This window comes from Mastacembelus armatus, chromosome 12 (genome assembly GCF_900324485.2).
Source record: "Mastacembelus armatus chromosome 12, fMasArm1.2, whole genome shotgun sequence".
Lineage (NCBI taxonomy): Eukaryota > Metazoa > Chordata > Actinopteri > Synbranchiformes > Mastacembelidae > Mastacembelus > Mastacembelus armatus.
In genome coordinates this window covers 13,963,900-14,108,078 of record NC_046644.1, presented here as the reverse complement: position 1 = coordinate 14,108,078, position 144,179 = coordinate 13,963,900, and the positions used below count along the sequence as shown (strand labels likewise).

At 38.9% G+C, this 144,179-nt stretch overlaps 5 protein-coding genes across 6 annotated transcripts in view; 3 read left to right on the top strand and 2 right to left on the bottom strand.

Moving 5' to 3' along the window:
- The window catches only part of tmem250 (transmembrane protein 250), a 1,625-nt gene extending 611 nt beyond the window's left edge, over positions 1-1,014 (bottom strand). Inside the window, exons 1-2 of the mRNA XM_026297532.1 lie at positions 943-1,014; positions 1-526 (exon numbers count right to left, since the gene is read on the bottom strand). The exon at positions 1-526 is cut by the window's left edge and continues 611 nt beyond it. Of these exons, the coding sequence (XP_026153317.1) occupies positions 1-322 (322 nt within the window). The 5' untranslated portion in view covers positions 323-526; positions 943-1,014. The remainder of the gene's footprint in view (positions 527-942) is intronic.
- Positions 1,015-31,025: 30,011 nt separating this feature from the next.
- On the bottom strand, positions 31,026-40,780 carry lhx3 (LIM homeobox 3). Of its 2 annotated transcripts, none has more exons than XM_026297857.1 (6): positions 40,711-40,780; positions 35,880-36,051; positions 35,484-35,686; positions 33,449-33,600; positions 32,176-32,347; positions 31,026-31,459 (listed from the first exon to the last, which is right to left on the bottom strand). In XM_026297857.1, the coding sequence occupies exons 1-6, from the start codon at positions 40,778-40,780 to the stop codon at positions 31,026-31,028; spliced, it is 1,203 nt and encodes a 400-aa protein (XP_026153642.1). The 2 variants fall into 2 exon arrangements, with proteins under 2 accessions (XP_026153642.1, XP_026153641.1); XM_026297856.1 differs by lacking the exon at positions 40,711-40,780 and adding an exon at positions 38,124-38,220.
- Positions 40,781-57,635: 16,855 nt separating this feature from the next.
- On the top strand, positions 57,636-75,461 carry gpsm1b (G protein signaling modulator 1b). Its single transcript, XM_026298008.1, has 14 exons — positions 57,636-57,876; positions 64,156-64,377; positions 65,129-65,264; positions 65,451-65,593; positions 65,830-65,953; positions 66,842-66,957; positions 67,207-67,362; positions 67,461-67,569; positions 67,683-67,797; positions 69,434-69,504; positions 69,629-69,799; positions 72,933-73,095; positions 73,255-73,460; positions 73,622-75,461. Exons 1-14 carry the CDS (start codon positions 57,815-57,817, stop codon positions 73,820-73,822), a joined length of 1,995 nt encoding a protein of 664 aa, XP_026153793.1. The 5' UTR covers positions 57,636-57,814; the 3' UTR covers positions 73,823-75,461.
- A 763-nt stretch (positions 75,462-76,224) lies between these two features.
- On the top strand, positions 76,225-80,990 carry ak1 (adenylate kinase 1). The gene is made up of 7 exons (XM_026298077.1): positions 76,225-76,343; positions 79,098-79,135; positions 79,820-79,855; positions 80,021-80,184; positions 80,393-80,509; positions 80,605-80,796; positions 80,900-80,990. Exons 2-7 carry the CDS (start codon positions 79,129-79,131, stop codon positions 80,966-80,968), a joined length of 585 nt encoding a protein of 194 aa, XP_026153862.1. The 5' UTR covers positions 76,225-76,343; positions 79,098-79,128; the 3' UTR covers positions 80,969-80,990.
- A 6,136-nt stretch (positions 80,991-87,126) lies between these two features.
- On the top strand, positions 87,127-124,583 carry eng (endoglin). The gene is made up of 14 exons (XM_026296610.1): positions 87,127-87,254; positions 88,326-88,493; positions 101,582-101,724; positions 108,437-108,550; positions 112,031-112,199; positions 115,070-115,253; positions 115,352-115,460; positions 115,715-115,904; positions 116,191-116,342; positions 116,617-116,847; positions 117,200-117,266; positions 120,338-120,448; positions 120,531-120,578; positions 120,656-124,583. Exons 2-14 carry the CDS (start codon positions 88,436-88,438, stop codon positions 120,775-120,777), a joined length of 1,698 nt encoding a protein of 565 aa, XP_026152395.1. The 5' UTR covers positions 87,127-87,254; positions 88,326-88,435; the 3' UTR covers positions 120,778-124,583.
- Positions 124,584-144,179: the final 19,596 nt, after the last annotated feature.

Sequence of the window (144,179 nt, the reverse complement as noted above, 5' to 3'; positions counted from 1 at the left end):
AGTCCAGGCGCCTGTGCCCTAACAAAAGCAGAATGACTGATAGCTTGTACTGCAGCCGCAGGAGCACACGCACACTCATGTACTGCAGGAAGAAAAGAGCAGAAAGTGCCACCCAGAGCAGAGAGGTCAGCAGACTGCAGCCAAAGTAGAGGAGGAAACGGAGGAAGCTGTACATGCAGCGTGAGCGCAGGTAGAGGTCAAAGTTATTGTACTTGGTGCGCACTAGCTTGGAAGTGTGCGTCGACCCACAAGCCGAGTGCATGCAGGTGGTGTGGGGGCCATGGAAGCTGCGCACCCGTCGTGGGATGGGGATCACAGGCATGGGTGGGCTACTGGAGCCCAGCACAGAGTACAGGAGACCCAGTTAGTGGAGAGGCCCTCTGTGAGTGGAGCTTCATTTGGTTGTGGAGCTAAAAGGGGCTCTTATAGGAGACCAGGACTGAGATGTGGCTGCTGGTAGTGTCTATCTGCTGTGAATGCCAGGCAGGACTCCACTCATGTTTTCTCCCTCAAGTGAAACAAGATCCTGTGAAAGAATTACACTGTTACTGTATTTATTTTGACACATTTTCAGAAGCCACATGCACAGACTGAACCATACAGGCCTGTGCACACTTCACTTATTTCTATTGAAAACTAACAGATACTTGATCATCAGCGTACGTCTGAGCATAACGCTGACTGACTACATCACAGCTAGCGCACACTATCTCCTATCCCAGACACGAACTTTCATCTTTTCAGGTCTAGAAATAAGTGACCGTGCAGGTGGCAGGCTAATCGTGCATGCAACATAAACAATAAACGCTTTTCTACTCAAAACCAAAACACACAAATTGTGTTTGACCATCAGGCGATTATAGAATTGCACCACATTATAACCATTTGGGCCAAACACAGGAGCTGTTTGCCTTTCCCTCCCAAGGATAAACAGTTTTATACCAGTGGAGACGAGGCATTCACGGCGAGCCGGTGCTTGTACGTCCTGTCGCAAAATATACGAGTCATCCTGCTCTGACGACAGCTGCCGAGTTAAAGGGGAAGCGCTCCCTAAGAGAGGATGCTCATTTCCTAATTAAAAAAACTCCATGATTCTGTCATTCCACTGCGCCATGTGGTTTGGGGATATTTCTTCCAATTTTACGCACAATTTACTACAAATAGACATGTCTAGGAGACTAGAACATACATCATTTGTTATAAAACACTGCCAGCCAAACACTTTTTAATCAATTCCAAAGATGAGGACAATGTTTGTCACATTATGGATTTAAAGCCCTTAAATAAATGGTTTCACCTGACAGTTAACAAATAATCCTCCACCTATTAATACCTTTTGATTCAAATGTTATGACATCCTCATTGGTGAGTAGCAAAATCACTTCTCTCGCCCACTTATGTTCACTGAAAAGAGGTCAGCTAAAGCAAAAAGTAGAGAAACTCTAAGGTGAACAAATAAATCAGTAATCAGTATTTCGACTACGAGGTTACCTAAAAAAACTGTTTGATACTTGGCCCTGCTATAATTTGGAGTCCTCAGACTTGTGACCTGTGTGTACTGTACTTTCAGCAGCTTTACAGAAAGACATTGCAAAGGGCATGTGTGCATTAGTATTCACTCGTGTGAAAACCACACAGGGTTGCACATTGCATCCACATGCAAGTTCTCAGAAGTGTAGGAGCCACATAAACCTGTTCTGGCCTCTCACTCTGTATATCAAGTAACCTTCACTGGGCAGATTTACAGTTTGGTCGAATGATTACATCTCAGCTATCTGTCAGCAAGCCAGACGGCAGCAGGTGACCATAAATAATAATAAACACAGGTCTTTTTTTTATGAAAAAAAAAAAAAAGTTTATTACAGTTGTTAATAGTGTGCTGGATCACTTTGCTGGGAATTTAAAGGTGTATTATGCAAAATTTGAAAAACAAACCTTGTAATATTTAATCAACTATACATAAAGCTGTCATCAAGGTTATATATTAATGCACGTACTTTGCTCTTGCATTATGATAGAGTTTAGTAATGAAATCCATAGCATGATAGTTTTGAGTGGCAGCCAAAATCTGAAGTCAGCACTGGTCATGCAAATTTCAAATGGTAATTTATTACAATGGAGATTATTTTATATGTCCACAAGAGAATGCTCAGTTTCAATCAAGGTCTTAAAAGTGTTATTTAATACCAGAGTGTAAAGAAAAACTTACCTAAATATCTAAAAACAAATAAAAAATTAAGTTTACACTTATAATGCCACTGCAGCCTTTAATAAGTCCACTTCCAAGCAGCCATCTATATGTTGTGTATTGCATCTTATTTACCTAAATGGTGTCTCTTTCTGAAGCATTTTCCATGCAGGCATTCTGATAGAGCTTTTCAAGCTCAAGATCATGTCAGTGCATGTGTTGAATTCATTGGAAGAGCTGCTTTCAGTGCTATCTTTCATCATCAGCTACATGTATGAACTTCTCAATGCCAAAGAAGACAGTGTTTATTTGGGTGGCATGGTGGCGGCAGTGGTTAGCACTGTCGCCTCACGGAAAGAAGGTTCTGGGTCTGAATTCTGTTTATGCTGACAACATTAAAGCTTACATAATTATCTTGAAAACAGAATTTCTTGTACCTATAATTCACAAAATACTTTCCTGTAAATCACAGTCATTTTTATCAGTAACTTGATTCAGACAATTCCTTTCAGTGGGAAGAGTTTTTCTATTTTTGCTCTAAGTTTGATTTTTGGATAACTTTGGGAACAAAGTCTACTGCACAGGTCATCGTACTTCCTATTCCATTCCATTTGGCAAGAAACTTTTCTATCTTTTCTATCTTCCTCTATAACTCCCTTGAGCTATCTACGTACAGTGGGTTGTGCTATATTCTGGTTAGAAGATTAATGGTGTTCATTTAGAAATAAAATGCCTTGAAGGTTATCCTCGCTTATCAGGTAGCGAAGAACCAGATTCCTTTCTCAGAGATAAATAATGTTGGGACGGAAAGGATACATGTTGATCAAATATAAAGGCCAAGATGTCAGACTGAGCTTCTTAGGAGTTCACATTTATGTTGGCCATGTGATGGTCAAAAACTAAAAAACAAACAAACAAAACATGTAAGTAAAACCTGTACTACAAAAAGATAGAAACTTCCAGCCTAAATGCTAAAAAAATATATCAGCTTGGTTACATATGACTTTTGTCCAAGTTCATAAGTGACATTAATATATTTAGAGGGAGTTATAATGGTTGTATTTTTTGTTTTTTATTTACTTAATTGGGTGTTAGAGTGTTGGACTGGAGATTGGCACAAGAGAAAACAGTTTGATTTTCCACCACTGGAGGGAGCTGTTTGTTTAGGTTTCACATCTACTGCTGCTTGCCAAGTCCAGTGAGGAAAAACACATTCAAGGGCATCTCTCTTCCTCCCTGTACAGGCTTCTTTGAACAAAATCCAGCTACTTTATTGCATTCTTTGATAAATGGACAAATACAGCACAGCTACAGCTGCAAATAGCACTAAATGGTGCCAAGTGTAGATGTAGCCTTTCCCGTGCATCTGGTTAATAACTGTAAAGCTGAGGAAGCTCCTCTGTCTCGTACCATTACCAAGAAAAACGATGTCAATAAAGTGGACGATGGTGATTTAGGCATCCAAGTGCCCTTGTAAAGGATGTATACTGGTTCTAATCATGCATTATGGGAATATTATTGACTCATATTTTTCTCTTCCGAAACATGGAGACATTTAGAGTATTTCTTCATCTCCCCAAAGGTGGAGATTAGTCCTGGAAAGTATTAGTAGTATTGGTTTAAGTTTCTTTCCAAGTCTGAAAAGTAACTGAAGAATAGCACTTTAAAAATATCATTACCAAGGCTACTCTTCATTCACTGGCAAACTGCAGACAGACAAATCTACTCTGCACTTGCAGCCTTGTTGAGTAGCAATTGCAGTCCACAGTTAAAGTTATCAACCTTCTACTTCCCACCTCGAAAACCTTAGCCAATACATTGCCATCATGACCCAAAGAGCATCTAGAGTAAGCAAGATTAAAGGGGAAACATGTCAAAATCCTCTTTGAGTCCTCCAAATACAGTTGGGCTAAATCAATTAGTTCATTAACTAAGTAGAGGTCACAGCCAATAGTTGAGCTAAGACAAATTAAATCAATTAGTCGGGCTAATAAGATGAAGGAGACTTTAATTAGTGAAAATTTAATCAAATTCATGTTTGCACTGTGTTGCGTTATGAAGCCGTTCAGTGGATCTCCTATAGAAAGATCCATTACATCTGTCAGTGAAAACTCTGACCACATACATAAACATGAAATAAAAATAAAAAATGCTTTTTAATAAACTTAAATAAATAAAACTAAAAGATGACAGGGCCTAACACTGATCCATGTCCAAGACACTTAGGTGTGCTGAGGATGCCAAACTGCAGAGAACAAATTAATTACCCAATTAAACTAATTAAAATAAAACATAATGCAGGCAGTCGGGTCAGGCAGTTGCTTCCAAGTTTCTTTACTATATAAAATTGAATTATGAGGAAACAGCCCCAAGCCTGTTGAAACAATCCTCTTCAGTGTTTTTTTATGGTTTCATCATCTCTTGTCCATGTGTGTCTGTTAAGTGCATCTGTGTGCGTTTCATAATCTGGTCAAGCCATCTGTTGTCATTAAAACCTGCTCCTGTTGCACCATAGTTCCCAAGTATTCATCTGGCCAGATGTTACTCTGAACTATTGTATCTCAAAGTTTTGCTGGTTGTTTTGCACAACCTCTATGGCTTTGAACATGTTAAACCAAAGAACATCATTTCACAAGTGTCAGTAGTGGATTTTGTGTTACACTGGGAGGAGTTAACGGTGTTCAAGGTACAAGTTACAGAATATGATAGATTGTATTTTAATTTCAATGATGCAAGATTCCATTTTTCCTCTAAAATGTGCCTGCTGCAAAGTATTAAACACACAGCAGTTCACCGGAATTTCCTTTTCGACCTGCCTTGTCTTACCCTTCCCTCATTTGTCCCCGGCCACATGTGACTGGATTGGGTCTGGCTGGTGTTTGGTGTTAATCCTTGGCATAAGGGGGCTAGGCTGGATTATCGACAGGCGTGGAAACATCCGTATGGGTCGATGAAAGGGTTGTGAAGCTTGGACCTAGAAATGAATGAGTGGGTATTTAGGTTGTTGTGTGATCTGGAGAGCACTTTAAGATGCTAGGAGAGATGAGGCTTTGTCAGAAGTATTGTATGGCTGGAAACAAACTGGACAGCTAAAGTCAGAATCTGACATTTCCTTTGTTTCTTAAAATAAATACTTGCCATGGCACAAAAAACATGGCTGAATGGTGACATTGTGAGTGTGTGGGCATATCAATGTTGTATTACAGGTCAATCTCCCAAATATGTCATAAAGGTCATCACCAGATCACGTGTCCTCAGTTACTTTAAGAAAATGAAAAGACTGGTATTCAGTTACAAAATTATTTCACTCAGGATATTTAAAGTATTCCATTACTTAGATTTACTGCCAGATTGCCTGCACATAGCTGTTTAAAAATCTGTATGTATTCCTTCTCTTCTTGCTCATCACATCACCAATGAGACCAAGGCCTTGGTTTTGCATATTTTGCACATAGACCTATCTGGTGGTGATGCATAGAGCCATTAATATGCAGAGATGATTTAGAGGGCAGGGGAGACTGGGGGATTACGCCTGCTTCGGTCGACACTGGGGGGAGTTTGAAGAAGGAGGAGGTTTACATCAACAAGCCCTGATTTACGTTGGTGAACAGATGGTGGAGAAATTGCTCTGTTTGGAAAAGATGTGCAATTTATTTCAGTTGATACAGGGGAGGGGAGGGGTGATAAGGCTGGCAGGGTGAACTTACTGAACAGTGACAAACAGGTGGAACTGCACATGCTTTTCCTGCACTGTGAAGACTTACAGAGGAAGCTAAACGCTACATCTTTATGTGTGTGTGTGTGTGTGTGTGTGTGTTTGGCAGTGCAGCTTCAAATATTGAATGGCAAGAATGGAAAAATTAAGTTCACTGACTAAACAATGCAGTGCAGGTATATTATATGTTGAGCTAAACTCAAACCTCATTGTGACAAAACCAGCACTGCTGGTCATATTAGTGTTTATGTTGTATTATGTTTGCTAACAGGCTGGGATCAAGTTCGCTATAGTTGGCAGGGACCAGATGTCCACTAGTCCAGAAGCTCAGGCCTGAAAGGGTGTTGATGTCAGAACTCAGAACTGATATGTTTTTCATTTCCCTTAAGTTTGCAGCACTATGCACCACACAATGCTTGATCCTTTTGTCAATTAAGGTCCCATATACTACTATTACATCAAATAAGTGGAAACATGATACAGTTATGACATACTGGATCAGATCAATACAGACCCCTTTGCCGCTTCCCACCTTCACACATATACACACTACAAGAATTTTACTATATCATTGATTTATGGAGATTCAGTCTGCAGAAAGATATTGATCCACTTTAGGTACTTATTTTATTCTGGAGAGAATATGGTGATTCTGCATTTTTCTGATTAATATGAGCATGTGGTTCCAAATGTATTTTTACACAAGACTGGGAACTGTCAAAACGTTAGTTGGGATTCCATAACAGGTGGAGGTTAGCAGTCCTTTGTGTTATTGCATCATAAAGTGAACTGATGTACAGACTGTTGATTTTAACAAGCATGCAGGGAGTGAAAGGTCAATGCTAACAAGATTCCGTCAGTGAAGCGTGTGCCAGTTCAGGCTGTTAAAATTGAGATGTGTTAGAAACCCAGTGTGTGACATAGGACTGTATATGTGTGTGTGTGTGTGTGTGTGTGTTTGTATGGACCCACAAATAATCGGTGCAAGTGAAAGGATACGAGTGAGGTAAAGCTTGAACCTCTAGCCACCATTAGCCTGATTGGCCTGAGAGGTCAGAAGGGGTCAATTGATAGGTCAATCAAATTGTCGATTTGATGACCCAAACTCATTGGTTTGGCAAATAGGGGGCTGGACGCTCAACACACTTGCTTTCCCTCCTTTCATTTGAGTTATTGTGCATGCCAAGGCTATGTTACATTAATGCAAAAAAATCTATCCGATCACTTATGCTGATTTACGTTTGGACTGCACTGCCCCATCAACCCCGTTGACCAGCTCAAGAGAACATTTTTAATGCAATAAGATTTATGCCGCAAATTACTTCACAGTAGTAAAATATGAGTGCATGAGATCTGACATCTGAATAGTGCATTTGTGTTTGATGTTTAGACACGGGAAATGCATATTAAAATATCAAATAAAGACATTTAATATTTTCTCTGTGATAGTCTCTTTCTTAAAAGTCTTTCACTTCCTAACAACACACGACATTAAGATATGATAAGTAAGTGAAGCCTCTGGAACTGCCTGGATTTAAGTAAATCTACCAGAAAAAATGGTTGTGGATTGGCCTCAAAAAAGCTGCTGAAACTAAACAGTCTAATAAAATGGCTGAGCTCAAGTTGTTCTAAAGAATCTAAGAATTGTCCAGAATTTCTCTGGAACATTGCAGGTGAATGTGCAGCTCTTATCCGGAGTTACCAGAACCATATCTTTGAGGCCATTGCATTGAAGGAAAATCAGATCACATTTTATAACCAATTAATGGAGAAAACTTTCAAAGGGATCTTGCTACTACGCCACTAATGTCATTAAACATCTTTTCACTCCTGTATTAATTGCGGCCATTAATTTTAAAAAAGCCAGACCTACATGTGAGTTGAACCAAAACGTGGCCTAGATGGAAAACACAAGATAAACGCATCAGTTTTCCAAGCCTGTCTCCTAACCTGTAGCAAAGTGCCAGGAGATCTGCGGTGCCCCTATGAATGATACAGCAAGTACAAAAGTACCCCAGCTCGGATACCACTCTTCCTTTAACCTGCCAAGTCTAGATCCACGTGAGCCACCAGAAAGAAATATCTCCCTATGCTACTCACGGCGACATGATGTCAGGGGTCAAAAGGTTAAGGGTCAGGAGAGCAGGTGACTTAACTACCTTGCATCTTTGCCACCAATACAGCAAATGACTGCAAATACAGCTGTGCAACATAGCCTTACTCAACAGCATGTTGCTTGGTTAACTTTATTATTGCTCATTTAACATTTCTATTTGAAGTCATTTTTAACAGCTTTTTACAGCCTATTGCACATACATACATACATATATGGTGCAAAATTAGCATCTGTTTGGAGTCATGTTTATGTCAGACTGATTAATGCAAGTCCAATATTCAATGTCCTTGTAGCTCTGGTCTGGTCTCCAACTCCTGAGGGAAATATCTTTTTCTTTCGCTGCTAAAAAAGCTGTTCCACTATGTTCAGTAGCTAGTGTCTAACTTTGCTTAGTGTTTGGTGCTGGACAGCAGAGCTTTACTGAGCTTTATGCTGCCTGCTGTGTCAGGAAATGATGCTGATGAGATCATTGAGAATAAACCAAAACAGTAAAGTTATTAGAAGATTCTAGGGCTCTGAACAATGAGAGAAACTGTGGAGCCAGTAATGGATGTGTTAATGCAACATAGGGTTAATATTAAAATATTCGACTTTAATATTCTGAAAGATTTTAAAATCAGGTGCAGTAGTAGCTGATTATTTATTATTTATTCATGGATAGTAAACTCCAAGAATGCTCAATGAGAGATACAGAAGTGGTACAGTCTGGTTTTCTATAATGTGCCAGTTTTTGCATTAATTTAATCTTTACCTATTGTCACTGTTCAAAGCATTTCTCCTTTAATATCACTTCCTTGTCATCACTACACACTCACTCATTCTGGTGTCTCCTTTTCTTCAGTATCTCTCCACCTAGTTTACCATCTGCTGAGCTATCCACATTTCTCCCACATTTCCCCTGCTCTATCTTTTGCTCCAGATGTCACCAGAGGGCTTTAAGTAACGTTTGCTTTTATGCCTCACATTTCTTCACTTGCTGACGGCTTATTACTAGTGTCAATTACTGATTATGGGATTGCCGAAAGATACGGTACTTATTAGCATTTTTCTCCTTTGCACACGGGCAATTACTGCTATTTCACATTCAAAGACTTCATATATATAACAGCATTATTAAGTTGTTAATAGCAAACATTTGCACTTTCATATATATACACTCACACACACAAAATGTATGAATGACACAAAAAGTAGACCAAACATATCAGTTTGCCAAGCTGCTGTTTTTAAATAGCTGTGTTCAGTGCTGTAGCTCAGGTGTCCAACTTCACACACACTGACCCCAGATCTGCAGGTTTGCGGTTACCTCCAACTCCTCTAATATTTAACACAGACATCTATTATCTGCAACTGGTCTCCCTTTACACAGCGACACATGCGTGTGCGCGCGCACACACACACACACACACACACACACACACACAGACACACAAAGACAAGCATTTGCCTTTGCATGTGCATGCATGCTTTGTTTGGTTGTTTACTTGTGTGTGAACTAAAGACAATAAATGGGCTCCCAGAGAAATATTTAAGAAAGAGCAGCTCATTGGCTCTAAGATATTAGAGATCCAATCACCGGGAGAAAGAGGAAAAACAAGGAAACATCAAACTTTGTGGTTCTCTCCAAAATCGTCTTAACAAACTGTCCTGTGATAATGCTCAGCTGGACCACTCTGGCAGTAGGTATGGATTTGAGCACATGGGTAGTAGTTTATTTATTCCCTCTTATACAGTAAATGTCAATATTCCTTACTAATGTTGTGGGAATCCTGTCTTTTCTTGAAGTACTTTGTGATTTTGTGATGCTATTTCTACAAAATAGTATATTTCAATGTATCAATGTATGTAACTGTTAGCTGTTTCTTCATATTGAAATATTGTAATAAATTTATACCATCCATAAAAAATAGCTATGCTCTCATTTTATTCTCCTTGGAAAAGCTAAGTTTGGCAATCTTTTACTCTCAATGACAGAAGGTAGGAACCACACATGCTTTTATTTTACTCACATTTACCTACCGAAATACAATTCCTAACATGATTAGTCCCTCCACAATTCCTACAATATAGCAGCATTTTCATGGTTGTGGTGGCTTATCCTACCCAGGTGGGGTTCTGTTGTAGTCGGTTTGCTACAAAGAGCATTTAGTCTCTCCTGAATAATCCAACGAGAGTATCCGGCAGATGGAGACCTGGGGTTCGAAACCTGAGAGCGACATCTGACACGTGCGCACAGAAGGGACATGGGGACTGGATGACTTCAGGTGGTTGGTGGTGGTGGTGTTGTGACTTATGGACATGTCACCTAGCCCACAGCTCTTTCTGCCCCCTCTCTCTGATGTCTAAATGGGCCATAGTGGGTAGTGGTAGGAATAACGCAGTCTCTCACCTGGCCTTGAAGGATCTAGTTTCCACAAAAGAGTTTCTGGTCTGGTTTGGATATCTTCTTGTGGTCTGGCTAGACATTGTTCTTGACATCTGTCCACCTGAATTTCATTTGTCTCTGTCAAAGAACAGAAGAGACTGTGAAATCCAAAATATTACCTTATGTAATAAATTGGTGACTTTTAAAAAAATACTTGCAAATAGTTTGTCAAGAAAACTGATTACACACACACACACAAATTGAGAAATGCAACATTACATGTGCACATTTTTCATACATTTTCCACTAAAATATGTCATGCTGTGGTACACCCATCACAGACATTCATGTCATACATGTCAAGCAATCACAATTACTATATATTTGTTGGCAACCTCTATGACTCGCCTTGAACGTGGTGCTCAGTAACTTATCGCCCTGTCCCTAACCTTTCTGGGCAGAGGAAGCATCCATCATCTTAAAGTGCGATCTATTCCAGTCCACCTTCTTCCGGGTGGGTGCGGCGACCTGAGCCAGTGTTTGTGTGTGTGTGTGTGTTGACACAACTTATGGGCTGTCAGCACAAAGTGCTGAGCCTTGCCGGAAACTGACAACCACAGAATGACTGACAGGGACATTACACCATTATGTTCTCTATATGTGTGTATGCATGTTTGTGTGCTTGTTGTGCATAATCATACACATTAAACTGCTCTTCAGTTATATTTCTCTCTTTGCTCTAAAGTATCTTCCTATTTTTTATGCACTAAATGACCACTTATCATTGTGATGGCTTCATCACTGTCAGCTCGGAATGTGACTATTGCAAATTAGACAAGCCTTCATTGCTACAGTAATGGAATTCATCCTTTCCCAAGACTCGTATAAAGTTTATTTACATTTTAATGTAGTTATATACATTTTCATGCACATTTTTATATTTAATAATAAGACAAAAACATAAATCTCAGTTTTGGTGACATCAGAACCTATAAACAATTTCCAATTCTGCTGTCCTCTTGCCGCTTTAACAGTGCACCTGTCCCATCGCTTCTTAGTGTAGCAAATTTTTTTCTACATGACTCCTCCTCCTTCATTTCTCCTTTTTTATTCAGTCATTCTCAGTTTCAGATTTTCTTGCCTCTTTCTCTGCCTCCTTCTCTATACTATGTGTTGGTTGCTCCATCTCTCCCCCCGCCAACCCTCCTCTTTCCCATCAGCACCCAAGGGCTGATGAATGCGTGGCCTCCTATTGATCGCGATGGGTGATGGATGATGGCTGGGAGATGAGTGATGGGGTGCAGGCAAAGGTGCCAATAAGAGGGCAGCCAGGGGGTGGGGTCTCCCCTACTGGTGCTAATGGGAGAAGACTAGAGGAGATGGCCGCTGTGGCAACTGCTCAGCCCCGCCTTCTCAACCCCAGCCATGCAAGGTGATGTGATTCAGCCCTACTTTGCATTTTCTTCCTACACACAGCACCTATGGGTCATACTTCCATGCCCTGTTTATGACAGGCATTGCATTGCACCAAGTTTGTGTCTGTGCACACATGTTCGTAATTGCGTGAGGTTGCCGAAAGCATTCCTGTATGTATGACTACGAATGCGAGAGGACAAAAGAGAGTAAGGGTGTATAAGTGTGCATGTGTGTGGGTGGTTTCAGGGTGGAGGACAGGAGGAATGGGGGGTTGAGTACCCAAGTGCTGGATTGTACGAAAAGATGATGGATGATGGGGCAGGAGGGGAAGACTGCTTCGCAGCTCCAAATTGATATCCCAGCAAATGTTTTTGTCTGCTGTGAAAAATGGTACCGCAACTCTCATCTCCACTGCCCCTCTCCTCCCCTCCTCCTCCTTCCCCTTCCTTGGTCTCTTTTCAGGCTTCTCTCTCTGCAGTGAATCACTCCCTGCAATCCATTTTCAACACCCACAGCTTTACTTCCCGCTCCCCAGTATCCTGACAGCACCTGATCATGGCACTGGCCTCCCGGCTTTCTGCTCACATTGCATACCTGGCTCTCATTTCGTTGTTACCATAGAAACCTGATTATAGCTCATCACCCCTCATACTTTATCCCTTTATTTGTCTTGCCCCTCCTTTCACAGCATTTAGAGAAAACTGACAAACAGAGTGGAGTATCAATTGTTGGCTTGTACTGTAGCTGTTTGAGGGGTAAAAATAATAAAAAAAAAAGTACTCCTGGGAGAAGTCAGACGATTCTCTAATTAAGTGAGATGATGGGGGAGTTTGGTAATACAACCACACAGTTCAGAAATGTGCTGCAGAGCTTCTTCAACTGTACACTTTTAAAAATAGGTTTTCAGGCAACCGCTTCACGTGGTTTTGAAATATCACACATTTGTGAATTAAGCAAAAAGAAAAGCACAAAACAGTATAAGACTAAAATTTGTTATTTTACAGCTTAACCAGTAGCCTCAATAAAAAGTGTGAAATAAAAGGAGGTACATTTAACTTCTAAGTAATTTTAGATGTTTAGATGCATTTTTCACACTATTTCAGCCAGCCACTGTCTTCCAGTCTTCATGTACAGTGTAAAAATCGGTTAACAGCTTCAATAAAACCTGATTCTAACAAATCTAAGAAAAAGCTCAGGTCATTTCTGAAGACCTGCATATTGAAAATGACAATAGGACTGAAATTCCTTCAAATAAACAGGTTATAATATTTAAATATAAAAAAGACATTTGAATATTTCCTAGACATTCCTCTGGCTTGGATCTTATTATTACACTTTTGAAAACTGTAACGGTAAGAACATTGTACTCACAGAAGACAGACTAAAAATAATAAGATATTTACCCAAACTTACTGTTATAAGACCAACATCCTGGTTCAGCTTTGAGCTATAACACTCACACTTATTATACTCAGTCTTCCTGTACAAAGCAGGACTATTAAAGGTGATATTTAAGGTAGGCTTATGCATCATTATTGTACTTCATTATTTGTAATTCATTACCATGTTCTCACTTCTTACCATTTGTTTTGTATGTAATCAGAACTGAAACAAATGATGGCAAAACCTATAAAAGATAAGGTTGTAATAATATTTGTGTATTTAGAGGAATTCAGAATTTAGTGTTGACACCTTCCTACAGTCCGATAACATACCTGAAAGTACTCTATGCTTTATGGTTCTGTGGAAAATCAAGTGTTCAAGATGAGAAATGAGAGAGTAATGTTGGGAGAAAGGGATGAAAGAGTTGAGAGATAACAGGGGGATAACAGGAGAGATAGGGATGAGCTCACTTCTTTTGCGGTGCTTAAGGAGAGAACCATCTGCAGGAGAGATTGTGCCTCAGATTAGGAGTGAGGCGAGGCTCCAGTAGAGAGGATTACAGCTGCGAAACAGAAGCAACACTAATAGAGGACAATCCAACTCCCTGAAACGAACTTTGCCACCCACTCAGGAAGATCCATCAGCACAAGAGAAAAAAAGAAAGATTTACAACCAGAGAGAGAGATACACATAAACTGCACAGTAAAAAAAAAAAATGCATATACTTACATTAAAAGTAGAATTCTTAGGAAAAACTGCAATAAGGCAATAGGCCAAGAGCAAAATCTGGAAGGGGAGTGCTATATTACAAATATAAATTATGCTCATTATTTCTCACCCTGACTGTTCTGTGCTTGAAACACTTTACCCATGTGTCTTATTTTGTGAGCATTGTTCTAGCCTATCATACTATGTTCTCAACAAACTAGTAAAAAAGGTGCTAAAAGTCAACAAATCCCTTTAAATCCATTTAAATAAACAAATTATTTGAAAATATTTTAGATTTATCCAAAACATGTCAATTTTTTTTTTTTTTTTTTTTTATCAAGTAAGTGTTTTTATGAAGTAAGTGGGATTTAACAACAGCAGAGGTTTTCTTATAATTGCATACATAATCTGAGTTTTAGAGTCTGGATATGTTTGAAGCCACGATATGTCATAACTCTAATCCTAGTTCAGTAACTGGACTGCCCAGTAAAGCGGCCAAGAAGCCTACTCCCATAAAACCAATCTCTTTGACATCTGGGCCTCTGCCTTTCTCTGGGCTTCAGACAGATGTTGGATGATCGTTAAGCTCCTAGGGTTTTTAGGGAAGAAGTGACGGTTGCCTATGGTCTGACAGTGGTTATAAAATAGCACTTTGTCAATCAGGCATGTAAATATGACAAACGATGTTGGAAATGATTTATCTTTATATCGAAGGCCTATTGAAAGGTTACTGTCGAGAAGAAATAATATAATATGGTTTTAGAAATATTATAAATTGATTGGTCAATAGTCCCATCAGCTGATTAGTTAAGGACTGTAGCTTCCATTGAAGGAAATGAGGTCATGTTGTCAGCATTTTTCTTAATACCAGATTTAAGGCCATTAAATTAACTTAAGAAAGTTACAATAGTCTTTTTTAAAGCTATTTTGACTTGATCTACCCTGTGACTGCTGAGGCTAAGATATTTATGGTTTTGTGTGAAATGTCTCTCAGTAACTATTTGTTGTATTGCTGTGAAATATAGCCCAAACAACAATGTTTGGCTCTGGATGAATTGTAAAAACTTTTGTGATTACTGAGTTTTCACCTACTGCCATCATCAGGTCAAAATGTAATTTTTTCCTATTTTATTAATGAGCAAATAGCAGCACTGGATGTACTTTGTGCTTACTGCTAGTTAGCAAATGTTAGTATGCCAACAAGCTGAACCAGGATGGTTATGGTATGTTTGACCTAAAATGAGTACAATGCAGATCTAGTAGAAGATTTGTTTATTATTCAGGGATTTAATTACCTAAGTTGACAAAAGACACTCTGCGCATTTAGTGTTAGAAGAGGCAAAGATCACACAAGATTTCAGGTCAGAAAAACCATCTCTGCTGCATCACCAAATCTAACCGGACATCAGTCGGCTGTTTTCAAATCACAGAATGACCTACAGTAAAAGACATGAAGTCAATGTAAACGTGCTAAAACTCTTATCAGGATCATTTCCTGCCTCTGCTAACTTTAACATTCTCCTCAGATTTACAGTTAGGGGTCAAACCCCCTGTTATCCTCAATTTGTACAGATTTATAGACTTGGGGTGAGTTTCTCTGGCCAGCCATTACTGAAATAATTAACACTTCACTGAGAATAGATATGCAAACAGATCATTATTGTAAAGCGCTTATGTTTATTAAAAAGTAAGAATGGTGTGATACAACTGTACACGTGTAGAAATCACATACAATCACATGAAACACTGCATATGCATATCGTGGCTTCATATATATATATATATATATCTATAGATATATATATATATATACATATAGACCAGCAATGTTGTCTGGTTTAGAGACAGTGGCACTGAGAAAAAGACAGGAGGCAGAGCTGGAGGTAGCAGAGCTGAAGATGTTGAGGTTCTCTCTGGGAGTGACGAAGATGGATAGGATCAGGAATGAGGACATCAGAGGGACAGCTCATGTTAGATGTTTTGGAGAAAAAGCCAGGGAAGCCAGATTGAGATGGTTTGGACATGTTCAGAGGAGGGACAGTGAATACATTGGTAAAAGGATGCTGAGGTTAGAGCTGCCAGGAAGGAGGCCTAGAGGAAGACCAAAGAGGAGGTTCTTGGATGTAGTGAAGGAGGACATGAGGATAGTTGGTGTGGGTGAGGAGGATACAGAGGATAGGGTTGAATGGAGGCTGATGATTCGCTGTGGCGACCCCTGAAGGGAGCAGCCAAAAGGAAAGGAAGATATATGTTAATGTCTGAAAATTGGACACATGCATGGATGAAACTGTGCATTGTGGTTTATCAAACTGCACATCAGTAAGACACAGATATAAAAGCAATATTTGTTGAACAGTAAGAATAGTAAGCTGAGTAACAACAAAGGTGTTTTGTGTTTTAGAACTGAAATAATGGACACATAAAAAAATAAAAACTGAAAACACTACATCACTGTACTCTACACACCAAATTGCACATACATTTGCAGAGCTGGGAAACACCTTCAGTTCCTAGAAAAACTCCCTGCACACCTAGAATGCAGCCAAGACGCTCTGCCAAACAGAAACGTTTATTCCATATGTGTGAAGTTATACAGTCAAAGAGTGTGAATAAAAATGATCTGATCATGCAACCCACATAAGGAGCAAAATATTAACACACAAGCTATAATTCTAACATGCATTCATGAGCAGTAGCCTACATATGAATAATATATAGAACAATTTGTGAATAATTCCTCATTAAGACCGAAGAATATCAGAACTACGCAGACACAGTAATATGGAAAACATACAGAGCAAGGACAGAGCCAAACTGACAATAAAGCTTGGGCTTCCTCCAACTGCCAACTCGAATCAAAACATAATGCAGGCTTGCCACTGCCTACCCAGCTAAGAGAACATAAAATATACATCAGACAAATTTGGAGCTACTAGGTGTTGCATTGCTCTTCTTTTGCAAGAGGCTACCCTCCTTACCTCACCTCCAGCTTTTGTGCCAGCACAAACTAGACTTTTTGCCTGTGACTTGTGTTTAGGCTTTAGGATTTTGGTTAGGTGGGAGAGTGACCCAGAGATAATTGTTTGGGGTTAGGGTAAGGTTGGGTAAGGTTAAACTGAACAAAACAAATGCTGGTGGTTATAGACAAGTATTTGACACCACACACACAACTCTTAATTGACACAGACTAAGTGTCCAGAAAGTGAACAAACTGATCTCCCAAATGTCAAAGTAACTGTAATATAATTACTCAATTCCAAATTATAATCACTAACCATTATTTATTAGTAAATAATATGACTTAAATTCATCATGTACACACTGATTAATCTGTGCCCCTATCACCTCATATAGAATTCTGTTTACCTTTGCAATCACCAATTGTATTTTAAAAAACAGAATTTCATGTGCCATCTGTGTAATGTTTATTTTATTTGCACATGTGACTGTCCAGTGGGCTTGGACTGCTTTCTGATTACTGAATACTGTAGGTTAAAAGATGCTAAAACATGAACCCACCCTGTTACCCCATAATGTCCAGTTGTCTCTCTATAATGGCGATGATATAGTTTGATTGGTGGATTAAACACTTATTCCTCCCCTCAGTCCGCCTTATTGATTTTCCCCGTCCCCACTCCCCCCACCTTTCTCAACCCCCCCACCTAAAAGGTGAGGTGGACGCATGGCCTGATAAATGGCTGAGGATTGATTTGTATTTAATTAACAATTTGCCGGAGACTCTCTCCCTCCCCACACTACTCCCCATCCCACCTCTCTTCTTCTCTCTATAAGCTCTCAGACGACTTGTGAGACACGGAATAAGGAGAAGAGAGGTGATGCATGGGTAATTTATAGTTTGATCGATAAGTCCTGGCCTAACATCTACACTGCCTGGATATGAGGGCTGGAAAGACTGTCAGGGTCCACAAACAGGGAAGTCGGTGAATGCAGAAAAAGAAAAGAGTGACAGAAAGAGAACGACTGATAGAAGTGGACAGAGACAGCAATGAGGACAGAAGCACAGAGAGAAGAAAAATGAAAACAATAAAAATGACAAGCCTCGACCTATTCAGATGCTAAAAAAGAGAGAAAAGGATGGAAAGGCTTGTGCAGCTGCCAATGGAGGCAGCTACAATTAATACACAAGAAGCAAGGACAACAAAAATACCATGAGCTACTTTGGAAAAACAAAATCATTAATATGTGAGTGAAAGAGGCACAGACAACATTAATTTAGCCCTAATCTCAGTGATGTTTTCACAGAACGCCTGTTGGATTTGTATAATTCCATTTCTCTTCTAAAGCCTGACATACAAGATTTAAATGGCAAAAACTGCGAAATAAGTACTGTAAAGAAAGCAATTAGTCATATTGTGTAGCAGCTTTTGTGATAAGTAAACCACCAAACATTGTAGTTTTTTAACTGTTTAGAGTAAATAGGTGTTATCTGAGCAAACTGCTATGTGTTAAACTAAATGTCTCTTTTGTGTTACAAAAAGCTTATAATTCCAATACACAAAATGTGTAAAATGGTAGTTTAGTTAAGATGTGAAACAAATGATTACTTGATTATTCGACTGACAGAATGAATCTGCAATTATTTTTTCTACTCATTTAAGTAATTTTTCAAGTAAAGAAAAAGGGTAAATATCAGGAGATTTTGTTATACAGAGATTTTCTACTTTTATTTGTATTTTATGATCGTCACCTGGACATTTTTAAAATGCTGAAAACCAGATCACGTTAAATATCTTGGACATGCACATTTTATTGACCAACTGATTCATATTTTAAGGTACCAAATAAGCAGATTAATCAATAAAAATAATTACTAGGTGCAGCGCTGTTGTTATTATATAACAACTATTATACATCAAATTAGGGTGCCGTTATTCTGTCACACATCCATCGGGGGGCAGTGCTGAGTTTGAGTCCATGCTCTCTCTTTGCACGCAGCACAGAAAAGAAAAACACAAACAATACCTCTTAAAGCCAACTCAAGAAACCCATTTGTGTATCATCTGTCTGCACAGCAAAATAAAGCCCTCGTTATGATAAAATGCCTCAAGAGTAAACAGACACCAATAAAAGTAATGATGCTCAGGTGTCTTCCAGCAGAACAAAAGGTCCTCATAAGACAAGTGTTTGCATGACTTAGGAGCAAGAACAAATTCATTTAGGCAAAAAAAAAAAAAAAAAAAAAAATCTGGACCAAGGTGAGAACAAAGACAATTAGTCAGTGGTGCTGTTGCTGGATACCACTCCCACATCAACACACACACACACACACGCACGCGCGCACACACACACACACACACACAAGAAATGTGCCGCTGAGTGGGCACAGCATGGGATGAGACCACTGCATTTACAACCCTCCCCATAAAAATGTTTTATCACATATCTTGTAATGCAACACATTAAGGGTTGCTGTTGTTATTTCCAGCAAGGTCATTTTTACCCCTATCCCCTACATCCTAGAGCATCCTGTCTCTCTAGCTTTCTGTCTCCTAGCATGCCATGACACCAAGATATGATAGGGTATCTGATCTGATTTGATACTCATAAATGTGAAATGTAAAAAAGGGCTGCATCGTGACAAGGTACTGGTAGGACCATTGCATCGACTCCACATTCAAAAGCAATGGTTTATCTGTATGTTTAGGTAGAATGTATGTATTTTCCTTCAGGATGCTAGTATGCAGATTTCTTTGTTGGACAGCTCACGTGAGAGGCGAGTGCACTATGTTTCACGTCTCACAATGTAATCAAGCGTGTTTGTTCAACAATCTTCTGTCATTGTTGAACTGCTTTTGAGCTTATCTTGGCATTATTATTTTGTGTCAGACCTACTTTTACCTTTTGTCAGTATTTTTAGCCCTTCTTTTTTCATGTTGTTCCATTCAGTCATCATCTTAATGAACACATATATGTATTTTTTATTATTCCTCCCTTCATATTTAAGTCCACAGGCTTTTCTGGTAATCCTATCAGTTCGGCCTTACCCCCCTAACCCCACAACTCTCCTCCATCTCCAGCAGTAATAAAAGAAAAGCATAATCCAGTGTTTAGAAATATGAGATTTGCTTGTTGGAATCCGGTGAGCCATGTTGGATTAAGGAGGGCCTGTGCTGGCCCAGAGACAGTGGCTCTGTGCCTCCTAGTGATCATGACTTTGGATGGACAGACAGACAGGAAGTTAAGTGTGAAAAACACAAGTGTGGATATAGAGTTTTAGTTCAATTTCACATCAAAATTAAAATGTTTTTTGATTTGACGCTGGCAGAAATAAGTGCATAAATAATACTTTTGGCAAATAATGTGGTTCTGAAATATCTTTTTGTATCTCATAAAATATATAATGTACAAATTACATTTTGCACATTATATTTTTTATTTTTCTGTGCAAGTGTGTGTACGTAAGGGTAAGAGAAAGTGGGTGTGTGGGTTCATGTTATTTATGAGTGCCAGGATTTGAGATGATAGAACAGGAAATTGGGGCTGCTTTTTCATTTTTACCCCTTCCTATTTTACTGCACCTCGCTCATATCTTTAATACCCTCTAAAATGTAAATCTGTATATGCACACATGCATCCTGGACAATGGCCCCAATGTAAATTTTATGTAAAACCTAACTGTAATTCCAGTCAACGATGCAACATATCACTCTATGTAATTTCATTACGTAAAAGGGTTTTGTGTTTGTTCGTGAGCAGGAGGTATATATGTGCATATATACATGTGTGTGTGTGTGTGCATGCATATACAAACGTGTGTGGTTGGGGGGTTAAGAAGATAGAAGAAGTGATTATTAGTAAAGCCTTATGTTTGTGTCATGCCTATGTGCGTTGTGTAGGGTTGAGAGGGTGAATGTGTTTCAGCATCAAGATGTCAGAAATGCAAAGTGGGCAGAGGCATTAAATAAAGAGGAGAGCCTTTCATTGACATTAGAATAATCCAAGCAGTTTCTTTGTTTGGAGATTTTACCATCCACTTATGTAGGTAAGCAATCTACATATGGGACTGAATCGAAAAGGTCCTATCCCAATAATATCTATTATTTTAAGTAAGGTAAAACAGAAACTGGTCTCAAAGACAATAAAGCTCATGAGGAACATAAATGAAGATTAGATATGTGCTTTGCTGTAAGTATATTTTATTTTGGGGGGATTTAAAAACAGCATTTCCATTTACTGGGAATACCATACAATCACATATATTTTAAAACATACAATTTTGTGTTTGATATTAGAACATGATTACGCGTTTTGTTCACATGATTACGTTTGCTTTCATAAAACTATACACGTGTTTTGTACGTGATTATTTTTGGTCTGCTTCTCTTTACATAAATGACACACAGCAGTATTATATAAAACCACAATTGATAATAGAAAAGGGAACATGGCATAAAAAAAATCATAAGTCATAAATTCAATTCAAATCCAAAACATTTCTCATGTATGTGTCCCTGTGTGAATTTCATTAAATTGGTGTAATTAGACATTGAGCGGAACCTGGACTATTGTTAGTTTTATATAGAATAATCCTTTTTTCCTTTCTTTTTCCTCCTTTTTCTCACATGTAACTGGCCATACACTCTATACACACTGACCATGCATGTAAACACTGATGCTCATACACAGATGTAGACCTTTTCTTTTATTAAGGAGGTGGCCCTCTATAATGTGAAAATCATCCCATGCATCCCATTGATTGAGGATGTAAAGTTTGTGTGGTGTTTAGTAGCAGTGGCAGCAAGACCATGAGTCATATGTACATATACATATATATTTGTATGGTGTGTGTATGTTTCTTTATGTCTGTGCATGTGTGTAAGCTTTACCAGACACTCTAGTCTATTGGATTGAGATTCATTCGCTATTTAAGGGTCAGGGTTCGGACCACGTGTGCGCTGCATGCCTCACTGATCAATACTGCTGCTACACACCCTGCCTGACCCCAGCATTTTGTCACCATAAATCCCTAAGCTCTCTTTTCTCCTTTTCACCCCCTTCTCCTTTTTTGCTTCTTAAGTCATTTAAAGTGATGGAGTCAAGGGGGAGCACTCCGTAAGATCTAAATACATTTAATGTAGCCGGCGATGGCTGTTTGATGGCTAATGCTCAGAGATTCGAGTGATGGTCTTGTCTCAGGAGGGATCTGCTGAGGAAGGAATTTTGAGTTGCACATCTGATGATGACTCGGTTTATGTGAGGAGAAAGTTCAAAAAGGGGTTTGATGTTTAAAACAGTGGAATGATGTACACTGATCCTGATCTCAGTGGGAATGTGTGCTTATTTGTGCAAAAATGGAAGTGGATTACCTTCAAACACAACAATGATTAGACTGAAAACCATGTTCTATAAGTAAAAGGTTGATATATTCTTAATCAACCTAACTTTATTCTAATCTTGGCCAAAATAATGTAATCCAAATGACCCAAAATTTAACAAACCCTGAAGAAATAGTAATGTAACAAAAACTTAATTTTGGATATTATACTAGGAATGCTTTATCTTTTCCTTGTACAGATATGGAATGCAATTGCAATTAGTTAACTCGCAGTAACTGCCGTTTTAAGGCCTTAATTTTAGTGTCTTTTAAAACCATTATCACACACACACACACACCTCGTAACATGCAGGCACGCAAACACACATGTAAAAATAAAAACACATCACATCTGCCCTTCTCTGATGTCCTTCATGCATCCTTCAGCCTGCTCCTCATTCCATACAAAATGCAAACACTATGCCCCTTCACCTCCCATCACTTCTGCTCTACATACCACCCTCCCTCCCTCCACCTCTCATTCCTTCCTTCCCTCCAACTCTGGTGCCTACTTTGGTTGCTGTCACACTGTGCATGTCTGCCTGTCTGCTTTGATATAATAGCTTAAGGTTTACCTTATCACCAAGGTCAGGGACGAACAATCTATATAGTCCACTCATTTTTATTAGGGGAATAAATAAATTTCGATGAGCGACTGCACCTTGAACTTTGAACCTTTACCCTCACCTTAAATTTATCTTTTCACCATTTTCCATGTTGCTTTGTGACAAAAGGTGTCTCTTTCTCAACATTTCACTCTCTACTTCTCCTGTGGTCTTTGCTTCAGCTTGTAACCCATCCATTAACTGAATGAGATGCCGCCACTCAACATGTGGAACATTCAGTTACAGAGTTTACTTATAGAGAAAATTGAAAATATCAATATAAATATCAGACAAAAGTATTGTATGAGTTTTTAAGGATAAAAAAGTCTATGCATTTAAACTTACACTTAAATTCATGTGATTCTTTAGTCAAACTCAACCATTCACAGTGGCAAGAAGGACTGTGCACCATTATATATACATAACCTACAACATATATGTATGTTTAAGCTATTTTCCAAGTTACATTCCCTAAAGCATCAACCATTTCAGACACTGTGTTTAGGCTTTAAAGACAAGGAAAGAACTGTACTGTATACAGACTAACAATAGTTCAGAGTCTCCCTCTTGTCTTTGTCCCGGATCCTTCCCCACCCTCCCTACCCCCAGAACCAAATTATAAAATCATCGAGAGCATGATGAGATTGCTGCTTGGTTATTAATCTTCAATAAATACATCTTGACCCAGGGATTAAGTGTATGCCCTCTCCACCCCCTTGTCCTCTCCACTCACTGCCCCCCTCCTACCATAACACACAGCACCCTCACTCATCCCCCCACAGACATGAGTTATGAAAAAAAAAAGGAAACGAAACAACAACAAGGGCTGAGAGAGAGAGGGGCTGGAACAAATGTTCCAACCTGGATTGTGTGTTGGCGACTGATGGCAGTGACCTTGGAGGGCCCTCAGGTTGAAACAGGATTACTACTTCTTCCAGGGAAAGACAAATAGCATGGCTGGAAACACCATCAAACAGAGACATGTCTGAGGGATAGAATGAATGGATTTTTAGGCATGTTATTTTTTATAACATAGACATTCACAAGCACCCTTATCTTACAAAAGAAATCAAAAAAGTATCTGAATATATTACTATATTAGCCTCTTTTGAAAAAATATACAACTGTTTGGCCTAATGAGAGAGACCACCATCCTGCCACAGGCCTCTGGCATCATTGATTACCTGTTGCCATTCACATGTAACACTCAGCAGGAACTCAGCTCAGAATTGTGGACATACTTAAAAAATATAATTAAAGAAAATGACAAATAAATTGTCAGTAAACATGCAGTTGATTTATATTTGTAGGTTGAAAATGGCAGGCCTGGCACTATCCAAAGGTAACATCCTACCAAAACTTCAAGATCCTGTTCTTTTTTTTTTCCCCTCCTTGATTCGAAATAAAACAGAATCGAATATGCATGCATGCTCTCCCTGACTCTCCTCCACCTCAAAGCCAACAACACCATGAGTGCTTCAGCCACCCTCGCCTTCTTTTGCCATTTCAAGAGCAGCTTCAAAAACAGCAAGTAATTTATCACTTCCTTGAATGAGACACCAGAGCAGAGTCTGTGCTGGAAGACTCTCTTTGATGGCCACATCAGACATGTTACAGCTGCTTCACTGTCAGGCAATGTATTGCTGGTTGGATTACAGTTAGACAGAAATAATGATATATTGGCTTCCTCCCACATATTGGAGTCTGTTCTTTGGGTTTTCCAACTTTTGGATGCAGGAATTTTCTGAATCCCATCCCTCTCTGGCTCTCCCATCCCCTGTGTCGCTGAGCGGTGACAGCTGAGCAATGGCCTTTCGTGGGTGTAGCGATAATTGAAAAGCGTGATGGCTGGCTGCTGGTGTAGCGACCATCTGTGAGTCTGAGTGGTTTGGTGAGTGTTGCATTTGTGGGCGGGGAGGTCGAGGGTTATGTGAGAGCCAGACACCCTCCCCTGGGGAGCTGTTAACACCTCATAGATGCCAAAAGGCCCCAAGATGACCCTTTGCAAAGCCAATGCTCCTAATGAGAAAAAGGGTGATTATCCTACTGTGAGACTAATGTAAGCACATGCTGTTATGAATCCTGACAACAGTGATAACAAGGCAAAATACAGAAGAAATATGAAAAGGCGTCAATATTTACATATGATCAAAAATTATTTACAAACTCTGTGTAAAAATGAGTTTTCTGCAGCAAAAGGTTACTTCACTGTTGTTTTATTCTACCAGGGAATTTGATTTTGAACAGAACTGCAAGTTGAAGATTTATTACCTATAAAAACATAATGAATGCTGAAATGATTATGCAATTATTCATCTGATACACAGAAAATTAATTAAATCTACATTCGATCATTATTTGTTTTAGTCATTTATCAAAAGTGTCTAGTGCAAAAATTATTTGGTATTATAAAAAAAAAAAAATCCTGTTTTTTTTTTTTATGTTGGCCAAAATGAGTAAATAATTTTATAATGAGTGGTCAAATGCCTTTCTTGTTTTTGGCATTTTCTCCCCTTTGTATTGTAACTGAGCAAAAAAAGATTAGATAAAGTCAAAAAAAAAAAATCACTTCATATGCAGCTCAAATGAAATGTTGAGCTTTTGAAAATGATGGTACTTGAACAAACACAGTATCTGTAAATCAGTATGTATCTCATGTACACACTTTCTGGTTAATGGCTGTATGGAGTGCTTTGAAGACTGCATAAAAAATCTAAATGCCAGCAGTGTGAAGAAGCGCTGAGTGATACATGGGCCCATACATTTCTAATATGAATGTTCCTGAATGCATTTCAGTCAACCATTGCAGACAGATTACCAGATATTGCATTCCCGTCTAAGAATGAAATGAAGAGATAATTATGCAGCTGGTGGATAATGGCGAGGTGGAGCTGTGATGGATTTGATTAAAGTCGTCAGTGAAAACACACGCTAATGACCATGTTGATTAGTTAGATTGCTTTATTGGTGCTGCTGCAATTTATCTACAACATAAACAAAACTATCCTGTTGGTCAGTGCTGTGTTTGCAGTTTGTTTGCCTGTGTGTTCACCATCATGAAGATTTTTTTTATTTTCTATACTCTTCAGAATTTGAAGCAGTTTTCTTTTTCGTGTTTCTATTTGGAAATAGGAATATTTAAATAAAACCCATTTTATAATCTATAATAATTTAAAACAACTGCTGAATTATTTTCTTTTCTATTCTTACATTTAGTTCTTGAAATAACAAAACTCTAAAAGTGTCCCCTACTAATGTATGACTAAGATCCTTCCATTTTTTTCTCTAACTACGTCTTAATTCCCAGCATCTTTTCCTTTCCCCTCTCTGCCTCACAAAGCTTTAACCATTGCAGGATTTTATTCATTAACACGCTGCCTTAATTGATTGATATCTGTACTACAGATAAACCACTTGTGCTCCTCCTCATCTCTCCCCTCTTCCAGAGGTCCCAAAATGAAAAAGAGCACAGCGCAGCTTTCATGAGTCTATGCATACATTTGCGCAAGCACACGTGCGCGCACATACACATACACGTGCGCGCGCACACGCGCACACACACACACACACACACACACACACACCAAGCGGCCTTCCCTCCTTTCCTGCTCCATTAGGTCTGAATTGAAGCTGTGATGTGTGGGACCCAAGGGAGGTGTTATTGTCAGACCTGATTTACTCAGCACCATCTGACATGAGGCTGGGGGGTGTGAGTGTGTGTGTGTGCAAAAGACAACAGGCGTACTGCCAGACTTAGAGTCCTCTACAGAAAGGACAGGGAAAAGCAACAGTTTAACAGGAGCTGCAAAGAAAAGGCAAGATAAACATTGATTGAGATATGAATTTATATTTCAGAATTTACACTGTTCGATTTATATTTTTTTATTGCCGCTATTGGTGACTTTGTGAGGAATATACTTTTGTGCTTGAATTTATAAACTGAAAAAAATATATACATACATATTTACATTATATATGTAATGTATTTAAGAAGAGGTCTTATATTTGCCAAGTTATTATTATGAGTTTTATGAATTTAGAGCTATATGGCTATATAAACAATACTGAGTAATCTGCATTATCTTAAAGCCTTTAGAGATTAAATATTTTTAAAAGTCTATCTAGGTTTTATTTCCAATACATTCACAAATGCTTTTATATGATTTCAAATATGGATGTGTTCCTCTAAATATATTGAGCATTTCAAGTATATACATTTTTCTAGTAGAGTGTAGGTTTTGCAAATCTTTCATGACAAGTGCAGGGCCTACTAACATGATCTACCAGCATCTAATAGAAATGAAACAATATGCTTAGGGGAATATTCCCCGGCAAAAAATAAACTGCTCATAAGTTTTTATATCTGTGTTTTTTGCTAAATAAACAAAAATCTACCAATGTGCTGTACAATGACAGGAGCACATACAATAAATAAATTGGAGATGACCAAAGTACTCGAATCAAAATGTTATTAGTACTAACAGCTACTTAGAATTGTGTAACCAGACTGCAGTTAATTATTGTTGTAAATTATTCTCATTATGATTTTCACTTCTTTCACTCAAGAGCATGCAAGCCCTGGAAATCCAGTTCCTGTTTTTCCCTCCACAGTATTTTCCCACCATACCTGACAGCTCCTTTTCTCACCTTGTACCAGCTGTGTACAACCCATCGGCCAAATTGCAAGTCAAACTTAATCTAATTCTTTACTCTGAAAACGGTGGATTTCCGACTCAATCTGAAAGAGTGGGGTGGGATAATCCCAGTTATTTGCTAAGTAGAGTTCATCCCATGGTCATCAAAATCTCACACCTGCCAAAGCTGTGACACTGAGACCTAAAGCTGAGAGGTGAACGTGACACATAATTTGACATGCAGTCAGCATATGCAAATAGTTTTTAGAGTCATATAACTGCATGCAGTTTGAGCGTAGGTGGCCTGATGCTAGACTCTGGTAAGGCTTCTGCTGCGCTGTCTTCATTAGGCTAAACAGAAACACAATTAACAGCTTAGACTCTTAAATCAAAGTACTTCCTGTTTGCTGTGAGTCTGCAACAACAAATCAGCCTGTCTAACCCTGTATATGAACAGCCCAGTAAACTGACCAAGGCGGCTATCGTCGGAGATTAACACGGCCTTTAACACTTAACTCTCACCCTCTTGCTGTGTTTGCCAAACACTCAATGGGTCAGGTTTCACACCTGTTGCTTTTGCAGGGCAACAGTGATACCTGCCACTCACCTGGAAGGATTCAGCTGAATATCCTGTCTGCTGTTCCTTTTCTTGTTCAGGGAACCTGAGGAACAAAGCGGGCAGAACGTTAATGGTGGAGGAAGATAGTTGCTCAACAGAACAACAAGTTTGAAAACAACTGGCTACTACCTCCATGCATGTCATAACTCAGAGATCACAAAGCTACACAATCCTGCAGACACCAATTTATACAGAAACCCCACACAATAGGATTCAACTAAAGATGTTTGAATTGATTAATCTATTGATTATGGTTTTATTAGTTTTTAATCTGATATTTTTTCAATTAATCTATTGATTATTATCTGATTAATCAATTAAACTGTTAGAGAGTGTGATGTATTTATCACACACGTTTTTTCTTTAACGTATAAACAGCTTGTTGGAAAACAGCGTTGCCACACTGACCTATGCGTTAACATCTGCTCTAGGGAGGTTTCCACTGAGTTCTTGGCTGAAACACAACAGGTGAGAGCAGAGCGACTATTACAGACACACAGGTTCAAACCAACATTAGACAAAATTCACTGTTATAAAAACTTACGCTGCTGTGTCCTCGGTTTGAGCTCGGAGGGTCCAAGCAGGTTTTCTTTTCATGGTGCTGGAACACAAATTTTACGCACATTGAGTTTTATTAGGTCAGTGTTTAAATAAACCCCATACTATTAAAGACTGTTTAGATGAAGTCTTATTTTCATCATGACCACGAGCAGGAACCGTCATGATTGCATATAAACTCTGCGACGCATTTCACGCAAAACGACGTGATTTCGTAATCGATTACGCGCCGCTCCAATCCTGCTTAAAATGCTTTTTAAAAACATGACACATACATTATTTTGTTCACAAGTGTCTTCATGCTGCATTTTCATTTGGCAGTATGTTGATTTACAATAAAAGTCTTCAATACTGCTAAACTACACTTAACAACAGCAAATGTGTAGTTACTTTCCACCACTGGTCGTCAAAATGAACCAATTCCAGCTGCGTGTTTATTTGCAGTTAAATGGGCTTCTAGTCTTTGGCTTAAAAGTTATGTGGCTTTAGAAACATTCCACATATTTCTAAGACTTGATGGCACATCCATAAATAACTAAATGCTGTTAAAGAAAGCAGGATGTATAAAACTGACAAATCACATAAGGTACATCCTACATCCTACATCTCTGTGTCTCCTGATAGTTGCCTACAACTGTGGTCACACTCACGTAACACAAGCAATTTGAAAAACAATACAAAAACAACACACGCAATTGCACATGCATACGCTCGACGTGCACATGCACACACGCATATATGCTGTTTAATCTATCTAATTGAACCTGACTTTGAATAACTAAACGTATGAGGAAATTCACAAGGGGCACTTGATCCCTTCTCAGCTAATGGATTGGAGATTCCTTTCCCATAGGGGCATTTGGGCAAACAAGACCCAGTAATCTCTGAATTGATGAGTTGACTCTCTGTCTGCATCAAATTTCTCCACTAAAGAGCTGTTGAACCCATGATACAGTGTTGGTAGTTAGCCAGAGACTCAATTTGCAGAAACAGACTGAACTGTGGGCTTACTCTGGTTTCACTATCAGCATTGTCATATTCTATAGACATGCAATACAAATGTACAGCACAGATGCTGCTTGTTAGATACATTTGAAGGATGATTCCACCTGGTTTGTTGTACAAATAGCTCAAAAATATATTCAAACATTATCATAAGATCTAATCTGAGATATTTTACTCCTATAGTATGCTTCTAAATGTATGCTCTAAACACTATACACTGTTATTAGTAAGCGCACTGATTGCACATTTTGTCGAATGCACAATTTTGTGGTCCAACCAAAAAGGATTTAACTCAATCTTGACTTAGGTGACAAATTTATTAAAGTCCTGCCATTTAATCAGGAATCATCATCATCATTACCAGAGGGAATAAATAAGACATAAAACATTTTCCACATAAACAAACATATACATCAGACCCCAGGTGCCACAGCAGTTCTCCCTCTGGGTTCTTTTCAATAGAGCAAAATGAACAAGATACATCTGACAACACACAAATGCATAGAAGTAATTGGACCCCTAGGTACCATTTAAGACAACATCTACATTTTTGCCTATATCCCTGTTTAAGAATGTACAAAGTCCTCATATCTGGGTTCTTATTTATGTCCAAGAAGGGGTTTTGTATAAAAATAAAGTCTCCACAATGATAAACAATTATATATATATATATATATATATATATATATATATATGTATATGTGTGTGTATGTATGTATATATATATATATATATATATATATATATTCATACATACATATTTATATATATATATATATATATTCATACATACATATTTATATATATATATATATATTCATACATACATACATACATACATATTTATATATATATATATATATATATATATACATACATACATACATACATATTTATATATATATATGTATAGATATTTGGCAACAACTAGACAAGAATCTTAACATTGAACTTAATTCTGCACCTGAACACACTGTAGAAAATAGATGGACATGAAAGGAGACTAGAATAGGAGTGAGAATCAGTGAAAATCCAAATGAGTGAGGTTTGAACTTTCTGAGTCTCTGTCTGTGGGCACCGCATTTTTGTGAAAAAGCTCATAATGGTATCTGTAAAATGAACATTTAACAGATCCCTTGCTTTACATACAGTTTTATGAGTGAAGGACAATCATTAGGCCAAGTGCTTTTAGTGAATGGTATTTCCCTCCTTTCCTCCATCTAGATCACAGATACTGAATTGACCTGTTAATCAGATATTGTTGAGATCCAAGGGACAGCAGTCTAGTCCTTTACACAATCACTGTCCAGCTCCTAAAATCCAACAGGGGACTGAGAAAAGCAAAAAAAAAAAAGTCCAATTTCTTGTCATTGACCAATCAAAACTGCCCGTGGTCCACTTCATCTAACCAAGATGCAGGACTGGCAGGAAAATCTGGGTATCCTCCACTGCTGCCTGTGGAGAGGTCCGAGCTGGGGCCATTGGCTGCCACCATGGGCACCCTCACGGCAGGATTGATCCCAGGCCCACCGCCCTGGCCCATAATAGAAAGGCCAGAATCAGGGTAGACCAGGCTGGAGATGAGAGGCTGATGTCTGGGTAGTGCTTGAAGTGACCCCGGTGATTGAGGAAGGCCATAAGGGCTGTTTGAACGAATATCATGGAACTGTTCTTGTGAGGGGAGAACACCATGCTCCAGAGAGAAGGAGCTGTGGTTGTTGCCCCCTTGGCGGCCCCCCATAGCAGGAGAGGACTCACTCAGGCTGCTGTAGATGCCATTAGTGTGGCCAAGTTCTGACATGGGTGGTTCATCTGTGCAACAAGGACAAGAAGGTGGCAATTTAATTTTATAATTTTCCACAAAGAACAAGATTTATTTCTTATATATTTCTCTCATCCCTCCCATCATATCACATTTCTTTCAATGGATTTGCAGTCTCTACTTTTGTTGCCATAAATTTGCACAAATTCCTCATGTTAAGTTCAACTTTGGTAAACAATAACAAACTAATAGAGAACCACCGACTCCAGAGAGAAGCTGTCATTACAAATTATCTATGGTGCACCATTCATGGTAATTTAACCCTTCTTTTCAAATTAGAAAAAAAGCTCCAAAAGGGATGATGACTTTTAAAACATTGATGAGACTCGACCAAGCAAAAACACTTCCTTCACTAACTTCATAACTTAATAAGATAAATGAATGACATTCCAGGGTGGAGTACATCACACAGGACAGAACAAAATGTAAGTAGCTGCTTGTATGTAATGTAAGTTGTTTTTTCATGCAAGACATTTTTACAAAGTTCACTTGTAGATAATAAAATAAATGATGTCTGAATTTTATTTAACTGCTTCAGTTTCAGGGTACCGTGCTTACTTCTCCATTGTCACACTGTCACAACTTATGGCACATTTTCATACACAAAGCCAGCGCTGATGTTATTACCTATAGTCTCCTACTGTAAGTAAAAACATGTGTGCTGTGAGAAAGAGGTATTCTGTTCAACATGTGTGACTGACTCTACCTGTGAAAGACACTTCTGCATCACTGTCCATGCCTTCCTCCTGGATGCTGTCTTTATCTGATTTGGAGCTTCCCCGTGACCTCTTCATGTTGCGGAAGTACTGGCCCCACCTCTGCCGCCCAGCATCTTTCTTCAGCCTTTTCTCTTTAGCTCGCCTGTTCTGAAACCAAACCTGGGCGGTAACAATACAAAATTCTTTATTATGCAAATGATTTTTTTTTTTTTACTTCTATATTAACTACAATGTTTAGACTTTTCACGTGAGAAATTAGGTCTGAATATAAAATAAATAAAATAAAATAGTTATTTCTTATTATATATTAAAAACTCAATTTTTCTACAAATATCCTGCAGGGTTTTTTTTTTTTTTTTTTTTACTCATCATATACAAGACGAAATCCATTCCATCCAAAGTCCTTGATGCACATTTTATGCTTTTAAGTATTAAAATAAAATTACTTTTCAAGGACTGTCTGGACATCACTTCATGCGTTTGTGATTGTGAGCCCAAGTGGGGGACTAAAACAGTGACACTGAGTAGTAATTCAGGGCCCAGTGTCCCCTTCGCCAGATTTATCACGCATTTAATTAACTTCACGACAGCTACAAGTTGTCCTCACCTCAGGGAGCAGACAGGTTAACATGCCACTGACTTAAATTATTCAACATTTTCTATTTATATTTTTTGGTCTGGTGCTTAAATTTTTGCTTGCACTGTATAAAACATACAATACTCATGGTGAATTTCAACTGTCTAAAATCTCATTTCTTGCAAATGTTTATTGAAAACTGATACAAAATGAACAAACGCCCTGTATCTTATTTTTTTTTACCTTACACACAAAATTAATCAGTTTCAGTCCCGAGCTCAAAAGGCAGTTTTACATTCTCTTTAATGATATTCCACCTTAAGTGAACCCTCTTCACCTCTTCCCTTTCACTGAATAATGAGCAGCATTTTAGTGGCTTCCGTCTCTACTTTTGTCCTTGCAAATAAAACAATATATATGACCACCACCTAGCAACCGGCGTGAGGCTCCTCAGCAGCAGACAATGTGCAAGGGGCCCACTTAGAATTGTTAACGAGCTTGCACTTAAACCATGCCGACTTTCATGTGGACTTCATTTTACTCCATCTAGCCATAAATTCCCCCATTAACACACACACACTTCTTCGTACAGTAGCCTTGTGACAGTTCAGTCACCATTGTCCCTTGATAATGAAGCCAGGACACTAATGGAATAGCTCTTAATGGATAATAATATACATTACCTGCACAACCCGCATATCCAGGCCCGTCTCTGACGAGAGCTGCTCTCGAACGTGGCGTGCAGGTTTGGGAGAGTTGTTGTAAGCATTCTTTAGTGTCTCCAGCTGTTTAGCGGTGATGGTTGTTCGTGGCCTTTTTGCTGTCGAGTCTGCTTCTGAAACAGTTAAACACAACACACACGATATTAGCCAGTGCTGAACAGGAGTTATTTTGCTGATGTGTGGCCTTACACTTATTGTTTTTTTAAGGATCCTGGCTGGATATTTTCGAGGAAAATGGCTTTGTAAAAATATTAATTAACAAGAATTAAGGCACATTAGAGAATGAACATGGTAACAACATAGAGTTTACAGTAATAGTGTAATAGTCATTTTTACATTGGATACTATTACACTTCCATATACAGGTTTTTAAGGTCATTGTTGTTTCTAATACAGAAAACAAAAATCCTTCAGGGTAATAAAAAATATTACTATCAACAGTTACCTGTAAAGAAACAGACTCTATATATGCATGCATTCTGGGTCAGTAACATAAATATTGTTAATTAAAAACACGGCAACTAAAAAGACAGGAAAGCATTCATAATACTAATTTAACATAAATGGATAAATTGTCATCAAGCTGTAAACCAAAATCTGGCATCCTGTGAATAATTACATCATGTGTTCACATTTATTGGCCAGCACAGCAAAATACAAAACCATCATCCAAATGGATGCTGCCCAAGTAATTGCACCCTCTCATTAGTTAAATAAACGTGTGTGTTTTTTGTGAAAACTTGTGTTAACTTGCTGCATAAATCAGCACTTGGTGTAGGGCAGTAAATTCAAACAAACAGATGGGGAGATAAAACTTGACCATACCCAGTCTGCCCTATCATGAACAGAGCCTGCTGGTTAATGTGGTATTAGACTGCTGCTATTAAACATGGTACGTAATGAAAATGTTTTGGGGCATTTAAAGAGCGTGGCTAAAGAAACTATAAACTACTTCATGACAACACACTAGAGATAACCTTTTTCAAATCAATATACATGCATCAGCTGATAATAAATAAATACTCACAGTCTAGCTGTAAAAGTTAGTGTGACTGTTATCAAATTACTACATTTTACTCTAAGTATGTATGTTTGTGAAGTTTGTGGTAATTGAACGTTTTACAAACCTTATTGTCCCTAAAAGAAACCGTCTTTAAATTTTCTATACGCTTTCATAAGCAAATAATAGGTTTTGATTAACTTTTTACTATATTGATCAGATAACACAAGTTCTTTTTGTGTAGAGATAAAATCATTTTCAACCCTGATCCATAATCATTGTTGTTATAATTTATTTTCAATAGTGTCTGATTAGTAAAGTTACATTTCACTGTGCATCTGACTGACTCTTCTCTCTGTCCCACAGCCCAGTCTGTTAAAACTGTAATTCTGAAAGATCAATAACTGCTTTTTGAGCCATAAATTACATGGAAAATAATCTCTCTTTATATTCAGCCAGCTTACAGCTAACTGCATAGGTAAGTCTGCTTTGTGCCATAACACTAAACAAAAAACAAAATGTAAATTCATTGCAAATGTAGCATTTGGTTTTTGTATTCAAGTCATTTTAGTTTCCCACATTTACGCATAGCTGAACAGTTCTCGCACCTTTAACATGAATAAACTATTATTTCTTTATCTTATATAATAATGACCCATATAGATTCGTGTACGCGCACGCGGACACACATGGGCACAGAGCTGCAGTACAGTGAGCTCTGTCTTTCCTCAGGAAGGTAGACACAATAATAAGAGTTATTGAAAGCTGATTCCTTCAAGTGCAAAGTGCAAGTGTAAGCCTCCGGGAGTCCGCTTTATGCAGTTTCCTATCGATTGGCTTGCGGGCAACGCTGCAATTAGCACAGGTGGGTCAAAGTTTATGGGTGACCTCATTGTCACGTCGAACCCACAGATCAAGACGAGTGATTAAGAACAGGCCGACAGACAACGCACCGCAGAACTTCAAGTAACTATCAGCAGTAAAACGGCAGCTCACCTCTCTGTTTGGCGGTCTCATAGTCCGCCTTACACACCAGCCTGCTGTCCTCCATCAGATAGTACTCGTCACCTGTGGCCAGTTGTCTCTTGCACACGATGCAGGCAAAACAGTGCAGGTGGTAGACGAAGTCCTGCGCTCTCCTCACCACCTGTGTGGGCGGTATGCCCTGCTGACACGCTGCGCATTTGGTCCCGAATCTCCTTTTGGAAAAAGAGAAGTTTGCCGTGAACAAATAACAGCTTATAAGAAACTTATAAGAAACAGACATGTCTTAGTCACAAAACAACGAAAGACATTGTGATAATATATATATATATATATATATATATATATATATATATATATATATATATTAAAAAAAAAAACCTGGTGTAATTTTTGACAGCTACTCACTTGAAGAAATCCTCTTTGCAGTAGACGCTGTCGCCCCTGGTGAAGCACTTGTCCGCCAGTTGGGCCTGGCAGTCGCTGCATTTCAGGCACTTGCTGTGCCAGTGGCGATCCAGCACTTTGAGGATGAAGCGGTCTACGATGTGTTGGTTGCAGCCTGCACACACTGGGATCTCTGCAGGGAACAGGTCACAACCAACGTTTGAGTCAGTTCAGTTTGCATTGGACACGTTAAAAACAACGTCTCAAACACAGTGACAACTTCACCTGCTTAATAATAAATACAGACTTCCCACTCTTAAAATAATCTGCTGATGGTTAGAGTTGTTTAATTATGAAAAGCCTCTTAATAAACAGACTTTACAGCTGAAATAAAGACAAGGAGCGAAATACACCATAATCATATTTTTCTTCATTTGTTTATTTTATACAGGCCTAAACCTATTTCCAATAGCTCAGTATATAATATCTTTTTTAATTCTCTCGGGTAAATCTGCATCATTTTGTTAACAGCCTGACAAAAGGGGAATTACTAGTAGTACTAAAAGTAGCAAAGCACTACAAAGTATAACAACATCCAGTTTTCTTGAGTGTTGAATATTTATAGTAGTAGGACATTTATTGCAAGATTTTTCCCGTTCGGCCTTAGCTTCATGTGATCCAGAAAAACATCCAGGTTCAGTTACCAAAGCAAAAGTCTGCCAATGATTAATTTTTCATTTTCCATGTTCGTCTTTGGGGTGGAAAGGAAGGTTCAGTGCACCGAAATGCGCCTCAGACAGGGGCTTTCCTACTCGAATCCATTTATGTGATCAGACTCGTGACTCACCGATTAACACACAATTAAAGAAAACATGTTTAAAGGTGTAATGTTATAGAATTATTAAATATAAACGTCGAAATCTATGCACAGCGGTGAAAACAATATTCCCAGACGCTGTTTGGACGATATGAATGTCATTATCATGATTATTCTGCCTGTATATTATCCTGAAGTCTACACGAATCGAGGCCATTCTGCGCATTAATCCAGTCATGTTGACTGAAGTTCTGTAAAAATTCAAATTTAAATTTAAAATGTAATATTTTAAAATGTTCTTACTTTAAGGGATCATTTCAATTTTCTAAATAAGATGTACAATATCAGCTTATAATGAAAAGCTCGTTAAAGGAACAGTGACCTGCTGATTGTTATTTTGCCACGTGAAGAGCGTCCTACATTTATGGAAGATCAATTTCAAACAGAATGGGCCTGCAGTATCTAATAGAAAAACTTCATTGGACATATTTAACAACGTTCCCTTAAAGTAACAACGACATTTTAAAATATAATAATAATAATAATAATAATAATAATGATCATAATAAGAAAAAAATGAACCAAAGCATTTGAACAATTGACTATTGAAAAGCCACGTAACATATTATCAGGCCTCCTTATTACTAATTCAAAGATCAACAACTTCATATTCCATCCGTGCAAGGAATCGCATTCCTATTGTTCTCTTCTGGACAATTCATAAAACATTAACGACCCATTTCTTCTGGCATGACCACCAAGTGCGGTGGGAGCCACGTCAAGAACAGGTGTATCCAGGTCATCATTAATTCAATGCGCTCTGTAAAACTAGAAAGCTGCGGCCTATAGTCTCATGGTACCAGCAGGCGAGATGCCCAAGCACCGTTGGAAAATTTAAAGTAGAGATTATTGGAAATTCCAGTCAAAATCTCTTAACTGCACAATATTTATCTTAGAAGCAGGCGCCTTCAGCTGCTCAATTTGTTCTGGTAAAAAAATACAAGCATGACCAGCATGTAGTGATCAGAAACTCATACATAACCTTGAATAATATATTGAAATTTGTGCGATTATTCAAATAAATCAAGTGAAAGTTGGAGCGTAAAAGTTGCATTGGAGAGATGTGGAACAACAGAAATGACAAGTGTCCCCAATGGTCACCTGCTGTAAAACGGATCCGCCTGACAGCGCAATTTCCCAAAATTGAATCGAGCGTACAGTTGTAGCATCTATAATCCATATATCAGTTTAGATGGCCTACGTACACACTTGTCGAACACAGTGGAAAGATAATCAACAGCCTGTAATAAGTCCTATACGGCCAAATTCAAAGGGCCATTTAAAGAAGCTGAGGTCCAGTATGAGTGTTTACATCCCCACCAGAACAATGTGTAGAATATTATCAGTGCAAAAACGAGCAAAGTGATTAAATCGAGTCTTGCGGTTACCTTTCCGTAGCTCCTCACTGTGCGACAGCAAAGCGAGGAGCATCTCCCTGTTATTTGGTGCCTCTTTTGGAGAGTTGCGCTCACCATGTCCATCCATTGCTCATGATGTACATGAATGTAAATCCGTCTTTTTGGTTATCCACGCACATTCATGCGCCAGGCAGGTGTTGTTAAATGTGTGTAGCACGAGCTTCAAAGCGAACACAATTGCGCGCGGTGGATGAACGGTGGAGTTTGCTTTTACCCAGCTGTGTTGAAGCCTGTGCAGGATTACGCTGCGCCGTTTCCTGGGCGACAGGGAGATAGATTAACATCACCTATTGATTCCCTTACCCGGAAGAAGAATAAACAAGAGGTGAGGGGAAAAGCCAATAGAGTTTGAGTGTTGGGAGGTAACTCAGAGACGCGTTACAGTATTGTAGCCAATTATGTTCCAGAGAGAAAAGAACGAAAATTATTTTGTTTCACCTTCTTTTAAATTTAGAGACTGAAATCAAATATAACAACAAATCCACTTTCCCCTACCTCTTGCAAGACCTCGCATTATTGCTTATTCTCATATTCTCATCATTATCTGGAACGAACAGCCAACAGTTCACATGCTAGAAACAAAGAAAAGAAAAAAAACGACGCGTCCCTGCGATTTTCTGCGAGGAACAGTATGTAGCTTTGAAAAATAAAAACAGCAAATACATCGCAACCGATTATAGGCTACCAACAGTTTATATATTGCTTTACTTATAGGGGAAAACACGGCCTTGATTTAGAAGACCGACAAAGTAGGCAGATGTTAATAATCCTCATGTGGAAACTGGGCTGAAGTAACGAGCACACAGGAACAAGACTAGATTTAAAGCCCCAAAACATCCAGGAAACTGGACAACATTTGGTCGATTTACATAATAAATCAGCCAAAGCAGTTTCTGTTTCTTTGCTTTAGCGATTTCTTTTCTATTCAGATTCCAGTATTTGCCATTTTGCCATGCGTAAAGACAAGATTCGGCCCTAAGGTTAAGGTCCTGCCTGGCCGAGTTTTTAAAACATAAGTAATAATAATAATCACGATTGTTATTATTATTATTTTTGGCTACTAAGAAAATGCATGGTGTTAATTAATAATGGAGGAATGTGTTCCTAGAGGCTTGGCATTTATTTTAGATAAGTGATTTTAAATATCTTATGCACACACAAGCTTCATCCCGTGTGTGTTGAGTACTCAAAGACAAGTGTTTATTTAGGAGAGAGATTGGCTGTTCAATAAGATGTTGATCGGGGCAACACCCCAGTGAATTTTATTGACACTGATCTTTGGCACAAAAGAGCGCCTGGGGAAATCACAGGTAGTGCCACAGCCGCCTGGCTCGCTGATGAATCTAAAATCAATGTCCTATTTGGTTGTATTTCTGAAGTATATATAAAATGGTTTGGAGAAAGATACGGGGTTCATGGGTGCTCCTCTTACTTTTCAGCTTTGTAATAATTTTTATGTCATATTGATCGCTCACTTTTGACGGGGTGAGCCCGACAGTAATGGGACAACAAAGCGATAAAATGGCCATCAAAGTAATGGCCAGTCAGTTAGAGAAAGTCGCAACAACGAACAAATGTCTTTCGTTTGAGCTTTTGTTTCGTCAATTTGAATTTGTCATTTTGTTTAAAAACTAATGGAGCACCTACTTTTAATTTTTATTTTGGAATTTTTATCTTAAACACAACATACAATAAAATGAAAATGTAAGATTTTGTGCATGTAAAACGACCACTGCCTTACAGACACCAAAGACTCTTATTCGAAAAACAGGCCGAAATAAAACATGTCCCCTCTTTGGATGCCAAATTTGTGCAAATCAATAATTCTGCTATTATAGACAAACTTTGAGTGGGTGCACTAGTCCAGACTGCACCTCCACCACCACCACCTGACCGTGGCAGCTTCAGGTGTTGCACCTGTCAGGGCAGGAATGTGACACCTGTTGATCATTTTATGTCACTGGACTTGGACAGGGAGCAGCTCCGCACCTGCTGGGGGTCTGTCGTAGAGCCGCAGAGAGGCTGCTGTGGCCGCAGTGGGTCCGGTGCTCCCTCCATAACCGCTCCCGTGACAAGCACAGGCGGCGGTGTGAAGTGACAGCACGCGCATAACATCTGTTCGTGTGATTCTCCAACAATGAAGACTCATTACGGATTCATAACGTCTCCCACACGCAGCGCACAAGACGCGCCTCAAAACAGCCTGTGCATCAACATGGTTGCTGAATAACCCCATTATCAGCTGCTTTTTATCTTACATCACTTTTTCACGTCCTGGTCCAATACTTTGTTCAGTATATGCCCAGATTTAAAGCTACTTTGAAAGTTCCTGCCATATTTTTAGAAGTGTGGTTGCTGTCAACGTTAGAATAAAGAGTTTAAAAGGCCCATTTCACAAGAAAACAGGCACCACCTCCATCCCGGTGTGCTAATTTGCTCCAGTGGCCTGTATTTTACGCCTAATTAGAACTCATCCACAGGACATCGACTAAAACTCTTTTTAAAGTCTAAACTAAGAACCATGATCACAGTGAAAAAAATAAGACCGTGTTCTTACCTTGGCCTGAACTGTACCGGGGGAAATTTCCGGTGTTTTGACAGCTTGACCCCGGGTGCTCAAGCAGCATATTGAAGATGTTCCGATGTTCCAGCGGAAGAAAACTGCACCGAGACGCCTGCGATAAAAAAAAAACAAAAAAAAACAAACAAAAAAAAAAAACAACTAGAGTTTGGACGACGTATTCAAACCCGCACTTTCCTGGAGATGTATCCTCTCAAGCGTGAGCTGAGCTCGGCTCGATGGCAGTTTAATAATGAAATAATTAAAAAAACGCTAAAAAGACTCTTCTCCTGTCCTCTGCCACCGCGAACTGAAACTTTGAACATTCGTCAAGTTGCTCTTTGATTCCGCTTTGAAAATGTCGCGATGAGGTGGAAACGAGGAGCAGCGGAAAAGTGTCTGACCATGTGCAGTGTGAGCTGACCTGACTGTGAGCCCTGCAGCCTGCGGCTTCACGTCAACTACAAGTCGCCGGCGGCCAGCGCTGTCTCTGTCCAGGGTGCTGAAAGGGGGAGTTTCTCTAAACGGGGGGAGGCGTGGGGCTATCTTCAAGCGCGCACACACTTCCCCTCCCTCTTCCTCCTTATCTATGTTGTGGTGCACGTGTCTGCCTTTTCAAGGCGCACAATGGGGCAATGCTCGGGATATTGTTGTCATGCGTTTCCATCGCTGCGTCTCTCTTTTGTCTGTTTAAAATAGTCCGCATCGCATTAATGATACAAGTGGACGGAGCGTGTATATACGATCATGTCAGCTTATAGGGGGGACTGAAGTAAAAGAAGAGGGACGTGCATCTTAATGCACGCACATCCATTGCTGAGATGAGTTTACTGACCTCTTGGAAACTTGTAAAAATATACAAGTTATACAACCTGATCATTAAAAAAAAACAACAAAAAAAAAAAGTCAGATGATGTTTTCATGTAAAATCTTAGCTCACACCCGTGCAGAGCTGGGTGGCTTTAACACAGTGACAATTACTGCCACGACGCACAAAAGTCTGACGTAGTCCTACAACTTTGATTCAATTTTACTTGCTCAGCATGCCAGCCCACAAGTGATGTAAGCCAATTAGACCTATGCTGTTCATTAGTCCACTCGGAGCAATTAGCCTTCCGAACTTGAAAAGAAACCATCTAGCTTTTATCTCATTATACATCTCTGTCTCCTAGAGCTTCCTGGCCTACTTTACCCCCTGTGTCCTGTCATCCAGCAGTTCCAATACACCCTTTCATTATGTCAATACTTCAAAAACAATATCCAGTGGAAGCTTGTTTTCATGGCTGGGAAGCAGGTTTTTGTGTTTTTGTGAGCACTAATCTCTGGTCAACAAGTCAGTGTGGATCTTTATGCAGATTAAGGGCGAACTGTTTGTAAATCTGGAAGGAGCTGAACACAGTAACTAGGATCCTAAAGCCAGAGCAGCCTCAGAGGAGCTTAGACTATATGTAAAAACACAACAACAGAAGTACTTACCTTTTCCTTTCATTCTTGGTAGGACGTCAGCCTTCTCTGACTGTCTTTGCAGTTAAACTGTAACACTGTGCAAGATGAATTAATCTTCTAAATAATAATTAATGAAGTCTATAAGGCACCACGAATTAATCATTTCCCCCATTTTTCACACTGTAGCCTATCGCATTGCAAATGTCTCCAAGTTGCTGCATGTTAAAAAAATAATAAAGCTGCATGAAAGACAACACTGCTACAGCTACTCTTCACTTTTGTCTTGTATGAAAATAATTTTCAGCTCTCTTGTGTGAAGCTTTTGATCTGCCAAACCCCTAAAAATGAAGATGCTTTTATCTTGCTTTGCGTGTCCTGTGTGAAACCTGGAGCATCATCACAGAAAATTGGTAAAATGTTAGTACACCTGGGTCCTACTTGAAAAAGCAACTGCATTCAGTCTTTAATAGCCCTTCATAAAGGCTCTGCCTCGAGCACCTATTAGAACTTGATTTTTGACCTTGAATATGAACAGGTTCAACAAGTTGACAAGTGGTCTGTGCATAAGGGTTACTTCAAAAGAAAACATGATATGCCACATATGAAACGAGTGTATTCTTTCAAGTGGGACCACTGAAATGGGAAGACAGGTCTATTGAATTTCATCTATAATAGAGCTGTTTGGCATTTTTGCACTAAATTGAATTTTACCTGGAACAAACACATGGACCATCTGATCCTGTTTTTGCTTGTAGGTGTAAATTATGCTGTTTGGTCCACATTTTAAGTGCAAGGTCCCAAATGTTTTATACAGTATATAACCAAACAGTTTGTTTTGTCTATGCAGCTCTATAAAATACACTTAAATAAATTTCTTTCAGATTTTTTCTTTTATTCACTGGCTTTAACTAACAAGATTTGATTTTTTTAAAATTAATTGTTTTTTTGCATGTTTTCACATGTTTATATCAGAAAACATGGTTTCATATGTTTGTATAGGTCCGCAAGTGGTTCTGCATTCAACATTGTGGTGCATAAATGTACAACTATGATGTGTCTGTAACTTCTTATGCACAACTTGGTTGAATGTTATTGTGGGGGGTCCATGTGCACCCATGCCACCTCTCTGACACCAGGCCATCATTGTGCTCCTGTCATGATCAATCATGTCCTCTAAAGACTGGCCTTGTCCTGGAGGGAGGGGGCCAATCACACGCCTCATTACCCAGGCTTGGTTACTCCATAGAGGCGTAGTCCCAGGACACTTCAGCCTGTTGCTATCTGGAGAGAAAGAAGACGTGAGCAAGTGTGGGTAAAAATGATAGAGAAAGATGGAAAAATGGTTAGCAAGAGGATGTCAAAGATGGCACGAAAATAACATCTGGATCTGAAGAAGAAGCCTTGACAATGTGCAAAAAATAGAGGACATAGGTAAACCTATTTAGATGCTGTTGAGATATGTCTGCTAGAGAGTTAAGTCAATATTGGTATTTTAGTATAAATGGAAATGAAAGTTTCATTAGGACTACATTCCTGACTGAAAGAGAATTTATGGATACCACAAACTCTAACCATCATCCATTTACTGTATATAACGGTCTGCCTGCTGCATCCCCTGAGAAACCAGTCTCTAGTTTCCAACCATAGTGAGCAGCTCTTATTGTTTTGAAATGGCTCCATCTGGCAAGGTTTCACTGACCAGGCCAACCATGGCTCGCTCCCCTAGCAGCTGGCTAAATTGCCCAACTGCTTTTCTGCTTGGCCCTCGGAGTAACCGACACTCTCGGGTGGCTTTGCTCCTCAAACACACACACACGCACACGCACACACACATGCACAATAGCACATGAGGCTAACTGTCCCCCGTCCTGCCAATCTTGGGGTCAGCTGGCTGGAGTTGAGGAAGGGGAGGGATGCATGCTAGAGGGGTGGTGTGGGGTAAAATTTGTGACATCATTTAGTGATTTGTTATTTGCCCAAGAAAGCTGGAAAAAAATGGAGATGTGCTTTAGTTGTACTGACATCTGAAATCATCTCTGGATATTTAATAAAATGACCAAATGGACAAATGCTCTTATCTGTGTTTCAGTCAGCCTCTTAAGGGCCAACAGCTGCCCCTTAAGAGTTGAATGCAGGTTTCATTATTTGTGCATGAGGGTCTACTCTAGGGTAAAAAGATTGCCACCTCTGTCCAGCATCAGCCCCTTTGAATATTGATATGCTAATGATGAACAACACAAGGAACAAAGCCTGGCTGCTACCACTAGGAACCAGTACAATGGCTCTTTAGTCAGGCCCTGACACTTTTACCACCCAACATGTGTCCCTAGTTTCATGCTCAGACAATAAAGGCCAGCAACTGTCCATCCATTTATATGGGGGTTGCTGTTTGTCACTTTTGACACACCGTGGTTACATTGCTTTTTACATTGTCTTTGTCCAGGGTGGGAAATATAAGTTTTTTTAGAACAATGATAAACCACCCCAAAAGCATACATAATGCCTGGAAGTTCAGAGGTCAAACCTTTCAGGCAGGGTCAAGACTTGACCTAGCTTGTCATTACAGATGTTGGTCTACTGTGGTGTCCGTCTGGTTTGTAGGTGGTACATTTTAGTAAAAAAAAAAAAAACTCGAAAAAATAAAGAATTACAAATAGCTTGCTTGTGAGCTTGGCTTTAGATGTGTTTTAAGTAAGCTACGTAGACCTAATCAGCTTTGGAAGTCTCGATAGGACATTTTTATTGTGTTGCTTAATAACATGTTTTGATGAATAGAGACATTCACACAGCCATAGACACTGTGCAGGTCCAACATTTTCATAACAAGGAATAAGCCTTGTTTATGTGTTAGAATTACAACCACACATCGAGAGTGAAAGGCTTCCACATACCACTCCAGTCTTCTAACAACTAGGTGATGGTTTGACAAAAGCAAGAAGCACCAATACATTGTTTTATGTGCAGAGGGTGATGAATCTCATTGCTGAAAAAGTTTGGGCTCTAAAAGGCATCAGCCTAAAAAACAGCAAGTGGAGCAGAAAACAAGCTCTGGGAAATAAAATGTAATAATTAATGTTTTAACTGATTAAAACAAGTAAAACGTTTTATCGACTGGTATTGGTCCTTTGAATAAAATGTTCTTAAAGTCATAAAGTGGACATGAACTACTGAATGACCTTGATGACACAGTCAGCTTTTTAAACTGATTTTTTTTATTGTACAAAAATAGTGTGGTCAGTGCATTTAGAATTCCTGACACTCTGTACTTTAATAATTTTACTGATATTAAAAATGTTAATATGTTCTTACAAATTATAGTAAGAGAGCCCTTCATTGTGGCTGATATTTTGACATCATAGCACAGGGGTGACCATTAATGTTGATGGTGACTTTGTTCCCTTTAGGTGCATCACTGTTCTTCAAGAATGAACCAGTACAGACAAACCAGAGCACCTCAAGGAAGGCAGGCATTAAAATGTAATCAATTTCACGTCAGAATGTAGGAAGGTCAATAACAAAACAGCAACAACTACTGTCCTATTCATTTTTACACTATATACTACAATATTTAAAGTGAGAATAACAAAAATATTGCTGTGGTGTGTACAACTGCAAATAAAGTTGATATAGAGTACCATTCAAATCATGTGATATACAGCCTTAAGAAATATGATTTTTATACCTTTTTTGAAATGCCATAAGAAAAAAAGAGGTTCAAACTTTGTACACATTTTTAAATTAATACTTAACAGACTGATAATCTAGTTGTAATTTTGCACACTTTTAATTATGTATATTATTATGTCTATACACTGTCTTCATAATTCCTAACAAAAAAGTGTCATTAAAGCAAAAAATACTAAATCAGTTCAATGAGACACCATGGCTCGATTTAAGGTTGTGTTTCTGGGCTTTTTATTAAAGAGGTCATGTGTAGCAGTGATAATTAAACTCTAATTGAAAGCTCTTTCACGCCCCTCTCTCTGTCTCTAATGAACCCTCTCAGTATGCCCCAGTCTGGACCAAAACAAGGAGATGAACAGATGAGTTATAGTTACTTCTCCACACACCAGTGGTAAATCTGGCTGAGTTAGTGTTAATTTAACACTAAAAAGTGTTTATATGTGTCCACTGTTCACATATAACACTTTTTAGTGTTGATTTAACACTGGTGATTTTGCTGTGTGCAGCATGAATCATTCTTATATTGAAAACACAACAAAAAGACCATCTTTTTGATATTTTAATTTTTGCTTAATTCCTTTTACACATACCAATGCAATCAGCCCATCTTTCTTTTCCCCACTCTTACTTTGTATCCTCTTTTTAAGGTCTACACTCTCCCTCATTGATAAAAGTAGAGACACTGATTAGTGACTGCACAACGCAACAGTGACCTCAAATGATGGATGTAATCATTCTGCTGCAAAAGTAATGTATTTATTATTAGTAATTTATTTGCTGATTAATCATTCTCCATGTCAGAACATACCAGACAACTAGCCTGCCATTAGTATCACAGGGGTCAGCTGTTTAAAAGCTAGCATTTATCATGGTGTCGTTATTAGTTGTCATTATTGCTGAGCTGGCTGGGATTCGGTAAATTAGAAAACAATTCATTGTGAACACTGTACAAATCACACATCCTAGAGGACTAGCCAAGAGTTTTTTTTTTATCTGCTTAATTATTTAGTAACTGCATGTTGTATATATCGTGAATATGTATTTTTACAACTTTTAAGAAGTTCAGTAGTCGCAACATAATGTACTTTTTTCCTTAATCAGCAAGTTATATTTGGGAGTCCATTCAGAATTGACTGACAAGCTTATTTATGACTAAAGATAGATGTTTGTGTACTCATGAGTGGTGGAGGGCATATGTTTTTTTGCCTTTCTTTTCCACTGATCGAAGGATGGGGGGGTGGGGGTCTAACCATTATGGATAAGAGGTGACCCGGCACACGCCTGCCTGACGATCCATAATCCTACAGTCTCAGACTCATGACCCACTTTCTTGGAGGAGTAGTGGCCTACCCAGGAGGAGCCTCCAGACACGGGATCGAAGGGTGGAGGAACCCCCCCCCCCTTTATTCTGACAAGACAAAGACAGACTCCGGTGAGGACTCCTGAAAGCCAAATAGGAAGTTCAGGGACACTGAACCTCAACCTGATTCTTATCATCTTATCATTCAATTTGTTAAATTCAGGATGTCTTACTTTGTCCTAGCACAAGAGTCTTTATGAATATTACCGTTTGTCAGCAAAGCATCACTTACATGTCATTTTATGTAGATGATATTCTATTTTATTGGATGATTTAAAACTGAGCGGAACAACATACTTTATGGACTTGGCCTTCTTGTAAGATGGGTCATGAATCTTCTTGGGATACTTATTAACACTGGATGATTTTGTGACATTATAATGCATAGACTTTTGTCTTTTAACTCAAAGAAAAACTGCAAGATCAACAATACTGAGAAAAGATCCAAGCCATTTCCTAATTAAATCACTGAAATAAGCAGAGATCATCCAATAAAACAAAGGAAATGAAAAGAACAGCTTCTCCAATATTGCATTTTATCCCTTGAAAAAATACTCACAGACATCATGGCACGAGCCACTGGCAAATAGGTCAACAAATGCTGCACTGGTGTATTAGTATCATCGCTATACATCTTATTTTTTTATTAACCACCACCACGCCCCTCCTCTTCCTTTTTTTGTTGTTGAAAACATCTCCCCATGCACACCACAATGCACGCCGCTCTTACTTCTCTCTTTATCTTAATCCCTGGCAGACTTTAAGTGTCTGGCATCAGGGCAAAATCCCAAACTGGAGGGGAGTGTGTTTGGAGACCTAATCCCCTTACCCATAGACTCGAGTTGCCCTCAATTCACCTCTTCAAAAGTAGGCCAAGAACAAGGAGGAGCAACAACAGAGAGACAAGCGGCTTCATGAGGCTCAGCTTTATCATGATGCTAGACAGACAGACAGTATGAAACATACATTAGCGCACACATATACACAGACGGACACGTGGACAGATAATGATAAGCTGATATACAGTAGAGTATAGACACACATGCAACAATCTGACATACAGACACACCCAGTTGTAGATATATACACACATTACGTCCTGCAGTAGTTGTTTTTAGCCATAGCCTCTTTTCCTGTATGTCAGGAGTCACCTTTTAATGTTTGACTTGGCCACTTGAAAGGAGAAATGGATCAGATCCATTCCAGTTTGTGCATTCTCAGTTTCTCCTGATTAGATAACAACTTTCTTTGAGTTCAAACAGTGGCTTAATGGGAGCTGTTGGCAGGAGGGACTGAGCATAACATAAATCAATCATTTTCTAAATCATTGCCTCATACGCAGTTTTCAACAACCTACAAGCTTGAGTCAGATAATACCCTAGGTCAGAAATCTAGGGGAAAGAACACATGAAATGCCAACTTTAAAAAGCTTGGTGAAGAGCAGATAGTGACAGGGACTGTCTCTGTGCAAAGTCATGCTGACAGATGTTACCATAATGACAGGTGAACCTAAAATTGGGGTAAGATAGAACAGTAGTGATGGAATACATCTTGATGTAAAGATGTGTTTTTTGGTTCTCTGAAGATTATTATTAAATTTCCACTTTGCATCACTATCATACTTAACATTGTTTAATACTAATTAATTCAGAATACAGAAGCTGGTTTAACTGTTTTAATCTACATGCAAGATACTTTTCACAATTCAAGATTTAACTTTATGCCTCATTTCCTCACTGTATATATGCTGCCAATGAATTTTATACTCTAATAATAATTATCACTTGTCCAACATGAGTAGTCTCATGATAGAGAGAAGAAAACAACACTGCCACCTCCTGGGTAACAGGAGGAAATCCTCTCATAAATGTTGTGAAAGTATATTAAAATATACAAACATGCTGTACATGCTGTCCCTATAGAAATGCAACAAATGTGTGTTTGGAGAATATTTTTAAAAAGATACTTAATCTATAATTCATGCACACCAGATATACTTGTATGAAGCTCATTGTAAAGTTGAATGACTTGCTGGAAACGACTGAAACAGGTTTGCATAACATTATGGGAAACAATACAAGAAAACCTGAGTCATCACAAACTATGCTTCCCATATTAAGGGTATTGTTGCAGGTCAAAGCATTTTCGTGGGGATTACTGCAAAAAACAGGCATGCAAAGAGGCTTAAGCATAGGAGACTTCAGCTTTACTTGCTTTTCCCATTTTCTCCCTTCACTTTCTCCCTGGCTAAATTCTGTGGCAGATTAGGCCTGATATTTCCATTATGCAAATTGTTCTCTCCTTCCCAGCCAGCCCCCCTGTCATCACTTAATTTTGCTGAGAGATTGCTTTATTATTAGCACCAAACAGCACAGAAAATAGGCAGGTTTTAATGTTGTGTATTATAAAGAGCCAGTTGTACTGCTTTCCGAAATAACAAAGGCCTGATGTTTGACAGGTACTGTAATGATAGTGCCAAGAAAAGCAAAGACATTACTGTTATGGTCTTATCAGACGTTCACCAGGTTAACTTGTATGTACAGTGCTGATTTTAAAATCTCCCAAAGATCTTGAATATTTACTGCATATGTGTATTTTAACTTACAGAAATTATTAAAAGCAACAGTTACTGTCAACCAGTTATTGATTACTCATGAACAAAAATAACCAAATCACTGTTCTTTTGTATCATAGTGCAATAGCAGTGAACATGTGACACTGGGGATGCATGGAGTTTGTGCAACTCTGGAATGTTTCCTCATACCTCTGAAACGACAAAGCAGAGACGTCAGAATCAATGGGGAAATTGCAACTTTTAATTGAATTTTGCATTTCAGTCCGTCACTGAAAAGAAACCACAAGGGAAGCAGACTAGATTGCTCAACATTTCCAACAATTTGCCTGGTATCTGGTATTATTATCCTTTGCTTTAGAAATATGTATTAAGAGTCTGAGGTAAAGCATCTCAGGACGTCAAGATTCAAGACAGAATGATTTTCCGAAAGAAATTACTGCTAGTTTGTTGTTCTAAGACTTGAACAATACAAACTTTTAAATATCCTATATATAAATATCCTAAATACTATTTAAACTAAATGATACTCATTTTTACACAACTACATGTGGTCGATAGCATAAAATTTATGAATAGTCATGGTACATTTTCCTCTAATTATTGCACCTGTTTCTTGTAAAGGCAATCTTTAGTATCTCTTTCATTGGCAGGGAAATGAAAGCTGGCACTTACACAAGCTCTTTGGTACAAACTAATCCCTAAATGCCTGTACACTAGCAGAAAACACCACCTATAGGCCTGTGGTCATCACAAATCACACACATACTGTAACGTTATGCAAACAAGTATCTACATGTAAACCAAAACAAGGAAGAAGAATGCAAAATAATTCAGGGCTGCACATATCGATAATTTTTGGAATCGAGTATTCTACCAAATATTTCAGCGGTTACACGAGTAATCGGATTAAATTGACTTCTGCATTTTGAAACAATAATACTATTGTGGAAACGACATGTTAGCTTAAAACGACGTTACCTCGTGTCGGCTCCGCTGGGTGAGACGGTCTGGTTCACAACCGGATGCTTTGTGCTCAGATGTTGAAGCATTGATAAAGTGCTGTTGTGATTCTCCAGTTCTACTTTACAATACACACATTGTACATCTATGCTGTCATTTTTTTAAAGTTTGAAACGTTCCCAAACTTTGGATATTTTCTGCCTTTTACAGACGGTTTCTCTCTCTGCCATAGCGCCAACTTTTGATACGGATATGCATTGTGCGACAGTGATTACTGTCCGTGTGGAACAATGATCCCTAGGCGTAACAGGTCCGTCAATGCATGGTATAGTAATTAAACGAATACTCGAGGCAAATTCTTTTGTAATCAAATTAATCTATTTAGTCGAGTATTTGTTGCAGCCATAAAATAATTACATCAATACACTGCTCATGTAATAATTTCCCAGGTGCTATAGATGCTCCTTTTAGTACAACAATTAGAATATTCTTAAACAAGGTTGATCCATCTGCGTAAATGTTCTGGTGAGCTTCTTTTGTAACATTTCTGTAATGGGCTCAAGAGAATTTTGAAAAATACATATTTTCCTGTTTTTGAGTGAGCAGTTGATGGGAGGTGAAAGGTGTGAATCTGAAAAAGATGCATGGCTGCCGACACTACTGTTGTGCTGGGAAGGATTTGGAAACAACACATTACACCCCCTGAACAGAAGACCCAGAGGCAGCCTAAGCTTCATTTCCTTTTTTTGATGTTACTGTACATTAAATGACTTGTTTTCTTTAGAACAAATAGATCCAATGACTGTGATTCAATGCCAATGATGAAACTAATCACTCACATAGTTTGCAACCCATACATGATTTTTACCTTTTCTTTCCATTTATAGGTGTCAATGTCCAGATGGAGAAAGGAAAATGCCTGTAACTTTGATATGTAATTGCTGTTCTGACAGGGGTGTAATAAACAATAGAAACATTTCAAGAGTACCTAATAGATGCAGACAGAGGGTTTTGTTTTTATAAAATGGGCCAACCCATAAAAGGGGAAACAAATTAGAATTGGTCAGTTTAAATCTGAAATCAGCTTACCTCAGTCTTATTTTGCTTTTGTTTCTCCTTGTTGTATCTAATGAGCTGTTGCTATTGCTGCCTTTATAGACGATCCAACCTATATAAGGCTGAGGATTAAGGAAAAAACACAACAAAATGTACAGCAATCGGGGGGTCTGAATTTTGAGTATAATGTAATTGCCTGTTGGAGCTTATTATTGTGATTGTACAAATGGCATTTCATTAAATTAAGTGGTTTGCAATGCAATAATATAATATCAAACAAAAACAACTACAGTATAAGCATACTCTAAAGATCAGCGGCTAGTATTTTGTTCTATAGATACATTTTTTCATTATCTTGACCAGGATATATATGTTACCATTATCTGTATTTTCAAAATTTAGTCATAGATTTAGCTTATGTCAGTAAAATGAAAAAAGAGATAACAGCTAAATAATTTAGAACTGATACACTCTATAAGATGAATTTGGCTTTAATTAAATGATAAATTTCACAAATATTCTGGTTGTTGAGATACATTTAGTTTTCTATTGTGGCAAGTGAAAAATGCGGGGATTATGTGGTTTTGTACATTTAAAGTTTTTTTAAAAAAAATGCTACACGCGCACGCGCACACAAATACATACATAGATACGCACGTGCGCACGCCTTGGTTCTCTGGATCTTCACCACCACCACCACCAGGGTACCGGGACGTCAAGCCGCCCGTAGCCTGCATCCGAGCACCTTCGCCGGGCATTGCCTCTTGCACAGTGCGCCTCGGTTCTCTGGATCTTCACTACAACCAGTGGACCGGGACGTCCAGCCTCCCGTAGGCTGCATCCGAGCACCTTCGCCGGGCATTGCCTCTTGCACAGTGCGCCTCGGTTCTCTGGATCTTCACTACAACCAGTGGACCGGGACGTCAAGCCGCCCGTAGCCTGCATCCGAGCACCTTCGCCGGGCATGGCCTCTAGCACAGTGCGCCTCGGTTCTCTGGATCTTCACTACCACCAGAGGACCGTGACATCCAGCCTCCCGTAGGCTGCACCCGAGCACCTTCGCCGGGCATGTGCTGTACCACAGTGCGCCTCGGTTCTCTGGATCTTCACTACCACCAGGGTACCAGGACGTCCAGCCTCCCGTAGACTGCATCCGAGCACCTTCGCCGGGGATGGCCTCTTGAACAGTGCGCCTCGGTTCTCTGGATCTTCACTACCACCGAAGGACCGTGACATCCAGCCGCCCGTAGCCTGCATCAGAGTACCTTCGCCGGTCATGTGCTGTACGACAGTGCGCCTCGGTTCTCTGGATCTTCACTACCACCAGAGGACCGTGACATCCAGCCGCCCGTAGCCTGCATCCGAGCACCTTCGCCGGGGATGGCCTCTTGCACAGTGCGCCTCGGTTCTCTGGATCTTCACTACCACCGAAGGACCGTGACATCCAGCCGCCCGTAGCCTGCATCCGAGCACCTTCGCCGGGCATGTGCTGTACCACAGTGCGCCTCGGTTCTCTGGATCTTCACTACCACCAGTGTACCGGGACGTCAAGCCGCCCGTAGCCTGCATCCGAGCACCTTCGCCAGGCATGACCTCTAGCACAGTGCACCTTGGTTCTCTGGATCTTCACTACCACCAGAGGACCGGGACGTCAAGCCGCCCGTAGCCTGCATCCGAGCTCCTTCGCCGGGCATGTGCTGTACCACAGTGCGCCTCGGTTCTCAGGATCTTCACTACAACCAGGGTACCGGGACATTCAGCCGCTCGTAGCCTGCATCCGAGCACCTTCGCCGGTCATGTGCGGTACCACAGTGCGCCTCGGTTCTCTGGATCTTCACTACAACCAGAGGACCGTGACGTCCAGCCTCCCGTAGCCTGCATCCGAGCACCTTCGCCGGGCATGGCCTCTTGCACAGTGCGCCTCGGTTCTCTGGATCGTCACTACCACCGAAGGACCGGGACGTCAAGCCGCCCGTAGCCTGCATCCGAGCACCTTCGCCGGGCATGTGCTGTACCACAGTGCACCTTGGTTTTCTGGATCTTCACTACCACCAGAGGACCGGGACGTCAAGCCGCCCGTAGCCTGCATCCGAGCACCTTCGCCGGGCATGTGCTGTACCACAGTGCGCCTCGGTTCTCTGGATCTTCACTACCACCAGGGGACCGTGACATTCAGCCGCACGTAGGCTGCATCCGAGCACCTTCGCCGAGCATGTGCTGTACCACAGTGTGCCATGGTCCTCTGGAACCTCACTACCACCAGAGGACCGTGACATTCAGCCGCTCGTAGGCTGCATCCGAGCACCTTCGCCGTTCATGTGCGGTACCACAGTGCGCCTCGGTTCTCTGGATCTTCACTACAACCAGGGTACCGGGACGTCCAGCCTCCCGTAGCCTGCATCCGAGCACCTTCGCCGGGCATGGCCTCTAGGACAGTGCGCCTCGGTTCTCTGGATCTTCACTACCACCAGTGGAACGGGACGTCAAGCCGCCCGTAGCCTGCATCCGAGCACCTTCGCCGGGCATGTGCTGTACCACAGTGCGCCTCGGTTCTCTGGATCTTCACTACCATCAGTGGACCGGGACGTCAAGCCGCCCGTAGCCTGCATCCGAGCACCTTCGCCGGGCATGGCCTCTTGCACAGTGCGCCTCGGTTCTCTGGATCTTCACTACCACCGAAGGACCGGGACGTCAAGCCGCCCGTAGCCTGCATCAGAGCACCTTCGCCGGGCATGGCCTCTTGCACAGTGCGCCTCGGTTCTCTGGATCTTCACTACCACCAGTGGAACGGGACGTCAAGCCGCCCGTAGCCTGCATCCGAGCACCTTCGCCGGGCATGGCCTCTAGGACAGTGCGCCTCGGTTCTCTGGATCTTCACTACCACCAGTGGAACGGGACGTCAAGCCGCCCGTAGCCTGCATCCGAGCACCTTCGCCGGGCATGTGCTGTACCTCAGTGCGCCTCGGTTCTCTGGATCTTCACTACCATCAGTGGACCGGGACGTCAAGCCGCCCGTAGCCTGCATCCGAGCACCTTCGCCGGGCATGGCCTCTTGCACAGTGCGCCTCGGTTCTCTGGATCTTCACTACCACCGAAGGACCGGGACGTCAAGCCGCCCGTAGCCTGCATCAGAGCACCTTCGCCGGGCATGGCCTCTTGCACAGTGCGCCTCGGTTCTCTGGATCTTCACTACCACCAGTGGAACGGGACGTCAAGCCGCCCGTAGCCTGCATCCGAGCACCTTCGCCGGGCATGGCCTCTAGGACAGTGCGCCTCTGTTCTCTGGATCTTCACTACCACCAGTGGAACGGGACGTCAAGCCGCCCGTAGCCTGCATCCGAGCACCTTCGCCGGGCATGGCCTCTAGGACAGTGCGCCTCTGTTCTCTGGATCTTCACTACCACCAGTGGAACGGGACGTCAAGCCGTCCGTAGCCTGCATCCGAGCACCTTCGCCGGGCATGGCCTCTAGCACAGTGGGCCATGGTTCTCCCGAACCTAACTACCACCAGAGGACCGTGACATTCAGCCGCCCGTATCCTGCATCCGAGCACCTTCGCCGTGCATGTGCTGTACCACAGTGCGCCTCGGTTCTCTGGATCTTCACTACCACCAGGGGACCGGGACGTCAAGCCGCCCGTAGCCTGCATCCGAGCACCTTCGCCGGGCATGTGCTGTACCTCAGTGCGCCTTGGTTCTCTGGAAAGTCACTACCACCAGAGGACCGTGACATTCAGCCGCCCGTAGCCTGCATCTGAGCACCTTCGCCGGGCATGGCCTCTAGCACAGTGCGCCTCGGTTCTCTGGATCTTCACTACCACCAGTGGACCGGGACGTCAAGCCGCCCGTAGCCTGCATCCGAGCACCTTCGCCGGGCATGTGCTGTACCACAGTGCGCCTTGGTTCTCTGGAACGTCACTACCACCAGAGGACCGTGACATTCAGCCGCCCGTAGCCTGCATCTGAGCACCTTCGCCGGGCATGGCCTCTAGCACAGTGCGCCTCGGTTCTCTGGATCTTCACTACCACCAGTGGACCGGGACGTCAAGCCTCCCGTGGCCTGCATCCGAGCACTTTCGCCGGTCATGGCCTCTAGCACAGTGCACCTTGGGTCTCTGGATCTTCACTACTACCAGGGGACTTCACTTTATTTACTATGTATTTGTGGGTTCATCAACTTCTGTGTTCTGTCGCATTGGTCTTATTTTGTGTGAAGCTGATGCATATAGACACTTAGGAACAGTAACACATCTATAATAAGCAATAAAAAATATATAGTTGTAAGCGGCAATGATGGGCCCAAGCTCCTCCAATGCCGCAAGCCCTGACAAAACAAATCTTATCCCTTTAAGCCTTGTCATTCACTAGTACAATACTGCCCTCTTATGGTGAACCTCAGGTACTGCAGATACCTCTCAAATATATGACTTGAAATCAGTTCACTGCAAAAGCTCAGTGATATGAAACTGTTCTTTCACATTAGGCAACATCCTGGTGATTCTTGCCCATTCTTACATACTGAAATGATGCTTTATTTTCTATGATTATGTAAGAAACTAATTCCACATGTCAATGTTACTGATAAAATTACTGAGATAAACTGAGTTCAAAAGGAATGAAAGCCCTGATCAAGCAGATGTAGATTGCCAAGCTCTTGATAAATAATACGATTTTTGAAACCAGCCTTTCAAGGACTGTTGGAATAATTATACAAAAAAGAAAGAGAGAGAAGAGAATCAAGTCATAACTGTAAGCAGAGCCACTAAGAACATTCATTTTTAATAATTCAATAAAGTGTGACAAACACTAACTGTGGTTAAAGGCTGTTAAAGAAATATTGCAGAACTGAAGCCAATTTTTTCTAGAAATGATATGATGGCTGTAACAAATGCATTGATCTCATCGAAACCTGATTAGTGTAAAGCTCTGCATTTAGGTTTTCATAAATGTTTCTAAGGTACTTTTGATTGTTTTTAAAGCCACTCATGGTCTGTCATCTGATTATATTACAGAACATCTTACTCCATATCCCACCTCTAGGTCTTAGTGATCCTCAGAACAATACCTGTCATGTCTTTCACTATCTAGTCTCCTAAGCCAGGCTGACCGACTACATATATATTGTTATTGTGGGATTGTATACATCTTTTATTGTATTTGTGTTTTACTTTCTGTTAGATTATGTGAAGCACTTTTTTCAGCTTTGGTTGTTTTGAAATATCCTATAAAATTAAATTTGATTTGAAAGTGACTGAGAACACTAAAGTGATTTTCCCTGCATTTTAACTGAGAATCTGTGGTTTCATGATGTTACTTTTGTTTTCTTGTCATTTCATTACTTTTCAAATTTAGTATTTCCATTCAGAATGTAACAGCATTACAGGGAAGCATTTAACATCATTCAGATTTGCACGCTAGGAATACAATATGGTCTACAGTTATGGTTAGTAAAATGAACTAATATAACTAACTAAAATAAACGAATTTAGTATTATTAGGTATTAATTGGATTTCAACTAATCCAGACTATGGGCCTGAGGTGCAGTAAGCATACAAACATATTAAACTCATTAAACTAAAAGCAAACACATTTCTGAACAGGTTTAACGGTGTTTGAGTTGCATTGCTGGCTGTAAACAGAACATAAGACATCAACATATTTGAGGATGTCTATGCATGAACATGTGCTGCTCAATGTGAAGCACAAACTTTGCCCAAGCTGCATCCACTGCTCTAACACATGAACAACTCCCCAGCCCGTGACGTTCTTTGGGAGGGAGGAGCTGTGCATTTTTATGATTTGTACAATACCTCACTTCCTCAGCAGCTGCCATTGCTGTGGTGAATGAGGAAAGGACAGAGGGGCGCAGGGACGCAGAGAGAAAGAGGAAGGGAGTGAGGGCTGGAGAAGCAGAGCGGCTGAGGAAAGAAGAAGAAAAGGGTAGCTGCCTCTGGAGGGACGGGGGATAACTGTGAAGGGGCCTCATAGCGGGAGGAGGCAGGCAGACCAGCAGCGGTTCTATGGCTCAGTCGGCTGCTAACGGTGTGGAGCAGGACCTGGCCAGCAAGAGGCTGCACTCCAGGTAGGAACCTGAGGAGGGTCGATCGGTAAACGGGGAGGGAGCGTGTCTGGGAGGAATAAGCAAAAAGGGAGCGGCTGAAAGTAAAGTGGGGAGAATAATAGAGACTGTTAGCCCGGGGCTTTGCTTACTGAGGAGGAGCTAGGCTGGAGGGGGGGGTGGGGGGTTCTCGAGCAGCCAGCTTTCACTGATTTAAAGCTCAAGACCCAGCCACGGCTGCAGCCGGAGCCCAGTTCCAAGCCTCATTCCTGGCTCGGGTCATTGAGCTGCTGTGGCTGGAATGTACAGACTGAGAGGAGCCTGGGAAGATGCGGACGTGTATGAAGACTATAGCACGGAGAGTCTGTCCTGACTGGACACATAGCTGCGCGTTAAACGTGCCATGTGGGTGCACAGGGTGATGTCAGGAGACCACATGGATGAAGCACTGTGGCTGAAAAATGTCCTCATGTTTTCATACAGCGTGTCCACTCTGTGGTCATCATGGGGCCACTACACTCTGTGGTCATCATGGGGCCACTACACTCTGTGGTCATCATGGGGCCACTACACTCTGTGGTCATCATGGGGCCACTACTCTACTGCTGCTCATTACATGTGTCTTAGAATGTTTCTATGAATTATACAGCAACTAGTGTCATGGAGTGTAATGTCCAAGTTATATTGAGGTGATATGGGGATGTAATAGTTAGAACTGTGTAATATACTTTGAGTTCATGGTAAAAAATGTTTCTTTTGTGTAAAACAAACCTATTGTGACATTACAGCCTTTTGTTTGAAGCCCAGTGTTTGTGGCTGCTCAGAGAGTCAGTAACTGCTGAGCTGTGAGGGGAGATTCATAAGCCCTGCAAGGTTGTCATGTCCTGGACCAGCACACACACACACACACACACACACACACACACACACACACACACACACACACACACACACACACACACACACACACACACACACACACATATACTTAAACATATACAAACACACACACACAAAGATAAATACATAGAGTGAGTCTCACACTGCAGTAATCATGTGACCCAGTCTACCTTCTGTGATTGCGTTTCCTCTATTTCACAAACAGAAAGTCAGTTCATGACCTTGGCCTTTCTATAATGAGGGTAGTGGATATTTGTGTATGCATGTGTGTTGTTTCCAAGGAAACACAGACACAAGAGAGAGCTATCTAAACATTTGCTGTAAAATGCTTCTGTTTTGATACACCTTTACATTGGATATTGTAGTTTGAATCATGTAATATTTTAAAACTCTCTACAAGTCTCTGCTTAGGGCAGCACGGTGGGTTAGTGGTTAGCACTCACTTTCTCTTCCCTCACAGCAAAAAGGTTCCTGGTTTGAAACCCAGCAGGGGCCTTTCTGTGTGGAGTTTGCATGTTCTCCCTGTGCTTGTGTGGGTTTTCTCCAGGTACTCTGGTTTCCTCCCACAGTCCAAAAACATGTATGTCAGGTTGATTGGTGACTCTAAATTGCCCATAGGAGTGAGTGTGAGTGTGTGAGGTTGTTTGTCTCTATGTGGCCCTGTGATGGACTGGTGACCTGTCCAGGGTGTACCCCTGCCTTCCACCCAAAGAGAGCTGGGATAGGCTCCAGCAGATCCCTGTGACCCTGGTAAAGGAATAAGCAGGTATAGATAATAGATGGATGGATGATATGGATGTAGTCTCACTCAGAACTACAATGTCTTAAGCCAAATTTCAATTTACTGTTGCTGCCAAATCTTTCTCAAATGAAGTCAAATCATGAATTACAACCTCTAATATTATATAAATTTTACTTATTTGTTTTTTTTTTTCAAAAATATTCAGGACCATATTTGAGGAGACAGCCCCTTTAATATCACTTCAGGAAAAAGCATGAAGAGTTAAGAAAAACAGAATCATGAAGAATAAAAGTGAATCAAAAAAGGAGAAGACAGCTCTGCTTTATCTGAAAGTGACATGCACGGAAAGAGAAAGAAAAAAAAAAACATTCCTAAAGAGTTTCTTGTTGGTTTCCCAGACAACTAGTTGTGGTACTCTGTAATTATGGCTGGATTACTACTCTCAGCACCAAGGTTCTTTGCTAAGCCAAGAATCATAGGGACACCAGTGTAGAATATTAAATGTGGAGTGTATGAATAAGAAAAAACATATCAAAGAAAAAATGGGTTTTTTCCACAAAGAATATATTTCAGATAAATAAAACTAAAAATTTTGCCAAATAACATACACATCTTGTATCTGTACTTTAATTGTTTGTGTCATTAAGATAGTTTCAATCACAAGTACTGATCATGCTGTACTGCTGTGTATATGTACTTTATGGAGTATATACATCACCTTGTTATGGGTACAGGCTGAGTGGAGTTTTAGAGTTTCACTGGATTTTAATTCATAAAACATAGATTGGAAGAGGTAGCGAGGCGTTTATTTAGCAGCAGTTATAATAGTCCATCAAAGAAACTATTTATTTTGGAACAATGGTGCTAATATTTTCAGTTTATATGTTCCACAAAATAGGAAACTGCTATGATATTATTTTCATAACTTAAACCTAAGTTTAAGTTTCACTGTCAGGACATGGCATAGTTGAACTTAAACACAAATCCCACTGTGACCTTCCTAACTTACTCCCTGAAACCTGTCCGATATATTACATGGACTCTGTGCTGTCATGGTAACGGCACTGGGTGACTGTCTCTCTTAGACCACAAGCAGGCTATTATGGGATGAGTGTCTTCCAAACAGACCAATTAGAGTTGTAATCAGAGGGGAGAATGGCAGACTGTACCACACAGATCCATTCTTCCACCAACCACAAAGATGGCAAGAATGAAAGTCACTTTGTGAAAAGTCACTTCGTCTCATGGAGACAAATTCCTTTCTTGTCTTTGTTTGTCTATGTGCTTTGGTTTTCATTGACTCTTGGCGTCTTTTTCTTTTATTCTTTTTTCTGTCTGTTTCAGCTATCCTTCCAGCTAGACCTCATGATCTACTTTTATAGATAGGAGTGAAGATATATTGGCTTCTAACTGCACAGATGTGTAGGTTACGTTTTTTAACTGTGTGGCCAAGTATGCTTTAGGCTGCACCCTTTTCCTACTATTTGTTTTACAAGTCAAGGTTTTACAGTTCAGTGGTAGTTTGCACAGGCCCCATCACCATCTTCAGCTGGATTCTCACATTTTCCTCCTCTTTGTCTGTCTACCCTCTAACTGCACATCTGTCTTTACCTTCCTCAGCTTTACTCCTTTAATGACATTAATCACTTCCCTGAAGACACTACGCGTCTTTTCAAAGCCTCAGCATCCACATAGATGTTATGTTTCTTGTATAAGTACTTAAGATATCTTGTCTGGTCAGACTGTTTCACCTTCTTATTATGGTGTACTACTTCCAGCCTGTATTTCCCTCCATTCATTCCTGCTGAGACTTCAGAACAGGAGAGTTCCCAGAAACAAAACCTCAGAAGTACTTGCTGCTATTTTAATCCAAGTCCATTTGCTTAATGCCAAGTGGATGACCTTGCACATTTTCACTGACTGTTATGTACAATAATCAGCTCCACTTTCTAGAGGGATGACTTTTTCTTTTATTGCCAAACTTTCTTAAAGGTGTTTGGAGTCTTATTACCTAAGGACATGGACACATTTTTCCAGCAAGAGGAAGACATATTTGTTATGAGCAAAGAAGGCAGTTTGGTCAAATAACTTCACATTTTAAATGAGGGAGCTGTGAATCTAGAATTATCAGATGTTTAGGAATTTTACTAACATTTTGTTGCATACATATTGTCAGTATGTCTAGATTTTGATTTTTGATAATGCTACACCACCTTAGTCCATTTCACACATTATAGCAGAGAATTCACAAGTATAGTTAAAATAATTAGTGGCCAATTTCCATTTAGGTCTTATAGTTCCCATTCATGGTACATGCTGTTGTAGGGTTATTAATTTAACCAAGTGGAACAGACCCATTGTTGTGTTATGATGTTTCTCTGACCTTATGCTCATCAGTTTTGAGTGCATTCAACATTTTCAAAACAGCTAGTAATGAAGCTAGTAATGTACCCCCGCCTTTCACCCAAAGAGAGTTGGGATAGGCTCCACCAGATCCCTGTGACCCTAAGTGGGAATAAGTGGGTATAGATAATGGATGGATGGATGGTTTTACCAAGAAAACAGACCAATGAGTTATCTAAAAAGCCAGCTAGAAACTAAAGCATTACTTTGACTTTAGTGAAAATAATTGAAAATGTATGTGCATGTACAGTTTTGTCATAAATAGGTGCCTTATATCTTCTTTAGCCAGAGTCTTGTTTGTCTTGGCTGGTGACCTAATAATGTTTCTGCTGGTGTCAGCAGATAGTTGGATTAGTCTGGGCCACTCACTACACTGTGTGGTCTCTACCAAGGAGGTGCAGGGCCCTGGATTAGTGATTCTCTCTCTCTCTCTCTCATCCTTCCTCTCTGGCTTCACTGGGGAGTTGATGCAGCTTAGATGTACTGCACTTTGACATCACTGACTGTGCCCCAGAACGTTCTCTACATTATACCCTCCCTCATTCTAAATTGTGACTTAACAATGGCACAACAACGGGTCTTGCTGTCACAGCTGAGGACAATTTGAAGAGGATCAACAGAGAGAACACATTTCTGTTGGGGATAGTAAGAGCTGAATGCAAAAACTGCAATAGACATCTCAACTTTTTGATTAAACTGAGTTGGATCAGTGAATCACGACCTCTGTAGACTTTTAAATCAACAAGTTTTGCACAGATACATTTGTAACTGGAACTGCTCTTGGGTGGAATTTTCTACAGTTTGTTCCTGACCCTCCTGGCTTTGGGAGTATAGAGTTTACCATTCAACTTTTGGAATGTTTTTGAAGACTAGAAAAGCAGATGTGATTCTTGGCTGATTTTGGACTGTATGTAGAACTTTCAGTTGGATTGTGTTCAGGTCTGCAGCAACATTGCTGACATTGTGGATTCTGGACAATGGATGAAATTTGTTTCATATGGACAAACCACAAAAACTGAACAAAATCCAGAGACAATGGTTGATGCAAATTTCAGCTGAACAAGTTATATCAGCTGTTTACCATGCTATTATCAACCAAGAGAGTACTGCTTCAGTGAACTGTGCTTTCTCTGTAAAGACTTGCTAATTTCTGACGCAGCTACTCTGGGTAACCATTCCCCTCATGGCATCTGAGCCTTGCCCTCTGACTGGAGCAGAGAGAGCTATGTGTAGACTGGTCCACCGTGGACCCCGACCTCAGGCAATGCTAAGGCCTTTACACTTGGAGCTCCAGGTGTATGTGGACAAAACACGGAGCAAGCAAAAACACAGGTACTGCAACAACACTGAAAATGTGCAGTTCTGTGTTGATAACAAAAAGGCTAGAAAATACAGATACAATCAAGGTGCATATTTCTTTGCTATTCCTTGTAAATGATGCCTTTTGTAAAACAGATTAGATTTAAGGATAATCCTTGCTTAACTCTACATTCTAGTACCTTATCTGGAATTTAGAGCTGCAACAAAATTGGATGGTCTTTATCTTTTTCTGGATTATACAGTAAATCTGGAGTGTATACTTTTCGGATGCAACTCACTTATGAGGTATTATTCTAAATGTCTTCCTAAAAATAAGGAACTTTTAGATACATATCTAACATCTCTTTTACATTCTTTGAAATGAATATCATTGATCCAGCAGTTGCTGTGGTTATAAAGGCATTGTAGTGGGTAGACTCCTATTGACTTAGGTTTTAATAGCTATTTCTGAAACATATGGCTTCTATAATATCAGTTTAGCAATGTAGGGGAGCAGAGACACTCTTGGACCATCAAGCATGGTCACAACACTGGTTAACATACTTGATTTGCTGATTTATTTTCCATATCCAAATGTACTGTAAACAACATTGGCTAGAAAACAATATTATGCATAAAATGCGAGGGTACCTTTGATCTCATACACTTAGGAAGTTTGGAGCAAGCAACTTTATGAGCTTGATATAATCTACTAATAATATAAGAAAGTACTGCAACACCTTTTCAAGGTGCTCATCTTTGCTTAGATTCAGTTGCTAGGGAAACGGTTCACAGATATGGCTACAGACCTTGTTGTCATGGCAATGCTGCAATTTCTTTTTCACCATTTGAAGATGTTGCACTACCTCTGGACTAAGTGTCCATATTACTAGTCATTCCTTCTGTAGCAGTTCTTGTTAATGCTCTTTTCTATCTTTACCTGTGTGGGCACCATTTAGGATGGAGGCCTCTTGCTTGGAGTTGGCTTTGGAAGGAGAGCGGCTGTGCAAGTCTGGGGATTTTAAAGGGGGAACGGCTTTTTTTGAGGCAGCTGTACAGGTGGGCACAGAAGACCTGAAGACCCTCAGTGCCATCTACAGCCAATTGGGCAATGCCTACTTCTACCTCAAGGAGTATGGCAAAGCCTTGGAATACCACAAACATGACCTTACTTTGGCCAGGTGATTGCTGTGTATACTTTACTAGCTGCTACCTACTGCATGGTAAACATTACTCTCAAGTTGCCACAAATGAAACAAAGTAATTCATAACAAATTAAGACAGAAATTCTGCTCCAACCAATTGATGTGAATTAAATTAAAAAAGAAATGTGCTTAGTTGTATTCTAAATATAGTTTAAAAAAAGAAAAAGCTGACTGAGTAATAATTAATCATACAATTACAGTCATCCCATTTTCTATTCAGTGCTGAGCTATTTACCAGTATGCAGGAATTATGTGCTGATGATTCTGCTAGTAAACAGATCAGTCTCAGAAGAGAATTATTAAAGTTACAGATTTTATTTACCTCATAATGTGCATAAAGCGCATGAGGGATTTTCTTATGCTTATTCTGAATTAGATAATGAAAATGTCAAGAAAAAGTGATGGGACTATGATCTAGCAACAATTAGCAACTACCAGCTGGATATATAGCTTGTATGAGTAATCCAGTCCCCTGCAGGGAGTGCAGCTGGTACTTCAGCAGGGAAGTGTTTAGGACCACAGGGGGATTTACCTTGTTACATTACAGTCTCACCAGGGCCACTGGGACCTGGTCCTAAGATGCAAGCAAACAATTAAAAAGCATCTTCCAATTAAATCCAGTTACAGTAGCTTAATGGTTATTGTTTAAATAAATGCCTATAACATGAAAAAATTAGTCTTTGCACCTATGACTAAATGCCAAAATATGTGTTACTTGCTTTCCCAGAACAATAGGAGACAGAATTGGAGAAGGAAAAGCCAGTGGCAACCTTGGTAACACATTAAAAGTGTTGGGACGCTTTGATGAGGCTGTTGTGTGCTGTCAAAGACATCTGGACATTTCTCAAGAGCAGGGTGACAAGGTAACATGCAAGTCCTTATTAAGCAATACACTGAGACCCTTGCTGCCTGTATGTTTAACTCCTTATCTATCCTACAGGACGTCTATGCAATGATCATACAGTTGATGAGACAAGTCTCATCCATTTACTGTTTCCTGTTTCCATTAACAAAATTCTTGAATAAGAACATCCTTTGTTTGGCTGTAGGTTGGGGAAGCCAGAGCACTGTATAACATAGGGAACGTGTTTCATGCAAAGGGGAAACAGCAGTTGTGGGGCTGCACCCAGGAACCAGGGGACCTCCCTCCTGATGTCAGAGACACGCTGCAAAGGGCTACAGGCTTTTATGAGTATGTACTGTTGACAGTGTAATGAATGCACAGCAAAAAAAAAAAAAAAATCACAGTTATTATTAGTAGGCAGAACAAGTGAGTTTTACTGCATTTTGTGGTGTTGCAAATTTACATTTGGACTTCCCTAGATTACAAAAAACAGTGAATATAAAGTTAGTAGTTAATCTAACAGGACAAGTGCTTAGGACCAAATAACACTATTTTTAATAATGGTGTTTACTCTTCTGCTATAGGATGAACTTGTGTTTGGTCAAAGAACTTGGAGATCGAGCTGCTCAGGGGAGGGCCTATGGGAACTTGGGAAACACCCACTATCTGCTTGGAAACTTTGTCGAGGCTATCAAGTTCCACCGTCAGGTAAGAAATCCTAATCTTTACCAGCATCATATTCATGGTACTACCACCGAGTGTAGGTATGAGTTAAGAGCCTTTTAGTTGTGCCAGGACAGAAAAATGATGTCAGCAGCAGAGTAACGGCATCATTTTGCTTTAACCTTGCAGCTGTTGAGTGACGCCAATATCACCTGCTTTAGAATGTGCAGAGAATACATGCAATGGAAACACAGTTATCTAAAATGAATGACATTTTCTCTCTTTATTCCCTATTTAGAGCGGGTATCATAATTACTATGTAAACAAAAACCAAAACATTTTTTTTAAATTTCTGTTTAGATTGCTTTGTCCAGACCTTTATCATACACATTAAAATATGGTTTGGGAGTAGTTGGTGCCTGCTGCACATGCTCACCTCATGGTGCTTCCTGAAGCCAACAACTATTTGCAAGCAAATTTCACCTCTGTGGCTCAACATCCATCTCCTGCTGTGCAGAGATTGATAGCCTCTCATAGAGAAAAAAGGAGGAAATTGGTTTCTTGGTGAATCAGTGGTGAGCGTGGCTTCAGGCTTTTCCCCATGTTTCCTGTCACTCTCCATTGTAAACCACTTGTTTCCTCAAGGGGGAGGCCGGTCTCTTCTTTCTTTCTTTCCCATTACAAATCTATAAGTGAGCCAGAGAGGGGAGCATGCTGCTTTTATAGGGATTTTGAGTTGATTTTATTGCAGCATTGCAGCAGCAGCATGAACCTGAATTTGTGTAAATGCCTCTGCTAGTTTATTGGGCCACACAAATATGGTGAAATAAAGCGAAATGCAGGTTTAACCTTTTTGTCATTGGTTCAACTTAGTTTCTTATATTTAGAGGCAGAATTCATATATTGTGCTAATGTCATTTGTCTCGTTCACAGCGATTATCTATTGCCAAAGAATTTGGCGACAAAGCGGCAGAACGGCGAGCCTACAGTAACCTAGGCAATGCACTAATATTCTTGGGCCAGTTCAACACAGCCACGGAATACTACAGGTAAGAAAAGAGTGCAGTCTGACATCTAGTGGATTAAAGGTGAAATGAACCATTGTTAGTGCTAGAGAAAATGTGACTGCAGTACAAACTGAATATGAAAAATCATCAATCATCAATCATCAGTATAATAAAGTCCTTGGTATTTAGTTGTATTCACAAAAACTTTTCATTAATCTGTCATGTCTCATATGACACTTTCTACCCACATTTTCTTGATCTCATTCAAATCAAATATCTCTGTTTCTCTAGGAAGACTTTGCAGCTGTCCAGACAGCTGAGGGACCAGGTGATGGAGGCTCAGGCTTGTTACAGCCTTGGAAACACATACACTCTTTTGCAGCAGTATGAGAGGGCTATAGACTACCACCTGAAACACCTGTACATAGCCCAGGAGCTTACTGATAGGTAGAGAGAGCACGTACAAAATCGACTTTAAACAAACCAACAATCATGAAAACAAGAATAGATTTTAAATTTTGTGTGTTGATCATGGTCATCAACAGGGTGGGTGAGGGCCGTGCCTGCTGGAGCCTGGGAAATGCGTACGTGTCTTTAGGGAACCACAAACAAGCTCTCCACTATGCCCGCAAACACCTGGACATCTCTAAAGAAGTCAGACATTTTTAAAAACACAACTATTGTTGCAGTTATTGTATAAATGTTGCAGCTTTGATAAAGTTTAGGTCTCTTGCATTTGACATATCTGTCTCTCTGTTCTTCCTCAGATTGGAGACAGAAATGGGGAACTGACAGCAAGAATGAATGTGGAGCAGCTGATGGAGTCTTTGGGGGTCAATGAAAGTGACCTTTCACCATCAAGTTCAGAGTTTGAGATGCAAGGTGACATTTTTGTTTTTTTAGATTAAATGTAATGTGTTAATTACTGACCTTTAGAGTTTCTGTCAGGCAGGAAGAGCAAATTTAAAACATCAAACAGAGACAGATTAGCTGTTCCCCATGTAAAACAATTCTTAACCATTGTAGCATAAAGGCAGTAGTGGTATTGATCTCTCAACTAGAACACATAAAAGTACAAAAGCAAATACAGAATTTGACACAGCACAACCTAGTGGTCTAACCAGGTACAACCGCAAACTACAGTACATTTTTCTGACTTTTTTGTGTTTTCAAACATAATATAATCAATTTAATGATTAATTTAATGCAATTAATCAGTAATTGATTAATCATAGATATCCCCATGTTAAACACGTCTTAACCATTGGATAATGTCATCAATGTCTTCTGTTTTGGCCTTAACATGGTAATAAATTCACTAACACTTCAAGCTGGTCACAATCTGTGTCATCAGGCCAATGACTTAATGTTATTTTAGATTAATGACATTAATATTTGCCTCTCCTTATGACTTACTAAGTTGTAAATGTTTCCGAATATAAAATTCATATACAATTAGATTTGGTAATGCAAACTAAGAAACTAATCCACTTTCATTCCCTATTGTCCCCTCCTCCTTATGTTTTACATGTTACATGTAACTTGATTTCATGTAAATAAGTTACTCAGTTTCCTTAATCAGGGTAAAGGAAAGGATGCGGCAGATGAAAAAGCCCAGCTCTACATGTGTATTTGTGTGTTTGAATATGTATTTAGAACAGGGACATGTCTGTTTGCACTCTGTGGTTAACTGTGGTTAAAGGAAACTTGGAGCAGTACTTGGCCTCCTGTCTTATAGAAATTGTGACTGAAAATGTTCTTATACTATTCAGCACAGAATCCTTACTCAGGCCTTGGGTAAAGGGGATTTATTTGTCACCTTACAGCCAGACGTTCGATGTTTAATTGTAGATCTTAATCTTCTGTGTTTGATAAAAATGGCATGTGTGTGGTTGAGAGAACTAGAAATACTGTACGTGTACACAAGGTGACCATATTAAATTTAAGACTAATTTCAGGTGAGACAGACAGATAAACAGTGTCTGTGTTATGTCTGAACCAAATGTGACAGAAAGCAAGGGGTGTGTATATTTTGGGCTAGTATAAAGATCCTTGTTTTACCACCACCCTCAAGAACATGGTTTGTCGGTTTTCAGTGTTGGCCTCAAAAATTAAGTTGATTAATTTAGATTTCAATCCACCAACTCATATAACTCAGAACATTTTAAACCCATTTAGTGAAGCATGGAGAAACTGTGCTTCCTTTATTTGTACAATTAGCTTGGCCTTGTGTGATGTTTGCTTTTGTGAACTCTCTTCTGGGCAGAAAGTCACACGCATGTCCTACATTTTCCTCTCTGGTGCAGAGCTTGCAAACAGACTCTTATTCAGATCGTTTGCGTGGTTGTCTGCCTAAACCATATATTCACACCGAACATCATGCGGCCATAGTGACATTACAAGCTGGGGCAGAAAAACTACAAAGACTGCCTTGAAACAGTTTTGGAGTAAGCGATTTATAGTTAATGCTATGAAGTGTTATGTTTATGTACTGTTTTGTTTTCTTTTTTATCTGTAGGAGCAAGACCCAAATTCACCAAGAGAAACAGCATGGACAGTGTGGAGCTGTGGAAATACTCTTCAGATAAGGTGATTTCTTTTACTCATATTTCAGTATGAGGCTTAACTGGGGAAAGTGCTGGGAAATGTGATCTGCCCTCCACTCCCCAGACAGCTATCAGTTCTTCTCTAACAATATGTTCTTTTACCACAGAATGGTGAGAACCAAGACTTGGAAGGTATACCCAGGAGATCTAAAAGTCAGCTGTCCCAACCCGGTAAGAGGAAAGGCTATCCTGACAGTCAGTCATCAGATGAAAGACCATGGTTAGACTCTCCTGTAGACACTGATGACATCACAGTGCACGTCCCGCCTCCAGTGCCAGTGAGTGGGTTTATGTTTACTGCCTTTTATTGTTTTTCTCCAATCCAGTGTGCTGCTGTGCTGCCAGGTATAAGCTTACATCAAGCTGGGCCTATTTCTGGTGGTTGTGCTTCAGCCTCTTTATCATAGACGATCATAGCGTGCTGACTGCTTTTTGCCATTCTTCTTCCCCTGTCCAACATGTCTTCAGGGTCTCTGCTGTAAAGGCAAGATGAGAAAAATTAGAAAGATTAAATCTGGAACACTTTTATTAATTTCCCACGAGGTTATGCAGTATGATGTAAGAAGTCAGCTACAGTGTAAAGGTGTCTTCTTAATAAATTCCAACACTTAAGTTTTCAGTGAACTAGATTCTTAATGAATATCTTGTTTCACAGCTGTTGTATCGGTAAAATTTTGTGTCCCCACAGTACATAATCACGCCTTGTTTCTGTGACAGTGCTAATTGTTGTAATCAGGAGGCTGGCATTGTAGAAAAGAGTGAAAATTACTGGGCCGCATGATGATAGTTCATCAGAAAAGACTGGAAATAGCATCTGAAAGAAAATGTTAGTAATCCTGATGACACTGAAATATACCCTTTTTCAAATCTACCAATCTTTCCAAGCCAGTTGTGAGTCTGTGAACTTTTCTAAAGCTATATTTCAGAGAGAAATTACTTGACCTTTTAATATCAAATGACAACAGGTTGTATCATCAACATACAGCATATACATGTGGTTACCACATTTGACCAGCTGTTGTTAGCTAGCTGATCAAACTAACACTGACAATGCTTTGAGGGGGCTGCATTTGAATTTTTTATTCCTGGAAAAAAAAAAGTAATAATTTTTAATTCCATATTTAAGTTGTTTTTTTATGGTAAATACCTATCTGTAATCTCTACTAAAAAACAACTTGCTTTCCTTAATTTTCTCACTCTCTTTTTCACATTTTTCTTTCTCACCATCACTACAAATTCTCCTCTCTGCCTTTCTGTCCCTTTGGTCTACTTGATTAATTGGACAATGCAGAAAGGAAAGTGAGGAGAGACACTGAGAGGCGGTGGGGCCAAAGGATGGTGGAAAGAAAACCGCTATAAGTCACAGCTGATTAGTGTGGTGTGCAAAGAGCCAGTACATGACACTCACATGGAGCACTTTCTAATTTGCATGTTGGGGAAAAACCCCATGATAATGAATGGTAAATAGGAGAGCTTTGTCACATAAAAAATAAGTAAGAGTGCTGGTGGTTCTTGTCAATTGAGGGGAGTTGATCTGGCTGCCGGAGCTTCACTCATAGCTGTGCCCCCGCACCCATCTTTCCACCCCGTTTCTCCCTTTTCCCTCCCCCGCCCCAGGCCTCCCTCTCAGTTGATAATGTGACCTTGATCACAGAACCGCTACCCTCCCCACAGGGTCATCCCCCCTGCTTCCCATAATGAGTTGTTTTCCCACAGTGGGTGAACGGGACAAAAATGGCCTGCAGGAGAGCCACAGAGAGAGAGAGAGAGAGAGAGAGAGAGAGAGAGAGAGAGAGAGAAAGAGCAAGAGAAAGAGCAAGAGAGACAGAGGAGAAGTAGGGAATGGATGGTAGAGATTAAAGGAAGGCTGAAATAGAGGGGTACAAGAGGAGAGGAAATTGGAAGGAGATAGTTGAGTACAGCGGGGGACCAGAGCGAGAGAGAGGCTGATGTGAAGTGGTGGGTGAAAATAGGGGAGAAGGAGGTGAGCCAGACGTGTGGACAGAGTGAGAAGCAAAGAGAGCTTTCTGAGAAATGAGAGAGATAAAGATAGATAGAGGACAAAGAAGAAGTGCCACTGGTAAGAAGTTTCATTTATACTTTACAGCTTGAAAAACAGCGTGTTTACTAACTTTCTTTTCATTTTGATGTTTGCCACATATAAGTGTGTATGTATTTGTATGTGTTCATATTGTCTGAATAGATATTTCACCTTTTCTTTCAATAGGGAAACTTAAGTTTTGTTTGTTGAACAATTGTTTGATTACATTACAATACAACATTTCCAATAGAAAAGAACAGATTCCTAAAATAGACCTGACTGAAGTCAGGGGTCTGCTCATGCTGACCTGCTTCATATATTGCTTTAAGGCAAATTGATTTATTATTTCATTAGTTTTGGTATATGTGTAATATTGTGGTCTGTTTTGATTGTCCAGGTTCTGTGCCTGGGACAGTACAGTATGCTGATGTTTATTTATCACAAACTGTTGTTCATCTTTACCAAAGCGTAGTGCTAGTGTATTTTCATTTTATATTGTAGCAGTTAAGTTTTAAATTATACCTGAAAGTTTGTTTTTGCTATAATGTTTTTGGTTTCATCTGAATATCTGCATTTCATCGCAGTCCAGTGGATTATCTTTCGTTCAGTATCCAAACGCAGCACCCTGATTGCAGTAGCGGCAGTCAAACATAAAACATGCCATCTACTTTGCTTGCTCAGTGTATTTGTGGCAAAACATTTTTCATACATAAATTATCCACTTCAGTTGACAGACTGACTAGACTGTGACACTGGCGGAGACAATATCATCACTTCTTGGTGTGATCTCAAAACAAACAATAGGCTGAGTGTTGTCAGAACACTGACGGGCTGCTTGGCTTTTCAGTGATTAAAACATTGATCTGCTGATCTCGGCTCATTTCCAGCACTGCCACCTGATCTGAAACCAACAGCTAGTGCTCAACAAATGCACAAATCATCTTAAAAGTAAAAAAGATTTTAAAATAACTTGTGTCCCTTTCACCTTAGTAGATGGAAAACGTAAATATGCCAAGGTCTACAAATTGATGACAGATACATTAATATTCTTGCATGTTTAGATGTAACTGGTCAATTTCCATGATGTAACAAAAGCAGTGAATAGCAGCTCCAGCTGTATCTGTTGATGTTTCCATCTGATTTTACAGGTTACTTCTATGTGGGACATTTTGTTTAAATGAAAATGGGCTGTTTATTTTTATATGACATTTTATGATATTGTGCCACCTTCAAGATCTAGGACAAGGTAGTCTCACCAGGAAAGCCATCCCTTGGGAGTTAATAAGATTATTTTTGTCCTTCAAGCCATCTTGAAAATCCTCCTTATATAACTCATGATGACAGGAAGTTCCTTGTCTTTTTTGTTCCAGAAGCTGGGCCGTGACCCCTCTGATGAGGACTGCTTCTTTGATCTCCTCAGCAAGTTCCAGAGCAGCCGCATGGATGACCAGCGCTGCCATCTCGATGAGCCACAGAACGGAGATAACGGAGAAGGTGGTGCAAACTCCACAGCATCCCTAAATGAGATGATAGGTAAATTGATCTTTATCTTAGATCTTTATGGAATATTGTAAAAACATCTTCATTTTTTGGAGATTGGAGATATGTGTAATTCAGTGGGAGACCAGAACCTGCAAAACCTACAAACATGAAACACTTTTACATTCACTAGCCTTCTCTGTCTTCTCTTAGATCCTGCAATTACTACGTCACCACAGACTGAGGAGCTGTTTGATTTGATTGCCAGCTCTCAGAGTCGCCGTCTTGATGACCAGCGGGTTAACGTTGGTAATCTTCCAGGCCTGAGGATTACCCATAACAATCTGGGACACCTGGTGGGTGAGGGGGATCATCAAGAACCTAGTGATGACTTTTTCAACATGCTTATCAAGTGCCAGGTAAGGCTACAACTGTCATATAACAAGAAAGCAGTGTTTAATTCTGAGTCTTGTAGACTGTGGAGATACTTTCATTAGATATTGGTATTGGATTCTGCAGTGTTATTTACTTTGTCACATTTGCCTCCCCTCTCTAAATGTATGCGTCTTTGTGACTGTAGTCCTCCAGGATTGATGATCAGCGGTGCTCCCCACCCGAAACAGGCCCCCACGCCCCCACAGTGCCTGATGAAGACTTCTTCAGTCTAATCCAGAGGGTGCAGGCAAAGCGTATGGACGAACAACGCGTCCAGCTGCCCACAGATGACCAGGACAGCCCTCAACCCCCTGATCCTGAGCCACCTGGTGGATTTTCCAGCTAGGACTTCCCATGTCATGTTAAAATAATTACAGCAGAAGAAATGAAATAAGGATGAACCAACATTTTAAAGACGGCACACAAGGCTGATCTAACATGCTTTTTAATAACATGACAAATTCCATGTGCAATATAGGTGGTGCCCTGTAAAATGTTGCTTGATGTATTGTGTGCTAAATGTGTGTAAATATAATTGGAAAACTAGCAGAATTTAAGCTTGGTGGTGTGAGGAAGAAGAAGACATAAACATAACAACAAACATGAAATACATACCCAATCTAATGCCTTAATCAGAAATTTTTTCAGACTCAAGATTGTATTTCCCAAAGTCCAGTGTGCCCAAACACGATGGGCAAACTGCGTAATACGGATGAATAATGTGGAGACGGACAGTGTGAGTTGAGAAATTCACAGCAATATATAATAATATAAGATAGAAAAAGGTTTGTTGAAAACAAATAAGTGACATGATAGACTGGCAATGAAATCTTAACCATTTTTTAAAAAAACACACAAATGATAGCCTAATGATAAATTTTTAATGAAACTTATTACTTTAATTATACCCTGATCAATGCTGCATTTTATTGTTATGTTTTTGTGGTTCCCTTTGCTCATAGAAAACTGGTGTTATTTGTGCAGTAACAGTATTAGGGATGAGGGATGGCCCTCCAGTGTAAACAAACTGCTTTGGTCATTTTCCACAGGTTCTATTTTTACTTATAAAACATAATTCATTTAAACTGACTGAGTGATTGAAGGATGACTTTCTTAAATGTTATTGCATTAACATGTTTATAAAAATGCATCTCTTCACATAGCGTGCAGCAACTGTGGTTAATGAGCAAAGGATATGAAACAGGTGCTTATTTTATAGAGTGAAGATTAAAGTTATGTGACAGTTCGAGCTCCAGTTAATGTTTCTGGCTTTTAAAGTGATGTTATTTTCTGCCCGTAACATTCCCAACATCTGAGAAAAGACTACTACTTACTGCCATTATTATTAATTAACACAGATGGACAAGATGGATGCATTATATTTAGAAGAATACAACACCATGAACAATACTTTAACACTAGGTTGGTGCTGCTGATATAGAGCCACCCTGTGGTCAAAAATGTGTATTACCTCTGTGAAATATAGTGCAATTAATTAAGGATAAAACACATTTTACTCCATTTGTAAGACAACATTGTGATGATATTGTGCTTCTTGTGAGAACATGAGGGGTATAAACATAAAAGATTTTGATTGGCTCAGAGTTTGAAACTTTTGAAAATTTTACTGTACAATGCATCTGTAAAATGGTACAAAAATATTTGACCTTATCTATGAGCTTGCTTTTTATTCAAAAGTAGTGCATACCTCATTTTTGTACCTAAAACCATATAAACCTTAGGTATATTGAGTTATGATGGAGATCACAGTGGTTATGTTTGAGTCATCTCTTTTTGATAAACAAAATATTGGGAGCTACACTAAATATTTTCCTTTTCTGTTTTTGTGAATTAACATTTTTAGAAAGTACCTGGTACGCATCTGTTTGCCATAATTTGTACATATAAATATATTTTGTATTTATGTTCCCTATGAGGACATGAATATGTCCCCTCATGCTTTTAATAAAATCTGTAAGATGTTTCTTTGGGCTTTATTTTTATTCTGTTTCTGCTAAATAAATAGAGTAGCTTTAGTAAAGAAGGAACACACAAGTTTCTCTTTTTAAGCTGCATTCAATGACAAGAGTAACACTGACCTCTATAGCGAAGCAATATTACCACATGCAGTACATTAGAAAATGTGTCCTAGAACTACTGAGAACAACACAATCAATGGATTACATTTCCCAACCCCAGCGGTGGGTGCTGCAGTGCACAGATGGCTAAACAAACTTGTTGGATAATCTCCATTTTAGTTGTATAACCAGGATTGTGTAGGCGTGCAAGAATTTATTAAAGTTATTTTCTTAGCTTCAATCTGTCACTTTTGCCTGTGACACATTTGGGATTCCGTACACCAAGATGCAGCATAGTCTCAGGTTCAGTCACAAACTCACAGAAATTGTCTGACAACAGTAAAAGCATATCGTTCAGTTCCAATATTAATGCAGCGCATCACTTCCAACTTTCCTGGTTAAAAATTGGGACCATCTGCTGGCAGATATTTATTCCCTTCTACAGTAGTTTACATCCTTATAAAAATTATGTCTTTGATTATAAATCCACAGTCTTCTTATCAAATAATGAGTGAAATACAGTTCCCCTCTCCTCATCTCCTCTTCCCTTTGCCTGTATTTCTACTTCTGCTTCCTCTTGTTCATATTGCCCTCCCTCCTTCTCCTTTTCTGTTCTTCCTCTCGCTTACCCACAATGCAACACAGACTGAGAAGGCTCAGCTGAGCTATAAAAAGGCATAGCATAGGGGAGGGAGGGCTGCCGTGCAGCAGGAACTGTTCAGACACACACAGGGATCCAGGGACAGCAGCCCCTTGCACTGGGATCTAGAGCCACAGCACAAAAGAGAGGTCAGTACAGAGGACAAAGGCTCCATAGAGGAAAAGCAATCAGGAAATGGCAGTGACCAGGTCTAACTTTGTCAGAGGGAGTGACGAATGGAAAGATGTCAGTGTGTGCAGGCAGGGTGGGCAGGGCAGTTTGATGGGATGGAGAGTGAGGAAAAACAGAAGACTGTAATTGTGAACTGTCGTCTGGTTTTCTTGAGACACTTGGGTTAATCACATTATGTAAAATGGTTGTCACTGTCAGAAGATCAGACATTTCATTTCTCTATAGTGCAAAGGCATTTAAGTTTTGTGTGTCATTCACACTGACGACATTCAGCAGACAACATAGTTGTTGTGCTAAAAAATACCCATTATGACTTCTTATTTTTCACTCCAGACATTTGCTCTGACATTTCATCGCCGCCTGTACTCTAATATCATGCAAATATTCTCCTTCACCTCCACTCATTAAAGGGCATTCTCATTCAAGCTGTTCCTGCTTTTTAATTCCAGTGCTTTGCTTTTAATTCCAGTAATGATCATTAACAGCTGATTAGTGCAATTGATTCATTAAAGTGAATCACAGCTTGTAGTTTAGAACAACACATCCACTGCAGCCACAGCTAACACTGAATTTATCTTGCTCCATCCTTTCACAAACAACATGGAATATCTCCCACCGCACTGACGTCAAAGGGTCTGCTGTTCTCCCTTAAAGGGACAGTACGCTCAATTAAATTGCATATTACCTTAGTAACCAACAGCACACAGAGAGAATGTACTAATAGATCATGTGCCTAGTAATTTGTTTTTACTTCTGTTGCATCCAAGGGCAGGCAGTAAAAGCTTCAACCCCATGTGGCTTTTGAGATGGCTGACATGCTATCCCTTAACAGCTGCAGGCCGGCCAAGTCTTTTTTTAGTAGGACTGCATATTATAAAAACAGCAATAAGACATAAGGGCGGAACAGGAAAGATGGACTGACACTGAAGTGGGGCTTGTAGTTTGTCCAGTATCATTATATTTTAATTCATAATTTTTTTTGTTGTTTTTTTTGTTTTTTTTCTGTGTTCACACATTTAAATGTGTGAACACTAATATCCAGGTTTTTTGAAGTTCTCCTAAATTACTATGGTAATGTTGTAAAAGATATTTGGATTTCAAGGACAATATGGTTCCAATGCTACTGTATTATTCAGTGGGCTTTGTCCATATGTAGAAAGTGTAGCTCAAACATCTGACCACATCTTACATATAATAGAGCCTCTGTTGGGAAACGTATTAGTACAAATACATTCAGCAAAGCCATGTTGTGCTTCACAACAGAGATGTTGTTTCCTCCACCATAATTCCATTGAGCATAATTCCTATACTGAGAGCCATGTTAAGTTGTTTGCACTGTTGCACACAGAACAGGTCTGACAAGATGGCACCATAATAGGCCAAAGAAGGACTCCCAAACAGGCTCTGTGCTGACTCAGACGCCAGCCTTCGTATTGACATTTACACAGACCACAGGGTTTAATGACCAATGACATAAAAGTGGACACCTGAGAAGCAGAATCGCCAGCACTGAGGAGTATTGCAAGTGAGAACTGGAGAATAATCTGGAAGTATTTGCAGCTTTGGTGTGTAGTCTACTAAAGTATATGTGTATTGTGAACCAGGAAACATCTCTGTTGTTATACTAAGGCCACTCCCCCAAGTTATTCTAAAGAAAAATATGCAGGGTGAAAGACCTTTCAGGAGTTCAAATATCTTGCAAGTTGGTCACATACTATTTTAAATATCTTTTTTTTATTGTGTATGCAAATTAAAAAATTCCATGACTCTATTAAAATAAAAAATTCTGTACCTACAAATATCTTTTCATTTATAATGTTTTTTGTGCATAGTACGTTCTTTGCTCCTGGTGACCACGCCAAGACACGTAACCTGAGAAATCAGCAGCTTGCCTCATGTCACAAATCTTACAAAACTCAGACCAGCAACTTCTCAGGGTACTTGATTACCACAGTGCCCACAATAACAAGTACAATAGTCAAAAGATGAGTATGCATAATGAGTGAAAATCATTAGGACAGATATATATAGATGCTACATATTTGGCCTATAGAGAACTTCCTTATAGGCGAAGTATGCAAAACTTGGTGGCTATTCTGGCAAAGGCAACACCTGTTGCGTCAAATCATAAAGTTATTTAAAGTCACTTCTTTCAAACACTCATTTTCATCCCAAGTCATGTGACACAGGCACGCAGCTACAGCACTTAGAGATATCTATTTACACATGCCAGCACAAATGAAAGACCCAAACTCCTTCGTCATTCTGTCCTTGAGTCAGCTAACAGAGAAGCATCTACAGAAACCCTTAAAGGCTGTTATCTTTTCTAGCTATATCAAGTACTATTTATACTAACTTATGCTGACTTAGCAACAGTAACCTATACCACTCAGAGGCTTTTACTGTCTGTTCTAACACAAGTTTGGTCAAAACCAGGAAGGCAAAGGTTCTAATGGTTTTCCAAACCACTGTTAAAATTTGATAAACTATCAGATTATTAAAACACTCAATAAAGTGTCTTCAATTTTTTCAGTGATCGTAACATCAGTCTTAAAATTGAGCCTTGACCACAAACTCAGTCTACTGCCATTTTTCACACAACATAAACTGTCAGTTCACTATACAATAATAGACTTTAAAAAATGATGACCATAGATTTTCTTTCTTTCTGCCTTTAATAAATTAATTCTCTGTTCTTTTCTTTCTTTTAGTTGAAGTAAAACATTTGTCTAACGCAACACAATGGCAGGTAAGTAATGATCATGAATTCCTAATTATTGATCAATAATGGTGAAGAACATATTAATTTGTATTTGTATTATTAATTTTAAGATGTCACCATGGCAGAGGCAAGGTTGGATTTTCTTGGACTCTGCTGCCCTCTTTTGATGATTCTTAAGAATACACTGGAGGGCAGATATTTTACATTTAAAGATATTTAGACTGATATATGATATTTAGACTTAGATATGGTATTAGCATATTACATTGAATTAACATGACATATATGTGTAATATTTTTTTCATAAAACCAAAATGTAATACTAAGATATAGACTGAGTTAATTAATACAATACAGTTAAGACAAAAATTTGGGTGTTTCCTTTCAATTTTTGCTGATTTGTTAGTCAGAAGGGGAGTTCCCTGTGAATAGTTATACATAGCTACATAACATTATTAGATGGCAACTATTGCCATGGCAACTCTGTTTGAGTAATAGCACAAACCTACACCAAAGCACACCCAGTCAATACAGTCTAGTGGACTAGGTGACTCTGTCCTGCAACTAAAAAATGGGAAATATTTGTTCTTCTGATTCCACATCTCACCGTCGAAATGGTTGGTTAGAAAATTCCTTTTCCTCTGAATTTGGTGGGAAGCTTTGCCTATTCACACGCCTGGGTTAAACCTCTTTTCTACATGCTTATTTCAGACAAAATTAAAGATGCCAAGATCATCTTTGTTGTGGGTGAGTGAAGTTTGAATTTCCTCTAATTTTGGGGAGCAACACATTTGTCCACTTAACTAATATTTATTTTTTTTCATGCTATACTAATGCTTTTTAAGAGACCATAAGATAAGATAATATGAGAAAATCAGGTCTGACCTTTTTTCTTTTGTTTTTGTTTTTCAGGTGGGCCTGGCTCTGGAAAAGGCACCCAATGTGAGAAGATAGTTGCAAAGTATGGTTACACCCATCTGTCATCTGGGGATCTGCTCCGTGCTGAGGTGGCTTCTGGATCTGACAGGGGCAAACATCTCCAGGCCATCATGCAGAAGGGAGAACTTGTGCCCCTGGTAAGAGAGTATGACCCGTCTTTAATAATTTTCTAAAAAGTATTGCTTTTATATTTTGCTTTGTTTTTGTTAAACACTGTCTTCATCTATTTAAGCAATAGCAAACATGATGAACCAATGAGAACAAAATATGTACTGTAAGTTATTTTATATCGGAAGTGTTATATCATTGCGAAGGTTGATCATAATGTTTTGGGGCTGCTTGCAGGACACAGTCCTAGACATGATTAAGGATGCCATGATCGCCAAGGCTGATGTCTCCAAGGGCTTCCTTATTGATGGCTACCCCCGTGAGGTGAAGCAGGGTGAGGAGTTTGAGAAGAAGGTAGGAAAGGGCACGAGAAATTGAGTCTATACTGTTTTTCATCTATGCAACAATAGGAAAAAAAAAGCTTAAATGAACAAACTTTGTAATTCTAGATTGGCAAGCCCTGCCTGTTACTGTACATTGATGCAAAATCAGAGACCATGGTTAAGAGGCTTCTGAAACGTGGTGAGACCAGTGGCCGTTCTGATGATAATGAAGAGACCATCAAGAAGCGCCTGGACTTGTATTACAAAGCAACTGAGCCTGTCATTGCCTTTTATGAGAGCCGTGGTATTGTCAGGAAGGTGTGTATAACTGCTAAGCTAATATTCACTGAAAAAGAAAAAATGAATCTTCCATGCATTTTGACAAATATTCTTACATATCCTGTAATTTTGTTTTGCCTAGATTGATTCTGAGCCAGTAGTGGATGAAGTCTTCAGCCAAGTCTCCAAGGCTATTGATGCACTGTCATAAACAACATAACTAGAAGACCTGATTTTGGTTATTGTTGTGTTATTTTCATTTTTCTCAGTGTCAGTTTCTTAATAACAAAACATGAACAACAGAAATAATACCCCTCCCACATCCTGGTTTAAAAAACTAAAAGGCTGTTTAAGATGCCTTAATTCTACTCCTAATCCAGCAATAAGAATCTACAATGTTAAGGTCACTCAACGATGAATCTGCTTAAAGGAACATTTGGAAATTCATTTTGTTTCTTCATGTAAATTTTGCTTCCATTCTGTGCTCAACATGTATGTGGATTTATCCTGTTGACATCTCACAGAGTGCTGTATACAGGGGGTGTCAACCATCTCCTAACCTTTAAGGCACCATGCCCTCTGTGGGCCAAAGCTGCAGTTTACACAATCATTTTTCTCTCTTTAACCCTGCCATATAGAGTCCAGAGCTCATGAAAAAATAATAGACTTTAAGACTTCAACATTGTGCTATTGTACAATAGCAGAGATCACCCACTGTGGACAACATTTATTTCTTCTAGTCCATTTAAAACTATATTTAAAGCACAGAAACTTTCTAGTTTTTCAGGTTGTACATCTGTAACATGGGTGTCTTCAAAGTGGTATATGTAAAAAAATTAAAATATAAGAACAAATATACAAAAAGTGAAATAAGTTTATTAGTGGTGATCATGTTTGTTATGAATATTTAAAAGATGCACATTCCAAGCTGAATATTTGTACTATGATATGCAGACTGACATTGTGAGTTACCACGGACACACACATAATGCAACCCCAACAGACACATAAACAAGGGACTTTGACAATTCTTCCACGCTGAAAAAGGAAATGCTTTTCAGAAAACATGGACAAGGTGCTGGAGCCTGTAGACACAACAGGATACAGGACATGCTGCTGCAGCCATAGTTCACTAGTGTTATAACTTTTCCTTTGAGTACATGATGACCAAGGTGTCTTCCTTTACCTCTCACCTTCCCTTACACACACACACATGCACACAAACAACCCCACACATACACACTTGCATACTTCCACCTCACCAAGCAAACACTGCAACAGGTATCCGGACTACCCTCTGAGGAGCGCTCTGAGCATGTCTCTGCGCTGTAGGGATAAGGAAGAGGAACACTGCTTCTGAAGGGGGACAGGATGTGTCCATAGGAAAATCAATCAAGAAAAGCCATCTGTGAGCACTTTCATTAAGTCAACGAGGATGCTGCTGGAATGTTAGGAATGCTGCTTTTACCTAATAAAGGTACAAAACAAAGGCAAAGAAAGAAGGAGGTTGCGGAATTTATCACGTACAACAGGGAGAGAAAGTAAAAGACACATATCAGTGAATGTGGGGGAGACAGGAAACTAAGAACCTATGTGTCCTAACTAAGACCCCACCCCAGAATTGCCAAGCACACAAGACAATTGACACTTTACTGAAAGCCCCCATGTGTAGAATTTGAACAATTCCAACTTCAGAGACCCCCTGCAATAGTAACCCCTGTAGTAGACACTGGCAGAGAGTAACCCAAGCCAAACAGGCACTTAATCTGTTGATGCACCTTCAAAAAGACAACGGGAACGTTAATGTCCCTTCGACACAAAAATGTGCTTGGGTGCTTTTAAAACTGTCACAGACAATTACATGCAGCTTTGTGACTTTAATATAAAATTACCCAGGACCAGTGTTCGACTAAATCCTAACTGCAGCTCCAGCAAAAGCCCTGAATTACTCTCAGAAGTAAGATATAATTTTGTAACCAGTATGTTTCTATAATCAGTGCCTTGTTCATTAGCTGCATTATGGGATTGTAGATGTACATGAAATGACTTTGTAAAACTGACAGGCTTCTGTTCGTCTCCTATCAGACTCGGATATTATTGCTGCAAAGCCATGCGTCAGATCCCTCCTTGGAGGATGATAAGGAAACAAGTAAGTTGGCCCGTGCTCTTTATTCTCTCTCTCCCTCTCTCTCTTTTCTGCTACGGACTGTGGCGGGCTGGCTGGCTGGCTGGCACTGGAGAGACCCAGTGGCACCGTGCGGGAACCAACGTCAACTTGTGATGAAAGACGATGGCCGATTGTTTCCTGTTATTGAAACACTACTCATGGGTGGGGGTGGAGAGTTGGGGGTAGACTCCAATAAAAAGGAAAGCCATTGAAGTAGAGTGCTACTGTAGAAATGTCCTCTGGCCAGCCTCAGATGTGATGGAGTGCTTGAACTGAATGCCAACTGTGACTTATGCCTCTGTTACTAAATCCAGCTACTAGTGGATTGTAATCATTTAAGTAACAAAGAATACAAGTAGAATAAAATTGCCTTTACTTAATGACCTATCCCATGTGCATTTCTCTGCTCATGCTGCCTGAAGGAATGAGGTCAAGGAAACTAAGCTGAATATCAGCTTGTCTTAGAAAACAAAGCTCTCTGATGGTTGTTAATGCACAGTGGGGTTTTAGCTGTTTAATGCCTCAATTAATCCAATTAGGCACTGAGCACTTTTGATCTGTAATCATGGAGTAACTGGATTATGCCAGTGTCCACAGACTGATATATATTTATAAAAAACTTAGAAAATGTAGGTAAAGATTTGCCAACAAAGGTCAAAACCAGAGCCATCATGCTTCTTACTGTAGCCACCAGTGGACCTGCACTAGATCCCTAACAAGCCATTTTGGTGATGTGTGCAGGTGCAGCATGTCCCTAAACAGTGACTGACAGACACAAAAACTCCTTTCTATTCCTTCCTGGGTCCTGGTGTTTACAACACATGACACACATATTGAGCAAAAATAGACAAAAAAGAGTTTTTTTCTGTGTAATGCTGTTTGCTTCAGCAGTTTTGCATATATCCTAAATGTTTCTGTGGCATTGTTGAAGTCTAATTTGGAGTGTCTGTTTTTCAGCTGCTCCTCTGCTCTACCAATAGGCTTTGTGAGGAGAGTTAATTTGACGGGGTGATGACTCCTCTGAGTCTGTTCAGTACAGAATAGATGTTGTATCTACTCTCTCCTCCAGTCACGTTTTCCTCGCAATATGTTGGTGTAGTAGCCAGAGATGAATGCTGGTCCTTCGGGGGAAGTTTTTTACTTTCTTTTATTTTTAAGTTTAAACAAGGTAAGGTAACAAATGTAATGAAACTATGCAGATTTAGAAATATGATATAGAACATTAAATTAAAGTCTAATTTTGATTTCTAAATCTCCCATTACTTCCAGTGAGGGCCATGGTGGACAGACCATCGTGAGCACCAGAGCATTTCCCGGAGGCCCGAGGGTCATTTGGCCTGCCACGGACTGTCGACTTGACGAGTGACTATATAGCAGCAGGATAATTTAACATCTCCGAAAGTTTGCATCAAGCATGACTTTCACTCTTGCTGCAGTGCCAAAAAAGACGTCATTATGCACATAGTGCATGGCAACTGTCCACCTGCCTGTCCACCAATATCATTCACGTTTATAAAGTGGCCTCGGAGGTAGTCATATTCACAACCTGAATCAATGTTTCAGTCTGCCTGTTAGTCAGATCATACAGTTAACAACACAGAATACTGGTAACATGCAGTGAGGTCACCTAAAACACACATATTTTTTTCTTAAATATGATTCTGACTTTCAGTACCATGCCCACAGTACACCCACACAAGTATTTTCACTATGTTGCTTGATTAGACCTCCTCTAAGTCTATTTCAAGAATACACACACACGCGCACGCACGCACGCACACACACACGCACGCACGCACGCACGCACGCACGCACGCACGCACGCACGCACACACACACACACACACACACACACAGGTATAAGAAATACAATGTTGTTAGTTTACGGTCTCTGTTACTGTGCATGATGGTTTGCTTACCAGGACACTTGATGGAGCAGTGACCTTTGGTAAATACTTTCCATACCAGAAGTACAGTCACACTGAAATGGCCAAATTAATGCATACCAAAGCAAATACCATAAAAATAGAGAAGAATTCAAGCACATTTCTTCATAATAATGCATTATAAGAACATGGCATCAGCTCAGGGCATCTTGGACTTGTTTAAAAAATCTGGTAGAAATATGTAGGTGAGAATAAAAACATTTTAGTCGACATCTGAACCCTATCACGTTGCAACACAAAAGGTTGCAGACAATGATTATAACATACCTATCTAGCTTGCTGTTCTCATTGGTATCACAAGAAACACAGACATGTTACACAGCTGTGTCACACGTGCTCTGCAGGTGGAAAGCCGCTAGGTTCTGTGAACACGTTGTGACGACTGTAGAGGCTATTATGTGATCAGTCATGTCATAATCACATTCAACCACACATTAAAGTGACATTTTAACAAACAGAACAGAAAGAAACACAAAAGCACTCAGAAATGAAGGCAAATATCACATCACAGGTTCACAGGATTCCTTTTTATGGTTTCAGTGTGACATATATTCAAAGGGACTGTACAAAAACAATTCTGTTGAAGAGATTATATTTACCTTGAAGTGTCCTGCTCAAACTAAGTTCATCTTTCATGGTAAGAACTACACCACAGTGTGGCATTTAAATAAAATGTAGTCTACAACTGAAATAGGTTTGTGAATTGCATTTGTATCAACTCTCTGACCATCTATCTGACAGTGTGTTTTCTGTTTTGGTAACTGTTTTAACTGTAGTCTTACAACAGTTTATTTGACATGTAAAGGTCTGGATTTTCATCACACTGTGCATCCTGATAAAAATAACACATACATTTGTGACAACAATGTTAGGATATTACTAATATATGTGACTGAAGCTTTGTGGGAGACAGTCAGATGCCAGATAAAACTGTTATGACTCAGGAGGTAGGCTGCTTCCATAAAACTCATATCCTTTGTGGTGAAACCTTGGTAATTTTATCCACCCTCTATTCAAAAATGTTACTTCACTTTGCCAGTTGAATGTAAACCCAGGGGAAATATTTTTTTCATTGTTATTTTCATCATTATCATCATTCTCCCATAAACTTAATATTAGATGTATGACATTTGTTTTCTTTTTCTGAAGACAAGTTTTGAGTATAGCTGTTTTTGATTGTTCACAGGGGGACAAGCTTTCTTCAATATGTTTAAAAGAATAGTTCGACAACTGGAGAAAAAAGCTTATCTGCTTTCATGCCAAATTGAGAAGCCATTTCTATGTTTCTCAGTTAAATATGGATGGAATGATAAAAGAATGGGCCTATTGGGAGCCTATGCGTTAAGTGATGGTTAAAATGTTTTGTTGGAAAGTTAGTGAATTAAGTACGGCAAGATGTGAAATGAGCAAAACTGGAAGTGAAACAACTACGAAGATACATGAAATGAGTTTTGCAAAAAATGAGGATGCAAAAAAGTGGAAAAAAAAACTTCAGTAAGAATGAACCTTTATAAAGTGTAAGCTAATGTTATATAGAGTCAAACTAAGGTTAACTCTCTGGAAATAAATAACAGAAGTATTTCACAAACTATTCCTTAAGGGAACTTAGTTAGAATTCATTGTAGGCAGCATTTTGTATGGAAGAAAAAAAAGAAATCACAGAAGAAAAGAATTTTTGGAGCACTTATCTTTGCAATTACGTCTCATAATTATGAGGAAAGGTTAAGGACATCTCTATTTGACTAGACGGACATAAGCAATTTGGGTGCTACCTGGGCTACATCCATGGATTTAATTCCCCTGTTTCCTCATTGGGTTGAAACAGTGGCAGATATGAATGTCACTCATGAATTTGATGATGATGATGATGATGATGATGATTATTATTATTATAATTATGGGCTGTGATTTTAAGTAACATTTTGTTTTCCTTTAGTGTAGGCCTAGAGTTTACTGCTACAGCACCCTGATGTCAGTATTTCTTGGAACATAAAAGGCAAAACTGTCACAGAAAATGATAATAAAATTCTACCATATCTAGATGAAGCCTATAAAGCGTAAAAAGGGGCCCATTGTAAAAAAAAAAAAAAAAAAAAAAATCAGTGCTGTAAAATCACAACGACTGAGTTGAGATTTAGACGTAACTTATTTTTAAGAGAGTCTGTGTTGACCAGATAAGACAATGCACGACAGGGGCAGCACTTACTGGGAGAAAAAAAAACACCAGTGGGAGGGTGCAAAAGTAAACTGCACCGCCCAGGCAGCACAAAAACTTTGGAAAGTCCTGACATCGTCACATTGGTGAATGTAGTCACATCCACATTGGTATAATCCCCGTGGATTATAAAGTCTACTTTATTCAAGAAAGCCACCCTGCCTATAAAGTAAGTGTTTTTGATTCATAACCATGTGTTTTAGATTTCCTCAGGGATGTATGTTAGGCTGTGTTTCATTTCCTTAACAGCGCAAAGGGCAGTGAGTTTAGACTCTTTCCTACAGCGCGTTTTATATCAGCTTTTAAAGGAATAACGTCAACTATACAAAATGATAAAAGTTATATCATTTAAATGTGTAAAAATAAAGAATTGTGTCCAAACGTGCCCGATTGTCGCCTCTCAGGGACCGTTACTTTTCAAGCCACTACACACAATATTAACATTTATTCATATTTAGTCGGTGAATTGGTTTGTTTCTAAGTACACGTTTAATAATTATGTTGCTAATTAGAGGCTGGTCTGTCATATAGTAAGAAGTCCAGGGAAGTAACGAGCCTGTTTTCCTTTGGACGCACATAAACAGTTTACACAGCCTCTTCCTTTCCTGCTATATGAATCATATAACAAGAGCAGCTTCGGTCTTATCTGATTGCGGCATTGTGATATTATTTAAAGAAAGCGATGCCGTTCAGCTTCCTGAGACAAAGTCAGTGACCAGCAGATAACCCTTGGGTCCAGACCCTCATTGTGCCGCAGGAAGATGGAGAGAACTGTTGTCTCCGGGAAAATCGTGTCCTCTTACTGAAGGAATTTAAGATATTTCAACAACATTTCACTCGATGTCTGTGTTCAACAGGTTGTGTAAATGACCAATGCCCTTTATGGGTTCTCTATTGTTTTGCACTACCGTTCAATCACACATCTCATATGGTGGAAAGTGTTCTATTCATTTTCATGTCAGTCATCAATAATTTATTATTATAATTTAAATTATGACCATATGTGTGGCTGATCAGCCTCAGAGAAGATATTTGGGTTTTAACCCGTTCCTGATACAGTCTCACAGCTGGTGACAGATCTGACTACAGTACACCACTTGTTTTTCACCTGCATGAGTCTGGTAGTTTCTCACATTTATCAACCATCACATATCCTCATTGATTTCAAAACTTTTTTTTTTTTCCTTCCTGACCTTGTGACCTTTAAAAACTGTAATTGTCTGCTCTTCCACTGCCACAGTCATCGCTGCTCCGCCACCCGACAAGGACACGCCAGCCGCTGCCCAAGTACCTTCACACCCCAGAGACCCAGACTCATCTTCCAGTAACTGCTGAGACCTAAACTTAGAGATGGAAGGTCACATGGTGCGGTTTGCCCTGCTTATGTGCATCGCTCTTGCAGCCTCTGGTAAGCTCACCAAGGAATATTTACTATTGTCAGCATTTAGGATTGTACATTACTGGTTTTCAGGCTGAAATATGCATTTACTTAATAGTATATAACCTCAGAAAGGCCTCCAAGGCATCTTTCTTTCAACCTAAAGTTCAGAAGAAGATATTAATCTTGTCCTGTCCTGTGTTCTGATGTCATTTCATTCTCAAGACATAAAACAACATTATTTGTTCTGGTGTTTTCTTGCACGCTAAATCAGGATTTTACAAGTGGTCTGTGGAGAGAAGTTATGTCCAAAATCGCTCTTGTGGAATATCTTGGCTTGACTGATGGTTAATGCCTGCAACAACTCAAAGATTATATGCTATAGCATTCAATATTTTATTAGAACAGAAAAATAAAAATGTTGACACAAGATTTAAGGTCAAAACCCATGTAGTTCCAAATGGTATTCAGGCTGTTTAACCACTGAGTCAGCCTAGGAAGCTTTTGTTTGTGTAGTTTTTCAGGTTTTAGTGATTAAAGAATATTTTTTATAATACAATCCAGGACCAAAAAAACATGCAGATTTTATGTGTCTGTCCTCTGTTGGCCCACTCTAACACTCCCTCCACTCACTGCCTGTGGCTGCCCATATCAAATTCAAATCTGTAATCCCTACAAGGTGGCAAAGGGATCTGAAACACTCGCTGTGCCTTCAGGCCATGATACAGCCTCACAATTGTACAAATGCTCTGCACTGCTGCTTTGGGGTGTTTGGGTCTCACTTCCCTGCAGCAATCTGGCTTTTGGGGTGGCCACATGACCACATGGTTTTCAACTAATAAAACTATCTTAAATGTTTTACTATATTTCACATCTGATTACCTTTTTTTCACAAAATGTAGTAATAATAATAGCAATGCTATAAATCTACCTATCTGATTTAAAAACATTAATATCAAAAGGGTATTATGTTAGGTACTTTAACAAATATTGTTTCAAAATTGAAAATATAGGTTCACTAGAGATTATCTAGTGTTTCACCTCTCTGAATCTGGTGGGTATACAGTACTTTATAGCTATAGATGAAATGTGCCTACTATCTTCCCCCACTTTCTGCTAGAACATAATAACATTGGTAATAATAATAGCTGAGTAGAAAGTGCAATTTCTCTAAGACTCTAAATGCTAAAGCATAAAGCATAATGGACCATGCTATTATGCAATACAGTTTTACCATTAACTGTCAGTAAAATAAGCATGTCTGCATTCATTTCTGAATGCTGCGCCTGAAGGTGAAACAAACACTTCAGCACCAAACAACCTTTTCTCATTCTCTGTGTCTACAAAACAGCAGAAAAAAAAATAAACTGGCATTTCTAACTTGCTTTTTAAAGAAGGCAAACTAGCCCTGGCAAGTATACATCGTTGTTAACATCATGTGCCAAAAAACAAGTTCATTAAATCTGGCTTCAGTGCTGACCTACTGTATGACAAATCACAATATTGCCACAAGTGCTAAACACCCTCTCAGCATGGGTGCGGGTGGCAGAGATACAGAGGTATGCTTTGGCCAACTGGCAGACCTGTGGAGAGTTGACCTCATGTAGCTTCCACCGCAGGGGATCAGTCTCGCTGTCTGCCGGGGGAGACTATAAGGAGCTGTTTAGTTCAGCGTAATTGCCTGTGTGACACAAAGTCCTGTACTTTCTATTCATTTTTCCCTTCTGGAAAGATGTTCCAAGTTTCCTCTTCTTTTTGCATATGCTACAGCAGCTTTAGGAGAAGACCCAGAGGAAGCTGTGACACTGTTTTCAGACAGCAGGCTGCTGTGGCCCTATGTACTGAAAATGTTGTGACAGATACAAGTTCCTATGTCTTATTCCTTGTTCATCAATATAGTCCACTGTTAGATGAATTTCTCATTAAATCTGCCATTTTCTCCTGTGCTTAATACTCTGTTGTTAAACACGAGGCCGAGACATCAAGTCCAACAAAATATCTATACAAAAGCAGTGTGAAATAATACAGTACTGATACCTTTGATAACATCATTCTCATCAGCTACAAGTCAGAATTGGAGCAAAAACAAACTAAAAGTTCCTCAAATGAAGCACAGAAGAGTACAAGTAAAAATCATAAATAGCCTGCAGCCTGAAAAAAAAAATCCCATGACACTTTTGGGCCAGTTACAGGCAATAGTGTACTGTGTTTATTTTATTATTATTATATTTGTAGCTTAGTCTTGCTTTTGCCTAATTAATATTTTTATATGCTTGACCCACTGACAGCTCCTTGAGATCAGTAAGTAACTGGTCATGATTAATCTTCAATTTTCCCACTGGTTTAAGAACACAATGTTGAGTTGTTCTAATAGCAAAGGGTGGAAGTATTGGTACTGCTGCATCCTTAAACATTATTATTTTTTATTTAAAATTAAACAGTCTGACTAATCCTGCAAAATATTCTGCCAAAAGACTGTATTTAAAATGCTGGATGGCTTACAGCATTCATTTGGTAAATCAGAGTAAATCTGTGGTTATCTTGTTAAGCCCATCAGGCTCCAATTTTTTAGCTCTAGCACCAACTGGTAAAAGAACCCAGCTCAGCTCTTAATCTTACCCTGAAATTTGACAAACACAAATCCTGTTTTCATCAACTCCGGATTATTTATAAATGCAACCCCTGCTTGTGTCTTTCCCTGCATTCATCTTACATCTTGATTGATAAAAGTTCCTATTTGTTCCCATGTGATCCTTCAGGCCCCCTTTCCTTGTTTACAGATCATCTAAAATCTCATTCTGTCAGGCTCCAATAAAAGCAGGAATATCACACCTGTCTTAGCATCACTATGCTGCCTCCCAGTAGATAAATTGTGTTTGTAATTTTGCTGTTTGTCTTACATGGTCCAGCCTGTGGATTTATCTCTGAGCACATGTGGTGCCAAAATTCGTCTAAATCCCTTTAGTCATTTAGCTGGTGTTATCTGTTTGGGCTGAGATTATATAGGCAGTGATGCTTTAGCGGTACAGAATTGGTATTTCCTCAGCTGAGTCCATCCTTTTCAATAAGACATGCTAAAGACTTGCTCTCAGGTTTTTAACTGTATTATATATTTAAATTTATTTTTTGTTTGGAAGAAATTTTTTGTTAAACTTGATTATTTGATTCTGTTTTTGTGCCTCACTATGTAACACTTTCTTGCAAATGTGTTCCTTGAAGACATTTAATGAAGTTAATTTGGCATCTATTCTTATGGCATCTTGACAACATCCGTGTCACACTGAGCAGAATTACATAACTTACTTATAATTACAATATATGCTTCTTAAAGGGCACTGAAGTGATTTTGTATTATTCTTCCACTCAATTATCCGCCCATCCATCCATTATCTATGAGTAAGCCAATTCCAGCTGACACTGGGTGAGAGGCAGGGCACACCTGGGACAGACCACCAGTCTCTGTGTATCGGCTGACACACAGAGACAGACAAACCACCCACACTCATATTCACACCTACAGGCAACTTTAGAGTCACCGAATGACCTAACCCCAACCTACCTGTCTTGAGACTATGAGAAAAAACTGGAGTACTCAGAGTGAACCCACGCAGACACAGGGAGAACAAACTCACCAACTCAGAAACACCCTGCTTGGCTGCAGGCTTGAACATATTGCTCAGCAGTGTCTTATGAAACCTTTCTGCCTGGAAAACATCCATGTTTTACGGACCTTACACCCTCAGTTTTTAACACAGACTTTCTCTTATAAAAATCTAGTTTCCAAGCCTAAGCTGACAAAACCTGGGTGACATCATTAGGGTTGTTTTATCAGAAGGCATTATATAACTGTCTTCACAAGCCCCAAAGCGAGTAAAAAGATCTTTAAGTATAAAGTTAGTGGAGTGCCTCTTTACGGCTTTTAAATCCGAACATTTTAATGCATATGTTTCCTAGTTAGCACTGTTTGACTGATTGGCCTTTAAAGACTTAGAGCTTTAAAGACATTTGAAGACAAGAAACTTAAGGTCGCAGTGAGTCTCCAGAGCTGTCTCTATAGCTGCTTATTACATGTGAGGTGTAGCACCTCCTCTGTACAAGGATTTAAAACTTTTCCAAACCACTAATGGCAAGTACAATAACCGCTACCACTTAAGTCGACTGCAGAAGTTGAACACAAACAATTATCTCTGTGTCTGACTGAAGTCTTTGTATTAGTGGTGTAGTGATTTTATCCACTGTGTGCTTGGCATTTCCTGGCAGGGAAGTAGTGTTGAATATGCCCCCTGCTGCAACAACTTTCCCAGTGGGAGCCAGGCATCATGATGTTAACTGCCAGACCTCCTACTGCATTTCTTCCTACCCCAGAGTCTCCCTCCACGGGCTGAAGGAAAAGTACAAAAGTGATTAGCGAACCGCTGTAGAAGGAAGGCGGGCAGTCTGTAAATGGATTTCAAAGAGGGAAAGGGACCGAGACAGACAGACAGACAGACAGACAGACAGACAAACAGAGATAACAGAATTCATAAAGACTGATTCATGGAGACAGTGAGGGAGTGTGTGTGTGTGTGTGTGGGGGGGGGGGGGGGGGGGGGGGGGGGGGGGGGTCAAATTTATGTGACTGTCAGAGTGCAGATAAGTGGTTCAGAAGGCAGACGTGGGGAAAGAACAAGTAGGGGATTAAAAAAACAGACATAAAAAGGACAAGACATAAAATTGTAGAGATATGGGACTGCGTTAATTTCTAAATTAAGGGAGTTTTTTCCTCTCCACTGTCGCCAAGTGCTTGCTCATAAGGGAATTGTTGGGTTTTTAGTTTTAGTTTTTGTAAAGTGCCTTGAGATGATTTGTATTGTGATTTGGCGCTATACAAATAAAATTGAATTGAATTGAATTGAATTGAATTAAATTAGAAAAAAATGAAAATACAAGACTACGAGTAATTAGACAAAAATGGAAGTAAAAAAATGGTTAAAAAAAGAGGAATTTCATAGTTGACAGAAATGGAGAGTAAGAGAAGTGAGAAAGGGATGAGAATGGTTTCTTGGAAGGCATGCAGAAGAATAAGCCAAAAGTTAAAAAAAAAAACACAAAACGTCATGTTAAAAATGGCATTGAGAGTCAAAACAGTCCACTTCCCCTCTTTTACTGTAGTGAGCCAGCTCTGCCTGCAGTCAGACTGGGTGGCAGGGAGACGCGACCACTTGTCGCTGCCTCAGACCGATTTCAATCTCCTTCAGTGTTATGCCCCTCCCAAATAACAATCCATTTCTGACTGCCTTGCTTTTCCTCTGTTTGAATGTAGAACGCAGTATGAGAGCCTCACTATCGCTAAGTTTCCTCTCTTTTGTTTGTTCCCACATGATTTTCACTAGCTAACAGTTGACTAGTTAGCAGAATTATTCTACCATGCAGTGTGGCATATACATATTTCTGGCATCCTAAAAAATTTCAATTGTATAGCGTGTAATCTAAGTACATTTTCAGTTTATCTTTATTATTTTAATTTTTAATATTAAACTTGGGAATTTAAAAGTTTATATTTATGCATATATACATATATATATAGAGAGAGAGATACATATATAGGTAGATAGATAGATAGATGAATTGATACATAGATCAATAGATAGATAGATAGGACACTTACATACTATTTATAGAGCTAGGTCTTTGCTTATTACGTAACTGGGTCCCTCTTACAATAATTGCCACTCCAGCACTGCTTTAATGTTATCTCAAACAACCAAATAATTTAAGTACAGGAAGAGTTGGTATATCATCACTGGCTCTTGTCTGAATTTTTTCCAAACATCATCACTGTGTGACAGTAAGGTCTTGTGTCCTGTCCAAATGCTTTTCACTATGCAGTTGCATGAGTGCTGAACGGCTCATTAGTACTGGGCAAGATAAATGCCTTGTCAGCATGGCGACCACTTGTACCCACGCCAACATGCCTGCTGTCTGCACAGATAAGGCATGGCATTATGTACTCTTATCACAAGGTCTGTCTGTCCACAGTCAACCCTGGGGTCTGCACAAACATAGGAAATGTACCTGTATACTGAAACTGAATTTGGAAGGGAAACTCTAGGGGGGGTCAGCCGACTCATCTATGACCTTCAGTCAAATGTGTTCAAAGTAGGATTGAAAAATTTCTGCCAAAAAATAAGCTTTTATCATTTAACTAAAGGTTTATTCTCTGTGGTTTAATCAGTTGTACTATTATGCAAGGGAGAATCAGACCTTTAATCTTCCCTGGCCAAATCCAAAATATTCTTAGCTAAAATATTCAAATTAAGTTTGGGTTGAACTTTTCTCTAGGCCTAAAGGAAATCCAGCAAACATTTGATATTAATCCCACACATTTTAGAGAATGTTAATGTATTTTTGGTGCTAGATTCATGGAGAGAGCATCTAACTATCTAACTACCTGCCTGTAAAGACACAGGTTCTAAAGTGGTCAGTGGTTTTCATTGTAAAATATGCAGTTGACTATTGTATAATGGCACAGCCTCTTGATTTAAGCATTGGGTGTGTAAGGTTCCTGATGATTCAGGTGCTATGCTGGTCAATCTGTATTTAGAAAGCTGAAAAATCTCTCTGATGTCTGTCTGTGTACACAATATGTGTGTAAGTCTGATGTGATGAGAGAATCCTCACTGGATTTGGAGACAGGATTTTTCATTTGCTTGTATTTCTGTGATATGTCAAAAAGAAATATGACTCAAAGAAAATGCCTGGAGACATCCGACAGATTATTTTAATCTGCACATATACTGTAACTACAACAAACCCAACAGTCAAACTCAGCATACTTAATAATCTTTTCACAGCCCCTTGAGGGAATAAAGTTACTTTTGCCAAAGAGCTCTTTCTAGTCTAGACACTTTAGTGAAATAGTGGGAAAGAAATTATAAACTTGAAGCCATCCCATAGTTCTGTCTTTGAGGTGACGCGCACACTTATGTTCTTAGTGTCTTGAATATGAAGAGAAAATGTATATTTTGTGTTTCTAAACTTAGAATAGAAAATAGGCTTCATTTACACATGCCAACAAACCACACACGGTATTAGAAAATATTCTGATCTGATTCTGGAGATTGCATTTTGGTGATTTGTTGACCATTTCTTTTCCACTATCGTGTATGTTAAGAATCATCTGAGCCTTATTACTATGCCACCCTCATGTTGGAAAGCATTAATATTTCCTTGGAAAATCAGTCAAGAAGAATGAGCTAATCTCTGTTGGTTTTACATGAAGCATGTGTCTTGCAAAGCTACATCAATCTTGAATGATTGGGAGCAACCACTGTGCAATGAATCTCTAACATTTCAATCTGCATTGGTTGCACACAGTTAGCATGTAACTTGCTACATTAGTCTTTCTATCCACCAATTAACACTTAGATGATTAATTATGTTTTGCTTGTGCTCTTCAGTGTATTGTGGGAAACTTTAACCATAAAAGTGAATGTAAAAAACACAAACTAATTGATGGTATCTCTTTAGTGTAATAGATCACCTGAGAGTATGCATGAGCATCAACATAAAAATTAAGTTATATTTTTAGCCTGCATCTAATGCTTCCTTACAAAGAACCACAGTCCACACACTCAAATGAATTTGCATTAAGTTATATAGAATGGCATGATGTGAGTGAGTGAACAACGGAGGAAGTGAGCCATAGACCTTCCATGCGCCACTATTGGACTTGTTTTTCCGCTGACTTCCGACAACGATGAGATGAAGGACGAATGGCTCCCAGAGGTGTAAACAGAACTAGTGTGAAGACAGGCTGTCTCCAGGCCTGCTATCACATCCCCAGTTCCTCTCCAGCAAATACTGGAAGCGGGACTTGGCACACAGGCACACATACGAAAGTCTTGAGCCATTAAACTGACAAGACTAATCAGCAAAAATTTTTTTGATAGAATTTCAGGTCTCAGGAGTGAGCTGAGATAGTCAGGAAGCTTGTGTGTTGTATGGAGAGTGTAATGTGTAGTCTGCAGGGGTGAGAGGCCAGGGGACAGTGCAGGCCCCTGCAGAGCACTGATAAGAGCTTGTTTACCTTCCTGTGGATGGTCAGGCCTCAATCTGCAGTTGCGGAAACGCTGGGACAATAGGTGTGTGTATATATGTGTGTGTATGTGGACTCGAAAGAAAGACTTGAGCCAGCCTTGAAGCTCCCCTTTCCCTCTCCGACTAACTCTGATAGGACTGCTGACCCCTCCCTCCGCCGTCCCCATCATGACTCCGTCGCCCGACCCTGGACACAAACAGTTTACTCTACCCTGAGGGATCAAGGGAGACAGTTGGTGTTGTCTGCTCTAAGGGTTTCCCCTCTTGTCTTTTCTTCTATCTGCTTCACTCTGTCTTTGAAATACAGCCATGATCCCCATTGGCAAGTTCTGCAGGTCATTTTCTATCTTAACCCCAGGCAAGTAGCTGATGTTCTTTTCCATAGTGACTTACAACGAAGGAGGGCATGAAAGACGGGGCATGAAATAAAGCCTGCATGCTTGCTCGCTTGTGGTGAGTAAAAAGGCAGCTAGTTACTGGGCCACAGGTACTCAGTCCTTTGAATCAACATTAAGTTAAGGTGTGACAGAAATTTAAATTTCAAGGACTCTCCATCATGTATCAGTACACTGCATGGGTGCACAAAGTTAAGGCAACAGTGTTACAGACAGGTAGGCAGCTCTTGAGAGCTTTACTGGCAGAAATGGGTGGCTAAGATACACAGCCCTGGCAGTAACACTAACATCAAAACAAACCTTGGCTTAAAATTGAATGTACCAAAATTTCACAAATTACTGTATTTATTTTGACAAATGTATTCACTATTTGCACACATGCTGGATTTATATAACCATTGTAAGTGAAAAACATCAAGTCAAACCAAACAATCTCAGTATAAATATCTTAGTTCAAGGCTACTTTTAACTTTTTAAGAAGCTTTTCAAAAAAGGAATTTCTTGTCAGGAGGTTTCTAGTCTACTGGTTATACTGTCAGTTTTAAATTTAGTTCAGATATTTTTTGCTTTTGCTGACCAATCACATGCTGACACTCCATATTATGTCTAAAACCAGAAGTGATAGTATCAGATTCTCAGTAAGAGAAAATTGAACACTGCTTCTGCTTTTTGTGCAGTTATGGGACTGTCAAAGCATTTGTACTAAACTACATTTTACCACACAAGATTGGTGATGGACTGGTGACAGATCAATCAATATATATATATTTTGTTTTACTACTATGCTTCTGTCAACAGTTTCATCTACTCACTTAAGGCATTCTGTCAACACCCGAGTTGCTGCCACTCTAGGTTTTGTAGTTGCAGCACTCCACTCTCTCCACAGGCTCATTCCAGTTTGCTCTATAGGATGGGTTGAAACACATTTTTTTTCTTAGCACCATAATGTTAACATAGTGTGTAACAATGTGGTGAATGCTCCCCTGAAGTTGGATTAGGGGCTGTTAGCATAATGTAATGCTGGCTCTGAGCACACTACTCGCATACCCTGCAATTCCTTTTTGGCCTTGCTAATGACTCCGTGGGCGCACACATTATAAAACCTATTTCCTAGGCTATTTGTAACAATATAAGTCTTTGGGTTCACTCAACATAGAAAAAATTTCATTTTCTTTTTGGCATACACAAATGCTGCTTAATATATGTGGTGCAAATTTTGTGATGATTGAACAGTTAGTGAGTCATCTCTGTTTTACTACTGTTAAAGTCTTTTAGAAACGTTCTGTGTTCTGGTGCTCACATTAGCAGGTCACATGCAGTTCGTGTCAAGGACTTTGGAGTTGAAACTATTTTGAGAAAAAGCAGAAGATGAAACAGAAATACAAGATGTCAGCACTGTGTAAGGCTGCTCCGATCCCTAATAATGATAAATCACCTCAAGTTACCAGGAACACCCAAGCACAGCCACTGGCCTCAGTTCAACTATGGTGCACTCTGCATAATTATATGGGTCCCTTCTGGACAGTGAAACTTCATTTAAGAGGTTCAGGTTGGCATACTGAATTAATTACATTCATTTTACAGAGTGTTTTAATTTAAATCTTGAAACAATGGAGCTAACACTTGGATGCACACATACTGTAGACAGTCCATTACTGGGATGTTGGTCAGGCTAGCTGGTGTCTATAAATCTTTTTGTTGATGCCGTTCGACAAAATATGGGCGTGACTTTAATTAATACAACAATAATGAAATGTTACGTAAATCTAAATCTTGTCAGGCCTAGTTCAAGACTGAACTCTGTTTTATTAATATAAGCTATACATTGTGAGGCCTACTATCACACCTGTCAGACTCAGCTGCACTTGATGGTTCTACTGTTCATAGATGATTCTACTGTTCATAGGTCACACTTGAGTGAACCATGCTAATGCAAGCATGTTAATACATGTGCATGAAGCACAAAGTTAACCTGAGCTAGTCACGGGTGTAGTGCTGCCATGATAAGACTACATAACTGGACACATGCAGAAGACATGTTTGGGATTTGGAGAACCATTTTCAGGTTTTATTCTGGAATGCCCTTGAGGTTAGTAAAGCAAGAGCAGAAATACTCTGGACATGTAAAGGGACCAGATTTTTTGTTTTCGTTCTTAGTTATGGCTCCAGGGTTTCTGCAAAAAGCAGTTTAAAGTGCATCATAGTGCATTATTCATTGTTCCCAGATATTTGAACAGTCTACAAAAATGCTTAAAAGGCTGCTTCATTAACAGGAAATTGGCCATTATTGATTTGGGCTTAATTTAAAGGCGTTTGATCACTTTGCTCTATGTTTAAAAGTGCCTATTAAGTCTGTTAATTTGGCCATATAGTGTTGTTAATATGGGAATTAGCAGCGGTCTATTGAGGCATACAAATTAACTGATACCAATTTAATAGTACTGATATTGATTTTGCATTGACAATGGATGCAAACTTTAAGATCAGATCTGATTATAAGCACTTTTTATGATTTTTTATTCATTTTTATTCCTCCCAATTCCATGACTTTATTTATTTTCTATTCATCTATTCCCCCTTATACCTAAAATCTAAATAGAAATCACCAACATCCATAAACATGCCTTCTCATTGAATGGAAGTGGAAGTGATATAAGTAGATAAAGAAGACAAGGAATGAAATGGTTCTTCTGTACCTCATTTACCAGCAAACTGCTTAGCGAGGCCATTGGCATTTCCGAGGTCAAGAGGGCAAAATGAATGTTCTTCATATCCTATGGTGACTCGTAAAAAGGACACACGCACAGTCTTACGCAGTCACTGTGATTTATAGCAAGACCTCTTGGGCGATAGTCATGGGCTGTTGACTCTGTCACAGCAGAACAAGAGAGACATAACTTTATGGATGGGGATGCTGAGAAACAGACATTAACATAGAGGGCAGAATAACAGGAAGCTAGCCTTGACCTCCAGGGGCCCTGCAGTCCAGAGCTGATTAGACTAAAAAACAGTGAAGGTAATGTTCCAAAATCATGCATCCCCTCTTAATCCTCCTAATTAGTGCTAAATGTTTTTTTCTTCATTTAATTTTACAAATACTACACTACTAAACACTAGGCAGTGGTATAATGTATTTTCATGGAACTCAAACAAAATGTGTGATCAAATTACTTATGGCTGACTTTCCATCCGTAATATATGAACAAATGACTATATGATGATACCAACAAATACAGGAGAAAGATCTGATGATGTAACATGTCCTAGCTCCCTCTTTTTTGTGGTTCTCTATCTGTATCTCTATCTGTGTTCATTCCCTCTGCTGCTAGTGATGACATTGCCTCAACCAAGGTCTTTGATTAGTGCCGCCTTCTAAATAAGGCACATCCTGCTGACCTTCCAAACCTTGCAATTTCCTAGTAACCCTTTCCTCTCTGTTCCTCGCTCATTCTCAAAATGAGAATCATGTTCCTCGCTCATGTGTTTTACTCCACATCTTATGTCTCTAAGAGATTGCTGCCTGATGAGTAACTGCACCAAAAAACCAACCATGTCATGCAATATTTGCTAACTAAATTTGTTGTTACTTTTATGATATCACATTTATTTGCTTATAAATGTCATCACAAGCTATTTTGGAGGTGATTGAGGCATGCACAGAAAATGCTAAAACATATATTGCTTACATTTCTATTGCTGCAGATATGCCTATCAAGTGATTAGGCAGAAGAGAGAGGGTAGTTCTACCTGATCCCTTAAGAGTCCATCCTGAGGAGTCAATCCAGATTAGTGATCAGCCATGGTGGTTGCAAACAAGACCGGATAACCACAGAACTCCCGTAATGCCCCTGTCAGACCCTTTTATCTCTAATCAGCAAAAAGTGGGAGATGGGCAAGGAAAGAGGTCCCTGATTGAGTTGGAAAAGACATCCAACCATCCACGCTGTACTCTGCCTCCACTGTTCATCTTTAGAAAAGAGCACATTTGCCAGGGAATATGCCGTCAGTAACTTCAGGCAGATTAAATTGAGGACGTGCATGTGCATGCTCACTCTTATCTAACACAATAGAGCACACACACAAAGCCCAGGTCAAACGCCAGACATTTATACCCCACCTCATCCATGAACACACAGGCTGGGTTTGATTAATTCACCCTCCTGAGACACGGATCCCCAGGTTAAACAGCAGGCTCATAGCAGAGAGCAGAGTGAGCGGGCTTGATGGATGACTGTAGCCCAATATCCTGACATGTCTGATAAACGTGAACGAGCAGATCCGTTTTTAAACAATGTAGTCCTACCCGCACATTTAACATCCATACACTGAGACCAGGGAAGAGCTTTCAGAATGACTAATAACAAATGTAGCCCCATTCAGACAGGGAATCTGTAACATTGCTGGGTTCATCTATCTGTTAAATAATTGCTTTTTGGCTTTCACACATATTGGTCTTCATTCATGTGCTGTTCATGTCCAAAAATGACAACATTGTTATGGATAGAGCCATAATCTTGCACCACTTGGTATTTGACTAGATAATGCAGGAAGTTCTATATTAATGTTGGCGGCAAGAAATTATTTACTCTAAGTCGATTTGAGGCTGCTGACACTGTTTAACCATTTACGCTTGATTTCTTTTAGCCTCAAGTCAGACATGTGATCCAAAGGAGCTTAAGGACAACCCATGGATCTACATGCGTGAGATGCTAACTGGCTGTTGGACCGACTTCGTAACACAGGACAAGGCAGAGGTCCACATCCTTAACCTGAACTTTGCTCCCACGGTAAGCATGTCAGGGTCATACAAATTAGATGCTGAGCACCTAGAGGTAATTATGTAAATGTGTACAAGTGAAAAATCTGCATGACAGAGATGATGTTTTACAAAGAGACCATACAAGTACTTACTACTTGATTAACTTGTGTAGTAGCAGAAAAATGTAGTAGGCTTATTAAATTGTTTGAAAAGCTTATTTTTTTAACAACTCAGCTTACCTGTCATTGGAATCTAATATATATCATGACCTGTCATATCTGCTGATTAATCACCCTTTCAGTTGACAGTACAATATGTGATGTCCATTCATGCTGAAATAAAAAAGCAGCACTGTGCCAGTGTCTGCCCTGCACACATTCTCACCTTGTATGCATTTCACACTTTTCAGATGATGAATTATATCAATCATTGTTACAGACACAAGAAATCAATTTGGGGCATAATTTTGAATTTAATTTAAACTGAAAGGCTTGTCAGATGTGGCACAGGAGTAAAGTGTGGCTAAGTCAACTGTGGTAGCTGGCATATGTTAAAGAGAGTCACATCTCTTAAAAAAAGGACATTTCAAAACTGCTTAAGTCTTATTGTACAACATGGTCAACTATGGTTTAGACAAGGTGGAATAATTCAGAAAAACTTCTTCCAGCAAGCAGATTCCCCTAAAAACACAAGCAGTTGCTTTACATTTCACTGTATGTGCATAGACAACATACAGCATTTTAATTAGTCAGCTTTATGGGTGTTGATAATCATATTTTTTCATTTTGGACAGCACTTTCTCCCTGGCTCCAGTCTCTATGCTGCAGTAAAACAAATCAGTACAGTTCCCAAAACACTGAACTATTCATTTAAGACAGACAGGTCAGCACAACAGAGATAGAATAAAGGCATGAATAACATGGATGACCTGGCAGAGACAGAATTAGAGTAATTACCTCTATGCTGAAAGCTAATTGCAAACAAGCAGTAGCTGCATAGGCAGGTGAGCAGGTCTGCTGATGAGCTCAAGCAGAAAACTTAATAATGGTTGCAGGAGAAATACTGCAGATTCAGAATGAATGAAGCAACTAACATTTATGCAAAAAATGTTTTGCTGGTATACATTGAAATGTATTGTGATTAATGCTGTTGAGTATTGTACAAAGCCTAATCCAGACACTTAAATAGCTGAGCCCAAAACCCTTCTTCTCACACTAAAAACTGAAAACTCCATGTCCAATTTTTATCAGCCAAACATCCAGCTAACCATTAACAGATGCCAGACGTAGCAGATAAACAGGGTTTCCCAACATGTTGCAGTGTGTTTCTTACAGGCTTTCATAACAGTTTGGCTGCGTTTAAAGAATTGCCTTTTTTTTTTTTTTTTTTTTAGCTAAACAAACATACACTATAATTACTGATAGGGTGATTTTGATTTTAAAACTTTTAGCTTTGGGGAATGACACTTGAAAGTAACTCCAGAAAACTTTTAATCTTTATGTTGTTATTGCTGTGCCAGACTCCATTATTCACTGTCCAACATTGTCGGTCAGCTCACATTAGTCATGTCTTTATCAGTGTGTTCTGTTTGTTTGCTTCTCCTGTTTGTTCTCACTTAAAACTCTTCATGTAGTACTTTCACATAACTTGTGTTAAGCAACTACTGCTTATTTATTGCCTGTTTTCATTTTTTACTCTGTTGGCCGTTTTTCCTCATTTGGTGGTGATTATGAGGAACGAAGGAGATGTGCTACATGCACTCAAGCTGAGACACCATCACAGGATGGTGCAATACTCTGCCTGTCTGAATCCATTGCCTCTGTAAAATTAACAAAAGCACCCAAGGTCATTTGCTTCAGTTGCTTCTAAGAAAGCTATAGACAATCCTGTCAGAATTATTCTCTTAAGGGAAACCTTTACTAGTAAGCTAAGCTGAAATGACATGCTTTAGTTCAAAACATTAATTTGTTTGAATTTGGAGCTTTCAAATATTGAAGTTTAGTTTTTATTAAACACAAAGGTACATTACAGATCCCATGTTAGCAGTAAGGCTGATGACAAGATTCCTTCTCTTAAATTTTGTTTTAAGTAAGAACACTAACATTGTGCAAGCAGGTGATTGCATTTGCCTCACAGACTGGGTTTATTGGCATAAATGTTGCTGAACTTTTTTGCCAAGTCTTTAGTCTCATTTAATGGACTTAAATATTACAGCATATTAAATGGACTGGAAATCACAAGAAAAAGCTGTTTGATGACAAAACAGATTTAAAGTATATTAAGAGGAAACTGCTGCTCTCAGTCATCTTATTAAGCCTGAAGAGTAAAACCAGACACATAATGTTGTGTGGGAGAATGTGAAAAGATAGATTTCATGCCAGGAAAGTTAAACATAGTTTATAGAAAGAATGGTGAAAGTTGTTTTAGAGGATATTGTATATCAGTGTGAGGGGTTGAGAAAGTTCTATGCAAAGCAGTGGACATCCTTCCATCCATCCATCCATCATCTACCACTTACCCTGGTACATGTAGACAATCCCAGCTATCGTTGTGTGAGGGGGCGGTGGGCATTGTGAGTTAGCATATTCTGTTCTGTTGTGGACCTATGAATGGGTGTTTCATCAAATGAAAAAAGAAAGTGGATATGAGATACCTTATGGCAGAGCCCTTCTGTGCTCTTGAATATTTAGAACAAATTTTTCTTATATACAGAGGATGGGGAATGGCTTCATCTCTTGCCAAACTGACCGGTCAGATGGGAAGTTTGCCTCTCATGTCCTATTTATCCTATGAATTTTATTTTCACCTTCTTCCCCATCCCTTTGTTTTCATACTGATTTACAATCTGTCAGAGACAATTGACTCAGAGTTTGACTGCACAAAGAATTATAGAGGGAGCATCAAGGGGTTGCCCTGGCCAGGAGAATTCATAGGGAGGTGCTGCATGTACAGGGTCCATTGATGTCACATACTGGCTCAGTAGTCCTGGTCTTGGCACAAGGCCGAGACTAGACCAATGGAGCCAACTGAAGTTAAGGGAGAGAGCCAAAAGAATAACTGGAAACTGCATCAGCAAAGGCCCTCGAGAAAAAAAGAAGTACAAACAATTGTATCTTGAAAGCACAGGAACAAAAGTAGCAAAGGTGAGTGATCAGGGTCAGCAATAGTCATGATTCTAAGTTCAAAATGAAAGAATGAAAGTCACAGAAGGATGAAAGGAGGGAAACTAGACACAGAGACAATGAAGCTCATTAGAAGAGTAATTTAAGGAAAACACCATGAGTTATCTCTGATTGAATCCCATCAGACTTTGTAGGAAATGCCATTCATTCAGTGACCCTATGCACATGCAACATGATTCAGGTAAAAACAAAGCAGTATTTCTGGGAAGATATTGGTTACTACAGCACACTTCAAATGATCTGTCTGTGGAAAAACAGACTCATTACTATGACCCAGTCCCTCGTATGTCTCGTCTGTCTTTAGGGCACCCAAGCCATATTCTTTTTTAGAATAAAGATTCTGCACTGAAGATGGAAAGCAAGTGTCTTATCAATATGTGATCATCTGCGAGTCCATTTACCACACACATTATACATGCATAGGCAGGCACACATACAGCCCTATCTCATATTTCATGGTCATCTTTCTCAGTGTCCCAGACAACTTCCATCTGTCAGTCCATTAGTCTTCAACAATGTCAACATTTACAGACGACTCCACAGTTGATTTCATTCAGCTTATGATTGAATCTTACATGAATCAAAAGGTCTGTTATGGTCCTAACCTAATTTTGGTTTTTGCACTGAAGGTGCTGCCATTTGGCTGGACTACTTGTCACAAGTGGTGAAAGAATTTGTAAAGCTGCACTTCTACATTTCTTCTGCATTCTGCATGAAGCCACAGCAGCACAGTTTTTTCATCTGTCCTGTATCTGCCCTGGAACTTTATAATGCAATCATCCACTTTCATTAGCTTTCAAGAGCTGTTTTTTCCACCATTCTGCTAGGCATCAAGAATAGAATGCCATGGAATATAAAACTGCATGTGTTGCATCCCAGCTTCATTCTGAGTGCTTGTCATGTCAGACAAAAGTTACTGCTTTAGGCTTTGACTTCAAGTTACCACATGAGGCTTTTTAATGAGCTTTTGTGCAAGTGTTAGCAGTTTGGGAACCCAGACTTAGGATTCCTGTATAGTGGGATGGTGGCATTGTTAAATGTTGATATCTGTTGTTTATCCAATTTAAAAAATTGCAAATTATTTCCAAATAAGAGGTTTTGTGTGACCTCAGTGCCACAATTTCATTTTCCCTACTTTAGCCAATTTTTAAAACGATGCTACTCAAAACAGTTATGAGATGCAGCAGCTATTATGCAAAACCTACTATGTAACAGACACTGATGATATTATAAATTTCCATCTGGGTGTGTGTGTGTTTGTGCAATGACAGATGCTTTTGTCCATTGCACTCTGCATGCCTGCAGATGCTTCTGTGTTTTGCTTATAAACAATTTGTGGTCGGTTTCCTCTGACCAAATTTTTCTCTATCATTCTTAAAATGTCTGGTCAGGCCTGAGCGCATGACAGTTGTCTTGGAATATGCTCTGGCATCATGAAGTAGCAAGTAAATAAAAATTAATATAAAGGATTTACATTGTTCCCCCGGCATGCTCATTGTCTCTCCAAGAGGCCCTGTTCTGAATACAGTCTACCTTAAAAATAAACACGAAGTGTTTAGCATCAAACGGCATCACGGATGGTTGAAAGTAGAAATGACATTGTTGTAAAATTCCCAAAAAAGCCTTACACTGTGGAAATGTATTTTAAAGCTGCTGTTTATTTCTAGTGCACTGAGTCATAAAACTGAACTGATTTCAAATCCACGACTCTTTCACTTTTTTAAAGCCAATTATCTTGGGGGTATTACTTAAGTAGAAGTAATTAGACCTAGGATTTATTGGAATTAAGTCAGTCTTGAAAAAAAATGTCTCTAAATTCAAACTCATTATTCCACAGTGAAAAGGTTTTCTCGCCACCACTTACATCTATAAAACTCATCAGTACCAGCTTCCCCCATGCACACGTGGTGCATGGTAATTAAGGCTGTTTCATACGGTGACCATAGTGATGATTAGCAAATCACATCAACATTGTGTTACTCTCAGCTAAAAATTTGGTTAATGAGGTATTACATTATGTTCTAAATTATGTTAATAAGGCTTTATATACAGTATGTTGTTAATCACCAGGATCAGTCATGTGTGGGAGAACACCAAATTATAAAAAATACACTCAATGAAAAAAAAAAAAAATGAAAAAAACCCAAAAACACAAAGTGGCACAGTAATTACCTTCAAGTTTCTATTATTGGAGTTATTATTAATGTTAAAAGATGATTGTACTGTTCTTACTCACATTTACTCCAGAGTTATGTAACATTCTTTAATGATACAAAACAGACAGCAGCTAAATAATTTATTATGGTAGTACTGATATGCTTTTGACTTTTTTTTATCCTGTTTAATGCTGGATAGAAATCTATTAATAATATTAATGTATGTGTATACAGTAACTGGAGACCAGCAGCCTTCCTGCCGATCTACAAACACTCCTCGAATGAAATCTTTCTGGAGAGATACATGTGTTCATATTTCATAGTTCTGAAAACCAAGATAACTTTCACATCCCCCACTGATTTTTTGCGATGGAGTAGAAATGGAATCAAACCTGTGCAGAATGAAATTTTAGTTGAAACTATTTTGAAACTTTGTGCTGCTAGCAAAATATCTTCCTATTCTGTCAACTTGAGGTCTGTTCATTTATGACACTGCACGCCGGTTGGGGACCCTTGCAAATTGGAATAGATATATTCCCTTTGACATTGGAAACACTTGAAGCTGAGACATTGGCAGACTGTGACTGGGTGAAAAGGTTATAATTACTGTTCATTTTGTTAAGAGTTCCCAAAGATGTCATAGTTTGTGTCGTACTTGATAAAATGCTTACATTACATATTTATAATATTTTCAATTTTTAATTTTAGTAAATCTTATAAAAAAAATAAATAAATAATGGAGCCTATACTAAAGGAGATTCTCCATCACATCACATCATCAGTGGACATTTTTCAGTCTACATCACTGATCCCAAAGCAGGATTCATGATAGCTATGCTTTTTCAGTTAAGACTGCACAGATTTATACTCATACTATATAACACAGTTAACATTAGTGTAAATGCGTAGGCTTCAGAATAATTGTTAAAAGTATTTGCAACATTTGATAGTTTTTGGATCCAAAGTTTTTGGTTTTTTTTTATTTTACTGCTTTGTTTGTATAACACAGCGTATGCTCAGTGTGGTACACTTACCAAAAGATGCATTATTGGCAGCAGAGTATCTCCCGTAAGGACTGTTTGGAGTAATATTTATGCCACTTGATTTCTTTGTCTTCCTGATCAGTCTCAGTGTTCCACCTGGAGATTTACACTACTGCCAAAACTCTCCTCCTGTAACACAAACACAAACACAAACAAACTATTTGGCTTTTATACAGAATTAGATGGCGCCAACTTAAGCAGTTTTGAATTTGCAGATAAATGTGTGATGCTGTAAATGTACAGTATAAAGTTAATGTGAACATAGAACATGCTTGGGATTACATCAAAAGCACTTGACTCAGAATGTGTCATTTGGTCCTGATGTGAGGTAACAAATGTATATATTTTTTTCCTTCCAGGATGTAAAGATGGTCTCTCTACAGATGACCAATGCCAAGCCAATGAAGCTTATCCTTACATCTTCAGACACATCTTATGGTATATACAACATCACCAATGATGTTCACATTTATGTAAGTAATATCTCTTTGTTTCTATATCAACATTCAGACTGTGGACAGATAGCTTTTTTCTGGGTGCATGACAGATGGCTATATCCACTTCTTATGAGGGGAAATAAATTCAGTTTCTTTGTTACTCTTTTAAATGATAACATTAAAAATTAACAGATTGTGGGGACACCAGTGCAAAAGGTCATGTTTCAGGATTATAACATTTTCCAGTTTCTCCAGATGTACTTAGCTCTAGTCCAGTGCCAGATGTTGTGCATACAGTCAAACTGCCACATCTGTGCAGTTTGCTGGGACGGTTTAGAGAAACAGGGAACAATGTGGGTTTTCTATAAATTTTCCCCAGTGGCTGTACAAGGCAGTTTTTGTGTGTGTGTGTTTTTATGATCCACACTATAAAATCAGTATAAGAAATTTTAGAGTGGCTAGCAACAAGAGGGGCTGATGGCATCTGTAAAATTAATGTGCCAATGAAACTGGAGATTCTGACTTTTACAGACTGTTGTCAGATTATATCTGTGAATTAAATCTAAAGAGGCCATGAAACAATTTTTATTCTGCTGCTTGAGTGTCTTATTCAATGGAGGAAGACTACTCTTATGAGGACACTGTATTTCACTGGTTTGTTACTTAAATTATTTTTGAATTTATAAAATTGTCAGTGTTATCATCATATGTGAAATTATATTAAGAAGGACCAAATAAATGAGACTGCACAAACTATTAATTCTCAAAATGACTGATGAATTATCTAATTTCTTCAGTTTGGTCAAGATTTGGAACTTCAGCAGCTGTGGATAAGAAACCTTATCCTCATTAATATTTATGATAACCTCAATTAAATATATTTTTAAACAATTAATCATCTCCATTTATTAAAGAACCCAGTTTTATCCCAACTACTAACAGGGTATTTTAATAATGAGGATTTTCTCAAGCCACGAAATCAGAGGCTGTCACCTCCTTATCCATTTCCAATTTACTGTTTTGCTTGAAAACATTATCTTGGCAACACTTGAGATTGTTGGACAGTAGGCCCTCAAACAGGAACCTTTTAAATGTAAGACACTCCCCTAAAGTCAAATTGTCTTGAGGTTTTAGCATGTTTGTCTTTTTTTGAGCTTCTGACTAAGTAGCTCTTAAGTGAAAGGCTGTTCAGCAGCTGACTTTCATATGTCAGAGCTTTCCTCCTACACATGAATGTATCACTTGAAAGCCTTTTCTGAAGCTGTTCTTTTTAAATGCATCAAGACAAAAATAAAGTCATTTTGAGGAAAAACTATAGTTGAATTCCTGTTTCCCATCCTTACAACCTACAACAAATTGTCAGTGCACTTTAATACTGGCATAGATTAACTGGGATGCTTGAAGGGATGTGCTTGAAAATGATCAGCAATATTGTACAATTTTAGAAAATACAGCTAACAGGCTTGAACACAAAGAGTTGATAAAAAAAAAAAAAAAAAAAAACATATCTGACCAGTCATGATGATAAAATGTTTACAGGAATGTCAGTTACTGACAGGCTGACAGCAGTGTGGCACCACATCCTGTATCATGTCCTGTAAAGAGCCTGTACAACATTGGTTCTGACTACAGGATGTTTTTGTGGGATGAGCAGTATCACTTGGGATAACAGTGTTTTACTGCAGATTGCAGTGTGAGCGGAACAACATCTGTTTAGTGTCTGACAAAGTACGTCACTAACTTGACAGCTTGGCTTAGTGTCATAAGTGCAGTGCTTGTTGACCTCCAATAGAGAACCTGAGTACACAGTCGCTTAAAAACATGGAGACAGCAAGATTTTTTTTCACTATAGTTTATTAGTTGCAAAAACAGCAATTACTATGTTTTGTAGTGTGATTATTTCTAAGTTACTTAATATACATATAAGTCTTAAATAGTTTAAAAGCTTAAATACTTTCTGTGACAAAGATCTGATGCTATTGATATGTTGAAAACTTTGAGCCCAGCTTCTGAAACTTGTACATCCTTTTCATGACAGGCTGATGAAAAAAAAAAAAAAAAGTATCATCAGTACTTTGTGTAATCTGAAGTAGATAAAGATGTTTTTTTTTCTCAAAACATCCTTGAGTTCCTTGAACTTTACTGTGAGCCTGCAGAATATCAAGCTGATTCCAACGAGACTAATCTGAGTTAAATTGTAGTGTAATCATTAAAGTGATAACCACTGTTATTTCCCTTGTTCTTCCCATCATGCTTTTCAGGCTTTTTACGATCTGCCTGGTTCTGTCATGACTAGCTGTTGTTCTTTTATTTTTGATCCTACGTCAATCAAATATTCATGTGGAAAGGCAGATGGCTCCCTCGGTCTTACTTGGCTTTCAGGCAGGGGCTTTTTATTATTTAACTAAACATACTCACATAAAAGAAATTCTAAGAGGATGATGTACAGATGATAAAGTTCTTTCTAAAGTTACTAACATCTTGTTATTTTCATGATGGGAAACACTGATCAGACAAAGGAAGCTGAGTAGATGTTGAGTTACATTGTTTATGATCTGAACTTAAAGCTTAAAAATAAATAAATAACATTTTTAAGAGTACAAAAGAACATTAAATTATGAAATAAACTACATGTGGTAAATCGTATGCAGCTTTCAATGTTTTTGTTTATCCTATAGTACACAACATAGTATTACTGAAAAATATTTTTGGTCATTGATCTATTTTATCATATTGTCACATAAAAGTATCTCTCACAAAGATGAGCTGTTCATTAGTGCCAGTGGGCTCAGGTTTTGTGAAGAGTTCCAGTATTTGTACACTGCTTTATTTTCCTCTTCAGCAGTCCAAGGCTTGAGAAGCACAAATCATTATAATCCATTGAAGACTGAGTCCAAAATAAAAATTTTTTGAATTGTTATTTATCAAGCACATTTTTTTGCATGTGTCTGTATCGAAGCCTGCAGATAAAACTCCCCAACACTTTCCCTAAAATTCATGCAATGCTTGATGTAAACTCCATTATTTCCCATTGGCTCAGACGAGGAAACAGCAGTGTCTGGTCGATGGGCTAGACGTATATATTTATACCTTGTATGGAGCCAGCTCCAGCCGACTGTGGTGACGCACAGAGCTAAAAAAGGTCCCATTTCCTGGCCCCACTCAGGAAGCAAAGGAAAGACCTTGGCTCCAACCGGGTTGTGCAACTGGGCTCGTGGACACTTAACCATAATAAACATTTCTTTTTAACATGACTTTGCTAAGAGAATAGAGGGATATTTGGGTGAAGGGTTAGAAAAAGTAATGAGAGAGATGGGTAAACAGGTTGTCTATGACACAATCTCAGCTGACATGGAGTAAACATAAATAAATATCAAGCTGACTCAATCAGTTCTGTGTTATTGCAGCAGTGGGTAACAGACAGACTCATGCTTTTTAGGAAGTGGTTCTGGTGCTGTTCTTTCTGTAAATTAATTTAATGAAAGTAATTAACATGACTTGGGCTCTATTTTCCAGATGAACCCCAGAATATCTCTATTTGGTAATGACTATCCCAGCAATGTCCACACGCAAGACTTACCCACTCAAGATGAGGACCTGATCAAGTGGGCACGGCAGAGATTTGGGGGTGTGACTTCATTCACCACAATCCGAAATCTGAAAAAAGTCTCAATAGAAGCAAAAGGTATTTTCTGTACAACCTGGCTGATATTTTATTAATACAATTTTCTCACGTCTACATTTGCTAGGTTGGAGGGAGTCAATCCCAGGTCTGGTAATGTGCCATTAATGTGAAATAAGGATGTGTTTTGGATTTAGCAGCTTTGCCAGCCATGAGTTTTATGTGGAATATGATATCTGCATCTTCATTTGGTGTAGAACAATAATTTGGTGCTGACGAGAGCAAAGTAATTACAGTCAGCACAACATACAGCTCCAGCTTACATAAATCAGCTGCAAGTCTGCAGCACAGTAATCAAGCATGGTTGCAGATGTTGTTTCCAGAGCTCTCTTTATAAAATTCATTGGTAACTTTATCTTATCTAGAGTGCATAAGATCGCTTTGAGATAAAATCAATGAGAGAATATTGTGCAGTGTTGTAGACCACAATGCCACTGAAAAGCCTTCTTCAATGCCTACATACTCTATGTAACCTTTTAGAATTTTACATTTAAATTTTCATAGAGAGGATTTCTATTACTGTATATCATCAACAAATGGATTTCCAGTGCGCCCAAGTTGGTTTGTAGGGATTTGAAGCCTGAAGATAATGCAAGTGCAAGATGGATACATTTTTCAACCACTGATACACATACAGATATCAACACAGAAACAGAATCAAATATGTTGCATAGAACATTTTGTTTTATAAACCAAAAAACTTATCACTCATACTGTGTAGGATCATATGATGATCCAAATTTAAGAGAAAACAACAATCTGCACCCCAAAACTGCATCACACACTTTTGAATCTTCTATATGTGTCATGAACAAGTTGCCATATGGCCTGTCCCGTACAAGGCACCTTAAACCAGGGATGGAATATATCCCTGTGTTACAATCTTGTACTGTATATTTAAGGCACTGAATTCAATTATAAAAAATCATTCCACAGGGAGCCTATCCCCGATGACAAGAGAACACAAACACTGTTTTTCTTTAATTAATTTCTCATTATAGTTTGGACAAGTATTATGTGTGACCATTCAAGAAATTTCCAGGGGAAGGCTCTGGGTGCCTGTTAGTCCCTTGTCATATACAGCAGTGAGCTAAACCACACAACAAACTATAACAACAGCAAAACAGAACTTACAATAATAAGGAGCATTACACTAGATGTTAAATCTCTCATAATGCTACATGGGTAAAACATCTGTATATTAAGGTGTATTAAGATTGAGGTTTGCCATGTGACAAGATTTCAAATCAGTGGAAATCCTCAGGTTGATTAAAGTGGTGGGGAGTGAGCAGAGAGTTCACAAGACATCAATGTATATGATATGAAAAAAACAAAAAAAAAACATTTGGCAAAGGAAACCCAAATGAAGAAGATAGTGGAGTAAAAACACTCTGATTTAAAGTGAGCATTCATGGCTGAGTAAAGGCTGGACATAAGGATATCACTGGCTGCTTTTGCCAGCAGCAGTAACAGCAGGATGCTCAATGTAAGCACTTTTTTTTTCCCCCGGAAAAAAAGCCCCCTTAAGGCAGTCAAAGCATGGGCTTAGATAGAAGTAAAATGTGGTGGCTCTAGGAAAGTGGTGGCTCCTTTTATGTCCAGCATCTTTCACAGTATTTAGGAGGAATTTAGCTTTTAACTCTCTTTATGATTGCCTGTCCTCCTCCAGGTCTTTCAGTTATAGGAACTTACTACTGGTGATCGGCACGTTCCCGTCTGATAATTTTGTTGATTAAAATTTGAGAAAAATGTCTTGTTTTCAGTCACACTTCCATTTAACTAGTGATTAAACTGACTCGCAGTCCCCAAAGAAATTACTCAAACAGAAAGACAGTTTACATAACTATTATGTTGTATCCCTTGGCCTGTATTGGGGGTGTTAGGTGAACTTGTGTAGGCCTTGTGGTAGGCGTTTGAAAGGTCTGTGCAATGACTACATAATAGTGTGTTGCCAAGTTGAAGGCTAGAAAATATAATTCTAGGTTTCTTGAAGTGTGATTTGAAATTCAACTCATGCTATTGCTACTGCAATAGAATAGTGTTAAACAGTATTAAGGTAGCTACTTTTAAACTCTACTTAGCCATCTAAAAGCCAGGTAGGAATTTCAGTAACTGGCAGTAGTTTGAAGTGAAACTGCACCCAAAAGCTTATTTTTTAGCTTTTCACAAATCGATAATCCACTTCCTCTCCACTGTGGATCTAGTATGTTCCAAACATTCTAATTCTTGACAAACATGCTTCGATATGCTGTTTTGCTTTTTTTCACTGCCCAGCAGCCTTGCTGTGTGCGATGAGGTTATATGGTGCTGTGGGAAACTTATAGTATATCCTCCCCATTTCTAGTGTAGTGCTTTGAAATGAAATCTGTGTAGCAATTTGAGGTGGCTTGCACCAGGGTGCACTCATAAACCATCAGTCACCATTATTCGAGCAAAGACTGAGCATAGTGTACTCTCATGAGACTGCTCCTGGAACATCTTCCAGAGAGGGAAAAGCATGAAACTAATGTGCCAGCTCCAGCAGTCTGGACTTCGGCAGACTGGACTATGGCTCCCCAGCGCTGGCCACTGAGTAAAACACTTAAAACTGAAATGTCACTTCTGTTATTGGAAATTTTCTCTCTGAGCATAACTCAGTGAAACTGCCCTGTTAAATACATATAAAACTGGCTTCCATTGTAATTGCCTATTGGTTATTGCAGCCACTACCCCACAGCCACAATTAGGTCTTAAAACCAAAGAGTTGCCAGTCCATTTTAGGAGCTCTGGTCTTTTTTTCAATAAATTTAATTATGAATTATTATTATATGTATTACTTATTTACTTAAACAGTTGATTCAAATGATGAAAAAAAAATGTTTGTTGTTTTACAGGAACCAAACCTAACTCTCATTACTGCACACTTAAAAATGAAGATCCATTTGAGAAGCACTTTATGAACATTGAAACAGCACCCATGGCATCTTCATTGAAATCCTGCTCCCCACAACTGCAACAGAACCATGGTGATGAAGCTGAGATTCACATCATAAACATCCCAGAGAATGCTAGCATTTGGTAAGCCCTGCACTTCCAAAGACATAGCCTTTATCATTTTGTTTTTCCATCCTTCTTGGCAAAATTTGTCTTGTAATTTTCGATTCTTCATATTGCAGCAATGTATCACTTCGCATGGAAACAAAGAACACCAAAGCCAGCGTGTTCCTAAGAGGCCCACAGGGCACCACATGGACCTTCCTGAACCCACAACACAACCAATTTGGTGTAAGTTTATAGACGTCTATAATTCTATTCTCAAAAACACGTTAGCTGGGATTTTATTAAGAGGGTCTGGACTTGTGTTGTTGTCTCCAGTGTGATATATAGTGGTTCAACTAATAACACATTTAAAGGATTTCTTACATATAATAACCTTTTTCATGCCTGTGAAAATATGACAAATGAGACAATTATTGGGTGAATACCTGTACAAGACAAGTCCTTACTGATTTATTTGAACTAATCTTCTCTCTCCACAGTCTAACAATGACATCTTACTGCCCACCTTCAAAATCTCACCTTCATTTACACTGAACAGTGACAATGCTCAGGTTGTGCAAAGGAAGGCCCTAGAGCTTTTTAAAGCTAGTACGTTCACTAGCTATACTGAACTCAGGCCAGAGGATGCTAGGATTTTACTGGTTCTTGGAAAAAACAACAACCCTGCAGGTAAGACACTCAAAGGTTAAATTGGTTTTAAGGCATTTTCCACAAAGAGTTTAGATGAAATACAGAAACAGCTAGAGCCCATACATAATGCATGTTACACAATGGCAGCAGCAAGATAAGAAATCAGGAGGAAAATGGCTGCTTTGGTAATAATAATAAAATGTAATACTAGTATTACTATTATCACATGCACTGTATTATTTTACATAAACAGTGTGCTGTGCTGTACTTTTAATGACTTTATGATTTTTACTGTTTTACTCACTTTTAGTTGTTTCTTTCTCAGCTACAGAAACATTACCAGAACCTGCCATTCCCTTTTCAACTAATCCCCCTCATCAGATGCCTCTGTTGATGCAACTATACACCTCCCCAGACTACCGTTCACCCCTGGAACCTAACGCCAAGGTGCAGAGTGACAAGAGAATTTATGCAGAGGTAAAAACATTCCCCGTTTGCTGGATTTCAAGCTAAATATATAGTGAATAAAGTAAAATAGAAGCAAAAAATACCATCAATTTGTCAGAAACCAATATTAATATTGGTTAGTTTGTCCCAAATAATGCAAAATCACTTCACTGCACTTACTGCATGTCTTTCTGAAACACAGTTATTAAGAGTCAAAGTCCCAAAAGCTTTTATATTCTGAGTATAGCACATGTACAGTATAATACATTTCTGTTTACTTTTATCTTTCCTCTGTTTCCTCTAGATTTCAGGGCACACTTATGGGGGTACTGTCTTGACCATCAAGGTGATCAGTTGCTTTGTGCGCTCAAAGGGCTCATGCCCTGTAGTGAAAGAGCTCCCCTTCATTCCAGAGACCTGCTCCCCAAATTCCTGTCCCAACAGCACCAGAATCAGCTTCTCATTAGATCAGCTTCAAGAGCTGACGTCAACCACATGGGACCTGGAATGCTCCGTCAAACTCTGCTACAGCGAGGTAGGGATTCATCTATTTTTGGCATAGCACTCTAAATAAACAATGCCAAATGAAAATGCTTTCATTAATAAATGAAATTGTATATTGAAATTAGTAAAGCAGCTTAAATATATCTGATAGACATTTTGAATTAGGAAAACATAATAGAATGTTTTTTTGTCCCTTTAGTATATTTTGCATTGTAGTGCGGATCTGTTGTGGTTGGGATCTTGGCCTCACTTTAGTTCCAGCAATATAGTGCTGAAGTTAAAATTCAGTGTATGGCAAACCTCTAACATTATGTAATCTTTTTATTCATTCATTCATATGTTGTTTTATTAATGCTGATAAATTGTTCTCACCACCTCACTAGATATGTGGAGATGGAGGAAGAGTGAAGAGGAATCTGGAGGTTACCCAGCCATGTCTGAAACCACCAAGTGAGTTCAGTTTAAACTCCAAAATATGGACCAATTAAATTTTTACTTGTCCACTTTGAAGTAGATGATACTTTAATCCACACTGGACCAGACTAGTATTCATTATTTCTCAAGTAGTTTTATCATGAGCATTTTTACATGCTGCTCTTTTTAGGTACTTCAATATACAGTGTTCTTGTCCACCCACCTCCCCCTTTTTTTAACAGATTATTGACTCTAATTTACCCTAAACTGCTTTCTAAAAATGACATTAGAAAAAGATCACTAGGACAATAGGATCAATAGGACTATATTGTTTTATTTCAACTTCTGTGGATTTATCAAATGTTTCTTTCTTAGTAATTTTACTGTATAAATTATATAACATAAATGTTACATGTTGTAAAAATAAGCAGTTTAGGGGAGCTAAAGAGAAAACACACAAAAATTTAACAAAACTTACAAACTTAATTGCTTTTCCATTAATAAGATAAAATTAAAGAACATGACACATCACCAACAAATGCAGATAATTCCACTCCAAAATGATACACAGTGTTGTCTTTGTTGCTGTGGCCATTTGATAAAAACCTATAATGAACATTATTTTTATTTATTTAATTAAATTATTAATTCATTCATTTATTTTATTTCATTTTTTGCCTGGGACTCAATTACTAGTTTGGTGCTTGGTCAGTTTATTGCTGCTTGCTACTATAATTTTCATTCCTATTGTTGCTTAAAGTCTGTACGGGTGGTTGTCATGGCAGTGAACTCAGGATATGCAGTGTAGCCAGTGAGGGGCTGCAGGGCAGGGCCTTGTCCTTTAGGAAGGTCTGCAGGCTGACCTTGTGGCCACAATCAGACGTAATGGGCCTCAGGGGAGAGGGGTGAAGTCCTTTGTGTTTCCAAGGGGGTCTGACTGTGTTGCTGTCCAAACACAGCCACTGGGCCTGGTGCTATTGTCGGACCATTCAACACCATTGACTCAAACAAGGAAAGATCCCTTTCAGCAAAGAATGAAAAAAGTCTCCAGACAGACAATTAATTTCTAGGAAAGGTCTAATAGTAGGTATTGATTAAATATTGGAGCACATTGAGTTTCTGAGATTTATTTGCAAAACAGATTTGTTTGTTTCTTAAAGTTGCTGTGTATGTTTTGGGAAAGGTGACTAGTCATCAACATGTTCTTGTGGCCTGTTTTCCCCTCTCTCCTCCTGTTTAAAATGTCATTAGACATGTTTTTCTTGAGCAAATAAAATACAAGAATGGCATTACTTGTAAAGGCACATGTTGGATTAGTGTGTTTGTTTATTTGATTCCATTCATTAGCCAGTGTCAGAGACACAAGGGTTATATCAGCAGGGTTAGCAGACTGCATTCTGTTCAGAGCCTCCAACTACACAGGACTGAGTGCTCCATTCAGCAGTCCTTCCTGTTTGGTAGTTTTCACAGAGAGGGCTCCAGGGAGTCACAGCACAGGCATGCTGTCTGTCTCCTCCTCTCCACCTGCATTGGATCTTCTGCTTCCTGCTCCTGTTTATTCAGCTTTGCTGTCAAAGCCTTACTTATACAAACTAACACAGAAACTGATCACCAAAAAAAGTCTCAAGAGAAAGCCTGCTCGAGCTGCTGTGATGTTTCTGGCCCATTCAGAGTAATCCAATGTTCTTGCTGACAGATCAACAAATTGGGCTGATTGTCAGGGATGCAGTGGACTCAAATATCCACAAGATGTCACTATTTCAGTGTTCTAAGTTATGTTTAATTGAGCTGACATTTGCTATTGTTTAATCAAATATGAACATGATACTATAGGCTTCATCATTTTAATTAAAACTGTAATGGAGCCCTCAGGAGTCACATGTACAATAACATACTTTGTACTTAAAAAGCAAGTTTCTACAAAACAAACCTGCTGTCTTCTGTCCTTCATGTCCTGTCTTTAATGTACTTCAGGAAAGGAGAGCTGTAATGTATGAAGCCCAGTATAGTACTTAGCCTAGCACATTCCACCAGGAGGCAGGAGGCAGCAGAGGTAGGTGAGAGAAACTCATGGAAAGGTGATGATTAGTTTCTTCCAAATGTTGTTGATACATGTGGGAGGATCTCTGCACGTAGCAGAAGAAGGGGAGAAGGAGAAACATGTGGTTGCACCCTGTTTATCGCATGTTAGCACAAGCTGCATATGTTCCTGCAGCAATTTTACCAAATTTAGAATTGGAAACAATTTAACAACTAAATTAAATCAGTTACATATAGACCAAAGCAATGTTTAGATCATAACTTCAGGTTTTCTAACTCCCAAAACTGGTTTCTATATCAAAATATTTAAGAAAATCTGCCATGTCTACTAAGCCTGAAAATTGCAGTGATGCAACGATCAGTAACTGTGTGGTGAGTAGTGTATTATACAGTTGGATGTCAGAAGCGTTAAAGGTGACATCTGAGTGAAGGGGAACACTGTCAGTTATCTATTGTACAGCCTTCTTGAAATGATATTTGCCTCGAGGTAATTCATTCATGGTCTTCCCAAACTGCAATGAGTGAAGTAAAAGTGTGGGATGGCCTAGCTAGGCTAATACAGTTTGTCTGTGCAACAGTACTGTATATCTGGGACTTGAGTGTTTTAGTGTTTGTCTGTTCTCTAAGTCTTTCTGAACTGCTCTAAAGGAAAGTGATTTTTTATTGCTGCTGGCTCAGAGTTTTATGTTTTCTATTATGTTTGTTAGCAATGCAGCACATTGTGTGAGGCAAGCCAGCTCAAAGTTTGCCCAAGAACATCACCAATGCCAAACCTGACTGTAAATTGAAATTTGTATCATTAAATCAAAACAGAGAAAGTGATAGTACACTAATGGACTAATTTTGAGTTAAAATAATAATGATTACATTTTCTGCATGGATTTTTCTTGACACACTATCTCAATCTTTAAATGAAGCTGAGGCAGCTGATGGTTTCAAACAACCTGTAGAGACTTAAACTAGGTTGGTAATTGTCCACTGCAGTGAACATTTATATAATGAGCAAACTACTGTTTTTTTTTTAACTGAAGCCTGCATACATTGTTTTTTTCATGTGTATGTTTCAGCCCCACCATGCTTTGATTTTGGCCTCGCTGGTGTTCTGGGCATTGCATTTGGAGGGTTCCTGATTGGGGTATTACTTATTGGAGCCTTGTGGTTTATCAAAATTAAAACAGGTAAGTGTCTGATTGAATATATTGCTGACCTGAATTCATATTTGCTTTGATTTGAAATCCATCTCATTTCTGGATAATTTAGGATACCCAACTGTGCTGGACATGAGCTCAACAGCAGCAAATCTTTCTGGTAAGGAATCTCTCTTTCTTTTTTCTTTTGCTTTCATTATTTTTCTTCTTATCTGACTGGTTCTCCCTTTTCTTTAGGATGTCCATGCTCACGATCAAAACGACAACCGGTTTCTACCAACGCTTCCCCCTCTGAGGACAGCAGTGCCAACGCAAGCATTGGAAGCACCCAAAGCACACCAACCAGCAGCATGGCATGAAATTATAGAAATCTCCACCTCCAGCAGGGTCAGCATGTCCCTTTACAGTCGCCTAAACAGATTATGTGCATTTGTTTTCTTTAATAATGCTTAAAAAGCATTTATCCCCTACCTGTCCTCTTTAAATTCCCATTTACAAAGTACCACCCATGTCTGTGACACACTAAGCCTGAAATGGATGAGGTCTGGGAGTATGTAATGGTGGAGACAGGGGTGGGGTGTGACTGGATGATGGACAACAGCAGTCTTGCTCACCTCTGCAGCCTCTCTCTGAAGTTAAGCTCCAAGACAGGAAGTTAAAGAGGACAAGAGCAAAAAAAAGAAAAAAAAATGGCTCACAGCAACAGGAAAAACAAACCATATCCCCCAAGAGGTAACAGGAAATTCATTGCATTCCTTTCAGTGAATTGTGCTTGTGTGTGATGGCAGCACAATAATAGCTAGACAGGAGACGAATCAGTCATAAGACTGACTTTGAAAAACAGCTGTCTTGTTTTCACATCTAAGCTACAAAAATACTAAGGGTATTTGGCTAGGTCAGGCCAAACCGTTACCAATATGACCTCAGTTAGGATCTCAAACCGGGCAATGGAATGCTCACTTCGTTAATTGGAGTTCGAGGTTAATGGTTAACAGCTACCTCCTGTTATTTTGAAGTCTGGAGCTAAGTTTATACTTAACACTAGATTTCTCTGGTGAATTTTTAAATATTTTGTTTCATTTTAGGTGAACCTTATAGCTGACCCACTGGGTCATTTATGAAACAAAGTTATGGTGCCACACTCATGCTATCCAATAACTGTATAAAGCTTTCATATTAAAGAGTTTTCCCCCAGTGTTTATCGAAAGTTACAGTATAGAGAAATATATTGTACTTAATTTACTAAAAACACACAAAACCAATCTCAAATAATTTTATGACCCAAATGTAGTCATACATTATGTACTATTAGGAAAAAGTATCTTTATTTGGATGATCTCAGAAACAATCACTCTTATACAGTACAGTACTGCATGTAAATGGTTGTATTCACAGTTGAGCGATGTGCCTAAAATAAGAAATGACTGTCAAAATTCAGTTTTCAGACCTCAGACTCATATGTGGTCTTAAGCGCCACTCATACAGCAGCACGCACAGGGTGGAGTTTCCCCAAAATAGACTATCAGGAGGTTAAATTCCAGTACTTTTCCTTTGCACAATATCCATTCTCATCAGAATCTGGAACATGTCCACAGCCACTGCCTGACAATGTGTTGTAACTATAAAACTTAGAAATGTAGCAACATACACAAACACTTATATACAAGACCTCTATGTACAGTAGTATTGCATTGCAAGTGCTTTCAGACCAATTTAACCATCAACCTATACACTAAGATGCAACTGGTTATAGTGTATAAACCATTTCTACCTATATTTGAATATAAAGACTTGACATTTCTATAACCTCTCCAACTTCTTTGTTTATTTTCAGTATCTTTTAAATCAAAATGTAGCCATCCATTTATGGTCTGCTCTGTCTTGTGATTGGAGATAAGCACACATAAGAGAAAGAATTTTCAGGCCTCTAATGGATGTTATAGATCACCAGCACATTCAGAGATTTTGCTTTGACAAACAGGTTGTCCTTGAGTCCTGCTACTGGTTGAAGAGTTGCGACCTCGAAGTGACCAAACTCCAAGAGAGGTGTAGGTACAAACAAAAGGCTCTAATATTCTACAATGAATACTTTATGAAGAATGAAATTAAATCTGTGCAATTTAAGGCAAATGTGTGCTTTAAATGAATAGGGTTGGTATAGTGGAAAACCTCATTCCTTAAAAGTTGAACACATCTTAATAGATATGATCATAGATCTGCAGATATAAATAATTATGATCTAAATATACCCCTTCACCTCCAAACTGAGTTGCAAGCTCTGCACACTAAATGAATACCTTTTTATGATCAGTAGCAACAATATAATATCACATTTAGTCAGGGCATTGTGCGTAAACCCCATTAGGATTACTTTAAAAATTTAAATTTTGCTTTATTTTCAGGTGTCACAAAACATTCCTAATGATGTTGAGAATCATTCAAGAGAGATGAGATTTTTGTCAAAATGATTAAGTTCTGCTTACTACACTTGATGGGCTGCATCAGCCACTGCAGTGCTTGTGCTAGACAGACCCAATCATGCAGATGCATGGTGGGGATTTTCATGAGGGTTACAACTGTAGAGTGACGGTTGATCCGTGAACCCAGTATTTGTTTCAGTGTACAAATGTAAATGTATTTAATATTTTTATTGTCACTCTTTTGCCTTGATAACATTATAACAATTATATGTCAAGTTTTGTGGGTAAACAGGAAACATAAAAAAATCAATTTATAGTCATAATGCATAGCCTTGAGTAATATACTTTTGATACACTGATTTACTTTTCTTAATGCATATACAGTATAGTCACATTATTCATTATCAAACATAATCTCAAAAATGTTCAGTGGTTTCAAAACAAACATCTGTAAAATGTCTCCTCATCGTATGCATTTGAGCTATATAGCTTAACCCCTATTCTCTCATTCAGTCTGTGCATAAATGTAACTTTTACTGTTTATGTCTGATTTCCTTTGTGTATTTGTGTTGTGTCAAAGAACAAAGAGGGCCAGTACAAATTGCCACTTGAGTATTTGTGCAATATGATGAGGTAAATTTGTATGTAATGTCTATATGTAGGTTTTTACAGTGTTTATTTGTGTTGTATGATATTCTTACTTTGAACCATTTTCTTAACTTGCTTAGTTCTGTTACATATTTGAAAGAATTGGGACAATTCCTTAACCTCATCCCTCTTCACTTTTCAAATGCAGAAAGATTAGTTTTGTATAGTAATCTATGTTTTTTTTTTTTTTAAATTCTCACATAGATCCAAGTTTTGATTATACTGTAGTCACAGACAGTTTGTGTCACATTCATGTCAGAGACATATTTAGTTTGTTGGTTTTATCCCTGTTTAACTTTTGCTCTCCCCCAAGATTCCCTGCTGTCCAGAAACACAGCATATTTCTGCCAATGCTGACAGCCTGACATTGTATTGTGTTCATTGTACTATCTTCAGTAGGTGTGATGGAGAACTGCATTCTGAATTCTGAAAGACAGAATGTCTCGCAGAGCAGCATCCCAGTTAAATATGTAGTACTCTGACAGTTTTTAGGGGAACATTCAAACTTTAAGTAAGTAAAATGTGGCAAGTAGTGATAACTTTTTTCATTTATTTTAGAAAATAGCAGCAATATAAGACATATTCTTTTTTTAAGTCCAGATTTCTGCACCTTTGTTAAAACAAGCCCAAGTAGAGTATGTGAGCACTGACAGTACAAGCAGATATGCTGTCAGTAAATTCACTTTTTAACCCTGCAGCCCCACTTGTTACCTCTGACAACAGCTCCTCCGCAGACACGTTATACAGTTAACGAAACGTGTATCTGTGTGTGCATATACATGGCATATGTACTATATTTGTGTGTGGTATGTGTGTGTAGGTGTACAATAGAAACTATGCTCACATTGTGAGCAGATTCTTCCCCCTTTGCCTTAATTCTGTATTCATAGTCAGAAATCCGAAGCCTGAGCAACATAACAGAATGTCTGCTTGATTTTCTAAACAACAAAATGCAGTGTTATTTACTAATTAAAATTTATCAATTTGACGAGACAGTAATTAATTAATGTCATGTATTTTTACAGTCGCTTAAGAAATAAATGTTTTGTCTGAAATTATCTTAATAAAATGGCTATGACCAGCCTTTTTTTATGTTCTTTTGCTGTGTTACAGTGTGTTGATGTCGTGGGTAAACCTAGAACATTAAGTAGCGCTAGTAAAAAAAAAAAAACAAAGATCTCTAAGGGCAAAAAATATTACAGAATAAAAAGTAAGGAAGCAGAGCACTGAGTAAAGACCCATAATTACTAATATTCTTGAATTTCCCTTTGAGGATTAGTGAAGTTTATCTTATCTTATTACACACACTATAAGATATTAATAACCGCAGTGAAAAAGGATCAATGCACATTATAGTCTATTTAAGCTGTACCTTCCCTGAGTATTTCATAGAAGCCCTTCTGTTAATGTGTCTGCTCCTGATTAGATTCGACAATTATATAGTACATTAGTGCTGGCATTATAAAGACACTTTTCCTAAATTCATAGGTTTGTACATAATAACATCATCTGCAAAATAACTAACTGAAGCTGTTAAATAAATGCAATCATTTTCCAATCAGGTGCAATACTTTTCTCTCACATATAGTAGGGCAGTATAAAGAATACAAGAATAAAGTAAGTTTTGTGTGTACAGTTAGTACAGTGTTATTAACTTATAATGGCTTCTGCCTTTATGTGTTATTATGACTGATTCAACAGTGTTTGACATATGACTGACCTGAAATACAATGGGATTAAAGAAGCAAAACATCATGCTGATATAGTGAGTCACATAATGTTTATTGTTGGGCCAAATGATGAAAATACTGCGTGTTCTCTATCTATAGCCTTTTAGGTCTTTTTTTTAATATACAAATTATATCTTGTTTCCAGGATTGGAACCAGAGCACACAATAGATGTTTATGGACGGCCTTCATCTCCAAATACAAGCATGTAACCATTTGGTGCTGCATAGGATCCATTATGTGACGTGTGTGTCAGTGTGTGTGTGTGTGCGTGTGTGCGTGTGTGTGTGTGTGTGTGTGTGTGTGTGTGTGTGTGCATGCTTTCCTGCCTCTTCAGGTTGTTTGCTTCACAAGACAAATCTGTTCTTTTCTGCAAAATTGTGCTTGCTGAAGTGTGTTTGTTATCTATGCATAAAGCATGCAACAATGACCTTAAGGCAAAACCAGTCTTCACAGCTAAAAATTAAGGCATGAGAAGGTAACAGTGAAAGATTTTCCTCCTTCTCTCTTCATGGCACAATGGGGTTTATATCTTTATATGTGAATATTTCCAGATGAAAACGGGAAAAAAGAAATGTATTACCTTTGTCATGGAGTTGCTCCAAACCATAAACAACATCACCTTTATACTGTATACATCATAGTGTGTTAGGCTCTAAAAGGCTGCAGAGTCAGTTACTGATAGTAGCAGAGGGAAATTAAATCAAAGAATTTGGTATTTCAAACTGTATTCAAGGTTATAGTAAAATCTGTAGCGATAGGTTCTGCTAATTATCTCTCCTTTTAGCTCATTTTCCTTTCTTAGAGTATTTCTAACATTTTTCGAATTTAACATTGACCCTATGATTATACATAGATCTGCCATAATATTATGACCACTGGCAGGTAAAGTCAATAACATTGATTATCTCGTTTCAATGGCACCTGTCAGTGTGTGGGGTATATTAGGCAGCAAGTGAACATTCAGTCCTTGACGTTGACGTGTTGGAAGCAGGAAAAACAGGCAAGTGTAAGGATGAGAGTGACTTTGACAAGGGCCAAATTATTATAGCTAGAGGACCAGGTCAAAGCAAACTGCTTTGTCTTGTTGTGTGATCCCAGACTGCAGTGGTTAGTACTGATCAAAAGCTGTCCAAGGATTCACAGAAGACGCACAGTGAGCTGTAGACTGACACGAGTGCCAACCAAATGCTGCATTGACTCCTGTGTACACAGTATTAGACAGGTGGTCATAATGTTATGGCTGATAGGTGTATAAATGTCAAGCCCTTAATCATATGTCTCAGAGCGTTAGATAAGTACTCAAAAACCTATCAAGTGTGTAGAATTGACCAGCAACTATGATGAAATTGAAATGATAAACTATCCCAGCATTGCTTTCATTTTAATGTTAGACTTGCGGGTAACGCTGCATAATGAGTGGCTGCAGGGAAATGTCCCATTACATTTAATTACTCTGATAAATGGATTTCCACTGACCACCACCAGATGGTGCAATATTTTTTTTATTTTTTTCTGAAGGCACAGATTGTACTGCGTATGAGCTGAAGAAGACAGTAAGTCTCATTGTCCAGCAAAGTACCAAACAAAATAGCTTAGAAATACTTGAATGAGATATAAAATGAAATAGCGAAGCAATGCCAGATTGAAGCTATAAAAAAATATAACATCATGTGGCTGTCTTTACAAAATACATTTTTGTTCCTCTTGTATAAGCAGTGCTACTGATTTAACTGTGATTTAACTGCACATTTGTATTTTTTTGTTTGCATTTCACAACAAAATACCTTTCTTAGAATCAAGTTAACAAATCTGTGACTGATCCTGACATGAAGCCTATAAAGCCTTGAGGGTTTGCTGAATTCAGGAAACTAAATGTGAGCATAACTGAAACTACTCAGAGTAAGCCGCCTCTTTCTCTCTCTCTCTCTCTCTCTCTCTCTGACTTTCACACCCTGAGGCGGTGTGCTGCATACAAGGTTGTTTACACATTTCGAGACTGTATACAGGCTCAGCCTCATTCCCCATCTCTCACCCACACTTAGAATTTCACTCTCTCACAAGCACCCATATACTTGCCTACACCTCACTGAAGATCCATGGCCTGGACTAGGGTAATCCTCTAACTTACAGTACAGGCAGTGCTGTGTGCTTATAGCAAGCCACATTCCTTCAAAATGCAGACACCTCTAGAACTGACATGTGGCCCAAACACCTCAGAGGTGATATAACATAGTTTTTTTCCCCAGGTGTTTGCTTCTTTTGCTCCAGTCTTCACTCCCTTGAATGCAAATACCTATTGGAAATGTGCCATTTAATAAAAAGATGGCTACAGGAAGGATAATAATGATATGCGTTACAATGAAACATCCCTGGTTGGATATTCTCTGTAACAAAACACAGACCATGTAATATTGTGCAGATTTATTGTCTAGGGTCTTGATTGCGCAACTATTTAGTGTGTTGTAGTTTTCATAAATTAAAAAGGAAAAAGAGGTTGCAGATAATTAGAAGTGTATTTTATCACCAGATAGATGGGTTTTTCGTCATTTGGGATGGACATCTATTACATCAAGGGTGCACACTAGAGGGGAGCATGGGTGCAAACCAGGTAGTAATGTACATTGTTGGTATTTGGTAACTCTCAGTCCAGATGCATTTTTTTAATGTATATATTTTTGTGGTAACATACAAAATAACAGCCCTTTGTATATTTTATAATATGCATACTATTGTCACTGTGATGTGTAAGTCCAGTATACTGTATATGTCAGTCCATTCACTTAGTTGGGGAGCTACCAGTGTTCTACACCAGCTGAGAGAGGTAAGCCCAGCCCCCCGCAAATTCTGAGACTTCCACATGGTGTTCCCAGTTATGCTAAGAGCACCACAAAGAATGTCACCTAGGGACATCCTTACCACAAGCTTGAACAACCTCCACTACATGGGGGTGGACAACAGGTCCCACTCCTGGAGCAGTTTCACCTACGCATATTTTGCTCATCAGGATCTAACTGTCAGTTTGTCAGGGGGTGCTCAAACTGAATGTTTCACGCTCTTCTTTCAAATGCGCTCTCCAAAAGTATGCCTGAAGCAATGCATTTTAAACTTCTATAAAGACAGGTCTATTGCTCTGGCAGACATGCTCATGTGACAGAGCAAAAACATGACTGCTTAGTGCATTGATTGATTGAACACAGTATTAGGACAGGAAATGGATCTATCGTTTACAGAAGGAGCACTCTGCAGAGATGAATCTATATGAGGAGGAACCTAGTCTAGCCTAAGACTGGGGATCTGTCCACATGTACTCCACCTCGCAGCCAATATCAGCTTGGATTGGCTCCAGCCCCAAGTGACTCTTGATAGTAAGACTTATTGACAGACTGACAGTTTACCATGGGCTTTTTCTTTTAGATTACTAATGAAATAGGTAATAACATGATATAAGGAATTCTTTAGGGTTTGCTAGTTTAATGGCTACCTGACTCAACAGAAACTGACTACACGGTTGCTTTCAATAGCAATAGCCACATCACACCTTCGATGTCATTACTTTATAGGGGTAATGCATTTCCTTTTTAAGTTAACTGTTGGTGTAACACAGAGGCTACTTAACATTTTCTTCTAGAGCTGCTTGCCTGATGATCCAGCTGATATGTAATTGGCCACAGCTAAATGCTTTACAGGCATTGGGCTTTGCTTCTCTTCTAGGTTGGTTCTCTGTTAACTGCCACAATAGATTACAGTTTTCCCATCCTATTGCTCTCTCCTTTAACTGCTAATGCTGGTCTCTCAGAGAGCAGTCTTCATCTTTTACCACTTTTGCTGAAAAAGGGCTGAGCAAGCTACTACCTTGACTAGGTGCACAAATGAGGCGCTGTTTCTGGTTGTCATGTGTAACAGCATGTGTAACGAATCTCTGCCAAACATCACTGAAACTGGATAGTTTACCTACTGTACCCCTTGGCTCTCCAGTGTTTTTTGTTGGGTGGAGAAATGATGGAGGGTCAACTCGGAGCTTATATCATCACACGTCCATAACAATAATGGTTAGGTAGTCACCATCAGCCCACTTAGGCACCGGTGAGCAAACAAACCTGCAGTACTCAGTATATGTGGAATTACACAACATAGAGATGTTGCTACACATTCTTGAAACCAAGTAGAACATACTCCATATTAGAGAAATAAATCATTCATGCTTCACTAAAAGAAATTAATTTGATCATAACCTTGAGAAGCTATCTCTCACATGGGGGACTGTGAACTCTAGAAATTTGTTGTCCAATCAATGGTTGTCAGTTACCAAAAATATAAGAAGAAAAAGTGAAAATAAACACTGATTAAATTTGTGGTGATGTTTTCTACTTATCAAGATGTAGACAACTTGTGAGCAGGTGGCAAAGCAGAACACACCAAAGAAAACAATGTAGGCCATACTTGTGGCCATCTAGTGATGGTTTTAAAATAGGAAACCTTAAAAATGTAACTTGCTACTGAGGGCATGAAATTTTAGACCTCAGATGAAAACATTTTGTTTTTCACAAACCGTCCTCTGTATTGTTTTTCAAATTAAATAATGAGATAGTGATAATCTAAGTAGGAAGGCACAGGATCTGTTGTATCATGCAGCTGGCTGTTTGACCTCTTCTCAACTATGAAGTTGTCAAGGAGATTTTCAGGATTGGATGTTTTCATTGAACTTATTTTTTTCCACTGCTATGTTACTCTGTTGTTGTTAAGACCAAAATCATTGTTGACCTCGTCTGGCATGAACCATTTTCCTTGCTACTGATGATGTTATTGCATCAGTATTCACTCTCTCAGAGTGTGTGTCCATGTTTTTGTGGTGGCCTGTGTTAGTTATAGCTTAAATGCGATTGATAAATTTCTACTGTGAAGCCAGCCTATGCCCACAGTGGCAGATATGGAAATAAGTAGAAAGGAAAACACAAATATAAATTAGTGTAAGCAGTAAGTGTAGCTCTAGATAAACCCCTGACTGGCTGTAAAGACAAGTGCCTCTGTGCACAGAATGCTGAGCACAGCTAGCCCCTTGTAAACAAAGCTTCTGCTATTTAGTTTCAGTTGGCTTAATTAGAATGAATGAGGGGCCCTTGTGCAAAGAGGACAGTTTTTTGTGGGTGTAGGGAGAGAGGAATTGGCCATGGCGGATGGAAAGCTGGGCTGAGAGATAAAGTTACTAGCGGGTGGCACAGACCAATTGGACAATGACAAACAAAGCCTCCAGCCAAGTGCACATCCGTAATGAATTTAGGGGAACATACATGTGCGTTCAAATTGAATTATTATGATTTTATTCCATGTTTTATATACACTCCAGATAAAACTGAAGTATGTGTATTTGTTTGTGTGTGCATGTGTGCCTGTGAGAGAGATGACAGTTTTATGTGTTTATGACTGTGCATTTGCGGCTCTGAATTGTTTTTGCAGACTAATATTTAGCATTTAAGTCCTGCCGAAGCACTCCAGCATATGTATTATGGCAAGGAAAACAGACTGTTCATAGGTTTTAATGCTATGGTAATGTAGATTACATTATGCAATGAAATTACCTATTACACAGTGACATTTTCAGGCAGTGCAAAAAGCATGTTAAAAACAGTGAACTCCATATTTTTTACTAAAAGCAGCATTTTCATATACAATATATATGTTTTATAACTTAACTGCAGAAACACTGGCCAATTATGAATTATGTTATGTGGATGAATGTGCTGCACATCACTTTCTGTGTGCTATAATTAACATGTGCTTGGTAGGGTTAAAGAAGTTATTTTGGATTTTATAATGAGTATGTCATCTGCACAGTTCCAAATGTATGAGGCTCCACTGAAGAAACAAACTTAATTAGATTTATATAAAGGTAAGGTAAGTAAAAAGAGAGCAGTCTTTGCAGTTGTCCCCCATCTTTTCAAATTATTTAATGCCCTAATTTCTGCTGGTACGCCCTAAAGACAGGACCCTAATTACTGCCATATGCATTTGCACTAATTGTGACTAAATACAACTAAATACGGGGCCACAGTTTAACAACTGTCCTTTCAAAACCTCTGCCTGAGCTTCATAGATCTAGTTACTTGAATTTGTGTTTTAATTGGAGATTGTGAATTAAAATAATAGTTTCCTAAATGTTGTATTTTTGTATAGCATTCAAGACCTCATACAAATATTTGACATAGATAAGCTGTCAAGTTGTAGCACCATAAAGTGTCAAAATGTATGATTAAGGAATTCTTCAGGCCCATGTCCACACAGCATATTGAGGGTGAGAGGTCACGTCCACATAGAGAAGGTGATAATGACCAATGCTTGAAACAAAGATGAAGACTGGAACCCAATCAAGTATGTGTCACAGCGATTCTCGTCAACAACAGAGCACTGGATGATAGAGTACCTATTGTTAAATGTCAATGATTCAAAGAAAACCATGAAACTAAACTGAGTGTGTGTGTGTTGGGAGGGGATATCTGACACACACATGTATTATTCTACATTCAAAATGAATACAGTTCATCTACATTTTCTTAGAAAGTCATTAGGTACTGAACAACAGTGATTAATCAATATCTACCATCTAAGGTTGCATTCTCTCTCTGTAGGTTTTGTACATAAACAACAACATAGGGTTTACAGTGCGATGTGTTCAAACGCGAACAAGTCGCTCCTATTGACTTTGTGTCACCCTACCACTTGGCCTTTTGTTTTGGTGGGGATGGCCTGTCACTGTGATGGCAGTAGAGGGAGGGAAGTTTTCTCTGAGGAAAGAAGGCAAGAGAAAGGTCATGATGAATAAAAGGCTTTTAATCTGAGTACCTTGTGTCGTGTGCCTAGGGAATATCAAAGTCATCCCATTTCTGGTGAGGTCAGACCAGGGCAGCCTCCCTGTTTCCCACTGCTATCTTCTATGTTTGTGATGCTTAAATACCCAGGGTTTGAGAGTTTTAAGAAAAGGTTAGAAGCAGCATGGTGTTTTGTCTGACTGTCTCTCTGCTGTTCTGCTGCTCTCTATGTGTCCATGTATGTGCTCATGTGTGTTTTTGTAAAGGCTGTTGCATAGAAATTATATGTGACATGTAGCTCTATTTGAAGCAAAACACTTTGTGATGTTATTCTTAAAGAGAGAAAAGACCAGATACTGTATTTGGTGTCACTTCACTGGTAACCTTTAGATAACTGGAGAAAGACTCTGTTGAGACTTAAATGCATCACAAAAGCAATTTCATTTCTACATGGTTTATACAAGAATATGAGATTCAGATTTGTGCAGTGTCATTTTTGCAATTCTGATTTCAACATGTGTACGATTCAGACACTGCACAACATGCTGAGGGTGTTTGTCGGACCATGCCAGTGGAGACAGAGAGTAAGGCTTTAATTTGATGTCAGCAGTGTTGTCAGGTTGGCCAAATGTCTGGGCCTTTATTTACGAACTCTAGTAGTCTAGGGGATAGCTTGCCAATCCATTAGGTGTGAAGTAGAATCACGTTTTCCACAACATTGGCCTTAAGCATCCATCATGTCACACATTCACAATGATTCAATTTCACCATAGTGCTCCTGTGAATGCTTTTAAAGTTGCATTTTGTGATCCAAAAAGATTTAGATCCGATAGGAACCAAAACACAATGCAAAAAAACTATCACACTATATATGACTGGCAGCTTATAAGAAGTAAATAGACACCAAATATTCATTGGGACAAACAGTTTTGAGTACAGCAGTTTAGATGAATAGTATATTCTATGTGAAATTTGAAGAACATGGAAGTGAGGCTGCAATACTCCCTGTCTTCTACTTTTAGTGCTGCTACATGTATCTCTCATTTCTGCAAGAAAAATCAAAAAATATAAATGAAGTGAAATATTTTGTGTTTGTGTTTTTAGATGAAATGAAATTTCATCATGACCAATGAAATTTGAGAAAAAAGAATAGTGAAAGATACTAATTAATTGGCTTTAACAGTTTGAGAGAATACAATGACACTGCCCATCAAATTAGACAAAGGGTAAATGCACACAGTATGAAGTCAACCCAGCTAAAGTATCACTGGATAATTACCCTAACACAAATACAAATATATTGGACAGGGAGTAATTTCAAGAACACAGATTTTCAAATCTATCTGCCCAAGTGCTAGAAGGCATAGATATGTATAGCTTAAATAGTGCCAAATTACAAATACATCTTCAGTTTATACCAGATTAAATGCAATCATTTCAAATCAATAGCAAAAGTTATAGAATTATTTGTAAAAGTGGCAGTGAATTCAACATCCAATCATGTTTACACTGTGGATTACTGTATGTTGATCACAGCATGTTTGGTGCACAGTATTTTTATCTGGCCAAAATACATCAAAACACATCATTCACAGACAGACACCAACAAAAGGCAAAGTCTGTATCCGCCACTATTTATCCAGTTTCCATTGCTATCATAATATACATTTCAAGTGCAAGAATGTATCAAAATAAATATCCTAAGAAATATATGACATTGATTTTGGACTATGGCTTCTCAAGGGTAAAGACAAAGTGGATGGATGTTGAAACAAATCTGCTCCTTGCTCCACTGAGACTTTAGATAAAATTGCAGGGCATCTAGGCTTTATAATATACAGCATAGTAGGAAGCAATGTTTTTTTACTGGTATATGCCTGATGCTTATTTTACTGCTGTGATTACCCAGGACATGCTAGCAACTATTCTGGGTTAGTATAGTATCTGACAATAACTACTAGTAACAGATGAAATATTTCACACTTCATTTCTTGCACATATGTAATATGTACTATTAGGCCACTGCAGAAACACATAATGCTGTCATTTACTATTTGCATAAAAAGTATTTTTTTATTATTTAAGCTAATTAAATGAGAGCATAATGTGTCTTAGTGTAGGGTCCATGCAGACATTTGCCATAGCTAAATCACTGGGTGCTGAGTGGATAAATTAATATATGTACCTGTACATTTATATAAACCACAGGAATCTGTAAGGGAGGGAGTCAAAGTATTTAAATTCATGGACTAAATGAGAAAAGTCAGGGTTGACACGCAGGTCAGGACAGGTCTTAGCGACTGTTTCACGACTGTGTACTTCCCCTCATGAATACCTTTCAACCCTAGTCAGCATGCCAAATTGCCTTTGCAGAACAACAGTCCAACGTAGCATGCTGAGACACGAGAGAAATCAAACAAAGCAATCAAAAAAAGTGCTAGTGTCCTGGCAGCTCAACAAGAGTGTAATTTGTCCCACTTGGTTTGCCACAACCACACTGGTTTATGAAGTAATCTGGACAGGCAACACCTGTTGCAGCAGATTTCCTGTCACTGGTTTGCCTCATCAGGGTTTCTTGTTATTTCCTTTGTCATTTGATCTTTGCCAAAGCTGGGGTCTTAAACCTTGCATCTTAAAGTAGGACACAGTGTTATTGTTAGAATATTTAAATTACTGTGTACACATTAAACAGGTGACAAATGCCTTATTTTCTGACATGCTAAGAATCTTGGTATTTGACCTGTTTACAAAAAAAAAAGTCTTGTAACTTGAGATGTTTCAATACAGTCCTAAATGCTGGATTGGAAAGGAGAAGAATGGGGCTTTTTAATGAGAAGTGGATGAGATGCCACTATATGGAGGTCAGCAAGATGTATTGACAAGAGCTGAGGCAGTAGGGAGAATGACCCTTTTAAAAGAGCACTGTGGCACCAAAAAAATAAAAAAAAATAAAAATGCTTTTGTCAATTTTAAAACCAGATTTATGTGTATGATTAGTTGACCAATGAGGGATGACGGTTGTATGTAAAAAGGTGTGTGGGATGGGCTATAAGGTGGCCATGCTTCATCAGAGGGGTGTTCATCTACAGGTTGACCTTTCATCCTTTCTTGCTGGGTTCAGGTAAGGCAATGAAAACGCATTCACAAGAACTCCATTACAAAAAAATCATTTATCTTCTGTAATTCTATAGCTGCACAGGGTTATTTTTATAGACAGCTGTTTTCTGAATTAATAGTTTCTTCTTTTATACTGAATGGAATTACATGCTTTTCAATTGTGGCTTTGAATAGCTTTCCACAGTAGCAAGAAATATGGCAATAAATATTGCTTGTTTGTGTGCCAGGGCACTGATTATCATGCTTGGCCTTGGGTAGCCATATTAACTTGTTGAGTAACTTAATACTGAAATAACTTTGCATTTCTGTGGAGTAATTTTGAAGGTAAGATGCAGAGTGGAGGTACGTGACTCTGAGGAACAAGAGATGGAGCTGAGCCTGAGTCCAGGCTTAAGAGAATGTATGTGCCATGTCGTGTTTGATTAATAGCACCACAGTCCAGCCCATCAAGAGGTAATAAAATATGAGGGCATAAGTCAGGTCTCATCCTAGCGTGTTGGCAGGTGTTCAGGTACACAAGGTAACCAAACGAAAAGCTGTACTGTATTTCAATTCCCATTTCCTTGATGCTTTCGGTGCCACTGATCTGACACCATGACTGCTACGCATGGAAAACCGCAACTGACCATTCCAAACACTAATGTCAAATTGCAATGTTGTACATAATTTCTGACATGTGACACTTTCGGCTGCTAGATGACAGAAAAGTCAGACTTTCAGCCTGTGTTTTGTATGAAACTGAAGCGCCAAGCTCAACAGTTTGTCACAATTCCCAAAAAGTAGAAAGTGTCTCCTAGTGTCTTCACCACAGATATGGTCCAGCTAAGAAATATGCTGTCAAAGACAGTCACAATACAAAATGGCAAATCCTTAAAGACAGTCTTAAAAATCCAGTCAGAGGAAATCTCTCTGTGGCCCTAAAACCAGCTGCCTCCAAGAACTTGATAGGAGAGTGTGTGAGTGTATGTGACTGAAAAATAAAATGAAAAATGGCAACCAACAGAGCCATTATTCAGCTGAGACCTTTGAAAATCAACAAACAGCTGAAGTCCTGGTTCCCTTTGAAACGGGCTACAGTTTTTCATGCCACTGGATCTTTTTACTGGTAAACAACTCAATTTATACAGTACATGTATCACATACTACTTTAATTTTGTTAGCTGTTTGCTTTTTATAGTTTTTATTAAAACTTTATTTAAATTTAACAAAGCATGCAAAAAGAGTGAAATACTACAAACGTGAAAAATTAAAGGAAAACCCTGAATGGTTGACAATGAGATTTACTATGTTGTAAGTATAGGGCATGTATGTTTCTACTGTACATTATAATTAGACTTCTTATGAAGTTTATCATCAGGCTAATATAGTATTTACATTCTCTATACATTCTTTAAGACCTTCCTGCACTGTATATGTTAGTTGCTGTTGTGTGGGTCCTAGTAAATATGTAAACTTCATGCACCCAGAAGGAATTACCCATAGACAAATGTGTTATAGTGTTAAACACACAGAAATATGAGTTAGTGGAGACCAAGGTAATGGCTAATGAGACTGAAGAGTGTATGAAAGGTGCTCTACCACTGACTGGTTTGCTGAGAGTGTTTGATTTACAAACATGTTTGTTTTCTGCTCCTAATGAATCTCCAGGCAGACTAGATGCTGCAAGACATACTGCTACCCCTTCTGTCAACACTATATTTTGTTCAGATGAAAGTGTGAAATATTGATGGGATCATCACATACTGCACCATGGTGTTACCAAATCGACCAAAATAGCACCACAAAACAAACTTTGATGACTTGGATGGCAAAATGGAAGTTTGGTACACTTCTATTTGAGATAATTTGCTGAAGCTTGTTTTGCCCCCTGAAAGCCTGAAACTGCCAACATTGCAACAATTTGCTCCAATGTTGTTGAGTTGTGATTTCTATTAGAGGCCATGGTTGTACTTTCTTAAAATCTTGCAGTTTTATATATATATATATATATATATATATATATATATATATATATATATATATATATATATATGTATGTAAGCATTAACAAACATTTGTATTTGTGCAGCAAGTCATAAAATACGGTTGGAAATACCACAGTGCGGCCCTGTGAAGGACTGGTGACCTGTGTCACCAGGTGTACCCTTGCCTTTCACCTAAAGAGAGCTGGGATAGGCTCCAGCAGATCTTTGTGAACCTAAATCAGAATACCACAATGAATCATGTTTAAAATTCCTTTTCACAGAGGGCTTTTGATATTAATAGTTGATACTGTGCTCCTGAGAGTTCATCCTATAAAACTGAGGTGAAAATGACTCATTTGCCAGTCTCTGCTCATGATATTAGGAATTACTCATTTCTTAGCATAAAAATCATTGTGTCCCTTAAAACATGTGGCATATTAAATGTCCGTGTTGAAATGTTTTTTGATCAGAAAGGAAAACTTTGTTGCCATTAATCAAACTCAGATTTAGTGCAGTTCAAAGAAGACAAAGAAACCCCCAAAACATAGAGACATCAGTAATACCATCAATTTCACTATGGATTTGGTCTTTTATTATTTTACTTTTATAATTTATCTTTCAGTGCATGCAATAGTCATTGTGATTATAAAACTTAGTATTATCCAACCTATAAGGTAAAGCACATTAGGGCTTTTTTTTCCAGTTTAAATTGATAAATGTAGCAAATAGATATTATTTTTTATAGAGTTTTTAAATAAAGTGAAATAGACCAAATTAAACTTTATTTTGGATGCCTGAAAAAAAAAAAACCTTTTTAAGCATTGAGTGCTATAACCCTGGTCATAAAAGATAAATATAATGATGCTGGACATTCCTGAGTCAATTGAAAAGAAAGCTTTCCTGACAAGTGTCCAAATCATTGAGCAGATGAATATCATATGGTGTATGGTCTTGACACATGCTGGTCAAAGGACTTTAAAGCAGGCAAACATATTGTAAATGGAACCAGCAATTCCAAGTGTGCAGAGGTTCTTAAATAAAAAATCACAAAGGAATGGGGGATTTATTTGCTCTCATTCATTTATTAGTCTCTAATGGGTTGCTGAATGACTTCATGTCAGGTTGTCACTCCAGGCTATTCTCAATCAGTGAAACATTTGCACTTAAACCAGGAACTGCCTCATGAATTAAAAGCTAAAGAAAAAGTTAAATACTACAAATAATAAAAGTTTTCTTCACTTAGCATGATGAGTGATGAGATAAACATTCTACACTTACATCATGAACAATTTCACAAGTTGTTTAGTGGTAATTCATAGCTTTGTTTCAGCAAAGCACTTTTATATTCTGTTTTTCTCTCACTATTGTTTGCTCATACTAGTGTATAAGATCATAGTGTAGGTATGGTATTTAAGACTGCTAACAGAATTCACATTCACATCAAGTATACTATACGGTATCTTCATATATATATATATACACTGTAAGTTACAAAAGTTTAATGCTCGATCTTTAGAGGGCAGTCAGACTGTCAATTTAAATTGAATGCCGAGTATTTATTCATGCTTCTAAAGATTCTGACTTAATTTAAACACTGCACGACCATATTCAGCTAATCCTGTTACCACTCACAGTACAAAAAGTGGAGCAGTTTTGTCTGAATGAGGGCTTTAATTTTCCATGCCTTTCTCAAAACTTTTTTCACTGCTATGTAGGATATAACTAATGAGATTTTCTGCAGGAAGTGTGTGCATGTACAGGTCAGTTTGCCTGGGAAGAATGTCAGGTCAGTAGTTAGCGCTGACACTTTACTGTAACTGGTTTATTACCGGTTGGTTCTTAGCATGGCCAATTTTTCTGTTGGTTGGTAAAAGCAGATCCTAAAATCGCTAAATAAAGTAAAGTTTGCTGATTTGATCCAACGTCTTGCTTTCAGAAGACAAACTGAAATGCTTGTGTGAAACAGTTTCTCTGATAGATTATGCAACTTAGTTGTTAGAGCGATTGCCACACTAGGACTCAAACCTACTGTAAGGTTACTGCTACCTTTGACCTCAACACTGGCAGTACACTGAAAGATTAGAAAGGCTGTTAAATTTTGAATATTTTCTAAGATAGAATTACATCTAACCTACCTGGTGTCAAAATATGCAACTCTTCCATCTGAAGCTATACCTGCAGCAATGATAATGGAAAGAAACACAGCTCTGAGTATGGTTAAGGTTAGTCAATTTAAATAACTTTCCTAAAGTAATGACAAAATCAGAGCATGGGTTAAATAATAACAAAAACGCATACTGACGAATACTGACTATTAGCATGAGAGAAGATGCTAGTCCTTTGTTGCCAGTCTATAACTGAAGTGAAGACCCATCTATTATCTCTCTCTCTCTACCCCCACACATCTCACAACTCTCATCGCTTCTTTCATCACTCAAAATAGAGCATTTTGGTAGGTTAACAACGCTCATGATAACAAGTTCACATTTATTTTATGGCTATTGTTTTATATTGTGATTTGTAGCTATTACTTTGTCCAGATCCTCCTCATACCACATTAAGTACATGATTTCTGATTTTAGACGTATCTGTTCATATTTGCCAGCTGCCTCTAGCGAACATAAAGCAGAAAGTGATTTGCTTAAGAGCTGAAGCAGAATGTGCTAACTGCTGTGAAAATGAATGCAAACATTCTCCCAGTTGTAATGCATCTCAGTGCCTCCTCCCTAAAAGACCTCCTAAATGATGGAGCCTTTTAGTGAAATCAGATTTAGTTCTAATTGGATGACAGGCTTAGTGTGGACTCCCTCAGGACAATGATGCACATACATTGGATGCACGTTACAGCAAAATGCAATGCCATGCAATAAAACTAAAACAAATACAAACTTGAAATATTCAACTCACTGTTGATACTCTGTTATAGTGATGTTGATTTAACCCTAAAATCACCATACTGTAGTTTGTGGTACAGTTGTACTGTGTGACAGACCAGTAAGTGTAATTAAACCAGTGGTGGTGTGTGTCTAATTGTCTGCACTGTTTATCTTTGCCAGTACAATAGTCCCATGTTTGGCATTTGACGAGTTACATAACACATTACATAATTGTGTAGTGGTTGCATTCAATGATCCAACAATGTATGAGTAAAAGGAAAACTGTAGGAGGTAGTTTTCATAAACTAGTCAAACAGGCCGTTTCAAACCAGCTATTTTGACTCTGATAGCAGGAAAAGCACTTCCAGTCCATTTGAGTGTCCGGGTAGTTAATTAACTAAACAAACTCACATATACAGGAACCTGAATCTGGATGTTATTAATTACACCTGAGTTTTTCCTTTTATGTCATGACAAAATGTCTAAGCAAAACAACTATTCTGTAATACAGCAATTCATGATATTAAGTAATGTGTATGGGAACCAAAAAGAATTACATAACCTTAGTTTGCATCATTTATTTTAGATGAAATTATGTATTTAAGGTAATAATAAGACATTCTACAAATCAAATTAAATAAAGATGTTTACCCAATTAGCAAGACAAGACTCATCTGTTTTTCAGTGAGAAATAGGAAAACCTATTAATTACCCCAGCTCAAATGGACTCTGAGTGAAATGGAAACTAATAAGAGCTTCTGCTCTCAGAGCACTAACTGCTGGAGCCCTTTAAAGGGTCTCTATCTGAGGAATGTCCTACTGGTTTCCCAGAAGGAAGATTCAGGCTATATAGCCTGTCAGGAGCTTCACACAGAAGCAAAGACAAGAAGTGCTATAGGGCTAGTGGCACCCTACGATATCTCTTCTGAACACACAGCACAAGAAATGAAAAAAGATGCGGATGTGTTGATCTTCAGTGGGGAGCTGTGCCGTTAGATAACACCTCACTTTTCACAGAGTTACAAAACAAAGGAAGCATTGTTAAGACCTGTCACTAATTTGTATGTTTTTCACCATAAATAAAGGTGATACCTAACCTGTTTGACTGTCTTAAAAATGAAGGGTGAACTTATTCATTCTTCTTTAAGCTCTGCTTGGGGATTCTAGACAATATTTGATAATGGCATAGCTGGAGTGTTTGTCAAGATATGTAATCAACTCAGTTTTCAACTCGAGGATATGTTGATATTGTATTTGTGAATAATTGTATGTCATAAAATACAGAATGCTGTATTTGTATTTTTTATTTTTTTTACAAAATCCTCTGCAGTGGCACAAAAGATAAAAGAAGGAAGACAAATATAAAAACACGCAAACCTCAACAACCTACTTTCCCAGAAAATAGACTAATAGTGAACTTTTACCAAATGAAGTAGACTTGAAAAGTACCATTTATTCCCTTCCTTCAATACTTGAGCCTGTTTGGCTTTCTAACGTGGTTGATGGGGCATAAGGAGGAAGAGGAAGGGCATCTGACTGGGCGCTGTTGCAGTCCATTGACTGTTTTCTTCAGAGGAAAAGGTCAGAGGATACAGTACGATGGGACACCTGCTGAAGGTAATCATTAATAAGCTCGCTGTCCTGTCAGCAGCCCCTGGCTTTACCAGATGTGTTCTACTGAAAAGAGGGAAATGTGGCAGGAGTGTCCACAAATCATTATAATACAGTTGGGCTGTCCTAGCAGTAATTTAAGATACAAGAAAATGGACTCAATGTCCAACTGACATATTTTAGTTAGATGCGTGACATGTTTGGCTGAGAAACTGGATGCCAAAGAGCTTCTTCACACTAGCACAGAATGTCTCTAATTTAAATGTTACCAAGACAACCCTCTGCCTTCCAGTAGAAGACTACCAAGAACAACAATTAATGTTTGGAAGCAGGTTCTGTTACCTATGTTACCTGTTCTGTTACCTATGAAATAGAAATACATATAGTAATGTATGGCAATGGCTAAAACATCAGCAACAGCAACACAACAAGCAACAAAGTGGTCACACTTTGTACCTTGTTTTTTTTTTTTTAAAGTAATGGCAGTAATATATCCATGATTCAGATTTTAGTTTTGTGGCACTGTCTATCCCCTTGCTGTCCTGTCTCTACCTACAATACTTCACTTGCAAACTCATGCAAATAAGTCTCCTGTCCTGCGGAGGAGAAAAGGAGGGAAACCAAATTGGATCGAATGTAATTCAGTTCACCAAGCAGGGAATGAATCGATAACGCTGAGAAATGACTTTCAAAGGGCTGTGTGCCCACCTCCGCTAAGAGGTTTCTTCTGTTTACAGCATAACCTGGGCCTGCGTGCTTATGTATTTTACAACAGGTTAATGAAGAATCATGGTACCTACCACTGTATTTGTGATGTCTCTTCTCATGATGATGACCATTTAGCAGTTCAGAAAATGTCTTGCTTCTTTGCATTCTCAAGTGTGATAGGACCACTGTCTGCAAATTTGCATTCTCATCTTTGTGTAACATATTCACTGAATATAGCTGAGCAAAGAGATTGGTATAGTTTGTATTTATTCTGAAGCACATCAAGCCACTTGCAAACAACAATGTTTGTGTACCTACGGATGCCTTATACAGTATCCTGCATATGTACAGAAAATGAAATACACAAACACAATTATATGCATCACAGCATACAAATAACCATCCATACTGAATGAATTTATCTTTTTTTTTTAAATTTTCTTGCATTTTTTCGCAATTAAATAATGAAAGATAACGGTAGCATTTAATTTTGATTTTACTAGATAATTAGGAGAATATAATTATGTGGTTCTAATTATATTAGTATACTTGATGTTATTATGCAGTATTTATTAGTGTAAAATTTTAATTAACCACATTGCAACAACCAAAGGCACTGTACACCATAAGGTGTGGACATCAATGATCTGGAGGAGCCTTGGAGTAAAGCCATTGCTGCGCTACAACAAGAAAGACTTAAAGAGGATAGTCTGGGCACCTGATGTGCATCAGGTGCTTAAGGATATATTGAGTAAGCGAACCTGCTGAAGGGAGCAACTAAAGATCCCACTATATAAACTAAAAAAAAAAAAGGAGCTACAAAACAAAGCTGTAGTGTGTTTTTATGTGGTTTCTCTGTGTCAAAGTAATGCTTAATTGGATACTGGGTGTTAAAAATGGATGGCCAGATGCATGGAGCGCTCTTATTTCTTCATGTGTATTTCCTGGCTTAGTAGAAACCCTTGAGAAAAAAAGAAAAGATGCCCAAATTTAGAAAAATATAGTTTTTTCTACTTATGTTCTGTTTTTGTGTTGTTGTTTTGTGTCGCTCGTGGTGGCCCAACTCACTAGAAAGACTCTGTTATATGTAGGCTTTTTCTATACATCATCAATCTGCAAAAACTCCCAAAACAGCAGCTGTCTCTGAGTGTCTGTGCTGCTTCATCCATCACAGGCATCAAAACATTTAATAATGTTTAAACTATGTGTCACCTGATGTTTAATTAAACATTAACAGCAAATATTTCTTCTGTGTAAAGCAGGTGCACCTATAAGGTAGTGTTCAAGCTGGGTCTTTGTCTCAATGCCTAGTGTAAACTTCTGCAGAGACTTTATAGTCCACCAGTTATCAGGCAAAGCTGTGGAAAGCAGGGATCCATTAGCAGACCATTAGCATTTTGTTTGAACAGTTCATGCCTATGTGTCTGCTCGGTTCAGGATGGAAGTGAGAGGGGGCAGGGAGAGCAGAAGAGAGAAAGGCAGTCAAATAGAAAGGGTGATATACTGAGTAAGGGGAAAGAAGGAGAAAGGCAGACACAAAATTAGCTTTTCATCTCATGACAGTCACAGCTCAAAGACAAAGAAAGGGGGTATAAGCAAAGCTGAGGGAAAGGGAGAGCTAAAAGATGCAAAGTGAGAGTTACAAAGATGTGCTATATTGCTGGAGGGATCAGGATTGAGAGGGGTGGGCTGCAAAGAAGTGAAAGGAAGCAGAGTGACAGAGGCAAAAAGACATAAAGGTACAGTAACAAGGCAGCTAAACCATCATACATATTGAGAATGACTGACAGGGGAGAGGTTTAGTTAAAGTTCCATCAAGCATTATCAACATTTAAATACATGTCACTAAGTGTCTAATTAAATAGTGCAACATGGAAAGGTGA

Excerpts from the sequence above, each read along its gene's own strand:
- lhx3 (XM_026297856.1), bottom strand. The coding sequence starts at position 38,220 with ATGGATGGACATGGTGAGCGCAACTCTCCAAAAGAGGCACCAAATAAC. Across the intron at positions 35,687-35,879 it reads TGCAAAGAGGATTTCTTCAA|GAGATTCGGGACCAAATGCG; the intron begins GTGAGTAGCTGT and ends TTTTTCCAAAAG. Across the intron at positions 31,460-32,175 it reads TGCAGAAGTGTCTTTCACAG|ATGAACCACCCATGTCAGAA; the intron begins GTAGAGTCAGTC and ends CTTGTTGCACAG.
- gpsm1b (XM_026298008.1), top strand. The coding sequence starts at position 57,815 with ATGGCTCAGTCGGCTGCTAACGGTGTGGAGCAGGACCTGGCCAGCAAG. Across the intron at positions 65,594-65,829 it reads AGGGCTACAGGCTTTTATGA|GATGAACTTGTGTTTGGTCA; the intron begins GTATGTACTGTT and ends CTTCTGCTATAG. Across the intron at positions 65,954-66,841 it reads CTATCAAGTTCCACCGTCAG|CGATTATCTATTGCCAAAGA; the intron begins GTAAGAAATCCT and ends TCTCGTTCACAG.
- ak1 (XM_026298077.1), top strand. Across the intron at positions 79,856-80,020 it reads CAAGATCATCTTTGTTGTGG|GTGGGCCTGGCTCTGGAAAA; the intron begins GTGAGTGAAGTT and ends TTTGTTTTTCAG. Across the intron at positions 80,185-80,392 it reads AGGGAGAACTTGTGCCCCTG|GACACAGTCCTAGACATGAT; the intron begins GTAAGAGAGTAT and ends GGCTGCTTGCAG.
- eng (XM_026296610.1), top strand. The coding sequence starts at position 88,436 with ATGGAAGGTCACATGGTGCGGTTTGCCCTGCTTATGTGCATCGCTCTT. Across the intron at positions 115,905-116,190 it reads AAAAAACAACAACCCTGCAG|CTACAGAAACATTACCAGAA; the intron begins GTAAGACACTCA and ends TTTCTTTCTCAG. Across the intron at positions 116,848-117,199 it reads TCAAACTCTGCTACAGCGAG|ATATGTGGAGATGGAGGAAG; the intron begins GTAGGGATTCAT and ends CCACCTCACTAG.